At 38.1% G+C, this 144,179-nt stretch overlaps 1 protein-coding gene across 1 annotated transcript; it reads right to left on the bottom strand.

Annotated features, from left to right (window-relative positions):
- Nucleotides 1-15,868: 15,868 nt before the first annotated feature.
- On the bottom strand, nt 15,869-19,956 carry LOC131070272 (extradiol ring-cleavage dioxygenase-like). The gene is made up of 3 exons (XM_059218527.1): nt 19,521-19,956; nt 17,372-17,742; nt 15,869-16,175 (listed from the first exon to the last, which is right to left on the bottom strand). The coding sequence occupies exons 1-3, from the start codon at nt 19,752-19,754 to the stop codon at nt 15,983-15,985; spliced, it is 798 nt and encodes a 265-aa protein (XP_059074510.1). The 5' UTR covers nt 19,755-19,956; the 3' UTR covers nt 15,869-15,982.
- Nucleotides 19,957-144,179: the final 124,223 nt, after the last annotated feature.

The following is a 144,179-nucleotide window of genomic DNA, read 5'->3' as shown; positions in this document are numbered from 1 at the left end:
TAAGGCTAGAAGAGGATAAATGAATTAATTAAATAAATAAAGATTTATTTAATTAATAGAAGAATTAAGCTTAGATAATTAAATAGACTGGACAATTTTAGGTGTCTACATTTTGCCCCTCTTTGAGACAATGCGGCTTGTTGCGTTGTTTCAAAGAAGATAAGATGAACTGATACAGAGTTGCCCCAGGATAGGAATGATATGCCCCCTCGAGAGATTGGATGAAAAAGTCTGGAAAGATTGCAGACAATTTCTCAATAAGAAAGAAAGGCTAGAATGGAATGGCTGGATAAAGTGACAGAGTCACGGGATAAGAAAGACTGACTCGGGAAATGAAGGCGAGGGCTAGGGTAGGCTATAAGATAGACCACGGGCAAAAGACATCCTCATTGTCATCTACACCCTCACGAGATCACAGTGCAGAGTGAGAAAAAGAGCAGCAGCAGTCAGCAGTGATGGCTTTCGTACACAGATTCGACCGCATTCGCCGATTTCAGAGACCAGCAGAGGCAGAAGAGCCGGTAAGTACCACCAAACCTCCTCATACTTTGACGCATTCAATTTTGTCATTAATGCATGCTAGTTAGCAATAAATGCGCTTAGGAATAGGGCACAAAAAAAGTGCAAAAACGTGCAACTGCGTCTGCGTCGGTGCCAGGCGCGTCTGTGTCCGCCAGGCGCGTCTGTGTCGGTGCCAGGCGCGTCTGCGTCTGGAACTGCGTTTGTGTCTAATGCGGGCGCGTCTGCGTCCTGAAGGGGCATTTGTGTTGCAAAGTCGCGTTTGTGACAAATGTAGGCACGTTTATGTCAATCAGGCGCGTCTGTGTTGTTAAGGCGCGCTTGTGCAGTCTATAGGCGCGTTTGTGAGTTAGAAACGCGTTTGTGTCTAAAAATGCAAGGTTTTGGTCTTCTAGGTCAAATCGGCAGTTCTGTGATGAACATACGCTGTCGATTGGATAAGCTGCTGAGAGGATACACTCAAGCAGGTCCTCTAGGAAGACTAGGATAGATCAAGGCACTTTGTGATGAACAGGGAGCACCAAGATAGAGTACTTTGTGATGAACAGGGAGTACCCAAAGTATGAGCAACACTTTGTGATGAACAGGGAGTGCAAAATGTGAGTAACACTTTGTGATGAACAGGGAATGTCACACACGTAGTACTTTGTGATGAACAGGGAGCACTACTAGGATAGATAGCAACACTTTGTGATGAACAGTGAGTGTCACTAGAATAGATAACCATATGCATTTAGATAGCGAGTAGCATTTTGTGATGAACAGTGAATGCCACCATGACTGACATGATTGATTTGTTTTGACTGCAGGAGTATTTGCCTATGCTAGAGTCACGGGAGAGATTCCCGTCTACTCAGAGGTTGTGACCTGAGTTGACAGCCGAGGATAGAGCCGCTATCGAGGAGATGGGTTTGAGACATGTGCTGTATGTGCCTGAGTTTCAGGTGAACATGGGACTGCTGACTGCGCTGGTGGAGAGATGGCACTCCGAGACATGTACATTTCATCTGCCGATGGGTGAGATGACAGTCACCCTGGAGGATGTATATAGGATTATGCAGATACCGATTGATGGGGAGCTGATTCCATACAATCGAGACGGAGACAGGGATGCCCTTAGACGAGTGTTCTAGGATTCGAGACTAGAGATGAGGGTGGGACAAGTGGCATGGGATACCATGACATGGACAAGATTAGCACTACCAACAATGTTGACAGGAGTTATCAGTGGGTTCCTTTGTATCAGTTTTGTACCATTTTGTATGATGATGTAGACACCTGCGGGTGATTGTAGCCATATGATTTTGACATCATTGTATCATGACATTTTATATATATATATGAGATGATTCATCTTTGCGGCAGCTATATGCATGCGTACCTATGTGATGTATGTTTCTATGTGATGCTTATGATATGGATGCAAATATGTATATGATACAATGCAATATATTTTTTTGTTCTTTTATGTTGTATATGCGATGCATGATGCAAATGTGAATGTATGTGATGAAAATGAATATGATAATGCAAATGTAAATTGTGCTAACAGGTGTTGTGTGCAGGATGTGATGCAGTTGTGATATCTATGTGTATGTGTGAAATACTTATATGTGGTAATGTAGGTGCAGCTACATGAAATGCAAATGTTTTTGGTGTGTCATTATACTCAGTCATGTGATAGCGGGCTATGCGGACTCGAGAAGGACGATGGAAGTCAATCAAGAAAGGGGGATGAAAGACAGAAGATATGAAAGTGATAGAGCTTCTTGTCCGTTATCATCATTGAGCTTATTATGGCAAGTAGGTTATGACAATCGAGGCATATGTTCGACCCAGAAAGTCATTGTACTTGTTTGCATGGAGATAAGACAGTCAGAAACAAGGAATGCCCCAGTTCACACTAGACTCACAGTGTCCTCATATCCTTGGACAAGTCATAGCATTACTAAGAGACAATCCACAGACATCAAACACAAATAGGTGACGATACCCCATCCTCGCCTTTCTAGTCAAAGACATCCTGGAGATATAATCTCTAGTCAAAGACATCCTGGAAAAGCTAAAAGACATGTCACCAAAAAAAGATGAAATCAAAAGAAAACCAAGACTCGACACCAACATCCACTGTAGTCCTCAAGTTTAGTGGCTCTTGTCACTTGTATAAGTCTTATTTGATTGTGGTCACAATGTTTACTTTCACAAAAAGGATAGATAGCACTGAACCATAATGTTGTCTGAGTCTGTTGAAAGATTTGATTTGTTGAAGCCCATTGTTGTTGCTGTGTCTCATCTAAAACTGACTAAATCCATGAAACTGATACTTTATTGCGGAGAAGATGAAACTTTATTGCGGATCTGTGATGCAAATGTTGCTTTATTGCGGATTGTGTGCGGACAGACTGAAGGAAGCTGAAAGAAACTGTACTCCTCGAAACATGTGATGTTCTTAGTTCCACACCCATCACTAGACATAGGATTTGCCTTAGCCACAGATAGGATCTGACTTATTATGGATGGAAAGGGAGGTTTATTGTGAATGGCTAACCAATCTTGGGTAGATCAATAACAAGCCATGATGGGAATGGGTAAGTTTGTTGTGAGTGAATAGGTTGTGAGTGTGTGCAAAGTGAAATGATGAAAAGAATCCTGAAGGAGGGAGGAGCAATGTCTCTACGCATGGCGCTGGGAACCCAGTTTTCACCATGGTACTTGCCCAGGGCGCCACCGAAGTGGTTTTCACCGTTGGACGAAATTATTTCTCTTTACTTTTTTCGATTTTTCAATTTTTTTTGTGTCACAAGGCGCCTATTTGCCAGGTTTTCACCAAGTAACGATTTTTTTTGTTTTATAATTTTTTTTGTATTTTTGAATTAGGATATTCCGACGAGCTATGTGTAGAACCTGCGAAGATGCATGCTGTTGATAGGATCCTCCAAAGGTTCACCTTCTGTAGTAGAGAGCTGATATGCCCCAGAGCCATATACTGCTGTAATAATGTAAGGACCAAACCAGTTTGGTTCAAACTTGCCCTTCTTTTCTCTGTCTTGCTGATTCTTGGGGTTTTCTCTGAGAACCAGGTCACCTACCTCAAATGTGTGAGGCTTGACCTTGTGATTGTAGCTGTGACTCATTCGTTGTTGGTAAGCCTTGAGATGATTAAAAGCAGTTTGTCTCCGTTCATCCAGCAATTCTAGTTCTTGTAAGCGAGAGACTCTGTAGTTTTCATCAGTGATGATGTTTTGCAAAGAGACCCGTAAAGAGGGTAACTTGACCTCAATAGGCAAGATGGCTTCAGAACCATAAACTAGTGAATAGGGTGTAGCTCCTGTAGGTGTATGGACACTTGTGCGGTAGGCCCAAAGTGCAGGATTGAGTTGGATATGCCAGTTACGGCCAGCGTCGTCGACTGTCTTCTTGAGGATTTTAAGGATTGTTTTATTAGATGCCTCAGCTTGGCCATTACCTTGGGGGTAATATGGTGTGGAGAAACGATGGGAAATATGGAAGCGGTCACAGAGTTCACAAACATCCTGATTTTTGAAGGGACGCCCGTTATCAGTAATAATGGACTTAGGAATACCATATCGGCAAATGATATAGTTAAGGATGAAAGTAGCAATTTGTTTTCCAGTGACTTGTGTGAGAGGCACGGCTTCAATCCATTTTGTAAAATACTCTGTGGCAGTGATAATGAATTTATGACCATTAGAGGAAGGAGGGTGAATCTTGCCTATGAGATCGAGTCCCCACTGACAAAAGGGCCAAGGAGACGCAAGTGGTTGTAGTTCTTGTGCCGGCGCATGTATGAGGTCTCCATGAATTTGACATTGCTTACATTTCTTGACAAACTGATATGAGTCTTTCTCCATATTGGGCCAGTAATATCCAGTCCTAATGAGTTTCTTGGCCAAGGTAGGACCACTAGTATGCGGACCACATATCCCTTCATGCACTTCACGTAACGCAATCTGAGCTTCGTCGCTTTCTAGACATCTAAGAAGAGTGCCATCTAGACCTCGTCGGTATAGGATATCAGCTAGAATGACATATCGAGAGGATTGGCGAATGAAAGTGTGGCGTTGGTTGTTTGATAGATCAGGAGGTAAGATATTGTCGCGAAGATATGTAAAAATGGAACCATATAATTGGGATTCGGGACCAACAACGCATATCATTTCAGTAGGAGTGATCTCATATGAAGGAACCAACAGGTTGTCTACCAGGAACTCATAGCAGGTCTCATTTTGAGGTAGATCAATTAGTGAAGCAATTGTAGCCATGGCATCTGCAGCATGATTCTGCTCTCTTGGTATCTGTTCAAAATCTATCTTTGTAAAGTGCTGTTTCAGATCATCCACCATTTGCTTGTAAGACAGTAATTTTTCATCTTTTGTTTGGTAATCATCAGTTGCTTGACGGATAACAAGTTGGGAGTCTCCAAAAACACGAAGTTCCTAGATCTTCCATTGAACTGCAATTCGTAATCCAGTTGTTAATGCCTCATATTCCACTATATTGTTGGTGCAAGGAAATGATAAGCGGTATGATTTTGGTATAGAATCACCTTGAGGAGTTATAAAAAGGATGCCAGCTCCTGCCCCATGCTGTGTGTATGAGCCATCGAAGTACAGTTGCCATGGCTTTGCATGTGACACTGTTAAAATGGATTCATCTGGAAATTCTGAATTTAAAGGAACATCATCTATCATGGGAGCATCTGCTAATTGATCTGCGATGGCTTGTCCTTTTATTGCTTTTCTGTCCACATACTCGATGTCGAATTCACTCAATATCATTACCCATTTGGCCAGCTGCCCAGTAAGTGTAGCTTTGTTGAGAAGGTACTTTAATGGATCAATTCTTGCAATCAACTTAGTCTTGTGAGTGAGCATATAATGTCGTAATTTCTGTGAAGCAAAGACCACAGCGAGACATGCACGCTCGATTGGTGTGTAGTTTAGCTCATATCCCACCAATGTGCGACTGATATAGTATACTGCTTTTTCCTTGCCGTCAGCTATTTGTTGCGCTAAGAGTGCCCCCAATGCTGTTGGAGTAGCTGAAATGTATAATAACAGTGGTTGATCTGGAACTGGTGGCATCAGAACTAGCGAATTTAGAAGATAATCTTTGAGTGTTTGGAAAGCCTGTTGACAGTTGTCATCCCATTTGAATTTGATGTTTTTATGTAGCAGGTGTTGAAAAGGATTACACTTATCTGCCAGTTGTGCTATGAATCTTCGTATGGACTGGAGTCTCCCTTGTAAGGATCGAAGTTGACTGATATTTCTTGGTGGTTGCATTTCTAAGATAGCCTTGACTTTTGCTGGATCCGCTTCAATTCCTCTTTTGGATACAATGAATCTTAGGAGTTTCCCGGAGGTTACTCCAAAGACACATTTCTTGGGGTTTAATCTTACCTTGTACTTTTCCAATCGATCAAAGACGACTGAAAGTATGTCCAAATGTGTATCTCTGTCTATTGATTTACCCAAGAGATCATCAACATAATCTTCCACAGTTACATGCATGAGATCATGAAAAATAGTAGTCATAGCTCTTTGATATGTAGCACCTGCATTTTTCAGCCCAAAGGGCATGACATTCCAACAGAAAGTTCCCCACGGACAAGTGAATGATGTTTTATGTTGATCCTCGGGTGCAATTCTTATCTGATTATAGCCAGAGAATCCATCCATTAATGATAGCATTTCATGACCTGCTGTGAGATCAACAATCAAGTCAATGTTTGGTAATGGGAAGTCATCCTTTGGACAAGCTTTGTTGATGTCTCTAAAATCTGTGCAAATTCTAATGCTGCGATCTGGTTTACTGACAGGTACCAAGTTAGAAATCCATTCTGGATAATCAATTGGGTGTATGAATCCGACATCGAGTAATTTCTCAAGCTCTGCTTTGACTAGTAATGCCACTTGTGGATGCATTTTCCTTAATTTCTGTTTCACTGGCTTTGCCCCCGGTTTGACTGTCAAATGATGCATTACCAAATCCGGATCCAGTCCAGGCATATCAGCGTATGACCATGCAAAGTTGATTTGTCGTTCTTTGAAGAAGCTTATGAATTTTGATCTTTCGGATTCTGTTAATGATTGAGCCAGGAATATGTTGTGTGGAACCTCTTCTGTACCAATGTTTGTTTTGATAGTCTCCTCTACCAACATGGATGACTTTTCCTCATATGATGATGGGAGAATGTCGAGCCTTCCATCTTTGGGTGCCTCAGAGAGGTTTTCGCCCTCAGATACGTCCTTTCTTTTTACTTTTTTGGGGTCAGATAGCGCCACAGTGTGGTTTTTGCCACAAGACCCTTGATTTGTTCTTATTTTCACATTTTTACGACTGGAAGGTCCGACACCCTCACCAAAATATGCCATGTTGTTGAGTTCTATGGTGTATCCTGCTTTGTGGTCCCCAGGGGGAAGATCATCTCGTATGCAAAGATAGTCAATAATAGCTTTGTCATTCTGAAATGTGTCAAATTGTGCTGGTCCTTCATAATCCCAGTCAATGAGTTGGTGGTGAACAAGGGGAAGGCCTTTAATGTTTTCAGAGTTTGCAGGGCTAAGAGTGAAGATATGGTTATATTCGGGTATATCGAGGTAATCGTCGAGGTCATCAATGGCACTCTCCTCGTCAGTTTCGATCGCAAGCGAATCCAAATTGTCGTTACTAGTAGCGCCTTCCGGGACAGGTGTCCTCATCCTATGTGATTTTGACCTAGAACCTTGAGACGAAGACTGTGCGGAATCCTTATGGGTTGTTTCTTGACCAACTCTGAACTTTTTATAAAATTCCTCTTCTTCTGTGGGTTCATCTGGCTCTCTGAATGTCTCGGTGAGCTCGTAGTCACTGGAGGATTTGTCTGAACCCCATTCCCATTCGTTGGAATCTGTGGAATAGCAATCTTCTTGTTGAACTTTGGCAACTTTGATTTGTGATGCCTCTTCTGTCCTTTTTGTGTGGATCTTGGAAGTCAGAAAACCAAGTCCCTTTGAGCGTTCTCTTCTTACAGTCAATTCAGGTTGTAGGGGTTCCATGACGCCTTCTTTGCGTAACCCAAGAGGGCTTTTTCCATCATACCCGAATTTTTGTAGAATCTTGAAGCCTTTGCCATATTTCTCACAAGGTATATTGATCTGATCATGTGTGTCATCTTCAATGTCTTTATAGAGCATTTTGTATAAATCTTCCTCTTCCAGTTCGCCCCATCTTTGAAAGGTAGTAGGATCCCATTTGAGCGTCATGATGAATGTTTGCTTGTTAGGATATGGCCTTCCAAATTCTTTTGGAGAGCTCATGACTTGTCGTAAATACATGGTCTGATTTAAAGTGTATTCTCCCATGCCTTTGTCTTGAAATCTGCCTTTAAGTTCACCTTGTTTTGATGTCGAAGGTTTTAATGACTCAGGGTCAATGTATGCCGAAGAAGGAACAACTTCACGATTACTGGGAATGATGGTCTCCGTATGTGATCTCAGGTTATTGCAATATATGAACGGATTAGGATCACCGTTAACTGTTACCTCGACTCCATTATGAGGAAACTTAATGCATTGGTGATATGTCGATGGGACTGCCCTCATTTGATGAATCCAAGGACGTCCTAGCAATATATTATAAGTGAGATCTAAATCCAGGACCTGACAAACCACATCCTTTGTAACTGGCCCAATTCTTAGAGGTAAGGTGACCGTGCCCTTGGATGAGCGTTCTTCATCATCATATGCCTTGATGGTAATTTGATTCTTTGAATTCACAGCTTTATCGGAATATCCCAATTGTTTAATGGTGCTCAATGTACAAATGTTTAGACCAGCTCCTCCATCTATCAGGACTCGCTTTATTCGATGCTTGTGTATGAAAGCTTCAATATGTAATGGTGCATTATGTGGCTGACTTATGGAGGTGTCATCAGCTTCTGTGAATGTAAGGGAATGTGGAATGGATAGGTATCCCACCATGGCTTGAAACTGGTCCACGTTCAGATCAGTAGGAACGGCGATGTCTCTCAATATTTTGTCAAGAATAGCTTTATGAGCGGGGGATATGCGTAAGAGCTCAAGGATGGAGATGAGCGCGGGTGTCCTCCCTAACTGTTCTACAAGGTCATACTCAGGTTTAGTAGATGAAGAAGCGGTGTTTTTAGTGGAGGCACCTGGCAAAGTAATTTTACCTCGACGAGTTGTAACATGACATTCAGAGGTAGGTTCAGAAGAAGATCCAACACCTCTTAGAACAATCTTGGGTCTCTGAGGAGGATTCTCAGGATTTTTGTTCTTGATGGTAATAGTAGAGATATGATTATCCATTGAGATGTGATTGATAGTTGAGTCATAGTTGTAAGGTGCTCTAGTATAGTTGGCCTGATCATCTGTGACTTGGGCTTTTCCTTTGTCATGCTTTGGGAATGGTTCCTTAAACATCTCATGTTCTTGATTAGACGAATGTCCCTCAATCTCAATGTCACCTCTATCAATGAGATCTTGCACGATATTCTTCAGTCGATGGCAATTTCCTGTCTTATGACCCTTGCTCTTATGAAACTCACAATACTCATCATCATTCCACCAATTTGGTTCATATGGGGGAAAATCTGGAACTGTGATCACTTTGTTTGCCACTAGCTTTTTGAAGACTGATTCAAGTGGTTCTCCCAATGGAGTGTACTTCCTTCGTGATCTGGAAGTTGTTTGAGTATTCACTTGATTGTTTGTAGAACTTGATCCAGAAAAGATGAATTTGGGTCGCACTGTATTGGCATCAACAACACCATCATTGACTGTGTTCTTATTTTTATTCCAAAATCTTGGCTTGTCTTTTCCTTTAAAGTCATCTTTGTTTTCCTTGAATAGCTTGATGACTCCTTGTTCAATTAGGACCTTTTCTGTTGCTAAGCCCTTTTCAATAACATCCTTGAAGGTGGACAAACAAGCTTTCCTTAGATCATAGCCAATATCCTTGTTAACGTTTTGAGTGAACATTTCTACCATTTGTTTTTGGGGAATTTCACAAGAGCATCTGCTGGCTAGATTTCTCCATCTTTGTAAAAATGACGCAAAAGATTCTCCCTCCTTTTGCTTAGTATTGCACAAAGTAGTGACTGAGATATCTGTTTCTATGTTGTAGGAGAAATGCTGAATAAATGCCTCTGCTTAGTCACCCCATGACTTAATACCAGGAGGTAATTGAGAGAACCATTCCATAGCTTGATCGCCTAAGCTTTGCGGGAACAATCTCATCAAATATGTTTCTTCTGCCGCTACCTCTATGCAAGCTGTGAAAAATTGTCGTATGTGTGCCTTGGGGTCTCCTTTTCCTCTGTACTTGTCAAATTTTGGCATCACAAAGTGTGCCGGAAATGGAGGCATTGGAATGCTCTTATCAAATGGATAAGGACATATGTCTCTCATAGTATATGTTGGTTTTGGTGTACTCATGTCCTCCATTTTCTTTTGTAAATCTATGATTTGTTGCTCCAAATTATTCTTAGGTGGCAATCGATTTCTTGTAGCATACCCCATGTTTGGGACACCAATTTGAGGAGGAGCTTGTTGCATGTATGGATGATATTGATCATAGACATGTTCATATGGAGGAGGTTTATATTGATGCGGCATATAGGGAGCACTTGGTATAGCTTCATGTTGAGGAACCCCATATCTATTTTGTGCATATATACCATATTCTATAGGCACGTCGGGTTCTATTGTGTTGCCCCCAAATTTGACATGAGGTTTCCTTGTGTCCAAATTTTGAGCATGCCTTTGAATGTCCACTTGTTTTGATTGATCCATAGCTTGAGCATGTGATTGAGCATATCTATCTACATAAGGCTTCCATAATGGTCTTCGAAGGTAAGTATCATATGTTTGACCATGTGTATGTGTGACTTCTGGTTTTTGAAGCAAAGCTGATGGTGATTCAGGTACCATATGTGGTCCTCTATTTCCTCCACTATTGGGTCTCCTTTGATCCATGTTGGAGTGAGTTTGTTGTGAGGGTCGGTTTTCCATAAGTTGAGACATGTCAAAGTCATGAGGTATTTTAGCTCCACTTTGTGCCATCATGTGTAAGAAGTATTGTCTATCCCTCTTCATTATCTCTTCAACCAATCTATTGAAATGAGGATTCATTATGGATTCTTCTATATCTGCTGATTGTATTGAAAATTTGTCCACATTGTCATTGTGTGTAGCCTTGTTGTTTGTAGTGTCTGCGTTTTCCACATTTGGAATGTGTCTATAAACATCCATGTCAGGCAATGTAGTGTGCTCAGGATTGAAAAATAAATCATTGTCATACTCATAAGAACTCATGTTGGTGGACTCTTGAGCTTCTTTAGCTTTTCTCCTAGATTTTTGAAGACGGGTTTCAACCATGAACTAGGTGTTTGACCAAGATGTGTAAGACTAGATGAAAAATGGAAAGAGTATGGAAGACCAAGAGTTGTATGGAGTGTAAATGAATCTGAAGTTTACTTGCAATGTCCAAAGTTTAAGACCAAGTATGTATGTAGTACAGTAGGTGTGACTTCCAAAGAGAGGATAGTTTCTCTTGATGAGGTAAGCTGACCTTGACTCTAAGTAAGACCAAATGAGACCCAAAGGTAAGAAACCTTGATGAGGGACCACTTAGCAAAGTGTAGTTGTATGTAGTATGTTGACAAAGTATGATGAGGACAAGCAAGTGACCTTTTGACTCAAGTTTAGACAAGTATGAATGTAAAATGAGATGTGAAGCAATGATGGACTGATGAGACCTAGAGATAGGTTGAATGCTAGATGAAACCTGAAGAAACAACCTAGGAAGCTCAAGTATTCCGAAACTGATTTCTCTTGTTTGTTAGACTCTGAAATTTTCTTACAATTTTGAACACAGACGCGATTGTATCCTTCACAGATGCGGTTTCCGGACACAGACACTACTCTGTTTAACACAGACGCGCTTCTGAGATTTTCCTGTTTATGTTTGCTGGACTGTAAGTTTTTGCAATTTTGGACATAGACGCGCCTGTATACTTCACAGACGCGGTTACCAGACACAGACGCTACTCTGTTTAACACAGACGCGCTTCTGAGATTTTCTTGTCTATGTTTGCTGGACTGTAACAGTTTTTTCAATTTTGGACACAGACGCGCCTGTATACTTCACAGACGCGGCTACCCGACACAGACGTGTTTATATTCCACACAGACGCTGTTATAAACACAGACGCTATTCTGCCCTTCACAGACGCGCCTAGACAATACAGACGCGGTTAAAACAGACACAAACGTGTTTCTGTAAAATTTGTGCAATTTTTTTCCAATCTGTGAAGTTGTTTTGTTGTGACCAAATCTGACTATTTGACTGTTTTTCGTGACAAGAGGACACAGTGTTGATGAAGACCCAATGTTTGCAAGTGTTTAGACTGACAATGACTCCAAGAAAAGTGTGTTGTTTGATGTAAAAATGTTTTGCATACACTTGAAGACACAAAAGACACAATGTTTTGCTGTTTGGTCTTGAATGTTTTGAATGTTTAACATAAGTCAAGCACAATTCTTATGGCTGGCCAAGACAATAGTTGTTGATCCCACATGGGGTTTTACCCCCGAGGCTACGCTATTCAGAGCGGATACTTAGATGCTTGACCTCACTGGCTCCACCCTCGACACTCACTTCTCGGGTCAGCCAAGCATCAATCCCCATGAAAACTCCCCATGGCGAACTTTGTATCTCTACTAAGAACCGTATGTGTGTGGGCCGCTACCAGAGGTCCGACCTCCTGCCCCAACAACTAGAAGGATTTGGGCCTCTAAAACAAAATGGTGCTAGTAAGGGCATCCGCTCGTGTGGCCATACATGCGGCACTTTCAGCTCTGTAAATACAGAAGGCTCCCAGCCGGTAGGGGTTACGCCCTACAAATGATCAAATAAATTTGATCAAACGGATTTATGGGGAGACATAGTGTCGGTATGAACTAATCAGCACACGTTATCCATAGTTTTCACCATGAATACATTTGATTATAGTGGTTCGGATGAGGTGGGTTTTCCTCGCTACCACTTGGGTCGTCCTCTTCTCACTAGTAGTCCTAATGACCACACGGGAAGACAGGCCCTCTAAAGATTAAACAAAAAGAGCCTATTTCTCAAGACACAAAAGACAATGATTCAATTTCAGTGCACCAATGGAAGTGTTTGCTAATCTATGAAAACAAGGCACACAACAAAATTTCAAAACCCTAGCCAAGGACTTGCAACAAAATTTGTTAGTAGTTTGGGTTGTTTCAAATGATCACCCCTTCCTGCAAGCACACAAGTTAGGTAAATTTTAGAAACCCAAAAGACTTTGTGAAAGAGGGGCCTTCAACCAAAATGTTTTAGCTTCCAAGGCGAGCTGCACCAACTTAGTTAGCTAGATCTGAAAGGGTTAGTCCAAAAATAAACCAGATCTGAAACCCTAAGTAGGAAATCCGAAAATCGAATCAATGAAAATTTAAAAATTTCGAAACATTCAAAACACAGACGCTGTTACCTACGACACAGACGCGTCTGTATGACACAGACATGGTTCTGTGATACACAGACGCGGTCAAAAATCACAGACGCCCTTATCGGACACAAACGCGATCAAAAACAACACAGACGCGCTTAGAAAACACAGACGCTCCTGTGTGAGACCTGCAAAATAAAATTTGTCAAAAACACAGACGCGACTCCAGTATCCGCAGACGCTCCTGAAAATCCGAGACGCGATCCGAAAGTTCGCAGACGCGGAAAAACCTAAAATGTCGTCGAAAAATGTCCGATCTGCAACTTCAAAAACGCAAAATCTGCAACAAAAAAGGTTAAATGCAAAGGGACAAGAAGTCCCACCGGGCGTGCCAAAATGTATATGGTGTAAATAGATAACAATAATAACAATATTGAAAGGCTAAATGAATTCAACCACAAAACCCTAGCCTAACAATCAACAAAGATCCACCATAACATATGAAGATTACCTAAGACAATGCAAATCACATGAAATCACAAAGATTATACCATCACATGTCCAATAGGGTTTGGATCTCCATTCTTCCTATCTCCATTGATCTTGCTTGATATATTTGCTCTCAGATTTTATATGCACAAGAGCTCAACAAAGAACGGAATGTGGTTGCAAGTAGGATCGTAGTGTAGTCAATTGATCAAGTAGTTAGGGTTTGATAATGAAGAAAGCATCTCCTTATATAGAAGACACAATATGAAATGGAGGGATAAGATTGAGAGGTGTAAAAGGAGGTCGGCTATGATTAGAGGGTAGGTAGAGGAAATAGTAAAATAATGAAAGAGGTAGGTAGTGTAGGAATTAAGAGATGAATGACATGTGTCATGTGTAGAAAAGGTTAATGAATTAATTAAATAAATACAGATTTATTTAATTAATAGAAGAAATGGGATAATTAAATAAATAAAATATTTATTTAATTTAGGAAAATGATAATTTAAATAAATAAATGTATTTATTTAAATGAGAAATAAGGCTAGAAGAGGATAAATGAATTAATTAAATAAATAAAGATTTATTTAATTAATAGAAGAATTAAGCTTAGATAATTAAATAGACTGGTCAATTTTAGGTGTCTACAGTATCTATAGCGAGGTTATCTTATTATTATGAATTTTATATTCATTATTTTCCAAGAATAGAACAAAATTTTCTATTGCATATTTCATGTGAAAGGTATTTGGTCTTAATAGTTAGATACTTGCTCCTATTAATTCTCCATTTCTTGAACACTTTTGACAAGGGTAACATTACATAGGAGCCTTTTGCAATATTTCTAAACCTTCTTGCACATCAAAAAAACCTAACATGAATGAGGCAACATAAGTATTTTCTTTGCACCTTGTACACACTTTGAGTTCAACCATCTTTTGATAGTATGCAATGGAAAAAAGTGTTCATAAGTAGGCCAAAATGGCTATTGCCAATATGTAGTATTTTTCTAGCATCTTTATATTGATAATACTAGAAAGAGATGGTTGATGTGATTGCAGTTGTAGATCCTAGTTTCACATACCTTTCATTGAGAGTTTGACTTGAATAATATAGAGATGTAATGAAAAAAATGAGTTGTGTCTATTCCAAGCATGAGAAAGACAAGGTGCATAAAATATCAAATGTGTGAATGAATACGACAAACCAAACTTTGAATAATTCTTTTGTGACATTAGAGATTGTCATGATTTTTTGTAGGTCCTTGCTATGCATCTTACATAATCAAATTGGTATGGATACTTTTCTCTACGTTTGATGAGATGACTGTTCAAGAAGGGACATAATAAATGGTTCAATTTATCATAGATATTGTTTGAAAATTTTGATGGAGAAGTATTTTCATGTCATTTTGAAGTCTAATGTGCAACACATTATCTTTGATTGAAACATATAAGCCATTAATTATTTTTTTTGTGTTAAATCTATAGTAAAGATTTGATAAACCCTCACAAAGTTTATTTATAGTCACTTAAGTGTGCCAACTAATAAAATGGACTTGTTCACCTAGGGTGAACAAATTTGCTACCAATTTTCTAGCATTGTTTAACATAAGCACTAAGGAATGTCTAAAATGAGTTTTAGTTTCCTTTGAGTAGGTTGAGTCTATCTTTACTAGTCACTTAGATGACAAGCTCATGGCCACATTTTTTTTTTTTTAGGGTTTTTGGTTGTATGCAAAATATATAGTGCAATAGTTGAACAAAAATCTTCCATGGGCTATTTCTATGAGGATATGGATAGAGCAAAGGAAGCTATTAAGCGCAAGATAGACAATGAGGAAAAATAATACATGATAATATATGAGATTATTGATGAGAGTTAAGATTGACAAATGCATGGCTAACTTGATACCATTGAAAATTATATAAACAAAATGTTTTATGGTAATTTCTTCAAATATGATATAGAGGTGAGAAAGGCCTTTTCAAATACATTGAAAGATTCTTTCTTGATGTCGATGGTAGGAAAGCAACTAGTGTAGATTTACTTATATACTAACAAGAAAAACAATTCTTAATGCATGTGTTGTGGACTCCAGGATGACCCTAAAAGCAAAAACTTGCAACCAATTTTGTTCTTTTCAATTTATGAAAGATCAAAATACAATATATGTTTGAAAGATCAAAATACAATATATGGATAGAATATAGATAAATTTTGGATAAATTTTGTTCTTTATCAAAAATGTTATCTTATGTTGATGTACAGGTGAGAAATACAATACACTGAAATAATAAAATAACAATCACCATCCACATCATAAATATGTATAGCTCATAATATATCTCATGAAAATCAAAGAAAATGCTAAAGAGCAGAAGTTCATAAATCCCATTATATTCAATAGTTTGAATTCAAACACACTATTATCAGAACCAGCGTTATTTGGCATCGACATTGCAACATGAGTTACTGTACGGTCGTGAAAGCATATGATGAATAGGAAAGTGTGCCATGGCTCCAGCTATTGTGGATAAGTTCAGCTTTAGCCCGCTCACCAGCTGCTCCAAGGGCCACATGCAATGGAAATAAGTGTTCTGGGTATGGATGGGCCATTCTTGCACAAGGTGCTTTCTCTTCAAAATGATTAACTTCATCATGCCTGAAAATGATAAGTGTTATGAAACTCAAATGAGATCTTCGTGCTGCAAACCATAAAAGATTACAGTAATGCAAATAAAATACAATTTGACAATAATGAACTTGGCAAGGTTCATTTCAATGCAGGAAAACAAATATTCATGTCATGTTAAGTGGCTTGAGAGGAAGCTGGGAGCTATCCCTTTCTTGGCTTGATGAAAAACTTCAGATGATGGAGCTTTTGGTAATTCGGTACGTAGGCTATAAATCAGAAGTGAAGGGTTTCTCTGTGCTTCCTAGCATTAACAAGGAATGAAAAATAGAAGATACCCCAACATCATGATCTTGTGATTTGCTGAATCCTGAAATACAAGTTCTGATGTCAACTTTATTTGCAGCAGCTTATCATTTGTCAATAGGAGTCAAACTAGTTAGTTCTGCACCTTTAGTGCTAATTTTAACATGAATTGAATGTATATCAGTCAACTGCATGCTATTGAAGTATAATTTCGTTCTGACTCTGCCTCTGTAGTTTGGCTGCCACTCATGGGAATCTGAAGTCTCCAACTGGTTGCAGGAATAATTTTGTGAGCTTTCAAAGTTGGAGGCAGGCCACAAAGACAAAACCCAAGAGTCCCCTGTTTGGTTATGTTAAAGTAAGTTCATTTTAATGTATTGCACAATTGATGTTATGGTACAGGTGCAAATGGCCTACAGTTAAATATGTGCCATCAGTGTGCTTACAAAGAAGCAATTACATATGTAATTGCTTGCAATTTCTATTATACCTTACATGGCAACCATGCTTATTGCTAATGGCAAGTTTCTGTCTTTGCTTGCCCTAAATGGCTTAGTAGAGATCAAGTTTTATATTGCTTGATTGAATGCTCAGAATGTAGTACTAAGCCTATGTTAGTCTTGCTACATTTGATCTTAGCATCCTTATGGATCCATTAAATTTCCATTGGGCTTCATTGTTAGCGACATCATTATAAAAAATTGCAGTAATAGATTCAGAGACAATTAAACCATGTAATTTGATACATCAAGCAAGAAATATACCTGGGGCACAACTAGATTTTGAAAACTTACAAAATCTAGCAATTTTTTTGATAAGAATCTGAAATTTATCCAAGAATCACTAAGAATCAAGAAATTCTTGGTCAACTATGAGGATCAATATGAAAAAATGCAAGCAAATGTTAAGTGTATGTTTACCTGCCATTGATTAGAGATTCCGTGAGCCAGTTGTCAAATGCTTGAGCCCAGGAAGCCGGTCCCTTACCATCAAAAGCCAAAGCTCTGAGGTTGTGAGTGGCACTGCCAGACCCCATAATCAAGACACCCTCTGATTTCAAGGGTGCCAGGGCCTGCCCCATCTTGTAGTGGTGCTCACCACTTTGTGTTGGCTGGACAGACAGCTGACAAACAGGTATATCAGCATTGGGGTACATTAAAGAAAGGGGTACCCAGGCGCCATGATCTAGCCCTCTCCTTGGATCCTCTTTAACTGTCTTGAATCCTGAATTAATCATCAACTCTTTCACTCTTTTTGCCAGATCAGGAGCTCCAGGGGCATCGTATTGAAGCTGCCAAAAGTGAATATTAGAACATCATAAAGATCTAGAAGAAAGCTCTTCCTTAGCTGAAATACTTATGCATGGCAAACAACTAAAGTAAAGAAGAAATATTTGCATTCTAAACATAGACAAAAGAATCTCTGAAATTTTCGCACAAGTTCTTTCCCTGTATTCTTTGAAATTTTCAAAATTTAACCAATTGGAAAATCAACCTACGCCAACGGGATGAAGGGCAGCATTTAGTATTGCATGTAACTTTTGAGTGACTTGAATAGAAACGTATAAAATTTTGTAGATCCATTCATAGAATTAAACACAATTTTCTAGCTTTCAGAACAAATAAGGTTCATTTGCAGACACACGAGCAAAGGAGACTTTGAGTTTTAAAATGATTCATAAAAGTGTATAATTATTCATGTGAATCAAATAGTTAAAACAACCTTCTCCGCTGCTAGATCAAGGTCCTAACTGACTTGAGTTAGTTCTAGAAGCCACAGAATGAATGGTCAATACATGAAATTAAGATGAGTGCAGAGCAAAGTCAACAGCTTTGCTAAGCATGTATGTTAAAAATCCATTTTCATGATGCCATTTTTAGATTTCAACCGCAAATTAGTCCTATGACCTTGGATATCAATGAATCTATGCTCCTCTGTTCCCCCAAGGCTTCGACACACTTCAGACAACCTGTATTGGGAAAATGGATCTAGGTCATAAAGATCAAGGAATTTAGTGGCCAGATTGCGAAGTTTTGTGTCACCTTAGAAGCAGTCTATGAAGTCATGATGATTTTGGAGATAAGGCTTAAGCATCTGCTTAATATGGTCCATATTCAATAGATTATCACCTACTCTTAGGATGCCTTATCTCTAACAGAATATGGATTCACTATTATCCTGAGTGAAGTGACTCCAGTCATGGGAAAGCTGGAATCTGGGATGCATAAGGGTCCACAGTTTGATCACTAGCGATAGGTGCTTGGGGCCTGGTCTCTGTATCTTTTTGATTCACCAATTAAAGAGATTGGGTTATTGAGTCGTGTGAGGATTGGGAAGTTGCAGAAATGTTAATGGAATAGCTGATCTGCTTGGAAGTGGCAATTATACATCTGTCAACTGTGCAAAACGTTTTGAAATTGGGTATCTTGATACTCGTGGGCAAGTTTTTGAGCAGTGAACTTGACACCTAGAAGTCAATTAGGGAAAAACAAGTCCCTCAAGCAACTGCTGAAAATATAAGGACTTAGAAAGATAATTTCACTGTAAAAATAAAAAAGGGTATTGGTTGAATAAAGCAGGAAAACTGCCTGGGAAATTATTGGGTTTTATAACTGCAAATTTAAATGAAATGAAAAAGGTCCAAACAAAGGCAGAGCATTTTGGCTTCTGAAATCCTCAACTATTTAAGCAAAACCCATTGGATAATCAAACGAAATTAATAATACACTTATTGGTTTGTATCCAAAACTTTACAGAGTTGTATCCAGACATATTTATTATATTTACCTGTGAAAATCTCAAATGTTTAATTTTATATTGAACTGTGGAAATCTTAAATCTGTAATTCAAATTATTGAATGGAACAGATTTAGGGCTTTTCAATGACTTCAATTGACCCATGGAAATAAAAAAATAATTTAAAACTAAGAGCAACGAATCAGAACCCAAAAGGGCTTAATGTACTTCACTTAATTCAAATTCCAAACCTTAAAAAATTCGAAATCATGCGCGCACCAAAGCATACCCTGAACTATGTTTGCAAACAATGGAAACTAAAAAAGCACTTACCTTATACATTTCTTGAGGGAAGCCATAGAAATCATAGATTGTGCTATTTCTGCTCACAATATTGACAGTGGGAACTGAAGTCTCCCAATGACCAGAGATGACCAATATAGCTTTAGGCTTCTGTTGTAAAACTTTGTCCCAATTCAGCAGAAAATGCCTTGCAGGAAGGTCTTCTATGGCTAAAGTGGGTGATCCATGGGAAATGAAATATGTATTCATCATTGGCATTTGCATTTCTTGTTGTATGTTGATGGGCAAAGCAGACGCAGCAAACTTTTTGGATTAACAAGCACTTTGGATGAAAAGGATGGCTCTAGGTTACCTGCTCCGTTTCTTATGTTTGACAACGAAAACAAAGAGGGTAGGTGACAATGACACGCACTTCTCGTTTAAGAAAACCAACTGGTAAGAGGAGTTGATTGGTTGAGGGGAGATCCAAACCTCTCTATATATAGATTTTGATTACGTCATTCATGTGCTCATCAGTAGAATAAGTCTGTCACACCTTAATATATATAGATTTTGATTACGTCATTCATGTGCTCATCAGTGAAATAAGTCGTCATTCATGCGCTCATGAGTAAAATAGATTTCATCTTTTAAGGATTTGATATCAAATGCAGATAATGATCTTCGGTAGGCCCATCCAACTTCACAAGAGTAGCAAAAACAAATTCAATAGGAACACAATTTCATTTTGGTTGGGCATCCCTCTCTAAATCTGTAAGCCGATGAATTTTGGAATGTTCCAAAACAATTTTCTCGTCATGTCTATCTAAAATCAATAATATGTAAGTTTTTATTATTAATAATATTATTTTTAAAATTATATATTTCGCTTTAGTTAGGTTTTTTTTTTATGCATATTTTGACTTTTTAATGTTGTATTGTCTTGCGTCATATCATATTTATTGCACGAGCTTCACTTTTAACTCTCTTGGTCAATTTTAATCCAACAATTGTTTTTGGTGTTGATGGTTTGTTGTTTATAAACAATGGCTCCTCCAAATAAGCACCCCTGAAAATTTGTATTGAAAGTTTTAGACGATGTGTGCATTCTGAGTCCCCGTAGATATTGTTTTACCCATCCAAGATTTTGATTATGCATGTCGTTGGTTAGAGCAACATACTCTTATTGGTTATTTTGTTAGGAGGGTCTCCCTAAAAAACATGCTATGGGATTGGGTTGCCAAGTCATGGGCCCCTCATGGTGTCCATCTTAACAAGGTCCGAAACTTCACCAAGGTTTTTTTAAAAATTTTTGCTTCGTTGAAGTTAGTCGGGGCTATTTTCAACATGGCCCATGATATGTCTGATCATCTCTACTGATTTTTAGCCTTAAACTTGAGACTTTTCCATCTTTGATGGAAAGAAACTCTATGTGTCTGTCTGGCTTGAGGTACCAGGTCTTCATTTGCCATGTTGGCATTTTCTTCTAACTATTTCTTTTTCCTTGGGGAAGGTTATTTGTGTTGAGGCCGATCATTTTTGTCATGCTTGACCCTAGAAACAAGTTTGTGTCAAAATGGATTTATCTCGTGACCTCAAAGAAATAATTGATATTCAAATAGGAGGCCTTTGTCACATCTAGTGTGTGCTCTAAGCGAATTTACCCAATACATTCTTTTAGTGTTCATAATCGGAGCATAAAATTAAGGATTGCTCATTGGCTTCTCCTAAAGATTAGGACTCCTTTGAGGGTTCCTAACCCTTTGTGTTCTCTTGAAGCTTCTAAACTAAATTAGAAATGGACTATGATGATTTATAAGGGAAGTTTTCCCTACCTAGTAGTGTGCAAAGAAAACCCTAGGAGCTTGTTGTTATGTAGCCACAACAAGCTGTTAAACCTTTCTTTGAAGGAGAAAGATAGTGCCACTCCCATCAATACTAAGGCTCATGTTCGACAAAAGTTTGTGTGAATACCTTAGCCAACATTGGTTCTTTCTTCTTAGCTACATAATTCACACCATTCTTGTAGCTCTTTTGTTTGTGCAAAGGAAGGTGAGCTTGTTCCAAAAAAGCAAAGGAACGATATGTCAGAATTTCAAAAAGCTTCAAACTTCTTGCAGAATTGTTACTCCTCTTTAAAGGATGAGGATGATATGCAAGATTTTCATTCATGAATTTCCTCTCATGGAATGTCCAAGGTCTCATCGACCTCGTCAAGAAGTATTTCGTGTGGGATACTAGATAGAATTATCTTAGTCTTGATATTAGTTATGTCTTTAGGAAATTAAAATTGCTTCTTCCATGCTTTTTGCATCATGCCAAGTTATTTGGGTAGTTGTCTTGGTATTTGCATCCAATCATGAGGTTGGTCGAGGAGGGGTTGTCATCCTTATAACACCACATTGGCATTCTTGTGTGATTGACCATTGATTTGATTGACTGCACCAAATTTTTTGAATCCTCATGTCAATCGATAATCTTTCTTTCGAGATCATTAATGTTTATTCTCCCAATAATGCTACAGAGAGATTTGCTCTCTAGTGATGGATAGTGGATTCAATGCTCCCTACTAGTTGGGTTTTGTACAAAGATTTTAATATGTTTGAGTTGGCTTCTAATAAAGATGGGTCCTTACCTTTTCACTTAATAGATGGCTAGTGAGAGGATTGGTTTTAAATGGATAATAAATTAGGTCTTTATGATCTCAACTCACATTGCCACCACCCTCAAGCTGTTTGGTATACATGGAGTCATTTCAAAGCGAGAAATGACAAAGTTCTTAAATGGTTTGATTGTGCCATGATAATAACACAATATTTCTTCTCTTTTGCCTCCTATGAAGATCTTCTAGTGATTCCCCTTCCCAAGGTCACCTTGTCAGACCACTTTTCCATCAAGTTCAACATTATTTGGCAAACGGGTCTGGAGTAGCCTTCTAGGACCTAGTTTTTAAAAATGCTTTGTTATTGATACACCAGCTCACGCTAGCCCACATTCGTAAGGCTTGGAACCTAGAGTGTTGTCCTTTGTGTTGTCCAGGTGGATTTCTTGATGGAATTGTGCAATTAAATATACGTCTCACTTTCTCTGCAGTTATGATCGTTAGTTGGCCATCTTTCTTCGATGGCCCTATGAGGGTACCACCTCAAATCTTCGATGTGCAATGGGGGCTCTATTTGTGAACTCTTACTCTCCCAATTTGAAAGTGTGTGTGGCTCAATTATGTCAGCAAAAATAGATAGATAAAAATCATCCTGCCAGAGGAGCTCAAATCAAGGCTAGAATGCATTGGTTTAAAGTGGGTGACTTTGCCTCTGGAGAAATTTTTTGGCACTTAGTGCATATCATTCCTCACTAGGTTTAAAAAAAATTAAGACCACATGGTGCTCTCTGAGCTATCGAATATTCTTCAAGATCATTTTTGCCATTAAGAAAAGGTTTTTACTACTCAAGATTCTTCTCTTGAATGATATCTTGCTCTCCAAGTATTCCTTTGGGTTATTTTGTGGAGGCTTTCTAAGGATCAAAAATCCTTTTGTGAACAATTGCTCTCCATTGAGAATTTGAAAGAGGCTATTAGATCAATGGCTAATGATAAAGCATCGAGGTGTGATAGTTTTCCCTACAAATTTTATAAAGCCATGTGGCGTTGTGTACGCTCTGACCTTCATAAGTTATACCTTGAAGCCTTTCATAATCAATCTTTAGGTAAATTGATCAATAAAAGAAACATCAAGTTGATACCTAAACAGAGAGACCTAATGTCATTTACAAGATCATTGCAAAGACTTTGGCATTGAAAGTTCATCATATGCTGCCTAAAATTATTCGACCAGAGCAAATTGAATTTATCAAATCCAAGTTTATCCTAGATAATATCATTGTTGTCCAAGAAGGCATGGAATGGGCGTGACGCTCTAAACAAGAAATCGTGTTTCTGAAGATTGATTTCGCTAAGGCTTACGATTGCATTGAATTGCTCTTTATTCTAGCCATGCTTAGTGCTCAAGGATTTGGCCCTAACTTTATTTAGTTTGTCAAAATGCTTTTTACAAATGTCTCCATGTACATCACTATTAATAGCTACTAGTTTCAGGCTTTTGGGCTCAATTGATCCATCAAGCAAGGTTTCTCCCTTGCTCCATCTTTGCATGTGCTTGTTGCTAAAGGGTTTTGATATTTATTGGTAAACTCTATCTACTCTAGAAGTGTTAGAGGAATTTTCTTGCCCGATTCAGCTAACCATTTAGTTAATAATCATTTTGCATATGAGTGATGACTCGTTTCTCATGCTTATTAAAGAGGAACAAAATATCAAAGAGGCCTTTTAATGCCTAAATGTCATTTGTCTGGCTTCTGGTTCAGCTATTGAGTGCCTTAAGATAGTACTATAATCAATCCATTCTTCCTATTCTTTATTGGCTTCTTAGCTATGGTTGGAAGTGGATTGGTTATGGGAAAATATTTCAACTTCTAGACATTCCCTTTTCCTTTCAAGATTCTCCATTTGAACTAAGGAATGTGGTCCTCGTCATAATTGAGAAAAATATTTCCTACTAGATTACCAAGCCACTTTTGTTGGTAGGTAAATTTTTGGTTTGCTCTAAAATTCTTGCAGCTACTCATGTGTATTACTCTTCTTATTGGGTCACATCCAAAGCCTATTATATGAAGCTGGAGAAACTTATTTGTGATTTTTTATGGGCCTCCTCAAAAGATCATAGGGTTTTTCATTGTGTTTCTTGGGAATTTTTTTGTCTCCTATAGGAATCAAGCAGTATTGGGCTTTTGTCTACTTAGAAACAAGGATATGCTCTTTGTGTTAAATGGATTTTACTTGCTATTTTTGGGAATGAAGCCTAGAAAGTTATCCTCGGGCATTGCATTGTTAATCCTATGAGGATCCAGTTAATACTGAGAGGGGGGGGGGGGGTGAATCAGTATTAAGACCAATTGAAACTTTAACTCAAAAACAAACTTATATCAGATCTGAAACCTTTTAACAAATATCTCAACTTCTTTAATCAGATCTAATACCCTCTTTATCAGATTTGCTTAACACATTAATCAAATCATTTATCAATATTTTCACCACCAAAGCAATCATATAAACTTGATCATTTACCAACTCATTAACCTTTTCAATCAGATCAAAAAATTTCTCAAACAACTTCTTATCAGTACATGTAACCTCTGATAAACTTCTGATAAAACATCATAACCAGTGTCTTAGAAATAATTCATGAAATGAAACATAAACATCATGATAACTCAATGATGAACATTGAGTACCAAACTGGTACTGAGAGGGGGGGGGGGGTGAATCAGTACAGACACATAAACTTTTCTTGAACTGGTTTGATTGCAGACTGTAAACTACTGGCAATCCCTAACATCGGTCCGAACCAGATTACTACCGGTTAAACACAGTGCAACTGTGAAAGACATGAACCAGTCAATCTTCCTAGCTTTCCATACAACCTACTCCCTCATTTCCACTTTGTCCTTATGCTTAAACGGATAATCTATCATCAGAGATACACTGATTTACCACTAAACAAGAAATAACAAAACATCACATGAAAGAGGCATCAAACATGACACACATATTTTTTCATGTGGAAACCCAACTAGGAAAAACCACGATGGGGATGAATACCCACAAGCTATTTTTGAACTCTTTAGAAGCCCGCTCTGTTAGGAGCCTAGTCCAGTTAAAGACTGTTACAACGGGTTCTGTTAGGGATCGCCTGGTTAAGGGATGGCTAGAATACCTGGTTAAGGGTTAAACCCTGTTAGAGGTTACCTTGTTAGAGGATTTTATGAACTCAATGGCTTTGAGTCACCCTGTTAAAGGATTTACAACAAGCTGGTTAAAACTACCTTGTTAAGGGATTTTCCAACTATTGAAGTGGTTAGAGATCAGCAGGTATCACAATGATCTGGTAATAGCACTCAATGCCAATGCAGATCCGCTTTAGTTCCTCCCTTCTGCACACACACTATGCAAGTATTAATCCTCTCAACTGGTCTATCAAGAATCACGTATCTTTGCACATAGATACACACACAACATTTGCCAACAACCTCAGCATGAAACACCACATTGACCTTATAGGAAACATATAGGTTGGTAGCACAAACCCTAAACCCTAAACACTTAGGTTGAGAAATTTAGTCGGTTCAATCCTGACCATTGAATACTTTGCATTTGAATACAACGGTATTTGAACAGATCTCAAGACATTCTCCATCGTTCGTTCTTCACCGCTTCTTGGAGGTGATAACCCATCATGCGTTCTCCACCGTTTGCAGAGACTTCGCACATTCCCGAGGTAGATAGGATCAATCTCCTTCATGCAAGATCCTTCATATGCACGAGGCTGATGTGGCAACACGATATGATCTCTATTACAATGCTAACTTATCACACAATGCCATCGGTTGAAACACACAGGCTCGAAACACTTCAACCAGAAACCCTAAAGCTGAGACTACCAACCGATAGTCATGCCATATGAACCCTTGATACAAAACATTCCATATACCGGTTCTCATTCTGACATACCGGTTCCGGTTCACAACATCATATCGGTTCACTTGGACAAGCATACTGCTTCACCTTTTTTACATATGCCAGTTCACAACATCATACCGGTTCTCATTGTTAGTTGCTTAACTTCAATAATCCTGTTCACTCTTCATCATGTTACCGGTTCACTCTTCAGCATATTACTGGTTCTCTTTCAACATATTGACATCAATGACAACACAATATCATCATGTCAACATATTCTGGACATATGCCAACAATCTCCCCCTTTGGCATTGATGGCAATATACAAAGATATCTCTCTTTCTGCATCACATCTTCTCCTTAATATTGCAGATATCTTTTCCACTTCACATCTTCTCCCCCTTTGACAACAATGCCAAAGTGGAGGCACAAGCTTCCCTGTTCTACTATGATGCTCCCCCTGAGGAGTAGCATCCTTCAACACATCAATCCTGAAAAGATATAGCAAAGTAAGATCTGACTGATGTGGAGCACAAATCTTTAGATTAACTCTTGAAGGGGCAACACCCCTAACTCACCTCTTAGATAGGTAAAAGTAGCCTTTGGTAGAGGCTTGGTGAATATGTCTGCTAACTACTTCTTACTGGAAACATGTTCCAATACCACCTCTTTGTTCTGAACCTTTTCCCTCAAGAAATGATACTTGAGTTCAAAGTGCTTGGTTCTAGCATGTAAAATCGGATTCTTGGAAATGTCAATTGCACTTGTATTGTCACAGAATATACTTACTAGTTCAGACACAGGAACTTTGAAACCATTCAATACATGCTTCATCCAAATAGTCTGGGTGCAGTTCATAAAAGCTGCAACATACTTCGCTTCTACTATAGACTGAGAGACACAACTCTACTTTTTACTCATCCATGAGACTAGTCTACCACCGAGAAAGAATGCACCACCAGTTGTGCTCTTCCGATCATCTACATTACCAGCCCAATCAACATCTGTGAACACTTTCAGGTTGAAATCATTGTTGCATGGATACCATAATCCATAGTCAATAGTTTGCTTCAGATATCTAAGAATCTGCTTGACTGCTACCAAGTGGGATTCTCTTGGGCTTTGTTGAAACTGAGTGGTAATACCCACTGCATGTGCAATGTCCGTTCTACTATGCACTATATAATGCAACTTACCAATCATTGATCGGTATTCCTTCTCATTTACCAATGCTGAGTCATCCTCTTTTGATAGTTTACAACCGGTCACCATTGGTGTACCAACTGGTTTGTTGTCTTCCATGCCAAAGGTCTTCAACACCTCTTTGACATACTTGGACTAAGTAATAAAGATTCCATCTTTCATTTGTTGAATCTGCAGTCCAATAAAGAACTTAATCTTCCCTATGAGTGACATCTCAAACTCCTTTTTCATCTCATCTGCAAAGTCATGACTCATCTTGTCATCTCCACCAAAGATTATATCATCAACAAATACTTCACAGATCAGAATCTGATCTCTTTCTGATTTTAAGTAGATATTGCTATCTTCACTTGTTCTTTCAAATCCGATCTTCACAAGATGGGAGTGCAAGCGTTCATACCATGCTCTAGGTGTCTGCTTTAGTCCATATAAGGCTTTATGTAGCCTACACACCATGTCACCATCTTCTGATAGGGTAAACACATCTGGTTGCTCTATATACACCTCCTCTTCAAGTATTCCATTTAGAAATGTAGATTTTACATCCATTTGGTATACCTTGAATCCTTTAAAAGATGCATATGCAAGGAGCATACGAACTCCTTCCAATCTTGCTACTGGAACAAATGTTTCTCCATAATCTTCTCCTTTTTCTTGGGCATATCCTTTACATACTAGTCTAACTTTGTTCCTTACCACTGTGCTATCCTCTTTCAGTTTATTTCTGAAGACCCATTTGGTTCCAATGACTTTGTTCCTTACCACTGTCTTATATAGGATGTATCCTTCCTGAAACCAGACACTCTGATCATGTCTTATACAGGATGAATCCTTCTTGAAACCAGACGTTGTGATCTATCATGTCTTATACAGGATGAATCCTTCTTGAAACTAGATGTTGTGATCTAATCATGTCTTATATAGGATGAATCCTTCCTAAACCTAGATCTTAGTCATGTCTTATACAAGATGTATCCTTCTTGAAACCAGACACTTTGATCATCTGTCTTATACAGGATGAATTCTTCTTGAAACCAGACCGAATCTAGATCTTATCAATTGAATCAAATCAAATCTATCGGGATATCAATTTCGCAAAACTCCAAAGATCAAATACCTCAATTGATCTCTCGAGGGCGCTTCACCATACCATAATCTATCAATCAAGAGTCGGGGCATCCTATCAGACCAATATCAACATCAAAACAAGATTATTCTTTGAATCAATGTGTCATCACACCTCGCTTCAAAGAGGGGCAAAATGTAGACACTTAAAAATAATTATTTTAATTATTTTTAATTCCTCGCATAATTAATTAATTAATTATGTTAATTCAAATTCCTCTCAATATTAATTAAAAATAATTAATATTGTCACTATAGCATATGATTGATTTATTTAATAAATCAATCCCTTTCTTTATTCTTCTAAAAAAAATCAAATCCTCACAAATCTTCCTCTTAGCTAATTAATTTCAATTAATTAGTTAACCTACATGATTCCTACAAATCATCTTCTTAATTCATTCTTCTAGAAACTCCCTAAACTCACTTAACATTATTCTTCTAATTTTTTTATTCCCTCCACTCATTCTCTCTCCTAGTCAAATTCTCCTACAAATATTAATCCCACCTAACATTTCCTCTAATCCCCCTCCTAATGAGTCGTTAATGGTTAATCAACATGATTAGCCACAAAGTCAACTCTTTGTCCTTTTCATTCAGCCACTAGCTTTAAATGCTCTTTTCCTAGGTGAATGTAAGATTTTCGAAATCACACATTCCTCTAGGCATCCCCTCTCCCAAGAAATTTTTAATTCCTTTTTATTCCTCCAATCCCCATGATATCCTTTTTTGGAGAATTTTTAATTCCTCCAATGCATCTTGTGGAGTGTGGAGATACGAAATGCCTTTAAGGCATATTTCTTGGTCTCCACACCCTCTCTTGGACCTTGTGTGAGCTCACAAGTAAATCTTAGCCCTTCATCTCAAATTCATCCTAGCCATCCATTTTCCTCTTCTCTTCCTATAAAATAGGGCTCCATCCCTTCATTCTAAACATCTTGAAATCCAGTAAGTTTATGCTGCCCTTTTGAGCCCAGGAAATCATCTTGACAACTTGATCATCTCATTCTTATCATTTTTCAAATCCATTCCATTCGTGCACAACATTGGAGAGCCATCCACATCCAGCAACGAAAGGAGCACATCAAGTGGAGCATTATCAATGGGCGTCTTCACTTCATCAAGCTCAATTCGAAGGAGAAGGTAAAATAGCAAGGTGAAATGGTCTTTTAATAATATTTTAGCATTCTGCATGTTTATTTCGTTATGTTTTGATCATTTGACCTTCAAATCTGTTTTCCCCTCTTCATTTTGGCACGCCCGGTGGGACCCACGTCCCTAAGAACTAATGTTTTTTTTTTAGGTTTTTGTGAGTTGTGTGATGCAAGTTCTAGAATACTGTGACTGCAGAAAAAAAAAAATCTTTTTTACAGGTTCCAGAATAGCGGCTTTGTATTTCTGCACAACAGCTTCTTTTCTGTTTCTGTTTCGTTTTTGTTTCTATTCTTTTTCTGTTTCAGTTTCAGTTTCAGCATGATAGCTCTGCGATTAGCGCGAGCGTTTTTGTGGGAATTTGAATTCCTGTTATCCGATCTGTTATTTGCTTTGTTATTTGCTTTGTTTAATTATAATCTATGTGAAAGTAGGAGAGTATGCTCTTGTCTATATAGACAATCAGAAATCTAGACCTTTCACTTTTCTATTCGGTTTAGCACGACTGTATGCTCTGACTGCAGGAAAGTGTGAAAATAGGAGAGTATGCTCTTGTCTATCTAGACAATCAGAAATCCAGACCTTTGACACTTTTCTATCTGTTTAGTGCTACTGTCTGTTCTGTTAATCTGTCTGAAATATTTAGGCGCTAATTGTAGTCTGCATTTCTTTTTTTTTTCTTTTATCTGCTCTGTTTAAATATAATCTGTCTGACTGCAGAGAAGTGTGAAAGTAGGAGATTACGCTCGTTTATCTAGGCGCTAACTGTAGTCTGCATTTCTGCTCTGTTAAATCTAGGGTTTCTCGTCTGCAGATTCTCTGCATTGCCGTTTTCCACATTTCCTTCCTTGGAGGCCTTATCCCAAAAATCTATTTTTTGAAGCCCAAAATCCCATATTTCTCTATTTTTAGGGTTTGTTATAACTCCTTCCCCTTTTATCCAATCACCTCCAATTTTTTTTCATATTATCCATCTCTAACTTTTGCTTCTTTGTCCCTCTTGGACAAATTTTCCCATTTCTTCATCTCTCCTCCAAAATCCCCATTTTTCGCTTGCCTATCCCTTGGAAAGCGGCAAAAACCTAGTCAAACCCCATTTACCCACCAAAGATTTCTTAAAATCCACATTTGTCATTAGTAAAAAATTTTTATTCATGTTTTTCTAGTCATTCCCAAAAAATAAAAATAAAATAATATTTTTGTCATTTTGTTGTTTTTTGCAGGACGCTTATTGAAGAATATTTTTCCAAACTACTAATCAAGTTGTTTTGCAGGACGCCTTTTGAAGACTCCATTTTTCAAACTACTAATCAAGTGGTTTTGCAGGTTGCCTAGCTGATTCAATCAAATATTGTGCATTTATTTAAATTAGGCACCTAGATATTAATTAAAATGGAATGAACCATTGTCTTATGTGTCTTTAAGAAAAGCATAAAGGTAGGAAAGTATGCTCTTGTCTTACTAGACGATCAAAAATCCAGACCCTCTAGCCTTTTCTTGTTTGATTGTGTGTTTACCTCTAGCGGGCCTACCCTCCCAACTTGCTCTTTGAGAAGGTAAGAGGGGAACGACCCAAGTGAGTACACCCAGACCTGGGGTTCCCAACTCACTATAATAAATAGGCCATTGACTACGAAAGGGTTAATGGTTGGGGCTACATGAGAGTTCACTCTCACATTGGGTGTTTAGTAGGATCCTAGAGATCTCAATCACGCTTGCGTGACTACTAAGTTCTTGGTGCTTTATTGGGCTATAGGCGTCAATTGCGCTTACGCAACTTCAAAGGGTAGCTCCTGATGGGAAGACTTACTAAACACCTTGTTCATAGTGGCCAAAAACCTTCTAGTCATTGGTGCAGGAGGTTGGACCTCTGAAGCGGCCCATATTCTTACGACCCTTAGTAGAGACACAAAGTTCGCCATGAAGAGTTTTCATGGGAATTGATGCTTGGCTGCCCCGAGAAGTGAGTGCCGTGGAGGGGAGCCAGTGGGGTCAAGCATCTAAGTGTCTGCTCTGGGTAAGCATAGATGGGAAACCAATTGGGATTCAATGACTATTGTCCTTGCCAGCCTTAAGAATGTTGTATATGAGCATGAGTATCTTTGATATAATATGCATTTGATCACTATGTTTGTTTTGTTTGATACATACTTGCCAAGAGTAGATTAAAAACACATCACTATCCCCAAATATTTTGCAAAAACATTTGTCAAGACACAAACAATTGTCCAAGTCATTACCCACACAAAGTCCAAAATTGCGTCAAAACTCTATTCATCCCATTTTTCATAAGCCCAAGAGAGAAGCTAAGAGTTTATCCTCTACGTCAACATTCAAGTTTGTCCTTTGAAACACCTATTATTGTCCAAATCAAGGTGGTCATATCCCTTCATACAGCTTGCCATTCAAATCGATCCTCCATTAAGTCGTATTCATGTCAAAGACAACCTAGTTATCAAGTTTCTTCTAAACCATCACTACCATACCTTCATCAATCATCCTCAAATTTCTTAAATCCTTCCATCCTCAAATTTCTTAAATCCTTTTATCACAAATTTCTCAAATCCTTTCATCACAAATTTCTTAAGTCTTTTCATCCTCAATTTTCTTAAATCCTTTCATCACAAATTTCTCAAATCCTTTCATCACAAATTTCTTAAGTCCTTTCATCCTCAAATTTCTTAAATCCTTTCATCACAAATTTCTCAAGTCTTTTCATCCTGAAATTTCTGGATTTTTTTTTTTTCATCACAAATTTCTTAAGTCTTTTCATCCTCAAATTTCTTAAATCCTTTCATCACAAATTTCTTAAGTCCTTTCATCACATTTTTCCTAAGTCTTTTCATCAAAAATATCATGTATGGTCGCAACTCGATCCCAAAAGAAAAAGATGGTTGAACAACAATATGGCATGCCGGACATTGATGTCCTATATGAAGATCCCACGTAAGATCATACACAAAGTGGGCAACCTAGCGATCAAGATCAAAGTCAAAATCTTGACATGGTTAACCAAGATGAACTTTGTCTGGAAGTGCAAACTTTCCTAGCGGATTCTTATAACCAAGAGATGATGGAAAAGTTTATTAAACACAATCCTACTGCACTTTTGAAAACTCTCCTTGAACATGGAGCTCAACTTCCGCCTGAATTTAATAGATCTTCTCTCACCCAACAACCACAAGGAGACCTCGCTCCCACACAAAGTGCTGCACCTACTATTCAAACTCAATCAATTGCAGCCCCATCAATCATCCAGGCTCAATCAATGCCACCCATGATACCTCCCACCGTGGTCTCCATCCCACCTTCTTCCTCCTTACCATCCATACCACTATCAAATCCAATCTCATCTATTCTCCAACAAACTTCTATACCACCTCCTTCTATTCAACTACATATTTCTATTCCACCAACTTCCCTTCCTCCCAACAATATCACAAATTTTATCCGGGCCGTATTCAATCCCATCACAACCGTTTGCGGACCACAACCAACTGTCACTCAAACCCCAGTGACATCGGTCATCACATCCCACGTTCCCACCTCCTCATCATATCAATATATTGGTGGTGGTACACCTTCTTTGGCTCATCCAATTCTTGGGGCAAATACAATTCATCATTATCAAAGCCCACAACAAGACCTCATCAAGGAAATTCAAGACATGAAAAATATCATCAAGGACATGAAACAAAGGACTAATAAAAGAAAAAATTACTCATTTGAAGAGTTTTGCCCTTGTCCTTACGACTTGTCTATATCAGTTGCACCATATCCCCTGGGATTGGAGATCCCTAAATTCACCAAGTATGAAGGCAAAGGAGATCCCCGCGACCATGTCCGAGAATTCCACATCTTATGCCAAGAAGTCTCCTATAGTGACCTTTATCTTCGCAGACTCTTTCCCAAGAGTCTCATGGGAGATGCCTTGGCATGGTTCTCATCTTTACCACGAGGTTCCATTGTCTCTTTTCCAGACTTGGCAGAAAAATTTGTGGCCCACTATGCATACAACATGGGTAATGATGTATCTATGATGGACTTATGTAATACAAAACAAAGGCCCGAAGAAACCTTCGCCAATTTCTTACAAAGATGGTGACATCTTATCAAGAAATTCCAGTGGGACATGCCAAAACAACATCAAATTGAGCTATTCCAAAAGAACTTGGTGCCTGAAATTTCAAGACCTTTAATATATCAATGTGTCAAATCCTTCCAAAAATTGATAGATAAGGGCCTCACCCTCGAACGTGTCTTGTTGGAGGAAGGAACCTTGAAACATTACCATAAATCAACACAAAGTTCTTCCTCTTATTATAACGACAAGCTAAAATTCTGATCCAAAAATAAAAATGTGGTCAATGATGGTATAACTGATGCAAAGTGGGTCCAAACCGTGGCCGCTCCCCCAAAATCCACCACCAACAATCATCAATTCAACAACCAAAATCAATCTCAAAAACCTCACAACAATGTCTCAATCAATGGATGACCACCCCAATCGAATAATAGGACTCCAAGAGATTTCACTCCTCTGGCTGAGCCTATTGAAGTGGTGTTTCAAAAACTTGTCCAACCAGGTATAGTGGTTTTTCCAATCACTCGCCCATTTGACCCCAGTCAACCTAAACCAAGATGGTATAATGAAAATGAGTATTGTGAATACCATCGTATCAAGGGACATGATACACGAAAGTGTATGAAACTGAAGATCTACATACAAGATCTCATTGATAGAGGTGAGATTGAGATAGCAAATACAAAACCTGGTAATAACAATGACAAACTCAAAATGTACCAGGAACCCTTCCCGAAGCATGATAAAGGAAAAGGCTCATCATCTAGCACAATGGGTTATGACTACGCTAATCACGTAACCGGTTTTGATTTTTTGGTAGGTCGCATTGAACCTGCAGACAATAATGTCAATGTCATAACCATCCAAGGAGTTAATCCTCCTTCTTCCCAAAGCAGACCAAATCCTGCTCGGATAATCATTCAAGGCGTCACGCCTTCCACCTCCCATTTCTAGAATGACTGCAATGCAACTACACGCCGAGGAAGAGTCACCATCCAAGGAGTTCCTCCCCCACCAAACCCTCGACCCATGTCTTTCACCCGCCAATATGCCCTCCTTGATCAACTTGGGAAGACACCCACGCAGATCTCCATTTTGGAACTTCTCAAGACCTCCCCGGTCCATAAAGAAATTTTGGAACAAGCCCTTCTTCAATCACGCATTCCAGATAACATCAACGCCACCCAATTCCAAGCCCTCATTGGAAACCTTGCTGCCCAGCAACACATTGTATTTAACTCCAAAGATTCTCCCACAGATGAAGACCATAACAAACCTTTACACATCAAAGCTCTTATCCACAAGCACAAGGTCAAACGTATCTTGATAGATGGTGGGTTCGGGCTCAATCTATGTACATACAAATTAATAAAACAATTGGGACTTTTTGAGGATCTAATAGACACATCAGGAAGGATCACAATAAAGGCATATGATGATGTAGAAAGAATTTCAAAGGCTGTGATCACCTTACCTCTTCAAGTGGGCCCCATTACAATTGAAACCCCTTGCCAAGTACTAGATCTTGACCTCCCCTACAACATTCTCCTCGGGAGGCCATGGATTCATTCCTTGCAGGCCGTACCCTCCACCTATCACCAATGCATCAAATTCCCCTATAACGGAAGAGAGATCACTATCAAAGGTGATCCCCAACCTTTTCAATATTGCAAACTATTAGAGGGGAAGCATCCGTATCATTACCCACTAAATAGACCCTCGCCAACGCCTCCATCTGACACATCAAATGTTGCCTCCACATCATCCCAACCAAATAATCAAATCAAGATCTTGGATAATGGCTGTGGAGAATACAAATTGGAGGACGTCTTATTAATAAGCAACCTCTCTCTCTCTCCTAAGTCATTTGGCAAACCAAAAGAGATAAAAAAGGACCCAAAACCAGTCATGCAATGCCAAAACACCACCTTCCAGCAATGGGGCCCACTTGATAACGAGAGCCTCGAAGCAGATATCTCTTCATGGTTGTACTGGGAAGAAGATGAAGATCCAACAAGAATATCCAAAGAAATGTACCCAAAAACATCTGCCATAGTTAAAAAAATGGGTTACAAAGGACACGACCTGAGACCAGAGGAGAAAGGAAGAAAAACACCCATAAATCCTATCTCCTACAGATACAACAAAGGCTTGGGGTACACCCCGGTGCCTAAGATTACTATCACTGGTGCCCCTTCTAGTCCTTCTTCGGATATCGAAAGCGCTGACGAAGAGGAATTCCACGAAATGCCTTATGAATATGAGAAAGATATCTTCTTGGACGCTTACATCAATACCATCACCCCCGTAACCCCTCCCACTTCACATGAGCTACATCTTGTCCATCCTGAACTCATTGACTGGGGCCAATGAGACAAACCCACTTTAGATATCTGCACCGATGATAATGGTCTCATTGCTCTCCTAACAACACAAAATATGGAAGATTGTAGCAGAATCGAGGGTATTCAACTACACGAAAAGGGATACTTTAGTAGTCAAGTCAATGCCCTTAGCCACAAAAAAGATAATAAAAGAAAAATATATGATTCCCTAGGTGAAAACCTCCCTGAGGCGCCTTTGGATGAACACGAAATAAAAACAAAGGGTGTATCTAAAAGTGAAAACCTGGAAAAGGCACTTGACGATGAGGGATTTGACCTCCCTACCATTGGTTACCTTCCATAGGACAAATCAAATTTGTTGATTGAAGAAACAAATAGCATCAACATGGGCACCAAAGTCATTCTGAAAAATGTGCTCATTGCCAAATCCCTCATAGAAATCGAGAAACAAGGCTTCATCAACTTTCTTACAGAGGTAAAAATCAATTTTGCATGGTCCTATTCTGATATGCTAGGGTTGGACTCTGCCTTAGTGGTTCACAATCTTGCCGTCCGCCTAGATGCAAAACCTGTAAAACAAAAATTGCGCAAAAAGAACCCACATATTGCACTTCTGGTCAAGGCGGAACTCCAAAAGTTGTTAGACGCAGAATTTATCAAACCAATAGATTATGCTGAATGGGTCTCCAACATTGTACTTATCGGTAAACCTATTGGGGGCATCCGCATCTGCACATATTTCCAAGATCTAAATATAGCTTGTCCTAAAGATGATATCCCGCTCCCCAATATAGACATGATTGTGGACCTTACAGAAGGACATGAAATGTTATCGCTAATGGATGGGTTTTCTGGATACAACCAAATCAGGATAGCAGATGAGGATCAGCATAAAACTGCATTCACAACACCATGGGGTACCTTCTGTTACCGGGTCATGCCTTTTGGCCTTAAAAATGCTGGAGCTACGTATCAACAGGCAATGACAACAATTCTTCATGACCTCTTGCACAAATTTATGGAGGACTACGTGGATGATCTGCTAGGAAAATCCAAGACAAGACAAGAACACATCCCCATTCTAAAACAAATCTTTGAAAGATTGGAAAAATACAAGCTGCGCCTAAATCCCAAAAAGTGTGTGTTTGGCGTCACATCGAGAAAACTATTGGCATCGAGGTTGATCCCGCAGAGGCATCGAGGTTGATCCCGCAAAGGTAAAAGCTATTATGGAAATGCCTCCGCCAAAAACTCTCAGACAATTGCGCAGTCTCCAAGGAAAACTCTAGTTTATCAGGCATTTCATTTCATAGCTAGCAGACAAGTGCCATCCATTTGCACACCTATTGCGTAAAGACACAAAATTTAAATGGGATTGCCTATGTCAAAAGGCCTTTGAGAAATTAAAAGAATATCTAGCATCACCTCCCGTATTGATGCTTCCTGCTCCTGGAAAACCCCTTATTTTGTATATATGTGCTACTGCAGTGGCATTGGGGGCATTATTGGCGCAAATAGATGATCAAGGGAAGGAACACGCCATTTACTACATCAGTCAGACGTTGGTAGGATATGAACTCAACTACACCCCCATTGAAAGAACATGCTTGGCATTGGTGTTTAGCACACAAAAACTCCGACATTATATGCTAAACAACAAAACAAAACTAATTGCTAAAATCGATCCACTTAAATATCTCTTGTCCAAGGCTGCTCTCACTGGCTGAACGGCTAAATGGGTCATGCTCTTAAGTGAGTTTGACATTGAATATGTGGACAAAAAGGCAATCAAGGGACAAGTCATTGCAGATCAATTCGCTGAAGCTCCACTTCTAGGCGACCATCCTCTTCTCACATAATTACTAGATGAGTTCATTATGACTGTTACCACATCCTCCACATGGAAATTGTATTTTGATGGCTCCTACACTCAAAATGGATAAGGGGCAGGAATATTATTAGTCACACCTCAAGGAGATGGCATCCCCAAATCATACAAGATAGCCTTTGCATGTACCAATAACATAGCAGAATATGAGGCCCTCATCACAGGTTTACGCTTGGCTATCCACTAGAAAATAAAGGAATTACAAGTCTATGGCGATTCCCAACTCATCATAAAAAAAGTCAATGATGAATACCAGACAAAAGATGATAAACTCCTTCCCTACCATACCATGGTTGAAGATCTTAAGCAACATTTCACGGCAATCAAGTTTGACCAAATCCCACAAACAAACAACAAGGCTTCAGATGCAATGGGCACCATTGGCTCCCTCCTTCAAATGCCAACACACAGTCAGAAGTGTGAGTTCTTGGTCGAGCAATTGTTTATACCGGCATACGACCTACCAGAGTCTGAAATGGTGTGTGTTCTCGTTCGTCTTGAGTCCCCTTGGTACCAAGAAACCTTTGCTTTCCTCAAAGACAACACCATTCCCCCACACCTCACCAAAACCCAACAACAAACCTTCATCCGCCGATGTGCCCGTTACACCATCCTTGCAGACACCTTGTTCAGAAGGCATTTTGATGGTTCCCTCCTAAGGTGTTTAGATAAACAAGAAGCAGAATGGGCATTACACGAAGTACACGAGGGTATCTGTGGGGCACACTCAAGTGGACTCACATTGGCTAAAATTTTTTTGAGAACAAGATACTATTGGCCTAAAATGGAAGAAGATGCATACAATTATATGAATAAATGCATCCCTTGCCAGCAGCATGGCGACAAGATTCATGCACCGTCACAAGAATTGCAACCATTCATTACACCATGACCCTTCTCGTAGTGGGGGCTCGATCTCATTGGGAAAATCCACCCTTCATCTTCCAATGGACATAAATTCATTATCAGCGCCATCGAATACTTCACCAAGTGGTTAGAGGCTATCCCTCTTACTTTCACCACCGACAAGCAAATATCCAAATTCATCCTGAACTACCTAATCTGCCGATATGACATCCCAAAAGTTATCATCATAGTTAATGGTAAACAATTTAAGAACCAGGATGTCAAAGAACTCTGCCAAAAATTCAACATCCAACACCGCTTCTCCACTCCATATTACCCCCAAGGCAATGGCCAAGCTGAGGCTTCTAATAAAACCCTAATAAAAATCCTCAAAAAGACAGTCAATGAAGTGGGCCGTGATTGGCACCTCCAAATCCATCCTGCATTGTGGGCCTACCGCACCTCCATCCGTACCCCCACAGGTGCCACTCCTTATTCCCTAGTATTTGGTTCCGAAGCCATCCTCCCCCTTGAGATCGAGATCCCCTCTCTAAGGGTATCGCTGCAAAACATCCTACCAGAGGAAAAATACAGAATTGCTCGCTTACAAGAGCTAGAATTGTTAGATGAAAGGCACCTCAAGGCTTTGAATCATCTTCGGGTATATCAAAACCATCTGCGCATGAGTTATCATAAAAAAGTCAGAACTCAAGAACTCCAAGTTGGTGATCTTGTCCTCATGGAAAACTAGAAAAATCTACAAGAAAGAGAAAAGAAAGGCAAGTTCGAGCCTAATTGGCTTGGACCATATGTAATCACAGTGAAATATGGATCAAGAGCTTATCAGTTGGCTACTCCTGAAGGTGATCCTTTGGATGATCCAATGAATATCATGCACCTCAAAATATTTTATGCTTAGTCCTTAGAAAGTCTTAAATTGTCAAAAAAAAAAAATCAAGAAAAAAAAAAAATTTAAAAAAAAATGAGAAAAAGATCCTGAAAAAATCGTCACTTTGGTGAAAACCTGGCAAAGAGGCACCTTATGACACAAAAAAAAATTAAAAAATCAGAAAAAGAAAGAAAAAACAATTCGTCCATTAGTGAAAACCACTTGGCGGCACTATGGACAAGTACCTTGGTGAAAACCTTTGTGCAGACACCAAGGTAAATAACTGGATCCACTGTCTATCATGTCGATACTACAAATCATCTACCATCCAGCCCACCCATGTGCAACATTCCTTCTTTTCCGCTTTCCAATAAAACATGCGTATGATGATGAAGTCTTCGCCTGAGTCATGAACAAAGAATGTCCCATTGAAACTGAGATTTTATGCCTCTGTGTGTAAGCTTCAAGAAGTCTTGAGAAACAATCCCAAGTCCATCCTAGTTCTACTCTTGGCAAGAGGTATCATGTGGTCGCAAGGAAGAGACTTGTTAGATTTTGTTAGATCTTTTCATATAGGCTTGCATCTTTTTCCCTACGATTGCCACTATTTACAAGTACCTGGGTTCTTCCATATCCAGGTACGTTATGATAGGTGCATACTGGGGCATATTTCATAGTATGGCATGTTTTGGATCCTTCTTGTATAAATCGGTGACCTAGTACTAGTGTTTATCAACACTTACCTTCTCATGTACAAGAGGTATCAGTGTGTTTGAGGGTTTCCTTGCACGAACCCACAACTCTATATTAGTGTTTCTTAACACTTGCATTGTTGTGTGCAAGAAATTCTCATTTTTCTATAGAGTCAGTCCACGCCCTACGTTTCTCATGGCATCCTGATTTCTATAATCAATGGTGCAAGTCACTCAGGGCAACATCAAACTAGGTTGGCTCTCCACATTTGTTGTGCACAAAATCTCACCATCATTCCATCAAATCCTAAACTCAATAATCCCATGGAGTTCTCAATTGCCCCCATTTTCCTCAGCGGTCTCGCATCTCGTATTTTTCTTTCCAAATACCTCACGACTGCTTCATATTTGTTCCTCATCTATCCCTTCCACCCTAATTTTTCTTCCTCTATTTTTTCCTCACATAATCAATTCTGATTTTGAATCATGTCTTATACAGGATGAATCCTTCCTGAAACCAGATGCTCTGATCATGTCTTATACAGGATGAATCCTTCCTGAAACCAGACGTTGTGATCAATCATGTCTTATACAAGATGAATCCTTCCTGAAACCAGATGTTGTGATCTGATCATGTCTTATACAGGATGAATCCTTCCTGAAACCAGACGTTGTGATCAGTCATGTCTTATACAGGATGTATCCTTCCTGAAACCAAACACTCTGATCATGTCTTATACAGGATGAATCCTTCCTGAAACCAGACGTTGTGATCAATCATGTCTTATACAGGATGAATCCTTCCTGAAACTAGACGTTGTGATCTGATCATGTCTTATATAGGATGAATCCTTCCTGAAACCAGACGTTGTGATCAATCATGTCTTATATAGGATGTATCCTTCCTAAAACCAGACACTCTGATGAATCCTTCCTGAAACCAGATGTTGTGATCTATCATGTCTTATACAGGATGAATCCTTCCTGAAACCAGACGTTGTGATCTGATCATGTCTTAAACAGGATGAATCCTTCCTGAAACCAGATGTTAGTCATGTCTTATACAAGATGTATCCTTCCTGAAACCAGACACTTTGATCATCTTTGTCTTATACAGGATGAATTCTTCTTGAAACCAGACTGAATCTAGATCTTATCAATCGAATCAAATCAAATCTATCGGGATATCAATTTCGCAAAACTCCAAAGATCAAATACCTCAATTGATCTCCCAAGGGGGCATCACCATACCATAATCTATCAATCAAGAGCCAGGGCATCCTATCAGACCAATATCAACATCAAAACAAGATTATTCTTTGAATCAATGTGTCATCACACCTCGCTCCAAAGAGGGGCAAAATGTAGACACTTAAAAATAATTATTTTAATTATTTTTAATTCCTCGCATAATTAATTAATTAATTATGTTAATTCAAATTCCTCTCAATATTAATTAAAAATAATTAATATTGTCACTATAGCATATGATTGATTTATTTAATAAATCAATCCCTTTCTTTATTCTTCTAAAAAAAATCAAATCCTCACAAATCTTCCTCTTAGCTAATTAATTTCAATTAATTAGTTAACCTACATGAATCCTACAAATCATCTTCTTAATTCATTCTTCTAGAAACTCCCTAAACTCACTTAACATTATTCTTCTAATTTTTTTTATTCCCTCCACTCATTCTCTCTCCTAGTCAAATTCTCCTACAAATATTAATCCCACCTAACATTTCCTCTAATCCCCCTCCTAATGAGTCGTTAATGGTTAATCAACATGATTAGCTACAAAGTCAACTCTTTGTCCTTTTCATCCAGCCATTAGCTTTAAATGCTCTTTTCCTAGGTGAATGTAAGATTTTCAAAATCACACATTCCTCTAGGCATCCCCTCTCCCAAGGAATTTTTAATTCCTTTTTATTCCTCCAATCCCCATGATATCCTTTTTTGGAGAATTTTTAATTCCTCCAATGCATCTTGTGGAGTGTGGAGATATGAAATGCCTTTAAGGCATATTTCTTGGTCTCCACACCCTCTCTTGGACCTTGTGTGAGCTCACAAGTAAATCTTAGCCCTTCATCTCAAATTCATCCTAGCCATCCATTTTCCTCTCCTCTTCCTATAAAATATTGCTCCATCCCTTCATTCTAAACATCTTGAAATCCTGTAAGTTTATGCTGCCCTTTTGAGCCCAGGAAATCATCTTGGCAACTTGATCATCTCATTCTTATCATTTCTCAAATCCATTCCATTTGTGCACAACATTGGAGAGCCATCCACATCCAGTAATCAAAGGAGCACATCAAGTGGAGCATTATCAAGGGGTGCCTTCACTTCATCAAGCTCAATTTGAAGGAGAAGGTAAAATAGCAAGGTGAAATGGTCTTTTAATGAAATTTTAGCATTCTGCATGTTTATTTCGTTATGTTTTGATCATTTGACCTTAAAATCTCTTTTCCCCTCTTCACCTAGGTATGTTCTTAACATCTTCCTCTTGCTTTTCTTCATCATCCTCATCTTCATGAGCATCAACATCTACCGGTGTAGGAGCACAATTACTGGTACTGGGCTGATTTGCAACTGGTTCCCAGAAAGTTACTACCGGTTCATCTCCTACTTGCTTACTATCAATTCCCTCTAATTTCTCAGAGTTTTCATCAACCGTAACATTGATTCTTTCAACGATTCTCTGAGTCCTATTATTGAAACATTTGAGAGCTTTACTTTTTGTGGAATACCCTAGGAATATTCCCTCATCACATTTAGCATCAAACTTTCTCTGATGTTCACTCCTCTTGATATAACATTTACTACCAAACACTTTGAAGTAGCTTACCACTGGTGTCTTACCGGTCCAGTGCTCATAAGGAGTCTTATCCTTTCCTTTCTTGATGAGTACCCCGTTCATTGTGTAGACTGCAGTGCTCATCGCTTCTCTCCAAAAGGTGTGAGCGACCTTTCCTTGGATCAACATAGTTCTAGCTGCTTCAACCACAATCCAATTGTTTCTCTCTGCTAGGCCATTTTGCTGTGGAGTTTGGGGGACAGACAGTTGCCTCTTAATGCCATTTTCTTCATAATATTTGTTGAATCCACAGGAAGTGAATTCCCCTCCTTGATCAGTTCTAAGGCATTTGATTCTTCTACCACTTTCCTTTTCTACCAGTGCTCTAAAAGATTTGAACTTTCCAAAGGCTTCAAACTTGTCCTTCAAGAATGTGACCCACATCATTCTTCAACAATCATCTGTAAGAATCATAAGATACCTATCTCCCCGCACACTCCTAGTTTTCATAGGACCACACAAATCAGTATGCACAAGATCAAGTAAGTTGTCAGTGGTGAAAGGTTTACCTTTGAAGGTTGAGGAAGACATTTTCCCTAGTTGACATTCTCTGCACAAAGGATTTTCCAGTTTGCTAAGCATCGGTAGTCCTCTAACTACCTTAATCTTACTGTCCTTTACTATGTTATCAAAGCTTACATGGCAGAGTCTTCTATGCCATATCCAACTATCATCAAACTTAGCCATAAGACATGTAATTATATTTGCATTCAGCTGAAATAAGTTACTTTTGGTCTGCATACCGGTGGCCATCAGTTCACCATTCTTTCCTTTGATTTTGCACACTCAATTTTTGAATTCCAGAGTGAGTCCACTGTCATTCAGCTGGGCAACACTCAATAGATTGTGTCTGAGACTTTCCACCCAATACACATTGTCAGCACAACTCTTTCCATTTAGAGAGATGAACCCTCTGCCTTTGACCATACATGGTGCATCATTACCAAAATGAACCACACCACCATCATAGTCTTCCAGAGATATAAACTTGCTCCGATCACCAGTCATATGGTGAGAACAACCACTGTTAATAATCCACTCATTGGAATTATCAAAGTGGGAGACAAGAGCCTTCTTGTTTGACACATCCTCCTTGACTGCAACAAACACAATATCTTCATTTTCTTCATCTTCCGATTCCTCATCTGTGACACCTTCATCAACTACTACAAAACAGTTTCTCTGGTTTCCTCCTTTGAATTTCTTGAACCTTTCCAATTTGTCCTTGTTGTCACCATTAGGACAATTTATAGTGATGTGTCCTATCCGGTTACAAGAGAAGCATTTCAAAGGAAGCTTACCTCTGTATTTTCCGGCTCCCTTAGGAAGTCTCTTGGCAAGAAGAGCTTCAAATTCCATTAGAATCTCCTCATCATCCATTTCTCTACTCTGTCTTGGTTCATCGCTGGTGCTTGCTTCTTTTCCTTTTCTGGATGGTGCAACAGATGCTCTAAAAGCTGATTCAGTCTTCTGAACACTGCCATCAAAACTATTTAGCTCATAGGCTGTTAATTTTGCAATGATGGAGTCTAGGGATACCTTAGTCTTGTCTATTGATCTCAACTCCTGAATAGCAGCAACCCTTATTGCATAGACCGGTAATAAGGATCTCAAAACTTTGCTAACAATGGTGGAATCTTCCATTTTACCACCTACACTCTTGATATCTCCAACAACAGTTTTGATTCTTATTCCATATTGTTGAATGGTCTCTCCTTCAACCATCTGCATATCTTCAAACTCTCCTCTAAGGCTTTCTTCCTTAGCTTGTTTCACATGCTCATCACTACCATAGATATTCTCAAGAGTATCCCATACTTCTTTCGGATTTTCTTTATCCTGGACATCAATAAACTCAATGTCAGATAAACTACTAATTAGGGCTTCCATGACTTGCCCATTCTCCTAAATCTCTCTCTTTTGGTGTTCGGTGAGAGTATCAGTAGGGATAACATAAACATTCTCAACACAGGTCCAATGTTGAGCACGCATGCTTCTGATGTATATCTTCATTTTGTCCTTCCATATTTTAAAGTTGTCTCTGTTGAATTTTGGACCTTCCCTCTTCATCATTACAATAGGGTCTTTCCCTCAAGCGGTTAAGCTTACAACACAGAGGACTTGGAGGGTGCTCTGATACCAATTGATAACTCAATGATGAATAGTGAGTACCAAACTGGTATTGAGAGGGGGGGGGCGGTGAATCAGTACAAACACAAATTTTTTTCCTGAACCGGTTTGATTGCAGGCTGTAAACTACTGGCAATCCCTAACACCGGTCCGAACTAGATTACTACCGGTTAAACACAGTGCAACTGTGAAAGACATGAATCGGTCAATCTTCCTAGCTTTCCATACAGCCTACTCCCTCATTTCCACTTTGTCCTTATGCTTAAACAGATAATCTATCATTAGAGATACAATGATTTACCACTAAACAAGAAATAACAAAACATCACATGAAAGAGGCATCAAACATGACACACATATTTTTTCAAGTGGAAACCCAACTGGGAAAAACCACGGTGGGGATGAATACCCACAAGCTATTTTTGAACTCTTTAGAAGTCCGCTCTATTAGGAGCCTAGTCCAGTTAAAGACTGTTACAACAAGCTCTGTTAGGAACCGATCCTGTTAGGGATCACCCGGTTAAGGGATGGCTAGAATACCCGGTTAAGGGCTAAACCCTGTTAGAGGTTACCTTGTTAGAGGATTTTATGAACTCAATGGCTTTGAGTCACCCTGTTAAAGGATTTACAACAAGCTAGTTAAAGCTACCCTGTTAAGGGATTTTCCAACTGTTGAAGTGGTTAGAGATTAATAGGTATCACAATGATCTAGTAATAGCACTCAATGCCAATGCAGATCCGCTTTAGTTCCTTCCTTCTGCACACACACACTATGCAGGTATCAATCCTCTCAACTGGTCTGGCAAGAATCACGTATCTTTGCACATAGATACACACACAACATTTGCCAACAACCTCAACATGAAACACCACATTGACCTTATAGGAAACAGATAGGTCGGTAGTGTAAACCCTAAACCCTAAACACTTAGGTCGAGAAATTTAGTCGATTCAATCCTGACCATTGAACACTTTGCATTTTAATACAACGGTCTTTGAACAAATCTCAAGACATTCTCCATTGTTCATTCTTCACCGCTTCTTGGAGGCGATAACCCATCAGACGTTCTCCTCCATTTTCAGAGACTTTGCACATTCTCGAGGTAGATAGGATCAATCTCCTTCATGCAAGATCCTTCACGTGCATGAGGTTGACATGGAAACACGATCTGATCTCCATTACAATGCTAACTCATCACACAGTGCCATCGGTTGTAACACACAGGCTTGAAACACTTCAACTGGAAACCCTGAAGCTAAGACTACCAATCGGTAGTCATGCCATATGAACCCTTGATACAAAACATTCCATATATCGGTTCTCATTCTGACATACCGGTTCCGGTTCACAACATCATACCGGTTCACTTGGACAAGCATACCGGTTCACTTTTTTTACATATGCCAGTTCACAACATCATACCGGTTCTCATTATCAGTTGCTTAACTTCAATAATCCTGTTCACTCTTCATCATGTTACTGGTTCACTCTTCAGCATATTACCGGTTCTCTTTCAGCATATTGACATCAATGACAACACAATATCATCATGTCAACATATTCTGCACATATGCCAACACATCACATGAAAAATATTCCACACATGAACACCATAAGTTTTTGGCGTGGAAACCCAAATAGGGAAAAACCATGGTGGGAAGTGACACCCACAAATATTTATACTCTTTTGAAGTACACCCTATTAGGAGCTTACAATATGCCCTGTTAGGAGCAGACCCTATTAGGAGTCACCCGGTTAGGGGATTTGCCTTGTATCCCGGTTAGGAGCTTGATGATCTGTTAGGATCAACCTCATGAGAGGATTTAACACTCTTTTAAGAGCTTCCTGTTAGGGGACTTAAATGTTTAAGGCCTATTAGGACCTACTTGATTAAGGGATTTAACCTGTTGCAACTGTTAGGGAACAACATTAAGAAAATGATCTATTTACTTGCACTTCTCTGCTTGCTTGATTAGATCCAGTTATACACAACACTCTACAACTCTCAGGCAGATCTCACACTTCACTTGGTCGGCTTAACACATTCTCTAAGACCACCGACACAATAAACATCAACTATGTCATCCTAAATAGCCATCTCAACTAGGTTGGCCACAAAAACCTAATTACATTATGAATTTACAATTCAAATCACAAGAGATCATCACAGATCGATATACAGATCATTACAACAAATCAAAATGCAATATCAACTATTGATTGATCATAACCCATCATGGAAATCCGATCGGTATCCTCAAAAGACTCTACTAAGCGTTTCGCTGATTCCCAAGAAATTCTTCCTTGAATCATGCCAAAACAACAATTAAATCTTTCACGTGGATTGTGTCGTGTTACCAACTTCATGTAGACTTGCCGTCGATCACCGTCATAACGGAAATCATTACCAGTTTGATGATTTCTTCACTAGTTTTAAACCCTACTAAAACCTTAGCATAACTTCATCAGAGATTTGAAACACGCCTTCCGGTAATCTCCACAAGTTTCGGTTCCGGTCAGATATACCTTTCCATGATACAAGTTCACCATCTAAACCACAAATCACCAATCATCACTGATCAACTGATCCAATCAAAACAACTCTGCTTGCCGGTTAAAGTCCTATTTCACAGACTTTAGCTCTCTGCCAGTAAACCCTGTCTTCCGGTAAACCAAATCACTAAGATGACAAAACAAAACATAAGGAACATCAGTTGACATCAGTTGCCATCAATGACAACACAAATAACTGATCATGTCATCTATTCATAGAATCTCAATCTCTTCATCATAAATATACTTCTATCCTTTGATGGTGTAGTCATCCATCTTCAAGTGCATCACCTGCATCTATATCAGTTATGCCAAATGCCAACAATCTCCCCCCTTGGCATTGATGGCTAATCAGATATACAATTAGAGTAACATTATCATCTGCAACTTGCTTTCTGATATCACATCATTTTTTGGTTCTTCTCCTTTTGCAATCTCTCCCTTAACCAATGCTTCTCTCAATCTGATCTTCAAATTCTCACATATCTGCCATATTTGATTTTTATTCTTCTCTTCTCCCCCTATGACAACAATGCCAAAGATGTAAATACATCACTTGTCTTCAATTCCGTTGCTGCCTCTTCGATCATCTTTGCTACTCAAATCAAAAAATTATAACAGAGCATTAAATAAGAACTTTATATCAGACTTGCTCCTCCAAAGGAGTAGCCTGCACCTTAATCAATCCTTAGTGATAATAAACATGAAATCCATAGGATTGATGGATCTCCATCATTCTAGTTCTTCCGGTGTAGGGGTCTCACCCCTAGTTTACCTCTAAGAAACTCAAAGGTAGCCTTCGGTAAGGGCTTAGTAAAGATATTAGCTAACTGATCTTTACTCTTCACATATTCCATCTTCACATCTTTTTTCTTGAACTCTTTCCCTTAGGAAGTGATACTTCAATTCAATATGCTTGGTTCTAGAATGAAGTACACGATTCTCAGAAATGTTTATTGCACTTGTATTATCACAATAGATAGTCACCGGTTCTGAGATATCTATCTTGAATCCTTCTAACACATGTCTCATCCATATTGCCTACATACAATTCATGGATGCAACTATATACCCTGCTTCAGCTGTAGATTAAGAAACACAAGTTTGTGATTTTGCTTGTCCATGCCACCAATCTTCCTCCAAGTAGAAAAGCTCCACTGGTTGTGCTTTTCTGATCATCCACATTACCTGCCCAATCAACATCAGTAAAGACATCCAAAGTAAAATCTCCTTTATAGGGATACCATAAACCATAGTCTATTGTGCCTTTGAGATACCGAAAAATTCTCTTCACAGCCACCATGTGACTCTCCTTAGGTTCTTTTTGAAATCTAGCCACTAATCCAACATCATGAGCAATGTCCAATTTTCTATGGACAATATAGTGTAACTTTCCAATTATAGATCTGTACTCTTTTTCACTAACAACAGGGGAATCATCTTCCTTTGACAACTTGCAGCCTGTCACCATCGGTGTTACTACCGGTTTGCAGTCTTCCATGTCAAAAGTCTTCAACACGTCTATTTTTGATAGACTTGGTTTGACAAATAAAGATACCACCATCCAGTTGTTGGACCTGTAAGACAATAAAGAACTTAATTTCACCAATTAGAGACATTTCAAATTCTCTTTTCATTATATCAGCAAAGTCCATACACATATCATCATTTCCACCAAAAATCATGTCATTAACAAATACTTCTTCTATCAACATCTTGTCTCCACCAGTCTTCAAATAAATGTTGTTGTCCTCACTGGTATGTTGGAATCCAATTTTTATCAAATGTGCATGCAATCTGTCATACCATGCTCTCGGTGCCTGCTTAAGACCATATAGTGCTTTGTGCAATTTACACACCATATATTTATCATCGGTCAAGGAAAATCCATCTGGTTGTTCAATGTATACTTCTTCTTCTAAAATCCCATTTAGAAAGGCTGACTTGACATCCATCTAGTAAAATTTCAATCCCTTATATGTAACAAATGCCAACAACAACCTTACTCCTTCTAATCTAGCAACAGGTGCAAATGTTTCACCATAATCCTCACCTTCCTCTTGAGCATACCCTTTGCAGACTAACCTTGCCTTATTTCTTACAATCTGTCCTTCATCGAATTTATTCCTAAAGATCCATTTTGTTCCAATTACATTCTTATCCTCCTATCTAGGAACAAGTGACCATGTCCAATTCTTCTCAATTTGATCTAATTCTTCATTCAATGCATTCACCCAATCATCATCCTTTAGTGCTTCCTTAACTGTCTTGAGTTCAATTGTAGATATCAAACATGGGTTCTCTCAAATCTTTCTCCTAGTTTGCACACTTGCATTCTTATCACCAATTATCTTCTCTTGTGAATGATTAAATATGACATATCTAGGTATTGCCTGTGTCAGTTCTGCATCTTCTTCATTAGGCTCTTCATCTTCTTCCTCACTGTCATCGCTTACCAGTTGAGCATCGAGTTCTGTATTTTCCGGTTCTTCATTATTCTTTGCTTCTGGTTCAATGATCAAAAACTTTTCCTCATTATCATCCTTCTCAAGTTCTGATTTGCTTGTACCTTCAGACTTATCAGATAGATCATCGACTTTTACATTAGCACTTTCAACAATTTTCTTAGTTCTCTTATTGTAACATTTATATGCTTTACTCTTAGAAGAGTAACCAAGAAAAATTACCTCATCAAATTTAGCATCAAATTTCTCAGTGTAGTTATCTCTTTTAATAAAACATTGACTTCCAAAGATTTTAAAATAACTTACACAAGGAGCTTTTCTATACCATAGGTCATAGGGTGTCTTATTGTTACCTCTATTTACCAGCATGCGGTTAAGAGTGTATACAACAGTACTGCCCGCTTCTCTCCAAAACATTTTGGATACATTACCCTGCATTAACATGGTTCTTGCAACTTCAACTATTGTTTTGTTCATCCTTTTTGCTATGCCATTCTGTTGTGGTGTCCTCGGAGCAGACATTTGTCTCTTTATACCCTATTCATCACAATACTTATCAAATTCATCAAATGTGAATTCACTTCCTCGGTCTGATCTTAAACACTTCAAGTTCTTACCGATTTCCTTCTCAACCAAAGCTTTAAATGACTTAAATTTATTAAATGCATTTTATTTTTCTCTCAAAAATGTCACCCACATCATTTTAGAATAGTTATCAGTGAAGATCATGAAATACCTATCACCATAATAACTCTTTGTTCTCATAGGGCCACAGAGATCAGTATATACCAAATCTAAAACATTCTCAGAAATACCATTCTTTCTCTTGAAAGAAATAGAGGTCATCTTATGGATTTGACAATATTTGCATATCACACTATCTAGTTTGACAAGTTGGGGTAGTCCTCTTACAACACTTGAATTTCTTATCTTAACCAAATTATCAAAATTAACATGACAACATCTTTTATGCCACAACGAATTGTCTTCCATTCTTGCAACTAGACAATTATTAATATTACTATTCAAATGGAATAAGTTACCTCTAGTTTGCTTCTCGGTAGCAATCGGCTCACCATTACCTCCAAGAATTCTACAGACTCCACTCTTAAACTCAAGCAAATAACCTTTATCATTGAGCTGACCAACACTTAAAAGATTATTCTTGAGACCATCAACCCAAAATACATCATCAACATTACTCTTCCCATTTAGAGAGATTGAACCTTTACCTTTCACCATGCAAGGAGAGTTGTTTCCAAATCTAACAACACCTCCATCAAATTTATTAAGGGTTATGAACTTACTTTTATCTTCGGTCATGTGGTGTGAGCAACCACTGTCTATAATCCATTTATCGTATGAGATACTAGTGCCTTCTCATCAGACAGTTCCTCCTTCACGACTACAAACACAATTTCTTCATTGTCATCTTCTTCTTCTGACTCCTCATCGGTCACACCTTTATCTACTGCAACATAACAATATTTCTTACCCTTTCCTTTGAATCTTCTAAACTTTTCTTTCTTATCAGTGTTAGGGAAAGGGAAGTTAGTAGCAATTTGGCCAATTTTACTACAAGAGAAACACTTCAAAGGTAGCTTTCCTTTATACTTATCAGTGCCTCTTGGAAATCTCTTTTCTAACAGTGTATCAAGTTCCATCACTTTATCTTCATTGTCTTCATTTCCCCGATTACTTTCATGACTTGTTCTGCACTCATGATTTTGACATACATCTTTTCCTTTTCTAGCAGATGAACCGGTAACAAAGCTTTAAAGACAGATTCAGTAGATTTTGTCACACTATTGTCAAAACTATTTAACTCAAAAGTTGTAAGCTTACCAATCAATGAATCAACAATTACCTTATCCTTTGAAATAGATCTAAGTTCTTGGATTGCCAATACTCTTATAGCATACTGAGGTTGAAGAGTTTTGATCATTTTACTTACTATTGCATCATCTTCTATTTTGCCTCCAACACTCTTTATGCCACCAACAACTTCTTTGATTCTCTGACCATTCTGTCCAATATTCTCTCCTTCAAGCATTCTCATGTCATCAAACTTTCCTCTTGTTACCCTCTCTTAATTCTCAATTGTTAAGTTGAACAATTCTTGGCAGTGTTCTTTGGAGTGAAGCCTTGTGTAAAGTTTAGTTATATGTTGAGTCATAAATTCTTTGAACTTGAACCTTTCTGTTGAACTCGTCCAAGGTACAGAGTTTAGGTTCAAGCGGTTTTGTCACTTCGTGGTCATGTCTTCAGTAAAGTTTTATCGGGTGGGTATTTGAAGTTGAACCTTTGAATCATCTTTGAAGAAAGGTCAAGGTTCAAGGTTCAATATGTGTGAGAGTGGAATTTGGTCCAAAGTCTTGTCTTTAGCAAGGTCCGTTGTATATTCTTATGTTGGTCTGTTGGTAGACCATTTTGGTTTTGTTGAACTTGAACCCTTGAACCACCGTTGAAGAGGTTCAACGTCAAATGAATGCAGCTTCAAGCGGAAAAGGAAAGCATCATGTTGATGAGTGTTTTGAAAAAAGAATATTCCAAATTTTAAGAGAACCCGAGATAATAAGCTGTGAGGTGTACTATATTGTATGGCAATCATGGAGAGGAAGGAATAAGCCGAATAATTAATGAGATGTCAGGAAAAGGTCTTTTCAGAGTAAGAAGGCACAGATAAGTAGTTAATTAATCTTGAATGAATCATGTGAACAATTATCTCGCCCTTACTTGAGTTTTTTCTAAAATCATTTCTTGTAGTTGCCCATTTCACAATTAAGAGAGTGTTGGATGCTACACATGGTGACTTGTCCTCTATTTTTTCAGTCCAGAATCCTCTTTCAAGGTGAGTTTTGTTCTTTTCCCCTCATCCTCGTCATTCCATGTATTCTGGAGCTCTGTTAATTTGTTTTCTTGTAGAGTTTTTTTTTTTTACCTCTAAGTCTTATGTAGAAACCCAAGATGAGATCGACATTGCCCAAAATTGACCAAAGCTCAGGGCTAGTTTGTTCACACCTAGATTTAGGTGATACTTTCCTCCCATCAGTAGATTTAGAGAAATTTCATGAGAGTGCGGGATTCTGCAAATTCCCTTCTCATACAAAAAAAATTGATAGTGGGTTAATAGAAGTGAAAACTTTTCCACCAGTCGTCCCCTGTCTAGAATTAGTCCAAGAATGTATGAACCACTATGACCGTGTTCAAAGGAGTGTCAAAACCACAAATGGTGAAGTTCTACTGAAAGTGAATTGGGAAACCATTGCTGCAATCATGAAGATTCCAGAGAAAGAACGGTATGAAGATTGGACAATGTCTAAGTCACAGGGGCTCTTCTTTGAAAAGAAAACGTATCGGAGTGTTATTGGTTGGAACTAGTTATTGAAGTTTCAGAGGGGCGGCTCTCATTTACCTAGACCATTAACTAGGGAACATTTGATTAAAGAGGTACGTGATATTGTCATCTTGCTTCATAGGATTAGAGGGAATCCGATGGCCTTCTTTTGGGAAGATTGGATGTACTTTTTTGTTCAGGTTATTTTAGATGATGGGAGATACATATATTGGGCAGAGTTAATTGCTGAAAGGATGCATGAGGGTTTAGTTTGTTTTGGTAACAACAATTTCTATATGTCATGTTACCTTATATACTATTTAGCTTGCACTCGCCAATGGGTTGACTTATATAATGAAAATTGGCGAAATGACGTGAGGATATATGACTATCACCCACATTTGCAACAGAACAGAGCCACTAAGAATTATCACAAGCTCCATGATGTTTTCCTTGGGAGATTGGTGTTTGAGTTGAAAGGGGATATCCATAAAATATTGACCGAGGAAGCCATGCAGTTTGTAAGCACATATGGGAGCTTCTATATTCAGTTCTTCAGATTCACTTATTTGAGGGTTGGCGGTTTTGAAGGTGAACCATATAAGTTGCCAAGATATGTCTTTGACAAGCAACTTTTAATTGAAGTATGTAGGAAACTTTCTCATATAGACAAGAAATATAGGGACAAGCACCAGACAAGAGTTTCTTTCCCCATTGAGTTGACTTATTACACTTGTAATAATGTCTCGGATGCCCTGAATTTAGAATTGGAGTTCAAGAAGCTCAACTTTCAGTTGTATACTCCCATAATTGATTTTGATGCTAAGGGGTTTGCAGCAGCTCACCTTACACTCAGGAAGGATTTTCAACATATACCAAACCTAGAAGACTTTTGGGTAGATTGCATGGATGAATATGAGGTTCAAAGAAGAGCTCACTTAAGACTCTCAGTACAACAGATTAGGAATTTTGGCCTGAAGATGAATACTGCAAATATTGTTGATGATGAAAGTGATTTACTTGATTCCTAGTTTGTTGATTATAGGAAGAAGGGGGTAATTTCATAAATAGATTGGGGAAAGAATGAAGAGGAGCATATTCAAACCAGGACGTTCTCAATTATCTGAAAAAAAAAAGTGGCTTAGAGAACGGAGATTGAGCAGAAGTTCAACAAAAAGTTCAACCTCTCGCACTAAATCCTTGGTTTCTAATCTCCTTGTTCCATCTTGTGCAGGTCCTTCCAGGAAAAAGGAGAGGGGTGATCGGGTGACAGAAAGGGTACAAAGCAAAGAAGATTTAACAATAGGTAGAATCACTGGTTCTAGAACTAAAAGCAGAAGAAAATCTTCCCTTGCTGATACAATAATTTACCTTGAGACCACACCTGAGATGGATATTTCTTCTTCAAATCCAAATGTGGGAGGACAAAATTTAGATGATGAGGGTGACAGTTCACAACATTGTTAGATTTCATACCAATTTCATTGGGAGAAAAGGAAAGAGACTCAGACTAAACAACATTAGTAGAGTGAGAAGGCAAATATTTGGTAAAGATTTGGAGGTTTTGATTAGGAGGAGCTACAAATTTGTTTCCCTTGACATTAACACCATCTACAAATATATTATTATTCAAAACTAGATAACTTTCCAACCAAAGTATCCCTATTAATAGAAGTGCTAGACATTGTTCTTAGTTCATTAATTGCAGTAGCCTTCATCTTGTAAGAAGATGGTAAATCTCTCAATACTTTAGAAACAATCTCATATTCGCTCAGAGATCCACCACAACATTTAATTCCCAAGACAATTTCATTAACTCTTTCCATAAAAGCAGTAATTCTTTCATCTTCCTCCATTCTCAGGTTTTCATACCTTACCCGGTAACCATCAAGTTTAGCAATTTTAATAGTAGGGTCACCTTCATTCAGAGTATCCAAATTTTCCCATATATCTTTTGCAGATGATTTGTCCGTTAATTCGATTACTTGTTGATCTGAAAAGGCGCTCAAAAGGTCTTGTCTAGCTCTACAGTCATTTTCAATGTTCTTATCAAAGTTTGTCAAAGGAGGGTTTCTAGATGTTGGATCATAAGGGGTATAGCCTTTCTCAGTGATCTCCCAAATCTCCTTGCTAATACATCTCATATGAGTCTCCATCTGAAGCTTCCATACTCTATAATTTGTTCCTTCAAGCCTAGGGTTGTCCTTCCGGTAAACAATTGAAGTTGAATGATTACTCGCCATAGGATCTTCCTCAAGCGGTTAAGCTTGTGTAGAGAGGACCAAGCTTTGATACCAACACCAAGCTTTGTACATGGAAAACCCGATAAAGGAAAAAACTACAGTGGAAAGCCTACCCACAGTCAGATGATACTTATGCAGTAAGTATGTGATTCCAATAAGGGGCCTGCACATGCAGGAAGGCCAACAACCTAGAGCGCACTGTTCATCACAAAAGGAGCCTCATTTAATACAAAAGAAATCCAGACTACAATCCGGAAATAAGAATGAATTGCAAGAATAACATCTCCTATGCCTGAGTACACTTCTGGTTAAGCTCAATGCCGAAGGTCTTAAACCTCTTACACAAACTCAATTCAATCACCTATGATTGACCAAACCTTCTGCATATGATTAAAACTTTATTTGCAAAGAGATAATCCCATAACCTTGACTGATACCACGATCTACAAAGAGATCTTACATCATATTTATACCAATCTGGGACCTAAACAATTAGGTCGACCACCTAAAAGATAATACAATAAATCCATTACATAAACCTGCAAACCAATGATAAATCAAGTCGGCCTAAGACCGAAACAACACTAACCAAACAATAAATCCAACCAGAAATGCATCAGGAGCATCCACCAACACGTTACATAAACCGGTCCATAACCTAGCAAAATAAGACCAGACCTAAAACAGGTCACCATAAGCCAAATGAAATACCACCAATCAACTGGAACACAGACATAATAACCATCAACATCCTGAAAACCTTCTAGAGGATGCACCAACACCACTTATCAAATCCATCAAAAGATTTTCAATGAAGCTTTGCCGATAGAACCCTTACCAGTAACCAAAAGGCTTACTAGAACATAGTATAGCTTTCAGATCACCAAATCCTGAACCAACTGAATGTGACACACATTTGAATAACATGAATAACCAAACCAAACCAATTCCACCAATCGAAATATACCGGAGACAAATCTCCTGACCATCATCAAAGTTCAACCACTCTACCAGAATCCGGTAGAAAACCAAGGAAGCTAGTGTTGACATCAATGACAAACATCAATGCAACACATAATAAATTCATCCATATCGCCAACAGTCTCTACTCACGAAGACAGTCACACAATATAACATCAAGACATCACATAGAATCATAATCATGAGATAGGGTTAGTGCACCATAAGATATCATCAAATAATCATAAATATAGTCCATGCATATGAAATGAGCACATAAATATCATCAAATAAGAGTCCATCATCATAATAATCTATGAATATCATCATAATCCTCATGAAATCCTAATGGCGAACACACATAATATGTCTAGCATCCATAATGAAGCATCTGAATCATGAGTTAAACCATAAATATTTGACTAGAACACCACAAGATAGTCTATACCATACCAAAATAGTTTATTGATGCATGAAAACGAAAGGTAAATCAGGGAGAGGCACTACACCAAGGGTCTAGCTTTGGGGGCATGCATGACAAGGGGTTGTGCCATAGTTCTTATCCCCTTGTGCAAGCCCACGGGTCACTCATGCAACCAAAGTATTTTATTTAAGATCCTTGGATGATTTATAACTTCCATATATCATTAAAAAATTCTTAGAGCCCTCTATCCAAATCTATAGCTATCTTTTCTACATTTTCACTCAAATATTCAATGCTTTTAGTTGAAGTGATTTCTTATTTTCCTTCTTACACATTATTTCAATTGCACTAGGGTTTGCGTTTTATTGTTGTGTGTGTGTGTGGGGGGGGGGGGGATCAATCTATCTTTTTCAGATCCTCAACACACCTCACAACTTTTACAAAATTGGGTATATCTTGGTCATACAACATCCATTTTTTGACTTCCACATACTATTGGAAAACTAGTTTAGAGGGTTATCTAGATCTGCAATGGTTTTTTTTTCTCCTAATGATTGCTAGATTTCATTAACATTATACTTTATTTTTGTGCTTTTAAGGCAATAACTTGGTCAAACAGACTCTTTTTTTTACTTTCATATATTGTCAAAAAGTTCTCAAAGTCCTTTATCTAGATCTGTAGCTATCTTTTCTACATTTTCACTCAGATACTCAATGCTTTTAGTTAAAGTGATTTCTTATATTCTTGCTTCCTCATCATTCTGATTGCATTATGGTTTGTGTTTTCTTTTTGTGGAGGGGTCAGTTTGTCAAGTTTTTAGATCCTCATCACACCTCAACCCTATGGTGGACTATATTGTTAATCTCACACCCCATAATTATCAACCTAGAAGGATCATATGACTAGATTGCTCATGTCTAGGGGTTTGTGGTCTAATTTGGATGAGACCCAACCCACCTTGGAGTGTCCATTTGATGTTTTTCATCACAAAAACAAGATGGATGAGGCTATGGGATTGATTGCTGTTCATGTTTCAGACAGTCTCCTGTTTCACTTGAGTCTTGCATTGCTCCTTAGGCCATGTGGACTAAGTTTACGTTTTTTTTTGGGATGGTTAACAAGTTCAGGAAAATGCAACTAGAGATGAAGTTGACCACAATAGTACCTAATTCTTTTCCTACTATTTGAGGACTTTATGAAGAATTTAAAAAACTTTAGTGCATGCACATGGAAAGGAGAAATCTAACAAAGAGTATGTCTTCTTGATTTTTCCTAAGCTTTGAGGGCCCTTCCAAGTCTTCGCTTCTAGATTTTAAGCCTCCATGGATGCTATAAGTACAACTTTCACTTTTACCTCCTTTGAGGTCTTTTGTGAGCACTTGACATGGGAAAGGACTTTGTTGACTCAACATGATTCACTTTTTGGTTCCTCCTCCCAAGCATTGGCTGCACAACCCTCTAAGGGAAAGATGAAGAAGAAGCCAAAGCCTAAGACATAGTCTCATTGGGTAGTGAGAGTTCGTCCAATATTTCTCAGAACTTAGATGAAAAATCCAAATATGCTCCACCACCTACTAATGCTTCTAAGTCTCATGAGTCTCATGAGTCTTCCTCCAAGGTGAAGAAGAATTTAGATGAACCTTGTAGTTTTTTTTGGCAAGGAGGGACATCCAATCACTAGGAGTTGGAAGAGACTAGAGGCTTCAAAGGAGGCCATACATTAGCATCATATTTTGACCACCAAGTCTTCTTCCTTGCACATAGGAAAAGGTTAAGCTCTCTTTGCATGGGCCTTGTCTTTAGATGCTACTTGAATAATTGATTCTGGTACTTCTCACCATATGACACACTCTAAGGATCAAGTTGATTATCTTCTATAGTGTAACATTACATAGGTGGTAGTGGGAGATTCTACTTAGCTTTCAATTGTGGTTTGGGCCTTAGTTAGCTTGAGGATGGTTATCTTTAGGATGTTCTTGTTGTTCCTAAAATCTCCAACAACCTTCTCTCAATGTATTAGATTTGTCATTTTGGGACAAAGAAGACAATTGAGTTCACACAACATGATGTGATTCTTAAATACCTCCATGATCTTGATGTTATTGTGGCTACTGGGAGTATTGATCCTACATCTTGGCTATACTTCTATAGTAGTTTTGAGAGTCTAGCTCCTATTTGTTTTTCTTTCATAGTTCATGCATATTTAGTAAGATTTGACATGAAAGATTTGGTAATGTCAACTATAGGTATTTATAGTAGATGGGCACTCAGACATTGGTGTTGGGCCAACCTAAGATTTCTTCCATAGATGGTGTTTGTCAAGGTTATGTTCTTGGTAAGAATCACCAAGATTATTTTTCTTTAGGTAGAGCTCACTATGCTAAGGCACCCTTGGAGTTAGTTTATAGTGACATCATGTCCTCTTTGACTCCATCTTTTTCACGGTCCAAGTATGTGCTCACATTCATTGATAACTTCTTAAGTACAAGAGTGATGCCTTTGATTTATTCATAAGGCATACAATATTTGTGGAGAATCAATCTAGTCTTTCTATCAAGTGGATAAACACAAATAACAAGGTTGGGGGGGGGGGGGGGGTATGTCAAATAGGCATTTTGGGACATTTGCACTAAGCGTGAGATCCTACATTAACTTATAGTTCCTTATAATCCTCAATAGAATGGTGTTGCCAAGACAAAGAAAAAAATACTTCACGACTAATTGCATGATTCAGACTCAAGATATGGGTGCATCTTTTTATGCTAAGGTAGTGAATTGTGCTAATTACATTTAGAATTAGATGCGTCATAAGGCATTGTGATATTTGACACTGAGGAGGATTGGTTCCATGTCAAGCCTGATGTGTCTTCGTTTAGAGTTTTTGGGAGAATGAATTGGAAATTTATTCCAAATGTACAAAGGAAATCCATGGAGAGGAAGAGCCAACAATTAAGCTTGTTGGCTACTGTGAAGATTATAAGGCTTACATGTTGTTTGATCCTATTTATAAAGATGTATTGTTATTGCGATATGTCTAGTTTGATGAGGACTATCCTCTGATGGACTCTCCATCACCAATGTCTTTGTCATTCCATACTCCTTCTTCATCTCTTGAGGATTATTTTCTTTTTGAGGATGAGGATGATGTTCCAATTCAACCCCCACTACTTGCACCATCACTTATTAAGTGGGTCTACAATATTGTTGTTGTAGTTGGAGATTGGGCAGGGGATCCTTAAAATTCTCATCAAACTTCTTCACAATAGTCTAGGGTTTCTCTTGTGAGTTAGTTTATTTTAGCTTATCCTTAGAAGTTTTTAGATGGGATGCATATTCCTAAGTGAGACATGGCTATGATAGAGGAGTATTCTTCATTTATGAATAATCACACTTGGGATCTTGTCCCTCCTCCTAAGGAAAGAAAGTTAGTGCAGTGCAAGTGGGTGTATCATACAAAGCTGCTAAGGGGTTTCACAGGTTCTATTGACAAGTATAAGGCTCATCTTGTTGCTAAGGGGTTTCATAGGTTGAGGTCATGATTATCTTGAGACCTTTTCTCCTATTGCCAAGATGGTTTCCATTTGTCTTTTACTTTCTCTTGTAGATTTGTAGGGATTGTTAGTATATCAAATGGATGTGAAGAGTGCCTTCTTGCATGGTGATCTTCATGAGGAGATCTATATGGAGAAACAATAAGAATTTTTACAAGACTCTTTACTTGTTTGCAAGCTTTGATGTTCATTGCATTGTCTAAAAAAGGCCCTTTGGTCTTAGTATGAGAATATGGACACATTTATGCTATCTACTGGTTTCTCATGCTACTAGTCCAATCTTAAAGTTTACGCTCGGCAAAAAGAGGGAGATATTTTGATGTTAGTTTTGTATGTTGATGATTTTATTCTTATAGGAAGTTCTTCTATGATTTAGAGTGTTTAACAAGCATTGATGTAGTAGTTCGACATGACAAATCTTGGTCTTCTTTATTACTTTGTTGGTCTTTAGGGTACTCATTCTTTAGATGGGATTTCCATATGTTAGCAAAAGTATGCCCTTGATATGCTTTAGATATTTGGCATGCTTGATTGAAAGCCTTCCCCCACCCCATTTCAGTCAAGTGTTGTGTTGTCTCCCAGTTGTTCCTCTCCTTTAATTGATGCTACATTGTATAGGTAGTTGGTTGGTAGTGTTTTGTAATTGACACACACTTGTCCTGATATTTGATTTGCAGTTGGTCTAGTCTCTTTTTTCTCTCATGATCCACATGAGAGTCACTATAAGGTTGCCAAATGTATCTTGAGGTATACTCAAATAAAAAATCCAAACCATACACTCCTCAAGATTATCCACTATGAGTCCTAACACACCAATGAGGTTTTATTACCTCAAAAGATTGAAAGGGATTTGGTATTTATGAAATAATTATCTGAAAAATAAAAAGATCCAAAACTATAAGTTACATAGAATAAATTGAAAGACGAACTAAAATAAAATTAATCTTATGGGTAATCCAAGTAAGCTTTACTAGGGCTATGGGCACTCGAATAGTAGTAGAGAAAGGCTTAGTAAGAATAAGAGGTAACTCTATCGGGGGTATAGATGCTTGATTGAAGCAAAGATATGCCAATGATATCATTGCACAAGATACAAGGTGGTTTAACCTACGTAGATTGAGTATAGACATTTTTTGCTCGATTTTAATATCATCTAATGGAAAGAGAATTAATCAATTACACATACACGCATTTAAAATATGACCCTTGAGTTCCACTATAATCCACTGCTAGTCTATAATTGCTTGTTTAAAGATAGTCTTAAATGAGTCTAGTTGAAGGGGTTAGATTCTCATTGATTCTAGCATTCTAAAATGGCTTAAGCATTTTTCCTAGAGAGTCGCCATTTTTTATGCCTTGCATACTCATCCCTACATTTTGTTTGAAAAAATAGGGTCCCCCTCTTTTCCTTGTCTTTCATCTCTTATTTCTTCCCTTATTTCTTTCTTTTATTTATTTTTCATTATCCTTGTCTTCCTTGTTTTCCCTTGTTCTAGTCTATCTTCAAGACTCTAGGCCACAAGGGAACCTTAGGACTGTCCTAATTTCCTTTCGAGTCCCACTTCCTTGTTTTCCTCTTTTCGCTTTTTTTTTCTTATTGTCCGCTATGTTCTTCAAGACTTCAAGTCGCAAAGGAACCTTAGATCTTGGTTCTAAGTATTCCTTCTTCCCTGAACAATAGGCCCCATTATTGTTTGTCCATATCTATCTTTGAGACCTTAGGTCTCATAGGAAATTTAGGTTTTTTCTTAAGTTCTTGTTTATCTTGGACCCCCACTCCCAGTCTCTTTTGGTTTTCTCTTTGGAACTTCAGCCTCTAGGGAAACATAAGTACAAACTAGTATTGTCACATTAACGATAGCCTTCTAATGAAAAAGGTCACTATTTAAGATTAATTTGAGGTCATTTTGAACCAATTTTCATTCTAAAGAGCTCATTGTAAACCCTTAGCGATTAGATTTCTTGTGTTGAACAACTGGAATATTGAGAGGGGGAGTGAATAAGTATTACATGAATCTTAAAACAATCTTGCTATTACTTTGCGGATTCACATCAATTAATTTTCAATAGAAAGAAATGAGTGATTGAATGAATGAAAAAAGTAAAGATACCATCCACAACAACATACACAAGAGAATACCAATTTTTTTGTGTGGAAACCCATTAGGGAAAAACCATGGAGAGGGTTAACTCTCGATATAATATAACTAGTTATAGAATATTACAAAAGCTCACTGCCAAAAGATGAAGGCTCATTGTCAAAGGGCTTACTGCCCAAAAGAGAACAAATAAACAAAATGAACTGTTATAGTTGCATCTCACATATGCATGGAATACAATTCCAATTAAGCTCAATCTAGATAGACTTCACACACTTCATTCACTCTTCAACTATATTCTTCAATCACATGTCACATATGATCACTATGTCACACTTTTTTCTTTGTATATCTCTATTTTTATATTTCCCTTGTCTCTTCTATGTATATCATATCAAAGGAATACATCACATAAACATCTTACACACTACCACAATATACTTCATACATTTCATTTACATAGGTCAGCCAAAGATATAACAAAAGTTAATGCCAACTACAATACACACATTATCCACAATGCTTAATCATGTCCCAAAATCACAAGATAAAAAATAACCAACTTAAGAATTGTGGATGTCTAGACAAACTATTTTGTTCCAGAGGCATAGAGCAATTAACAAATTGAACTGCTGAACCATGTAATACACCTTCTGGAGGTCCATAAAACATACAATATGGAATATAGGTACATTTGATATTCATGAGTGTACTACTAAAATTGCAAACCCATATCTACAAATGCGGAGAAACACATAGCAAAACATGATGGACAGAATCACCAAAATACTAGAGTAGCAATAGTATGAGTCAATAGAAGTCTGTTGACATCAATGACAATTGGTAAACACAAAATTTCCCTTCATCAATTACAAGAATCCAACAATCTCCCCCTTTGTCATTGATGGCAATATGTATTCAAAAAAGGTTATTTGCTTCAAAACTTTTTTCTCTTTCAAAAACTATTTTTCAAAACATTAACTATTCTACCATTTTTCTCCCTTTCTGCTTACACTCCAATATTCTCCAAAATTCACATTTTCTTCCTATTCAACATCTCATTCTTTCCCCACTTCACATTTCTACATTCTCTCCCCACTTCACTGTATCTCCCCCTTTGCCATCAAGGACAAAGGATATTAAAAAAAAGGATACCTTCACACACATTCTCCTTAATAGTAATGCACATAAAAGAAAGTCTCAGTTACCTTTTTGCAGAAGAATCTCCTTATATATTTTTTTGAGTTATGGGAGAAAGGAATTCCAAGATTTGATAGCAGATGTCAATATTATGCGCTAACAATTTCACTTCACAAGCAGGTCAGTGGCACTAATCAAATCATTCGAGGCAAGCAAGTTCAACTCTTCCTTCTCTGTATCTTATAGTAGATGAGTAAAATTATCCATTCTAGTTTCAAGAATTTCTTTAATAGTCCAGAACTTCCTGCCAAAATCATTTCTCTATCTCTGCACTGAGGATAATTTCATCTGTAATGAACTAATCTTATTCCTTGTTGTACCATCTTTATCTTTGAAAATATTGAAGGATTTAGTTAATCTGTTTAACTCAAACTCCAGGGAGTCAATCTTTGCTTTGTGATTTGTTGTGGCAACAGGCCATCTGACACAATATTTGTAAACATTGGCAACAACACTCACACATTTCCTCATGTTCTTTATGCATTCAATCAATTCTTTCTATGCAAGAACACATTTTCTTCTCTCATCTCTCTGCACTTCATCTTCAAGATCTGGTTGTCATTTTTTAGTGACTTTCAGAGCTAATTGCTCACTCAATTGTTCAAACAATTCTTCTGGGAAAAAAATTTCAATAACCAAGAATAATATTATTTTGGAGCAAGTAAATAGTCAAAAATTCTTCAATCCTTTCCTTGTCATATGATGGTTGTGATAACCATGCATCACCAATTTTTTTAATTCCATTAGGTTCCTCAAGCATCTTCAATACTTTGTCAACTTGAAAGGGATCTTCATTAAAAGAACCGAAGGGTTCCTTCTGCACTTCTTCTTCTGCAACAACTATCTCCTTCTACTTTACATAAGCTTCAATGGTCTCAACATCGTCAATGATAATGCTTTTAGTCTTTTTTTTTCTATCCGACTTCCTCTTCTTTGAAATTGAAGATGGGATCTTAGTTGATTTTCTACTTCTCTTCTTGTTAGGGGAGGATCCTTCCAAAGCCACCTATTCAGTAATATTTGATCCAATGAGTTCTTCATAAGTTCTAAACTTATCTTCAGTGAGATCTAATTGAAGCTTAAGAAGCCCGTTTGCGTACATCACACATTCTTCATCATTGATTTCATATCCAAATTCTATTAATTGGACCTTCCAAGGCAACACAACTTCCATGAAACAATGATCTATGTCAAATAAGAAAGTAATATTATCTTTGTACATCTCAACACATCTTTTCAGAATCCTAGATCTTGAAATCAATTTCTTTTGGAGTTCATAGAAATATTGTTTGCACATCCGATCTCTATCATTCAAATTATCTAAATGTCTTTTGAATTGCTTTCCTATGGGTAAATTCACATCCCAAGCAACATTCTCCTTCATTGGTAATGAATTTAAAAAGTATAAAGCTAGGCAAAGAATCAATGATTCAAAACGAAAAGGATAACCATCATTCTTAGTCAATTCAATATTGCTCAACACTTTATATCTCAATAACTCACACAAATCATAGTTCATTCCTGTCTTAGTCATATGATAAGAAACATATATTGCAATAGTAGATGTAGAATCTTATTTGTTTCAAAAGTAAATCTTATAACTAATACCCATAGCAACATATCTTACCAGAGGGTTTGTAATGGTGTTAATTCGTAGATCTCTTTGATCTCTAGTTACGCATGTCAAAGCTTCAACTTATTTGTTTCTTACCGATTTCTTATTAGGTACGGTTCCATCTGAACAAAGACTAGTAACAACCTTTAAAGCTTCCTTTGTAGTCTGATATGTTCTGTCTAGCCAAATGCAATCACCATTAATTCTTCTTAATACAATCTTGACCAATTCTTCATCAATTATCATTAAAAATTAATTCCAAATATACAAACCCTTGTGCCATAACTCGGTGATCGACTATGAATTTTCCCTAGAAAGAGAATCTTCAAAATTCTTTATTTTCAAACTGTCAAATTCCTCAAATTATACATCAATAAATTTGTATATATCTTGAAGACATACCACCCTAGCTAGTAGTGACAAAAATGCACCAATCGAAGCATCTCTTATCGATTCTTTCATAAATTTATTGAATTCAGGTTGGGATTCATCTTTATAACTAACAAACTTGTTGGAATCCATGAGATAGAATTTGTAAATACCTTAGCAATGTTGATAGCGATTCTTCTTGAATACTTCTTTCTACTCCTCAAATTATCAATTTATCGATAGCAAATTGAATGAAAAAGAAAGTTTGAGTATTTTGCTGAAAGCTAGCATTTTACCGCCAAAACTATCATATCACCAAAAAGTTGCTAAATAGCTCTGCCTATGTGAACAGTCACTTTCTAAACCTTCGTATTCTACTGCATAGCAATATTTTCTGCCGCAATCTTCACCAACAGTTTAAGTACATCAATTTACCCAACATATTGTTCACTTTATTTTTCCTCGGTCTAAGTTTTCGGTGGGCCCGATTTTTTTCGCTTTTATCCAGCAGCACGGGGGTGCGAAGGACACTTGGCATCACGACGTTGTTCCCTCGGTTCTTTTTTGGCGTCCAGTTTTTAGAGCAGCGCAATGGTGACAAATGGCAACGCATGTTGACTGTTTTTGGCGGGCCCACCCGTTAGCGTAGTATGCAAGTGGTTCCTCGCATTCGTGTCATTTTCAACAGCCCGTCCATGGTTAGCCGAATCTTTTCAATTCATGGTAGTATGCGGACTATTGTGGGCGAAAAATGGAATTTTAGGAGCCGTTTTGTTGGGTGTGACCTCCATAGCGACATGACATGTTTTTCTGCTCAAGGAGGTTTTACCATTTTGGCATTTTTGGGGAGTTGTTTTCATGAGCGGGAGCTCTTTAAATGCTGTTTTTCCCTTCTGCGAAGGGGTTCAGAACTTTGAAAAGAAAGACAATTAAGTTTACTAAGTAGGAGTCTTTATTTCCAGCCTTTTAAAACTATTGTGGTTCAACTTGAGGAAGGTTATTCAAATTGTGCCTGCGGCCTTTATGATGCCTCTTTCAGTATGCTTTTGATGGTATTTTTCTATGCTGTTGCATTAAAACTCCAATAACTTTGGGAATAGATCCATCTAAGATTTTGCCGATTGAACTATGTCTCGTACTTGTTATCTGGTAAATGCATGATGAATATTTCTTTATGTTGCAAATAAATTTGATTGTAACTTCTGATTATGTTCTTGATCTGGGCTTGTAGATTGTTGAATGAGCTTATAGAAGTTATATGTTTCTTGATTTCTATATGTTCATTGTCTTTTAATGATCCGGCATATCGCCTCAGTAGTTTAGTGTTACTACTTTAAGGGTGTTTTCTTTCTTTCCCTTTTCTCAAAACCCAAGGAAGAGCTGACTTCTCAATCCCGGAGGTCATTCAGTGTAACCTACACATATTGGTCCCTAGCATTGAATTTTCCATAAGGCTGTTTGTTCCTAAAGCAAAATTTAGAGTCAACAGTTCTTTTTCTGGCATGCCCAGTGGGACCAAATTATTTTAAATACATCTCAGCCAATTTATGAGTCATAGGCCTGTCACCAGGAGTCAAACGACCTTGCACCCTCACCTACTTTTTCCTCCATTGGTGACCATCCATTCAGCTGTAGTATCACCTTCTCAAGGTCTCCCCACAATCATACAAGTTGTGATGGCATAGGTTCCTCCCCAAAACTTTGTGACTTGGGACAATGGTAGCCCCCTCATTCCCCCAGTTCCACTCGTAGTCTGGGGAGCCATTCTGACAGCCGCACTTAAAGCCATTCCCAAGTTCACAGGAGAATATCATAAAACCCCTGGGGAGCATCTACAAGATGTGGCTATGTCTGCACTATCCATGGCATCACCGAGCAGAATGTAGCTTTGAGGTTGCTTGTAGCATCTTTCAAAGGAAAAGATTTGGACTGGTTTAGATCTTTAGGCCCTAGTACTATAGGGGATTGGGATCAGTTGGGGGATCATTTCTTTTAGAGATTCTCAGACAAAGTTGACAGATCGTCCCTAATGCACTAACTCATTACAATCAAGAGGGCTCCTACGGAAGTATTAACTGATTTTAATCTAAGAATTCAATGAACCTGGCAAAGGATACCGTTGTCTACCCGCCCTCCTACAGATATGGCTTTCGTATTCTATCTAAAAGCTTTTAATTCTAACATATCAATAATGATTCAATCCTTAGGAGGTAATACTCTTTCGCAAGCATTTGATATAGTGGTTCGAGCTGAAAATAACCTTATTGACGCTGGAAAGCTAGCTCCTTGCCCTATAATGCCAGTTTTCCTTGAAATATCTACCCAAGTCATGGAGGAAGCCACTTCGAGCACCTCCGCTCCACAGTCTATGTATTCTTTCCCTACTCCCCAAGCTGCTTCTCTGGCTGTTGAAGTCAATGATACGAAAAATCTCTTGAGATCCTTCTCTAATGAAATTTTCAACCTAAAAAGGGCCTAGATTTCGCCCACCAAGCCTCCTTTTTAGCAAAGTTTCCAAGGAAACCGACCCCCATACCAACATCCTAATCATTAGGCTGAGAAATTTCTTCCATCGAATGGCCAAATAGTCTTGGTTCCCAATCCATTGCAGGCCATCCACCCGACCACTGGTAGAGAATTGAGCATAGGTCAAAATAATTTGGCGGATGACACCAACTCTTGGTGTTTCCCATGCAACAATGCTTGTAAATTGAGGAATTGCCCAAGGGGAAATTTGCAACAGAAGGTCGCGGAACAAATAAATTCAGGCATGATGTCAGATGAATCCGCATACACATCTTTGGGTATGGACAATGTGGCTTTTGTCACTCAGATGCAAGGAATGTCATTACAACAAGAAGTAGAAATCGTGCCTGATCATGCACTTTTTTCATGGATGGAGGACGAGGACACAATGCTGACCAATGATGCAGGCGCTCCAAAAGATGGAACCCCTATTGTGCATTTAGATTACAATCTTCACTCTAAAAGGTGTTTGACTGGGGAGGATGTCAGCAATATGAGATCAGTGCCCGTAAACCGCCCCCCAGAGCCACCAGTCATCAGTTCCGCCTATCCCAGGAAAGAGTTCATCCCTTATAAACTGAAAGAGCCAAAGGTCCTCACGCCTCCGACGCTGGATGTAGTGGAATAGTTGAAGAAAGCTCCAACTCATGTTTCTCTATGGGACCTCCTCAGTATCCCAAAGCAGAAGAGCAGGCTAAGAGAGGCATTGTCTCATGATCAAAAGGACGTAGGTATGGTAGCTCCATCGCCCATTCAGACTGATGGAATGGGTCGCCACCCAGCAGTTAGTAAAACGCGTTCCCCTGCCGTATTGACAAATGAGAGTTTGCCCTCTGCTGCCCAAGGAGAAGGTAAGCCTAAACCGAATCCTTTTTACCTTACCCTTATAGTTGGAGATAAACTTTTGCATAACTCCATGATAGATTCTAGGGCTAGTACCACAGTCATGCCTAAGCAAGTTGCTGAAGTACTAAACATCAAGTATGACCCTTTAAGTAAAGGAGTAATGCAGCTCGATGGTAATAAGGTTCAGACAGTAGGTCTCATCAAAAGCCTGCCCTTGACGTTATTCGCATGCCCAAGTATAATAGTATCTCAGGAAGTAGTGGTCATCGATATTCCTCCCGTCTTTGGGCTATGTCTGTCTCAAGACTTTACTTCTAAAATAGGAGGCTATATGTCCCTAGACTGGTCCCACCTTATCCTCCGTACTCGACATGACGCTAAGATGAAGATCCTTTCAGAACCACTTCACACTGAGCACATACCTAACCAGGCCTTGATTAATTTTAAGCCTACCCACACCTCTATATCCAATGATGAACAAAAGGTGGTAGAGATTTTAGAAGACAAAGAAGTAACAGGGGAAATCCCGCCTGAACAAGAAGCTTTCCTAAACGAGTTCATAGATTCAGACCCCTTCTCTAATTACCATGCCACCGACCTAGGTACCTATTGCATTTTTGAAGAAGATCAGAAGATCCCAAAACTCACCAGAGATCCGTTCTTTGAAGATCAGTTGTCTTCGGCCCTATGGACCTTACACTTCGACGATGCCAAATGCAAAATGGGCTCCGAAGCTGGAGTTTGTCTCACCCCCCCTGCGGGCGATCAGATCCGAAAGTCTTTTCGGTTGTAGTTTGCATGTTTGAATAATGAAGTAGAGTATGAAGGGCTAATTCAAGGTTTGAACATGGCAGAAAAGATGGGAATTAAAAAATTGAAGGTCCTTGGCGATTCTGAGCTAGTAGTGCACCAAGTTTGACGGATATCTAGTGCCAAGCATGTCCGCATGAGATGTTACTGTTCCAGAGTCTGGGATCTAATAGAAAGTTTCGATGCTTTCTGTAGACACCCAAAATTGTCCAGTCTAATTAAATAAATATTTTATTTATTTAATTATCTAAGCTTGATTCTTATATTAATTAAATAAATCTTTATTTATTTAATTAATTCATTTATCCTCTTCTAGCCTTATTTCTCATTTAAATAAATACATTTATTTATTTAAATTATCCTTTTCCTAAATTAAATAAATATCTTATTTATTTAATTATCCCACTTCTTCTATTAATTAAATAAATCTTTATTTATTTAATTAATTCATTAGTCTTTTCTACCCATGACACATGTCATTCATCTCTTAATTCATACACTACCTACCCCTTTCATTATTTTATTATTTCTTTTACCTACCCTCTAATCATAGCCGACCTCCTTTTACACCTCTCAATCTTATCCCTCCATTTCATATAGTGTCTTCTATATAAGGAGATGCTTCCTTCATTATCAAACCCTAATCGTTCTATGCATTCTAATCAATGATTTTTTATGCACTTGACTACACTACGATCCTACTTGCAACCACATTCCGTTCTTTGCTGAGCTCTTGTGCACATAAAATCTGAGAGCAAATATATCAAGCAAGATCAATGGAGATAGGAAGAATGGAGATTCAAACCCTATTGGACATGTGATGGTATAATCTTTGTGATTTCATTTAATTTGCATTGTCTTAGGTAATCTTCATATGTTATGGTGGATCTTTGTTGTTGTTAGGCTAGGGTTTTGTGGTTGAATTCATTTAGCCTTTCAATATTGTTATTATTTTTATCCATTTTCACCATATACATTTTGGCACGTCCGGTGGGACTCTTGTCCATTTTGCATTTAACATCCTTGTTGCAGATTTTGTATTTTGAAGTTACAGATCTGACGTTTTTGGCAGCATTTTGATATTTTTGCATCTGCGCACTTTCGGATCGCATTTTTGATTTTCTGGCCCGTCTGCGACATCTAGAGTCGCGTCTGTGTTATTGGCAATATTTTATTTTGCAGGTTCCAGGAAAGCACATTTGTGTTATAAAGTCACGTCTGCACTGTTTTTAGCCGCGTCTATGTCCAGAAGCCGCGTCTGCGTTCTGTGGTCGCATCTGTGTCTCACAAAACTGCGTCTGTGTCACCAAGTCACGTCTGTGTTGAGGGTAATCGCGTCTGTGTTCACTAGTTTCAAATTTTGGGGTTTTTATTGATTCAGTTTTCAGATTTTGCATTTAGGGTTTCAGATCTGGTTTATTTTGAGCTAACATTTTTAGATCTAGCTAACGAAATTGGTGCAGCTGGTCTTGAAAGCAAAATCATTTGGTTGAAGGCCCCTATTTTCACAAAGTCTTTTGGATCTAAAATTTACCTAACTTATGTGCTTGCACAAAGGGGTGATCATTTGAAACAATCCAAAACTACTAATAAATCTTTGTTGCAGGTCCTTGGCAAGGGTTTTTGGATTTTTCTTGTGTGCCTTATTTTCATAGACTAGCAAACACTTCAATTGGTGCACTAAAATTGAATCATTGTCTTTTGTGTCTTGAGCAATAGGCTCTTTTTGTTTAATCTTTAGAGGGCCTGTCTTCCCGTGTGGTCATTAGGACTACTAGTGAGAAGAGAACGACCCAAGTGGTACTGAGGAAAACCCACCTCTTCCGAACCACTATAAACAAATGCATTCATGGTGAAAACTATGGATAACGTGTGCTGATTAGTTCATACCGACACTATGTCTCCCCATAAACCTGTTTGATCAAATTTATTTGATCAGTTGTAGGGCGTAACCCCTACCGGCTGGGAGCCTTCTGTATTTACAGAGCTGAAAGTGCCGCATGTATGGCCACACGAGCGGATGCCCTTACTAGCACCTTTTTGTTTTAGAAGCCCAAATCCTTCTAGTTGTTGGGGCAGAGGTCGGACCTTTGGTAGCGGCCCACACACATACGGTTCTTAGTAGAGATACAAAGTTCGCCACAAGGAGTTTTCGTGGGGACTGATGCTTGGCTGACTCGAGAAGTGAGTGCCGAGGGTGGAGCCAGTGAGGTCAAGCATCTAAGTATCCGCTTTGAATAGCATAGCCTCGAGGGTAAAACCTCATGTGGGATCAACAACTATTGTCTTGGCCAGCCATAAGAATTGTGCTTGACTTATGTTAAACATTCAAAACATTCAAGACCAAACAACAAAACATTGTGTCTTTTGTGTCTTCAAGTGTATGCAAAACATTTTTACACCAAACAACACACTTTTATTGGAGTCATTTAAGTCTAAACACTTGGAAACATTGGGTCTTCATCAACACTATGTCCTCTTATCACGAAAAACAGTCAAACAGTCAGATTTGGTCACAACAAAATCAACTTCACAGATTGGAAAAAATTGCACAAATTTTATAGAAACACATCTGTGTCGGACATAATAGCGTCTGTGTTGTATAACCGCGTCTGTGAAGGGCGGAAACGTGTCTATGTTTACAGAATCAACATTACACTTTGCAAAAAAATCTCAGAAGCGCGTCTGTGTTGAACAAAGCCACGTCTGTGTCAGGAAACCGCATCTGTGAAGTATACAGTCGCATCTGTGTTCAAAATTGAAAAACTGTTACAGTCCAGCAAACAAACACAGTCAGTTTCAGAATTCTTGAGCTTCCTAGGTCATTTCTCCAGGATTTCATTTAGCAGTCAACCTGTCTTTGGGTCTCACAAAGTCCATCATTGCTTCACATCTCACTTTACATTCACAATTGTCTAAACTTGAGTCAAAAGGTCACTTGCTTGTCCTCATCATACATTGTCAACACACTACATACAACAACACTTTGCTAAGTGGTCCCTCATCAAGGTTTCTTACCTTTGGGTCTCATTTGGTCTTACTTAGAGTCAAGGTCAACTTACCTCATCAAGAGAAACTATCCTCTCTTTGGAAGCCACACCTACTCTACTACATACATACTTGGTCTTACACTTTGGACATTGCAAGTACACCTCAGATTCATTTACATTCCATCCAACTCTTGGTCTTCCATACTTTTTCCATTTTTCATCTAGTCTCACACATCTCGGTCAATACCTAGTTCATGGTTGAAACCCGTCTTCAAAAATCTAGGAGAGAAACTAAAGAGGCTCAAGAGTCCGCAAACATGAGTTCTTATGAATATGAGAATGATATCTTTTTCAATTCCGATCATACTACATTACCTGACATGGATGCCTATAGAAACATTCCAAATGTTGATAACATGGACACTACAAACAACAATGCTACACATAATGACAATATGGACAACTTTTCCGTACATTCAACAGATGTGGAAGAATCCATTATGAATCCCCATTTCAATCGATTGGTTGAGGAAATAATGAGTAGGGATAGACAATACTTCTTACAAATGATGGCACAAAGTGGAGCCAAGATACCTCATGATTTTGACATGTCTCAAATAATGGAAAATCGACCTTTGCAACAACCTCACTCCAACATGGATCAAAGAAGGCCTAATAGTGGAGGAAACAGAGGACCACATATGGTACCTGAATCACCATCATCTTTGCTTCAAAAACCAGAGGTCCCACATACACATGGTCAAGCATATGATACTCACGTTCGCAGACCATTATGGAAGTCTTATGCAGACAGATATGCTCAATTACATACCAATGCTAAGGATCAACCATCAAAGCAATTGGATATTCAAAGGCATGCTCAAAATTTGGACACAAGGAAACCCTGTGTCAAATTTGGGGGCAACACATTAGAACATGACATGCCTGTAGAGTATGGTATACATGCACAAAATAGATATGGTGTTCCTCAACATGAATCTATACCAAGTGGTCCATATACGCAGCATCACTATAGACCTCCTCCATATGAACATGTGTATGATCAATATCATCCATATATGCAACATGCTCCTCCTCCAATTGGTGCCTCAAACATGGGGTATGGACCAAGAAGTCGATCTCCACCTAAGAGCAATTTGGAACAACAAATCAGGGACTTACAAAAGAAAATGGAGGACATAAATACACCAAAGCCAACATACACAATGAGAGACATATGTCCTTATCCATTTGACAAGAGCATTCCAATGCCTCCTTTTCCTACACACTTTATGACGCCTAAATTTGATAAGTATAGTGGAAAAGGGGATCCTAAGGCACACATAAGACAATTTTTCACAGCTTGCATTGAGGTAGCAGCAGAAGAGACATATTTGATGAGATTATTCCCACAAAGCCTAGGTGATCAAGCTATGGAATGGTTCTCTCAACTCCCACCTGGAATTAAGTCTTGGGGTGATCTAGCAGAGGCATTTATTCAACATTTCTCATACAACATAGAGACAGACATATTAGTCACTACCTTGTGCAACACCAAACAAAAGGATGGAGAATCTTTTTCATCATTTTTACAAAGATGGAGAAATCTAGCCAGCAGATGCTCTTGTGAAATTCCACAAAAACAAATGGTAGAAATGTTCACCCAGAATGTTAACAAAGACATTGGCTATGATCTAAGGAAAGCTTGTTTGTCCACCTTCAAGGATGTCATTGAAAAAGGCTTAGCAACAGAGAAGGTCCTAATTGAACAAGGAGTCATTAAGATATTCAAGGAAAACAAAGATGACTTTAAGGGAAAAGAGAAGCCGAGATTTTGGAATAGAAACAAGAACACAGTCAATGATGGTTTTGTTGATGCCAACACAGTGCGACCCAAATTCATCGTTTCGGGATCAAGTTCTACAAACAATCAAGTAAATACTCAAACAACTTCCAAATCACGAAGGAAGTACACTCCATTGGGAGAACCACTTGAGTCAGTTTTCAAAAAGCTAGTGGCAAACAAGGTAATCATAGTTCCAGATTTTCCTCCATATGAACCAAAGGTTAAACCAAATTGGTGGAATGATGATGAGTATTGTGAATTTCATAAGAGCAAGGGTCATAAGACAGGAAATTGTCATCTACTGAAGAACATCATACAAGATCTTATTGATAGAGGGGATATTGAGATTGAGGGACATTCATCTAATCAAGAACATGAGATGTTTAAGGAACCATTCCCAAAACATGACAAAGGAAAAGCTAAAGCCACAGATGACCAAACCAACTATACCAGAGCATCCTACAACTATGGTTCAACCATCAATCACATCTCAATGGACAACTATGTCTCTACCATTATCATCAAGGAAAAAACGTCTGAGAATTCTACCCAGAGACCCAAGATTGTCCTAAAAGGTGTTGGATCTTCTTCCGAACCTACCTCTGAATGTCATGTTACAACTTGCCGAGGTAAAATCACTTTGCAAGGTGCTCCAACTAAGAACACCGCTTCCTCATCAACCAAACCTGAGTATGACCTTGTAGAACAGTTAGGGAAGACACCTGCGCTCATCTCCATCCTTGAGCTATTACGCATATCCCCCGCTCATAAAGCCATTCTTGACAAAATCTTGAGAGATACTTCCGTTCCTACTGATCTGAACGTGGACCAGTTTCAAGCCATGGTGGGATACCTTTCCGTTCCACACTCCCTTACATTCATAGAAGCTGACGACGCCTCTGTAAGTCAGCCACATAATGCACCACTACACATTGAAGCCTTCATACACAAACATCGAATAAAAAGAGTCCTGATAGATGGAGGAGCAGGTCTAAATATTTGTACATTGAGTACAATTAAACAATTGGGATATTCTGATAAAGCTGTGAATTCTACAAATCAAATCACCATCAAGGCATATGATGATGAAGAGCGTTCATCCAAGGGCACAGTCACCTTTCCTCTCAGAGTTGGGCCAGTTACAAAGGATGTGGTTTGTCAAGTCCTAGATTTAGATCTCACTTATAACATATTACTAGGACGTCCTTGGATTCATGAAATGAGGGCAGTCCCATCTACATATCACCAATGCATTAAGTTTCCTCATAACGGAGTGGAAGTAACAGTTAATGGCGATCCTAATCCATTCATATACTACAATAACCTGAAATCAAAAACTGAGACCATCATTCCCAGTAATCGTGAGGCTGTTCCTTCGTCAGCATACATTGATCCTGAGTCATTAAAACCTTCGACATCAAAACAAGGTGAGCTTAAAGGCAAGTTTCAGGACAAGGGCATGGGGGAATACACCTTAAATCAGACCATGTACTTACGACAAGTCATGAGTTCCCCAAAAGAATATGGAAGACCACATCCTAACAAGCAAGTATCCATCATGATACTCCAATGGGACCCTACTACCTTTCAGAGATAGGGTGAACTAGAAGAGGAAGATTTATACAAAATTCTTTACAAATACATTGAATATGACACACAAGACCACATTAGTCTACCATGTGAGAAATATGGCAAAGGCTTCAAAATTCTACAAAAAATTGGGTATGATGGAAAAAGCCCTCTTGGGCTACGAAAGGAAGGCATCATTGAACCTTTACAACTTGAATTGACTTTCCAAAAGGAACGCTCAAAAGGACTTGGTTTCTTAACTTCCAAGGTCCACACCCAAAGGATAGAAGAAGCCTTGCAAATCAAAGCCGCCAGAATTCAACAAGAGGATTACTATTCCACAGATTCCAACGAATGAGAATGGGGTTCAGACAAGTCCTCCAGTGACTACGCGCTCACCGAGACATTCAGAGAGCCAGATGAACCCACAGAAGAAGATGAATTCTATAACAAGTTTAGAGTTGGTCAAGAAACAACCCATGAGGATTCCACACAGTCCTTGTCTCAAGGTTCTAGGTTGAAATCACATAGGATGAGAACACCTGTCCCAAAATGCGCTACTAGTGATGATAATTTGGATTCGTTCGTGATCGAGACTGATGAGGAGAGTGCCATCGACGACCTCGATAATTACCTTGACATACCCGAATATAACTGCATCTTCACTCTTAGCCCTGCTAACTTTGAAGATATTAACGGCCTTCCCCTTGTTCACCACCAACTCATTGACTGGGATCATGAAGGACCTGCACAGTTTGACACATTCCAAAATGATGAAGCTTTTATTGACTATCTGGGCATACGAGATGATCTTCCTCCTGGGGACCATAAAGCGGGATACACTATAGAACTCAACAACGTGGCATATTTTGGTGAGGGTGTCAGACCTTCCAGTTGCAAAAATATGAAAATAAGAACAAACCAAGGGTCTTATGGCGAAAACCACACTGTGGCACTGTCTGACCCCAAAAAAGTAAAAAGAAAGGATGTATCTGAGGGCGAAAACCTCTCTAAGGCACCCGAAGATGGAAGGCTCGACATTCTCCCAGCATCATATGAGGAAAAGTTATCCATGTTGGTAGAGGAGACTATCAAAACAAACATTGGTACAGAAGAGGTTCCACACGACATATTCTTGGCTCAATCGTTGACGGAGTCAGAAAGGTCAAAATTAATAAGTTTCTTCAAAGAACGACAAATCAACTTTGCATGGTCATACGCTGATATGCCTAGATTAGATCCAGATTTAGTAATGCATCATTTGACAGTTAAACCGGGGGCAAAAGCAGTGAAACAAAAATTAAGAAAGATGCATCCACAAGTCGCATTATTGGTCAAAGTAGAGCTTGAGAAATTATTGGACGTCGGATTCATATGCCCAATTGATTATCCTGAATGGATCTCCAACTTAGTGCCTGCCAGTAAACCAGATCGCAACATCATAATATGTACAGATTTCAGAGACATCAACAAAGCTTGTCCAAAGGATGACTTCCCATTACCAAATATTGACTTGATTATTGATCTCACAACAGGTCATGAAATGTTATCATTAATGGATGGATTCTCTGGGTATAATCAGATAAGGATTGTGCCCGAGGATCAACACAAAACATCATTCACTTGTCCGTGGGGAACTTTCTGCTAGAATGTCATGCCCTTCGGGCTAAAGAATGCAGGTGCTACATATCAAAGAGCCATGACTACTATCTTTCATGATCTCATGTATGTAACTGTGGAAGATTATGTCGATGACCTCTTGGGCAAATCAATAGACAAAAATACACATTTGGACATACTTTGAGTCGTCTTTGATCGGTTGGAAAAATACAAAGTAAGATTAAACTCCAAGAAATGTGTCTTTGGAGTAACCTCCGGGAAGCTCCTGGGATTCATTGTATCCAAAAGAGGAATCAAAGCTGATCCAGCAAAAGTCAAAGCCATCTTGGAAATGCAACCACCAAGAAATATCAGTCAACTTCGATCCTTACAAGGCAGACTCCAGTCCATACGAAGATTCATAGCACAACTGGTAGATAAGTGTAATCCTTTTCAGCACCTGCTACATAAAAACATCAAATTCAAATGGGATGATAACTGTCAATAGGCTTTCCAGACGCTCAAAGATTATCTTCTGAATCTGCCAGTTCTGATGCCACCAGTTCCAGATCAGCCTTTGTTACTATATATATCAGCTACTCCAATAGCACTGGGGGCACTCTTAGCACAACAAATTGCTGAGGGCAAGGAAAAAGCAGTATACTATATCAGTCGCACATTGGTGGGATATGAGCTAAACTACACACCAATTGAGCATGCATGTCTCGTCGTGGTCTTTGCTTCACAGAAATTATGACATTACATGCTCACTCATAAGACTAAGTTAGTTGCAAGGATCGATCCATTGAAATACCTTCTCAATAAAGCAACACTTACTTGGCGACTAGCCAAATGGGTAATGATCCTGAGTGAATTCGACATCAAGTATGTGGACAGAAAAGCAATAAAAGAAAAAGCCATCGCAGATCAATTAGCAGACGCTCCCATGATAGATGACAATCTTCTCAGTTCAGAATTTCCAGATGAATCTATTTTGACAATGTCACATGCAAAGCCATGGTAATTGTACTTCGATGGCTCATATACATAGCATGGGGCAGGAGCTGGCATCCTCTTTATAACTCCTAAAGGGGATTCTATACCAAAATCATACCGCTTATCATTTCCTTGCACTAACATTATTGCGGAATATGAGGCATTAACAATAGGATTACGAATTACAGTTCAATGGAAGATCCAGGAACTTCATGTTTTTGGGGACTCTCAACTTGTCATCCGTCAAGAAATTGATGATTACCAAACAAAAGATGAAAAATTAATGCCTTATAAACAAATGGTGGATGATCTGAAACAACACTTCACAAAGATAGACTTTGAGCAGATACCAAGAGAGCAGAATCGTGCCGCAGATGCCATGGCTACAATTGCTTCACTGATTGATCTACCTCCAAATGAGACCCGCTATGAGTTCTTGGTGGATAACCTTTTGGTTCCTTCATATGAGATCATGCCTACTGAGACGATATGTGTTGTCGGTCCCGAGTCCCAGTTATATGGTTCCATTTTCACATACCTTCATGACAATATCCTACCTCCTGATCTATCAAATAACCAACGTTGTACTTTCATTCGCCAATCCTCTCGATATGTCATTTTAGCGGATATCCTATACCGGCGAGGTCTAGATGGCACTCTTCTTAGATTTATAGAAAGTGACGAAGCTCAGATTGCGTTACGTGAAGTCCATGAAGGGATATGTGGTCCGCATGCTAGTGGTCTTACCTTGGCCAAGAAACTCATCAGGACTGGATATTACTGGCCCAATATGGAAAAAGACTCATATCAGTTTGTCAAGAAAGGTAAGCAATGCCAAATTCATGGAGACCTCATACATGCACCAGCACAAGAACTTTAGCCACTTGCGTCTCCTTGGCCCTTTTGTCAGTGGGGACTCGATCTCATAGGCAAGTTTCACCCTCCTTCTTCCAATGGTCATAAATTCATTATCACTGCCACAGAGTATTTTACAAAATGGATTGAAGCTATGCCTCTCACACAAGTCACAGGAAAACAAATTGCTACATTCATCCTCAACTATATCATTTGCCGATACGGTATTCCTGTTTCCATTATCACTGATAACGAGCGTCCCTTCAAAAATCAGGATGTGCGTGAACTTTGTGACCTCTTCCATATTTCCCATCATTTCTCCACACCATATTACCCCCAAGGTAATGGCCAAGCTGAGGCATCTAATAAAACAATCCTTAAAATCCTAAAGAAGACAGTCGATGATGCTGGTCGTAATTGGCATATCCAACTTAATCTTGCACTTTGGGCCTACCGCACGAGTGTCTGCACACCTACAGGAGCTACACCCTATTCAGTTGTCTACGACGCTGAAGCCATCTTGCCTATTGAGGTCGAGCTACCTTCTTTACGGGTCTCTTTGCAAAACATCATCAGTGATGAAGCCTATAGGGTCGCTCGCTTACAAGAGCTTGAATTACTGGATGAACGAAGACAAACTGCTTTTAATCATCTCAAGGCTTACCAACAACGAATGAGTCGCAGCTACAATCACAAGGTCAAGCCTCGCACATTTGAGGTAGGTGATTTGGTTCTTAGAGAAAATCCAAAAAATCAGCAAGATAGAGAGAAGAATAGCAAGTTTGAACCAAATTGGCTTGGTCCTTACATCATTACAACAACATATGGATCTGGGGCATATCAGCTCCCAACTACAGAAGGTGAACCTTTGGAGGATCCTATCAACAACATGCACCTTCGCAGGTTCTACACATAGCTCTTTGGAATATCCTAATTTCAAAAATACAAAAAAAATCACAAACAATTTAAAAAATACAAAAAAAATCAAAAAATTCAAAAATACAAAAAAATTATAAAACAAAAAAATCATTACTTGGTGAAAACCTGACAAACAGGCGCCTTGTGACACAAAAAACATTAAAAAATTGAAAAAGTAAACAGAAATAATTTTGTCCAATGGTGAAAACCACTTCGGTGGCGCCCTGGGCAAGTACCATGGCGAAAATTGGGACACCAGCGCCATGTGTAGAGACATTGCTCCTCCCTCCTTCAGGATTCTCTTTCATCTTTTCACTTTGCACACACTCACAACCTATTCGTTCATAATAAACTTACCCATTCCATCATGGCTTGTTATTGATCTACCCAAGATTGGTTCGCCATTCATAATAAACCTCCCTTTTCACCTCCCTTTCCATCCATAATAAATCAGATCCTATCTATGGCTAAGACAAATCCTACATCTAGTGATGGGTGTGGAACTGAGAACATCACATGTTTCAAGGAGTACAGTTTCTTCTAGCTTCCTTCAATCTATCCACGCACAATCCGCAAAAAGCAACATTTGCATCACAGATCCGCAATAAAGTTTCATCTTCTCCACAATAAATTATCAGTTTCATGGATTCAATCAGTTTTAGATGAGACACAACAGCAACAATGGGCTTCAAAAAATCAAATATTTCAACAGACTCAGACAACATTATGGTTCAGTTCTATTTATCCTTTCTGTGAAAATAAACATTGTGACCACAATCAAATAAGATTTATACAAGTGACAAGAGACACTAAACTTGAGGACTACAGTGGATGTTGGTGTCGAGTCTTGGTTTTCTTTTGATTTTATCTTTCTGGTGACATGTCTTTTAGCTTTTCCGGGATGTCTCTGACTAGAGATTCTATCTTCAGGATGTCTTTGACTAGAAAGGCGAGGATGGGATATCGTCACCTATTCGTATTTGCTGTCTGTGGATTGTCTCTTAGTAACGCTATGACTTGTCCAAGGATATGAGGACATTGTGAGTCTAGTATGAACTGGGGCATTCCTTGTTTGTGACTGTCTTATCTCCATGCAAGCAGGTACAATGACTTTCTAGGTCGAACATATGCCTCGATTGTCATAACCTACTTGCCATAATAAAGCTTAATGATGATAACGCACAAGAAGCTCTTTCACTTTCATATCTTCTGTCTTCCATCCCCCTTTTCTTGATTGACGTCCATTGTCCTTCTCAAGTCCGCATAGCCTGCTATCACATGACTGAGTATAATGACATGCCAAAAACATTTGCATTTCATGTAGTTGCACTTGCATTACCACATATAAGCATTTCATACATACATATAGATATCACAATTGCATCACATCCTGCACACAACACATATTAGCACAATTTACATTTGCATTATCATAATTATCTGCATTACATACATTCACATTTGCATCATGCATATACATAAAAACATAAAAGAGCAAAAATACTGCATTGCATCATATACATATTTGCATCCATAAACATAAAACAAACATCACATAAGAACATCTCATCATATAGGTACATATGCATATAGCTCCCGCAAAGATGAATCATCTCATATATATAATCATAAAGTGTCATGATACAATGATGTCAAAATAATATGGCTACAAAAGCACCCACAAGTGTCTACATCATCATACAAAAATGGTACAATACTGATACATAGGGAGCCCTCTATGGCTATGATGAACTCCCTCCCTCAGAGCTGCCTAGCCTCGATGGAATCTGAGCCCCTGAAGGACCCGCCTTAGGATCATCCCGCCTGTCCCCTCTATCTAGTGGTGGTGGAGGACCCATAACCCCACCACTCGATGCCTGTCTCCTCCTGCTGCCTCCCATAACTGTCGCTGTACGCGATGGTCTATGGAAGCTCCTCGCCCGCTGATCCACTGGCACTGCACCATAATAGAGATCCCGCCAGTACGCAATCTCCTCCCCTGCTCGTAGGACATAAGCATATCCTGCCCCTATGTCCTCCGCTGCCTGTCTTCCCACCCTCAGTGCTATCTCAGCCTCTGTATAACGCTGAATAGCCTGATCCCGCTCCCGCTCAGTATCTCTGAGCCTCCTCCTGAGCCGATCCCTCTCCCTCTCCAACTCCTAGATCTCATCTTCCTATCCCTGGCAGATCTCCCTCAGCTCTATAAGCTCATCCTCCTCTGCGTCAGCCCCCTCCGCCTCTGCCTATTGCTCCCCCTGTACGGGTGCCTGCCCCTGTGCCTATACCTGTACTGGTACCTGTCCCTGTCCCTGTCCCTGTACCTATACCTGTCTGGGACCCTGTGCTATTGGCACCTGTAGCGGCAATCCACCGCGACCCCTCACCACCTGAGCATTTCTCTCCTCTCCACCCTCCCTCCATGGTGCAACCCTCCTCTCTCCAACCGCTCCCCTCCTCCTCCGTCGACCTCTACCCCCATCACCTCCACCATCATCATCATCCCCACCACCGTCTCCATCTAATGGCTCTCCCAGATCCGTCAGGCGTGGGAATGGATGCTCTGCCCAGTATGCTGTGTACTCGGCATCCATGCCAACATCCTCAATCTCTGGCCACATGTCCTAGGGTAAGGGCATCATCTCTACCAGCTACGTAAATGCCTAATCATATGACAATAGGGGCCCAAACTGTGCCTGATCTCTGACAGTCTGTGCATACATGCCTGAGCCCCGAGGTATCCTCTAGATCCTGCCAAACTGCCGGCCAACCCTATCCATTAGCTGCCTCTCCAGCACATAGGGCGTCCGCCCAATCAGGTACCTGCTCTGGAAGGTGTAGGGAAGCTCAACTGCATCATCCTCCCACTGCTCACATCCTAGATATGGCCTCCATATGACCACATCAATATCATCTATCACTCGCAGCCAATGCTCCAACCTACCAATCTGTGGTTGCGACGTGATCATGTCATATAGGTGCACAAAACTGGGTCCATGTCCCCTGCCTTTGAAGTGTATCAGCCTCATCACTGGCAGATGCTCATAAGCCCACACCTGCAATAATGTCACCCCACAGCCCAAACCCACTGATCCATGGTATACTAACTGATGCAGCTCATAGTAGAGGTGTGCCAGCACACACGGTCCCCAAGCATATTTGGTGTGCTGTGTCACCAGTGTCTCCAATGCTCCTCCCCAACCCACAGCCAACCCCCGTGTCGCCCTATCCAAACATAGGAACCCATTGATCGCTCCTCCTACCACTGCTGGCAGCACTAGCCCTGTGGCTGTCATAGTGTCCCACGTCACATGTCCTGCCCTCATCTCCAGTCCTGGGTCCTGGAATACTCATCTCAGGGCCTCCCTATCTCCATCTCGATCGTATGGGATCAACTCCCCATTGATCGGTATCCTCAAGATCCTGTATACATCCTCAAGGGTGACTGTCATCTCACCCATCGGCAAATGAAAAGTACATGTCTCGGAGTGCCATCTCTCTACCAGCACAGTCAACAGTCCCATGTTTGCCCAAAACTCAGGCACATACAGAACATGTCTCAATCCCATAGCCTCGATAGTAGCTCGCTCCTCGGCTGTCAACTCAGGTCGCAACCTTTGAGTAGACGGGAATCTCTCCCATGACTCCAGCATCAGCAAATACTTATGCAGTCAACAAATCACTCATGTCAGTCATAGTGGCATTCCCTGTTTATCAGAAAATGCTACTTTTTTATCTAAATGCATATGGCTATCTATCCTAGTGACACTCACTGTTCATCACAAAGTGTTGCTTTTATCACTAGTAGTACTCCCTGTTCATCACAAAGTACTACGTGTGTGACACTCACTGTTCATCACAAAGTGTTGCTCACATTCGCACTCACTGTTCATCACAAAGTGCTGCTCATTTGTTAGTACTCCCTGTTCATCACAAAGTACTCTATCTTGGTACTCACTATTCATCACAAAGTGCCTTGATCTATCCTAGTCTTCCTAGAGGACTTGCTTGAGTGTATCCTCTCAGTAGCTTATCCAATCGACAGTGTATGTTCATCACAGAACTGCCGATTTGACCTAGAAGACAAAACTTCACACTTTTTAAACACAAACGCGCTTATCTGACATAAACGCGCTTAAAGACTGCACAGATGCGCCTCAAAAATGCAGACGTGACTAACAAACACAGACGTGCCTATGCTCTGCATAGACGCACCTGGGCGACACAGACGTGCCTTCTTGGCACAAACACGCCTGACCATCACAAACGCGGCCGCATTTGACATAGACGCGGTTTCAAATGCAGACACACCTGGCACAAACACAGATGCGCCTCGCGAGCACAGACTCGCCTGGCACCAACGCAGACGCACCTGGACGTTTTTTGACATTTTTTGGACCCTAGTCTAAGTGCATTTATTGCCCTATCTACCATGCATTAATGACAATATTAAATGCATCAAAGTACGAGGAGGTTTGGTGGTACTTACCGGCTCTCCTGCCTCTGCTGGCCTTTGAAATCGACGAACGCGGTCGAATCTGTGAATGAAGGCAATCGCTGCTGACTGCTGCTGCTCAATTTTCGCTCTGCACGCTGCTCTCGTGGATGTGTAGATGACAATGAGGATGTATTTCCCCGTGGTCTATCTTATAGCCTACCCTACCCCTAGCCCTCGTTTCCCGAGTCAGTCTTCATTATCCCGTGACTCTGTCACTTTATCCGGTCAGTCCATTCTAACCTTTCTTTCTTATCGAGAGATTGTCTACAATCTTTTCCAACATTTTCATCCAATCTCTCAAGGGGGCATATCATTCCCATCTTGGGGCAACTCTGTATCAGTTCATCTTATCTTCTTTGAAACAACGCAACAAGCCGCATTATCTCAAAGAGGGGCAAAATGTATACACCCAAAATTGTCCAGTCTAATTAAATTTATTTATTTAATTATCTAAGCTTAATTCTTCTATTAATTAAATAAATCTTTATTTATTTAATTAATTCATTTATCCTCTTCTAGCCTTATTTCTCATTTAAATAAATACATTTATTTATTTAAATTATCCTTTTCCTAAATTAAATAAATATCTTATTTATTTAATTATCCCACTTCTTCTATTATTTATTTAATTAATTCATTAGTCTTTTTTACCCATGACACATGTCATTCATCTCTTAATTCATACACTACCTACCCCTTTCATTATTTTATTATTTCTTTTACCTACCCTCTAATCATAGCCGACCTCCTTTTACACCTCTCAATCTTATCCCTCCATTTCATATAGTGTCTTCTATATAAGGAGATGCTTCCTTCATTATCAAACCCTAATCGTTCTATGCATTCTAATCAATGATCTTTTATGCACTTGACTACACTACGATCCTACTTGCAACCACATTCCGTTATTTGTTGAGCTCTTGTGCACATAAAATCTGAGAGCAAATATATCAAGCAAGATCAATGGAGATAGGAAGAATGGAGATTCAAACCCTATTGGACATGTGATGGTATAATCTTTGTGATTTCATTTGATTTGCATTGTCTTAGGTAATATTCATATGTTATGGTGGATCTTTGTTGTTGTTAGGCCAGGGTTTTGTGGTTGAATTCATTTAGCCTTTCAATATTGTTATTATTTTTATCCATTTTCACCATATACACTTTCAATATCATAAGGATTCCTTGGAAACTAAATACTTTAGCGGACCAAATGGCTACCATAGGAGCTCATTTTGATCATGTTGTAGACTTCCTAACTGTCTCCCCAACAGTCAGTGTAGTGGTTCGCCCGACTATCCCTGATAATGATACATATTGGCAGGTGTTTAAAAGTGATGAGCAGATCGCTTTGTTTATCCAAAGATCGGGGGAGTTTGCTGACTAGCTGCAACCTAAGATCAAAGAAGCTTACAGGAACCAGGTTATTCAGTTAAAGTCCAACAAGCTCTCTAATGTTTTTATTACCTTAGAAAATCTGTTTGACCATGAGGATGCTAAAAAAGATAAGCGGAAGCTCACAGCAAATAAAGGAGATTATGCTGAGATGTCAGTCGGAAGTGGAAGAATCCTCAAGGTGGGAAAAGGTGTTTCCTCAGAGGACAGAAAGAAGTTGGCTCGATACTATGATGAATATGAAGGTGTCATGGCTTGGTCCTATGACGATTTAAAGGGGTACGATTCTAACATCATCCAACACATCATTGAACTCGCAAATGGAGCTAAGACGGTTCGGCAGAAGCAGAGACCAGTCAACCCCAAGATTGAATCCCTCATGGCTCAAGAGTTGATGAAGCTGATCGAATCAAAGATTGTTTACCCCATAAAGCACAGTACATGGGTGTCCAATTTGGTCCCTGTTAGGAAGAAGAATGGAGATATCCAACTCTGTGTAGATTTTCGAGACCTGAATCGAGCATCACTCAAGGATCATTATCCCTTGCCGTCGATGGAACAATTATTGAGCACCATAGCTGGATCAGAAATATTCTCAATGCTTGATGGTTTCTCAGGATATAACTAGGTAAGTGTGAAAGCGGAAGACCAACACAAGACAGCTTTCACTACCAAGTGGGGAACATTTGCATACCAGAAGATGCCTTTCGGTTTGTCAAATGTCGGGGCCACTTTCCAAAGGGCCATGGATTTAGCTTTCAAAGAGATAATTAACAAGATTATCCTAATATATTTAGATGACCTGACTGTGTTTTCCAAACACTGGGAAGATCATTTTGATCACCTCAAGTTAGTCCTGCAAAAATGTCTTGAATTCGGGATCTCCTTGAACCCAAAGAAATGTATCTTCGGGGTCCCTCAGCGGAAACTGCTTGGGCATATAGTTTCAAAGGAAGGTGTCTCTATTGATCTAGACTGGGTCAAGGCCATTAAGGATCTCCCCCTCCTAGTTAACAAAAAGGGAGTCCAATCCTTTCTAGGAAAGGTCAACTTTGTTAGTCGCTTCATCTCCAACTTTGCCAGAATAATAAGACCCATCACTCTCATGTTAAAAAAGGATATACATTTCAGATGGACTGCTGAAGCTAAAAATTCTTTCGACCAAATAAAATACGCCATCTATTTAGCCCCAGTATTAGCTAATCTAGACATGTCCAAGGATTTCATAATGTATGTCTATTTTGGTCAGCATAGTATTGCTATGGTATTAACTTAGAAGGACACACAAAAGGGAGGAGAGCACCCCATAGCTTTCCATTCAAAGAATCTTAAAGATTATGAGCTCCACTACAACTTTGTGGAGAAACAAGCCTTAGCCACCATAAAAGGGCTAAAGAAATTCAGGCATTTCATTGCCTGTAACAAGATCAAAGTGTATGTAGCTCATCCCGCAGTAAGGGAGTACATCATAGAGGGTGACATCACTGAAAAAAGAGAACATTGGATCACTAAGATTCTAGAATATGATGTTGATATCAAGCCTACAAAGCTGGTCAGTGGAAGAGGCCTATGCGAGTATATAGTGTAGGACAGTGAACCCCGATGTGATAGAGCCGCTGCAGAAGAAGTGATTATGTTTATGCTCGAGATCCCCAATGACAGTTGGATTGACAAAAAGAAACATTTCATGAAGACTGGGATTTTTCTTGAAAATCTTCCCCCAGCTAAGAGGAGGTTCTACCGACTCCAAAACAACAGTTTCCACCTAATAGATGGAACTCTTTTCAAAAGGAATTTCGACGGAGTTCTGCTCCGCTGTGTGGACCAGAGCCAGGTTGATAAAATCCTACATGAGTTTCACTATGGCTCCTCAGGAGGCAACTTCTTTGTGCCCATGACCTCCATCAAAATTACCCAAGCCGGATATTTTTGGCCATCCATGTTCAAAGATGCACACATTCTGGTAAGAGGATGCAAAGAGTGTCAATATTATACAGGAAGAGGTAAGAAAGTAGCCATACCACTCAAGCTTGTGTCAGTAGAAGAGCCTTTCGCTCAATGGGGCCTTGATTTTGTCGAGATGATCGACCCTCCAAGTTCAGCTGGACACAAATGGATCCTGACCGCCACTAATTATTTCACTAGATGGTCTGAAGTCGTCCCTTTGCGGAATTCATCTGAAAGCGAGGTGTTGGATTTCCTAGAAGATTTGACTTGTCGGTACGGTACCCCAAAAAATGTTATATCAGATAATGCGTGTGCATTCATAGGCTCATGAATCACACAGTTTTCTTTGAGCAGAGGTATTTATCTCAAGACCTCTTCCAATTACTACCCTCAGGGGAATGGTCTTGCCGAATCTACTAATAAGAACCTGATCCGACTTATCAAAAAGATAGGTTCTGAATATAAGAGGGAGTGGCACCACCACCTAAGAAATGCACTATGGGCAGACCGCATAACGCCCAAATAGATTCTAAAAGACTCCTCGTACAAGTTGGTATACGGGAAAGATGCACTTTATCCTTTGTCACTGGAAATCCCAGAGTTGCAATTGCTAAAATCCATGGATGTCACCGAAAATGGTCCAATGGCTGTAAGGTTGGTGGAGATTATGCAGCTAGAGGAAGCGAGAGAAGCAGCTTTCACAACTCTCTAAGATAGACAGGAAGTTGTAAAAAGGTGGTTTGACAGTAAAAAGAGTTCTGATGTGACTTTCGCCTTCGGAGACCTTGTTTTGAAGTACAACGAGAGAATAGTGAAACCTGGTCAGGACGCCAAGTTCGACTACCTATGGGAGGGTCCTTTCCGCATCATAGCTCATAAAGATTTCAATGCTTTCGAGTTAGAAGATATGAATGGAGATCCCCTCTCCATCCTGGTTAATGGTTTCCACCTCAAACCTTTTCATTAAGGGTCCCCTTCCCTTTTCAAGTAAATAGTGTATATTGTGTGCATGATGTATATAGTGTTTATTTATTTTAATTATTTCCAGCCAAGCAAGCATGAAAGAGAAAAGTGAACAAAAGAGAGAGGTCAGATGGAAGAGAAAAGTAAAAACGTTTATATTAAGAGTCTCTCATGTTCTTGTTACAAAATATGTGGGCCCTTGGCCTCTCTTTTTGTTTACATCTTACAGTTCAAGCGCAGGTCTTTTTTTTTCGCCACTCCTTTCAGTGACTCTCTTCGATGTCTCCCTCGTCGGTGTCAAAGTCTTCTTCTTCCCCCAGCCATTCTAAATCAGAAGAGCTCTCAAGCTCCCTAGGCATGAAGATGACCACTAGTTCTAGCTACTGATCCGGCTTTAAGATTCTCAGAAAAATGTAATCTCTGAACCTAGTGTACCAGTCTGTGCCTTCTGGAATTGGGACTATCATATGAACATGCAGAAGAAATTCTGCAGTGAGCTCAGCACAGTACCGATGGGAAGACAGAGTCATGGACTTCAAACCACTGATAAGTGGATGCCACGCCACTTCTTCATTCTACGTGATGAACCACTCCAAGTTGGACGCCACAGGGAGTCCTAGGAAGGGTACGTGGTATGCGACTATGTCATCGAGCCCACCCAGGTAATCTGAAGGAAAAAGTGCCTGAGTCAGCTGCATCGTTAGCAACCCAGATTGACCGCAATCCAACAGAGAGGCTACGAAGCGCGAGCAAATGTCCGTATTTATCCTATATCGGTCTGAGTTGCCAATGAAATCCTCCCCAAGTATCCATTTGATTGCGGCTATTATTAAGGGATTCTTCCTGCGTGCCATCCCTTGCAGCCTCTGGTCTGATATGTTCCCCAAGAAAGCGACCTGTTCCCTTTTTCTTACAAGCCGAACATGAGTATCCATTTCTTCAAAAACTTTGCCGTTAGAGCTCAAATTGTGGTAAAAGAATGTTAGAAAAGACATATTTATAGCAAAAATCCTGGCAGATAGATGACTGACAACCAGAGCTTATGCATTCCTAATTCCAATGTCTCTATCATGTCTCCATTAATTTGCGTCATGCGAATTGGATTACCTTCAAAATACCGGTGTCCTGTCAGTCACCTCGGGGAGAGAAATGGATTGAAGCAATGAGTCATGCATACATTCAGGTATGTCGCGCTTTAAATATTAAGCTCTGCCAGCCTGTTTCGCCCCGCGCGACCATTATTTCTGACTGATCCCCTCGATCAAAGAAAGTTGCCTGAGAAACATTTCCTGAGAAATGTCAAGGAAACCAAAGTGCTTTCTAGGAAAATGGGAATGACGACGCCTTTCATTTGTGGGGATTGATCATAGTAGCAATTTGAGTTGGCATGCATGTAAACAAATCCTTGCTTTTAAGCACTTGATCTTTGCAAAAATCAAGGCATGTTATGCCTTTAAAGCTCAAAAGTTCTCTCTGTCATCGACCTGTTTTTTCTATCTTTGAAGAGTGAAGCAAGAGGAAGACGAGCAGGGTTCCATCTCCCATCTTTAGTTTAGCAAGCGAAAGGAAAAGGAGGATTGTCCGCATATATGGATTCTGAGGCTGCGTCCGCAAGTGCTATTCCTAGAGGTTTCTGGGTTAATGTTTTTGAAGAGTTATCTTATTCCTCGCATGCTATCCCTCCAAGGAAGGAGTATCCAAAGACAAAGGCCAAAGCTAAAACGACGACCCAGAACACGTCTATTGTTCTGGATTCTTTAGAAAATGTCTACAAGCCTGAGGTTCGAAGGCAACCAAAAAACCTTAGAGAGGCTACTTGCTCGAGGATGCTGCATCGCAAAAATGATCCTCATTCCATAGCAGTGTATTTCTGGAAAAGTGATGCTCCTCAATCTTTGGTTTCCACAGTTCCATACTGCCTTGAGCTCGTGGTCGCTTGTGTAGAGGCTTTTGATCCCACTTCGTGCTCCGTTAGTAGCTCTTACCTGAAATTGACCATATCTCCAGAAGCTATTAGGGAAATTCTATGCTTCCCAATCTTTTAGAATACAGAGGTCTTCTCAGAAAATTCCATGGAGGAATTCTAGAGTACCAGGAGAGACGCTTTGTCTTTCTGTCAAAGTTCCCTCAATCGGAGCTTGCCGGCTGGACTTCCAAAGTTCCCTTTGTCCTATAGTGACCGAAAGCAAGATGACCTCAAGGATATCTCATCTACCTTGGCATGATTGTGTGGTAATGACAGTGACTGAGATGTCATAGCTTCCATGATGGGTTTTCTTTTCAAATGTACGAAGCAAAGAGAGCCTTTCCACTTCAACTTCTCTGTGACTATTGCTAAGGCCATCGTTAAGCAGTTATCTGAGTTCCAACAGTTGCAACACTTCAGATTTTCTTCAGTATTGGTACACCTACTTTTGCATCAAAATGAAGCTTTCTTCGCACAGTTCATGCGCTTGGCTACTTACGATGAGTCAGGAAATGTAATGTTGGTGTCTTGCTGGACACCTCTGTTGCTGGCCTCTTATGATACCTACCTATTTTCAGATTTGTTCATGGCTCCCATGCTCAAAGACTTTGGAGTGATTCTTGATGAACCTTTAGCTTGTTTCTCCCAAATTCAGATGAACTGGATGCAGAATGAACGCCCTCCTTGGGACTGGTTCGTGGGCCCTGATTTTTATTTCATCTACGCACATGGGTTCTCCGAGGAACCTTTCTGGCTACCTACTTACGTAACTAACTGAACCCTGGCTTTGGAAATGGCAAGGTAGTTGACAAGAATTGAGCAAGAAATTAGCGCTGGAAAGCATGATACCTCCATCATTGAAGATAACAAGGCCATTGGCCCAATTACTCTAGTAAGAAGAAAAGTAGCTGAGGAAACCCTGATGTCAAAATTGGTGCAGCTAGGTTTTGTAGTAATTGATGACTCTTGGAGTTACGACCCTGATGGCTGCTTAAGCAAAAGGAAAAATGTTGTGAGGCATGAACCTCAGAACTTATGGACCGAGCGCACAAATCCCCGGGTTGATGACCCTAGCAAATATGTGGGCCCTGATGATTTTCTTGTTCTGGAACGCCCTTCATGGTTAAAGTTTTATTCTCCAGTACAAAGTTTCAACCCCGCGAAGCCTATTCCTCAGGCGTTGTTGGAAAACATGAAGACTTTATCCTGGTCCAGAAAGAAAAGGGAGGATTTTTGGGTTTATTGTCAAGAAGTAAATCAGCTTAGAGCCAGCCTCAGGAATGTACCCTTGGATGAGTGTTTTGAACAAAAATGGGGTAAGGTAAATAAATCTGACGATGAGACAAGTGAGAGTTCCTCCCGCGGAGACTCGTCTCCCGAGGTAGCTGCCCAACAGGAGTTTGGGATTATAAATATCGAAGGTTAGGAGCTAGAGCCACAAATTCTTCCTCCTTTAGATAGCGCAACTCGCAGGCCTCGTTCATAGGCTAGTAAGAGGCAGTCTGAAAAGCAATCTTTTGAGACTCCTCCAAAGAAGAAGCCATACCCCAGCGTGCCAAGAGGGATCCCACCTAATACATTGATGGCAACATCTTCAGATCTTCAGCCGCTGCATCCTTCTGCTGCTCAGGTATGCCCTCTTTTCCCTTTGTCTCAGACTTTGGATTTTTTTTTACTACCCCCATGACTATGATGCAAACCTCAGTCCCTACCGCTCTCACTTTAGCCCCAACGGTTATGCTGGTTAATCCCCAATATATGCTCATATAGGGTTCTATCCCATTCTCGGATGCGGCTCCCATATCCGCAACTTTTCAATCGCCCACATCAGGAGCAGTGCCTGTATCGCGTAGGCTAGGTTTTGAAGAGTCATCTCCCCAAGCTATGGGCGCAACGTCTTCCAACCCTTTCCCATTAGTAGGATCCCCTTTTGTCCCATTATTTTCCCCGCTGGCTATAACCCATCCCATCCAACCTGCTTTCGCTGCCCCTTTTTCGCATTTCCCTTTTGTAGTTCCTCCCAGTGCAGCTTGTGCAGTTCCTTCTAGTGCAGCTTTTGTAGGTCAAGCCATCGATCATCCAGATGAGTTCCAGCAGCAAGTTGTTTATGATAGAACCACCAGCTTGAGTAAGACCAACAAGCGAAAGGAGAAGGAAGGTGCTCGTCACGCCCGACCTCGTTTACAAATGCATTTTAGTGAGAAAAGGGATTGCCTCTACTTTGCAGATCTAGTTCTCAAGGTTGACAAGCTAGAATCTCAGATGAGACCTGATGACTATGTGTTGCAAACCATCGGTGTTAGTCTCCAAAGTGCCACAATGTCTGACAAGGTCGGAATGATGGAGGAGACTTCCAAAGTGGTATCCACAGACTTTATTAAGAAAAGTCATCATTTGGAAAAGATCCAAGTAGAGAATGTTAGTCTCTGTGATTCCCTTACCTAGCAAAGGAAGGAAGATAAGGCTTGGGGCTCAGAGATCAATCGTCTGCAGGGTCTGCTAACTCAGGCTAATTTAGAGAAAGGGAAGTTACAGTCGGCTCTTAACAATGTAAGTTCTCAGCTAAAAGGTCAAGAAGCGACAAGAAATGTGGCTCTAAAAGAATTACAAGAGAAGGACACAGAAATACAATGGTTAAAGGCTGCCTCTAGGGATGTTGCCCAGGTCCAGATGGAGTTGCGCGAATAAATCCTTCTCAAAGAGGATTATGCCCGTCAACTAAGTGAAGCCCAAGTATCATGGTCAGAGGTAAAGACGAATCTCGAGGCGGAGCTGAAAGAGAGAGAGAGACTAGCCTTAGACAATCTGGTGAGCGCATCTCAGATTTGGAGACTCTTCTACAATAGGAGCAGGATCGTACATTGCAGATGCAGTAGGCCGTCAGGACTGGGGAGGCAAAGATCCTAACCTTGGAGAATCAAGTGGCCATTGAACAAAGCAAACACAATCAACTCTAGCAGGAGATGACGGTGAAAGATAATGAAATGTCTTGATTGCTGAGCCTTCCACCTCCGTAGCAGATTGCTCCAGATTTCTCTATCATGCTGACATAATTGTATGTTTCTCATTGGGAAAAGGTAAAACAATATTGTCCATCCCTACAGCCGGTGTTAAGATTTCTTAGTGATGCACAATCCCTCTGTGCTGAAGCCAACGCCCTTATTAACAGTTCTATGCTTGTCATTGGACCTAAGTTCCTAGTGGCCCAAAATCTTATTCAGTTGCTATATTCTGTTCAGGATGAGGAACTTAGGGAGAAAGGGGTTGCGAACAGCCGACACTTGATAAAGAAGACTAATGTTTTCATAAACTAGCACAGGACAATCATGCAGGTTTCAGCTGCCCTGATGCCTTTGCAATTTTCAGTTCCAGACATTAGATGACATTTAGAGAAGTTTGTTTTTTTGGGCTTACCTTCTCCTTTCCCCACAGACGATTCTGTGGTAGGGATTGAACAAGTATTGCAGCAGGTCAAAAATTTGCAACATGATAGAGCTTTCCTGCCGTAGCTAGAGAACCCCATTTCGGTGAATGAGATGGAGTGTCTTTTGCATCCTCTAGCCCAACTCTCTGCTCTCCTGAAATAGGTACAAGACGAACCTTTACGTCTGCCCTTTGATGAAGTAATTTGCCTGGATCAATATTTTCAATATTTAGAGGTGCAAGCTTTGCTCTCTGAGGATGAATGGTTGCCTTTGCAACAAACTTTCGACCTGTTAGGTCCTGTTGTGGCCTGAGTTTTGGTTTGTGAAACCAGTATTTTTGGGTTCTCCTATTTTGCAGGTAGAATTTCCCTTGTTAGTCACCAGGAAATGTTCACTTTATTTCCCCAGTCTAAGTTTTCGGCGGGCTCGGTTGTTTTCGCTTTTATCCAGCAGTGCGGGGGTGCGAAGGACACTTGGCATCACGACGTTGCTCCCTCAGTTCTTTTTTGGTGTCCAGTTTTTAAAGCAGCGCAATGGTGACAAATGGCAGTGCATGCTAACTATTTTTGGCAGGCCCACCCATTAGCGCAGTATGCGAGTGGTTCCTCGCATTCGTGTCGTTTTCAACAGCCCGTCCACGGTTAGTTGATTCTTTTCAGTTCAAGGTAGTATGCGGGTTGTTGCGGGCAAAAAATGGAATTTCAGGAGCCGTTTTGTTGGGTGTGACCTCCGTAGCAACATGACATGTTTTTCTGTTCAAGGAGGTTTTACCATTTTGACATTTTGGGGGAGTTGTTTTCATGAGCGGGTGCTCTTCAGAACTTTGAAAAGAAAGACAATTAAGTTTGCTAAGTAGAAGTCTTTATTTCCATCCTTTTAAAACTATTGTGGTTCTACTTGAGGAAGGTTATTCAAATTGTGCCTGCGGCCTTTATGATGCCTCTTTCAGTATGCTTTTGATGGTATTTTTCTGTGTTGTTGCATTAAAACTCCAATAACTTTGGGAATAGATCCATCTAAGATTTTTGCGATTGAACTATGTCTCGTACTTGTTATCTGGTAAATGTATGATGAATATTTCCTTATGTTGCAGATAAATTTGATTGTAACTTCTGATTATGTTCTTGATCTGGGCTTGTAGATTGTTGAATGAGCTTATAGAAGTTATATGTTTCTTGATTTCTATATGTTCATTGTCTTTTAATGATTTGGTGTATCGCCTCAGTAGTTTAGTGTTAATACTTTAAGGGTGTTTTCTTTCTTTCCCTTTTCTCAAAACCCAAGGAAGAGCCGACTTCTCAATCCCGGAGGTCATTCAGTGTAACCTACACATATCGGTCCCCAACACTGAATTTCCCATAAGTCTGTTTGTTCCTAAAACAAAATTTAGAGTCAACACATATCAACTTGCTATGAGAATAGCATCAACCATTTTGGTGGGGGAAAAGGATCTTCATTATAGCCCCCCTTGACCCAAAGCTTCTAGGCTAGTTTTCAGAGGTGATTTCTACATTGAAGCCAGATGCAACAACAATTTCTGTCAAATCTGCTTCCTTATTTCTCCAATTTTCTTTATTTCACTCCTCACCTCTTCTACATCAATCTTATTTACTGGTTCATTCCTCTTTACTAAATTGTCTCTCTTCATATTCCTACTTCTACAAACTCTAGCAATGTGTCCAACTTTATTGCAACTAAAGCACTCAATATTCCTCTGTTCTAAGTTTCTTGTAGTCATCCTGGATATTCCCATGTTCTGAATTTCTTGTAGTCATTATAGATCTTCATTGATTAGTCTTGTGACTAAAATTATTACATAACTTACAATAAACATAAAATAATCTATTTCTTCCATCCATAATTTGATTTCTGCAATTACTAACCTTGTAACCAAATCTCTTGCAAGTTAAACACTGAACATTTTGATTCAATCTATTTCAACATTCTAAAGCCTTATGTCCAAATTTATTACAGGAGAAACAATGACCATTGAATGAAGAGTACCTTTTAAGCATTAGGTTGTCTAACCAGAGGTTTCCTTACATAGCTTATTTGAATCTAGGGCTGCCTTCCTTTGTTTTCTTCTTTAGTGTGTTGTTCAGATTTAGCCTTCTTCATCTTGCCTTTATCTTCAATTCTTTGATTTGAATATTCACCAGCTTCAAAAACTAATACACTTTTATTTTCCAGATATTTCAGAATAGTCATCATTTCATCATGTTTTTTAATACTTTCCTTAAATTTGTCTTTAGATCGCAGGGTTACAACTTCTTGTTCTAGTCTTGCACATTATTTAGTCTTGTGTTTGATTAAGTCATTTAGGCATTCCTTAGTTTTCTTACTTTCCTAAACTTGTAACTTTAGATTGACAATTGTTTCATTTGCTTGCTTTAATTCCTTGCCGACCTTTTTATATCTTTCTCTTAAATTCTTGTTTTGGTCCTTTAGTTTTTTGATGTTTTCTTTCAAATATTTGTTTTCACTTTCCATATTGTCAAGATCTTCAAGAGTAGTCTACAAGTATCCTTCCATAAGAATTTTTTTACCACTTAACTTAGGAGACATCTATTCAACCAATAAGATCTCCCTGACCCTCAAGCGGTTAGGATAAAACAAGGGACCAAAGTTCTAATACCAATTGTTGAATAGTTGTAATGCTAAGAAGGGGGGTGAATCAGTATTCTCTGAATCTTAAAACAATCTTATTATTACTTTGTAGATTCACATCAATTAATATGCAATATAAAAAAATGAGTGATTAAATGAACAACAAAAGTAGAGATACCATCCACAACAGCATACAGAAGAAAACACTAAATTTTTTGCTTGGAAATCCATTAGGGAAAATCCATGAAGAGGGTTAACTCTCAATATAATATAACTAGTTGGGGGATATTATAAATGCTCATTGGAAGGATCACTTCCAAAAGATGAAGGTTCATTGCCAAAGGGGATACTGTTGTGTTGGGTGAATATTTTGTCACTAGCGTACCAATGACAAAATATATGATTCACTCACAGCTATATTGAGAAATTAATCTCTCCTCTCATCAAGGAGAGGTTTCGTTTGAAATTTCTTCTCTAATTAATAAGAAATTAAAATCTACGGGTTAGTGTTGGGCATATAACTCTTTTTTTTCAAAGTTAATGTATTCTCCCTTGACTTTGTTACAATTTCCCTATCACTTAGATACTTAAGGAAATTAACGAATTTATCCAACAAACTATATCAAAATTTTATAAACAAGAAGCACAAAGTCTTTCTTGAATATAACACCAACTAAACTAATTATCACAATGATAAGGAATTCAACTTGCAGCTCAAAGTCCTCAAGTATAATTCCTTAATCCTAAAAACTACAAGCAATAGTAGCAATACAAAGCCTACTACTAATCACTTAACAATAGAAAATTTCTCAAATATTCAAGGAGCACAAAGTCTACTTTCACAATTCAAGAGCTCTTTAATCCGCTTAACAATACTTCCTATATCAAGAAATTCAAGAACATATATAAGTCATGAACGTAAGAACATTAACTCATATAAGCAATTCTTTTTAAACACAACACAAAGTTTGGGATCAAATAAAATCACTTTCTTTATTTGCTTGATCAAAATTTCACAACAAAGCTCAAAGTCTTAGTTGAGGCAAAAATTTAGCAGAGTTTTGCTTAGCATAATCCAAGATAAAAATATACAAATGAGGGTCCCCCTTATATATAAGAAAAGTGGAGAAAAATGTGGGTACAGTTGACTAATTCAATTGCACAGTCCCACTTGACTACAACTACAACATAAAGAAAATATGTTGTTGCGAGAAAACTTGCAGCATCTAACAATGCAACTACATGGAAAGAAAATGCCAAAAAGGGACACTTTATTCATTTTTCTCCTCCTCGTTTGATTTGTGGAATTCACCTATTTCTTCCTCTTAGGTGCTACTACCTCCATCCAAGGTGGTAATTCAGGATTGGTCGGTGGAGTAGTAGCTTCTTGCTGAGTCTCACTTGGTATTTCAGGAGCATATTGGCTTGAATTGGCAGCGATTGTAGATGTTGTGATTGATATCAATGCCAAAGTATCTAGTGATATACTTGCTGATGTAGCAACAATTGTTGATTCTGACCCTTTTTCAGTTATGGCCATAGAGGAGAGAGTGGAAGGTGTAGTGGAAACAACTTGAGTAGTAACTAGAGGTGGAATTTATGTTATAACTGTCGTAGTAGAAATAACTTCAGTGCTTACCAGAGATGGAATCTCTATTATGACCACCATAGAAGGTAAAGTCATCATTTGTTGTTCCACGAATGCTTGGTCCATAGCATTAGGAAACTCCAATATTAAAGATTCAATGGTGGTTGAAGGAATATCATCCAGGCTGGAAAAGATGGATAGTGCGAAGAATTGTTGAGCAGTCTCTGACTGAGTCATGCCCATGCCTAGGTCCTCATCATCGAATTCCTCTTCCTCTTGATCAGAATTGGAATCGATGGAATGGATAATCACTTCTGAATGAGTTGGTGCCTGTGAAGTGGCTAGAAAATTAACTTCACCAAGATGTGACGTTTCTTCAACCCGTGCTTCCTCTTGTTGAGGAATTTTGCCTTCTTCCATCTCTTTCTCTTTTCCAGTATCTCTAGCTGTCTGTTGTTCTGGTTCCTTCATGGCTGTCTCTTGTACTGCTGAAGATGATTCAACTTTCTTGGACCCTTTAATTGTGAACTTGATTTTGGGTCCTTTCCCCTTGGATTGTGTTGCAAGAGCCGAGGATAATGCTTATGAATTTTCTTTGCCCTTGGTTCTTGTTTCAACCATAGTTGTCTTACCAACCGGACCATCACTATTATCGTCATCTCCAGAACTAGCGGGAAGTTGTTTCATTCTAAGATTCTTTTTTAGCAACCATGCATTGGTGTTTGCCAAAATAGGAGAGATTCTTTGAGTGATAGATTTACTTTCCTTTTTTGACCATTGCACTGGTAGGAGCAGAGAGTCAGCAATCTTCTTTTCATAATAGACAGGGTCTACTATATCATCAGTGTCTTCCATGGTCATTGGGATCTTTCCCAAATCCAAGTTTTCAATTTATTCTAGGGTAAGACCACTGAAATCCATCCTTCTTATATCTTCTTCATTTTGACAGTTTGCCCATACATCTTCAAACCTATAGAGATGGGTGTAACTCCTCTTGATCTTGTTCTTCATGCCACAAAAATCAAAATTATTTTGTGCCTTGAATCTTCTCATAGTATTCCATTGCATTTCTTCTTCCATGTTCTTGGCTTTGGGGTTAGTTAGAACTGAGTACCTGCTAATTGATTATGGGAACTTCAACCCGGTCTTATGTGCTTGTGATTTCTTTTCATGCACATAGATTAGTTGCCGACACAACTCCATGAGAATGATCTTATTAGAAGGATACCTTGGTAGAATGAAGGGTTCACTTGAGAAACATCTGATCTAGATGTAAGTGAATGTTGGGAACTGAAGAAAAACGCATCCAAAATGAGACACCCTGTTATATGCAGCCTCTGATAATATTTTCTTCTGTAGGCTTTTATCAAACATGCACTTCCACATAACAAAGAAGGCATCATTAACTCTTCTAAAGAGGCTACCTTGATTCTTGATCGTGAGTTGATCATAGTATTCCCATACATGCACTAATCTCCTGTCACCTTTAGTAGACAAACCTGGATATTGCCTCATGGAAGAGGCTGCATAAACTAGGTAAGAAGTCATATAAAATTTCAATGTCACTTTAACTTCTTTCAATTGTGCGCAGAGTGCATCACTGATCTGCTCACCCCAATCAATCCTAGTGGCCCCTTTCCTGATTATATTTATGTAATAACACATCTATCTTTGAAAGTAGTGAGAGTCCTTTAAACCCTTCACTCTTGATAACATGGTGACCATATCGTTGTACTCCTCATTGAAGTCACTCTTGTGAAAATACTTGGGCCATCGCGAGGTGGTAGAATTTCTGGCAGCAGAGAGGTACACAATATTGATCACTTTCTTGCATTTGACCTCATTTTTCTCATAGTACTCTTGAGCACTTTCTTGAGAAATGTTAGCTACTTCCTCAACTGGAGAACCTTTGAAAACATTGTTGAAGAAAACACTATCTAGAGTCATGATCACATTTTGATCATCATCCCTAACCTGTCTTGTATTCGGATCGAAGTGATCCGCTACTGCAAGTACAAAATCCAGATCATGAGCTGCAACTGGGAAGGATGCATATTTATGCAACTCGGATTTGATCAAGTTTGTTAGGTGGGCAGGAGCTTTCTCAACTCGATCAATAAACTCTTGCATACTGACATGTCCAATTTCTATATCTTTGATCTCCTTGATGTTTGAGTCTACTGAACTTTTCGGGTACAAATTCAAGTACTTATGATACTTGTACTTCATCTTTTTTGCTGATGTTTTACCCGGAGAAGATTCCAATTGACTCGAAGAAGGCTCTGATTTATCATGAGAGGGCTTTGACATTTTCAAATGACTGCATTCAACACTGAGGATTAGCTTCTTTGATAGTTATCATCATCAATAAAATTGAATTTTATCAATCGGATCGGAAAATCAGACTCAGAACAGGCTTGGGAGCAAAACTGTCAAAAATGGTAGGTTGGGGAAAAAAGTCTGATTTGCACCTTAGGAGCCAAAATTTGTACATCAGACTTTAAAGTCCAATGTGCAAAGATAAAACATCTTTACATGCATATCGAACTTTAAAGTCCGATGTGCAAGTTGGGGAAAGTTATCAGCACTTCGGACTTTAAAGTCCGATGTGCAAGTTGGGAAAAATCATTAGCACATCGGACTTTAAAGTCCGATGTGCAAGTGTAGAACATTGCAAAAAGACCAGCACATCGGACTTTAAAATCCAATGTGTTGGGGAAGAACAACTGATTGACATGTTGGGTTTTAAAGCCCGACATGTCAATCTAACAATCTCCCCTCACATATCGGACTTTAAAGTCCGATATGAGAGGTTTACCCTCCTGCATATCGGACTTTAAAGTCCGATATGCGAAGAGATCTCCGCACACAACCTGTGGATCAGGTTTTAAAACCCAATGCGCAGGTGAGGAAAAAGGGAAAAGAAAATGGATTTCTCCGCCCAATATGCCTATAATCGACATAAAACCTAAAGGAAAAAGGCAGAGAAGAAGGAAAGAGAAAACAAAGCAAAGGGGAAAAAACCCGAAATAAATAGAAATAAAACCAGAAGCCTACCTCAATTTGCCACGGTGAGATAAAAGTTTGATGGAGACTCGATAAATCCACAAGGTCGGTGAGCGAAAACGGAGGAGAAAAGAGGAGGCACGCCAGAGGGGAAATTGCAAACAAAAATGAAGAAATAAACTCCAAAAATTAATAAATAACCCCTAAATTAGCAATTAATACGGCCATTAATTACTATTTATGCTGTGCATGTTGGATTTTAAAGTTTGACATGCAAGAATAAAACCCTTGCAAGTCGGACTTTAAAGTTCGACATGCAACTTTTTGACCAAACAACCTACAGATCAGACTTTAAAGTCCGAACTTTTGGGGAAGGATTACCTGGAGGTTAGACTTTAAAGTCCGATCTACAGGGAAAAAAAAAACCTTTGCACATCGGACTTTAAAGTCCGATGTGCAATTCCTTTTGGAAAGACCGAACCCAATGTGCAATTCCTTTTGGAAAGACCGAACCCTGTAGGTCAGACTTTAAAGTCCGACCTACAGGAAAAACTGCAAATCTTAAAAACTTAGAAAACAATAAAAATGAAAAAGTGAAAAGCTAAATGAGCTAATCGATGGAGTCGATCAAGCTCTCTTAGAGGTCGTAAGGTACGAAACATACCAATTTCGTAGAGTTGCCTCACGATTTTGGCCGTGCTGAAATTGAGGATAACATGTTGCAAGGTGTGTGCCCTTAGTCTCCTTGTGTTGTGCAGCACAACGATCGAGTTTGTGACATGGCTTAACCACCTCCTATGGATTATATAAGTCTAGTGGTTGTATCGGGCATTAACAGGTCAATATTTTGGTGCAACGACAACCACACTTGTAACAAGTGGTATTAGAGCTTGGTCACAAGTTCAAACCCATTGCTTGCACTGGGGGGGATTGTTGCAAGGTGTGCACCCTTGGTCTCCTTATGTTGTGCAGTGCAGTGCTCGGTTTTGCAACATGTCTTAACCGCCTCTTGTGGATTCAATAAGTCTAGTGGTTGTATCGGGCATTAATTGATTGATCTTTTGGTGCAACGACAACCGCACTTGTAACAATTACTATCGAAAACAAAACAAATAAACAAAATGAACTACTATAGTTTCATTTACATAGGTCAGCCAAAGATATAACAAAATTTAATGCCAACTAGAATACACATGTTATCCACAATGCTTAATCATGTCCCAAAACCACAATATAAAAAACAACCAACTAAAGAAATACGAATGTCTAGACAAATTGTTATGTTCCAAAGGAACATAGCAATTGATAGGCTAAACTTTTGAACCATGTAATACACCTTCCAAATATCCATAATACATACAATCTATAATATAGGTACATTTGATATTCATGAGTGTACTACCCAAACTACAAACCCACATTTGCAAGTGTAGAGCAATGCATAGCAAAACATGATGGACAAAATCATCAAAATACTAGAGTAGTAACAGTATGAGTCAACAGAAGTATATTGGCATCGATGACAACTGGTAACCAACACAACATTCTCCTTCATACCTAACAAGACTCCAACAACTTCAATGACTGACAATCTACGCATCTCGAGCTAGTTGTGTGATCTTTTCGTTGGTGCTCATGTCCCTTGCATGCCCATGCTTGTGACATTCTATCTATTCCATTTTCTTACATCTGTAAAGGTTGGTCCTCTCTGCTCCTTTTTGTGTTCTTTCATTTTGTCTTTTCTTGTTTTCTTATTGTGTTCTTTTTGGTTTTCTTTCCTTAGGATTTAGGTTTGTTTTTGTGTAGCTTTGGATTTTGTTTCCTTACTATAGAATAAAAATAAATAAGTTCCCTTTGTGATATTCGAACCTTGACCTAAGCTCTCTAATAATGCCCTAAATTTGAGCTAAGAATAGATTCACATAAACATATCCTTGTCAGGATCCCCAATATCATGGTTTTTGAGTTTAAAATTTGATCCACCACATCACTTGATCATTTCATAACATAGTCATGTTGTGAAATTGGCCTTTAAGGTTTGCACAATCGTTTATGTCAAGAATGTCGTACCAAAGAAGCCCTACAAATTTCACCATGAGCTCCCAAAGATTTAAATTGAATTCTTAAAGTGATGGTGACTTTCTTAGTCCCCTTACTCTAGGACCACAGGTCTCAGAGGATTCATTAGACCCTACACTTCAATGTTGAAATATATTTAGATCATGAGTACCTAATTATCCTCACAACAAGAACTTAGAAAATTCTAGGTAACCCGCACTTCATGAATTCAAGTCCCAAAGGGTTGATTAGATCTTCTCATTTTGCACCTTGAAACCTCTGGACCTTGGATCCCCAAGGACTTTAACAAATCCTACACCACTTGGTCATAGTTGAAAAAAAAAATTCTTTGGGAATTTTGTTGGGAAAATAGTGTCTCAACCTTGCATATACATATAAGGTTACTATTTTTAGTAAGTTTTCATTTGAGCATGGATTGGTCCAAAAATTTTCCTAAAGCTTTGAGTTGGCTAGATAAGCATGCCGGTAAATTTTTTGTTGCAATATCATGTTTAGATTTGAAGATATTAAAGTTTTCATTTTTGAACATTGTGAACAAAAGTTTAAGAGTCAATTTTGGGGGCTTTATCCCATTGTTTTGTAATACCATTTGACGGTTCCATGTATTGTATGTCCTATATATAAGTGTGTGAGATGAAGGTTATGTGAAAGGGTATTATAGCTATTGAATTACCTCTGAATCTTTGGTTGGTGATACTCCTATGAAAAGCTTTCTCTACAAGTATCTCGTAATATGTTAATACTATATTCGAAAAGTTTTGGAGAGGGGTTTTTCTCTTGAAAAGGTTTTTCCCATGTAAATCACTGTGTTGTGGTATGCATGCTATTTATATTTATTTTTCTTAAGTTTGGGTAGCTATTGTAATGATCTATAATTTTTTTTTCATTACCCTCCTCCCAAGGTTAGTATAGGAAGTTATTTCGCCACTTAACTACCTTACAACTTTGAGCTTCGACAAAATTTCAAGGCAAACAAAAAAAATGACCCCCAGATCATTCAATTCCTAGAGAACCGAAACTCAAAGGCTTTAGTGTCTAGAACTTTGAGTCTTGAAGGGACCTATGGATATCAATTTCTAAGTCTAAGTAGACCTTCCAAAACTTGGATCCCTGACCTTTTATATAGTCTCTTCTATGGAATGTCTTTGGGATTCTAGAAGTTGGGGATCAGTGAGAATTTGATTTGTTTTCCTTGTGAAGTTCTGAAGTCATGCTCCCCACTCCCTAAATTGCAATTGAAAAGGATTTTTATTAGAACTTTGACAGCTAATGGAACTTATGACCAAATATAATGAGGCATAATCCATTTGAAACCCTTCTTTCCATGCTGATAACTTGCAAACTAGTGTTTTCCTTTGGGACTTCGGGTCTTGAAGAAACCCAAAAACCTAAAACTTTGGAAGATCATAATTTGTGCAACATTAATCCCTAGATCCCAACTTTAGCGCTAGAATATTCATTATGGGATCTTGTACCCTAGATGGATGAATGAACAATATCACAAACACCATGGTTCTCATAAAGCTTTGATCCCTAGAACTCTTAGATCCTCAAAACCTTAAAACTTGAAAAAAAAAAACTCATGAAAATGGTAAAAAATGATTAAAAAGATAGTTTAAATTGGTTGCTTCAAGTTAGTAATTATATTTATTGGCCTTGCAAGTATACCATATATCTCAAGAGGAAGATGGTATCGTGGGAACAAGACAAAATAAAAGCAATGCTAATTTAAAGTTCGAGAAGGCACCTATTAGACTGAAGTATTTATATCTAGGTGTTGTGACCCTATCTAAGTATGTGAATGAGGCTCAATGGATTACATACATATGAATAGGTCACATTGACCTAGAAGCGATGCATAAGGATGTGTTCCATTTTTAAACAACCAACAATTACGAAAAGATAGAACGTTTAGGATTTGGTCATGCAACCATTTTCACTCAAGCAATACAAAGTCTTAAGCTAATAGTGGTAATTGCAAACATTCCAATGAGGCTACCAAATAGTGCATAGATGATAAGGGAAATGTCATGGTAGGTCTCTCCCCAAATATGGTGGCTCAACCATTTGATCTCCCACAATATGACACCGTGCTCCAAGCTGAGGAGAGTGAGGCTTTGGAAGATTATGAGATAAATGTAGAGAAACACAAGGGATATTTGAATAGGGTATGGTTACTAGAAGAAAATAAGTTTGTGGCTATGGTGTAAGACAAAATCCATAGATCACAGTTCAAGGATGCAATAGCATACTTGATAACAATGTTTAGTAGGAAAACTTGTAAAGAAGACTCCAGACATTACTACCCCCGGATGTACTACTATATTGCCACTATGTTGAAGGGGGGATATTTTTTGATTAGGCACAAATATTTCTGATTGCATCCATGATAAATTGTGTGAAGTAATGACAACTAGGAGGTTTTTCATGACTTCTTATGTTGTCCGATTGGCAGTGAGAATTGGCAACTTCCCCAATTTGGATACAAAGGGCAAGAGAGAAGAAGGCCCAACATTTTTTGTAAATTCACCCACATTGATTTGTATCTCCACTCTTCTTACCACCATCACCCCACCCAAAAGCTAGCATCCTAAAAAATATTGTGATGGGAGCCTTTTGTATTTGCGAAAAAGAAAATTTATCCCATGAGTTGTCCTATCTCTAAAAGGTCTTCCTTTTGAATGGATATAGAAATAAAATCATATCCAGAATCTTCAACCAAACCAATTATAAACTCTCCTCCAAACCTAATTCACTTCAAACCTCTAGCTTACCTATTGTCTCCCTCCCTTTCATTGAAGGGGTTTCACATAAAATTTCCAAAATCCTTTGTGAGAAAAGCCTTCTTTGTGCTTTCAATATTTTCCTAGCTTTAAGAAACCTCATCCCTCCTCTTAAAGACACTAGAGACATCTATCTTGAGTCTTGTGTCTACAAAGTTGTTTTTTCTTGTGGCATCCCCTATATAGGTGAAACTGGTGCTCCTTCAAAACCAGATTGAAAGAGCATAGTGCTAACATCATACATGAGCGTGCCCTCAGACCGAAACTTGCCAACCACTCCGCCTCCACCAAGCACCATATTTTCTTAGAAGACACCCAAATATTGTCTAAAGAAAGTAACTTATTTAAGAGAAAACTCAAGGAATCCATCAAAATACATAACCACATATCTAATTTATTAACAAATATGAAGGGTGGAACCTAAGTTTCTCTTGGCTTCCTTTATTAAAATCTTAGAAACTACAACCACTTCCACTCCTCATGTTTCCTCCAAGTTAGTCTCCCCTCTCCTTCCTTCTATCCTCTTTCTCCTTTCTCCATCCTCTGCTTAGCCCCTTTCTCCTTGCTTTAATTTTTCTTTTCTCCTTTTATCTTAGGATTAATTCATCCCCCCCTTTTTTTTTTTATGTTTTTTTTTTCCTTTTGAGCTATGTGTGTTTGTCTTTATAATATTATGGTATTGTTATTAATTTTTCAATTAGACAACGTTAATAAGATAAGAAATCATTAATAATACTGATTTTGACATTATTAATGATTTCTTAGCTTTTTTAACATCTTATTATATTTATATGTTTTTATTTTTCTTTGTTTTTTGAGTTTTTGTATTTTATTAGGTTTATTTTTTAGTTTTCATTTTTTGCGCGAGAGAGAGAGAGAGAGAGAGAGAGAGAGAGAGAGAGAGAGAGAGAGAGAGAGAGAGAGAGAGAGAGAGAGAGAGAGAGAGAGAGAGAGAGAGAGAGAGAGAGAGAGAGAGAGAGACTGTGTGGTTTTTAATTTGATTTATTAATAACATTATTCTTTAGATTAGTTTCCTTTATCAAGACAACATTACCTAGATAATAAATTATTAATAAGGTATTATCAATGTTTTTCTTATCTAATTAATATTATCTTATTTTTATTTTTATTTTATTTTATTTTTTATCTTGTTTTTTTTCTTTGATGATAAAGTTTTTATTTTAGATTTTGTATTTTTTCTCTTGTTTATTGTTCTTAGGTTATTCTATTTCAACTCTTTCATTTGCATTAACAAGACAACATTAATTAGATAAGTAATCATTAATAGTGCCTCATTAATATTATCTCATCTAATTAATGATGCCTTTTTTTTTTTTTTTTTTTTTTGATTTTTTAGTTTTTCATTTTTGTGAGTTTATTTATCTTTGGATTTCTTTTTTCTTCCTTTATGTTTTTTCTCACCCCATCCCACCCCCAAAAACACACACACATTTTGATACCATTAATGTTTTTTATTTAGATTTGTTATCTTTAGCAAGACAACATCAATTAGATAAAATATCATTAATAATATATTATTAATAAGGTATTATTAATGATATCTTATTCTAATTAATGTTCTCTTAATGTTTTTTTAATTTTTTGTTTTTTCTTCTTTGGTTTTAAAGTTTTTTAGTTCTTGCATTTCGATTTTTGTGCTTTCATTAATTTTGCCTCTTCTTGATTTATTTTCTTTTATTGTTATCTTTACATTTCATTTCTTTTGTTTCCTCGTAATTTTGCCTATTAGGTGTCAAGTAGAGATACTTCCATACTACCCTCCTATAGACTCTTGTTCGATTGCTATCTATCATAGACCTACGCATTAAAAAATCCTCTATCATACAACCAATTTTGTGATCAAAAGCTGACTTAGACCCTTTGTATTAAAATAACTCACTCATTATATGTAGGAAAATTGTTTGGGTAGTTTTCAATAAAATAGGACATGACAATTCTATGAATGTAATTGAAGAAAATGTTCTTAATAGGCTTACATCCAATTGAATTTTTTTTTTTTTAAAACCAATTTAACTCTGGCCATATGTAGTTGGACTAAGGAAAAATTGTTGATCACATGACATTAGTGGCCTTGAAACTACCAAATGCCTCAAGATACATGGAACTAATCCATTCTTGTTTAAATAAAACTAATGTAGATCTCGGATCAGTAATTGATTCACAAAGGATTAGAGCATCTGGAGTGAAATATTTTCTTAGATGGGTTACTTGATATGACTTTCGCAACATCATTTTAATTAAAATAGATGATATTATTGGTTAGGACATGTATTGAGGATAGTCCATATACGTGATTTTGTGGTCCTATCCATTAAATTAGATTTCATATATGTACTAGTCCAATTGAATGTGATATAATTAATATGGTTAGCATGTATACTGGTAGGGAAAACTTTGCCAAATTCAAAGGACTAGGCATGCATGTAATGAAGAATTTACATTAAATAAAAGAGAGGATAAATGGAAAAACGGAAATGAGAAACGGAGGGAAACTTCTTCACCTACATATGTAAATGCTACGATAGAACTTGTAGCTCAATATAAGATGCCTAAACTTTGTTAGAATTAAATAATATAATGTGTATTAATGTTCTTTGTGAATATAATGAATTTTTGAATTCTATGAGCTATTATCTACAAATATAATATGGTGACAATTCATTTTATTTTCTAAATTATAATTATGATATAATGAAATATATGATTTTGTTCAAAAATCTCAAACTAGCTATGTCATACGTTTTGATAGAATTGACAATTGAATAAGTTATTAATCTTATTTTCGTAGAGAATTTTTTTAATTTTGTAATGTTTATTCTTGTAGATAAAAACTTTTCATCTCTCTTGTTTCCTTTTTTCTTCTGTTTCTTTCCTCTTTTTCCCTTAGTCTTTTGGGTTTTCTTTGTAGGTTGGATAGGGCGGTATTAAATTTGTTTCTCCTTAAAATTTATCTTTATAAATGAAATTAACTAGTTACACAAGGAATATCATAGGTCCCCTTGTTATAATATCTTATTTGTCACTTTGTGATTCTTATAAAGCCAAAAATTGCCAAAATTATGTCAAGATTTAAAAAGAAAACCTTTCAAGGGAGGAATAAAATCCTTGATTGTTGAAATCTAATATCACATCATTTGAAATTAAAAAAAAAAAAAGGCTTTACAAGGAGGTAATGACAAATATTTTTGAGTTTAGAATTACTTAACTATACAATTAATTGAACAATTTAACTAGTTAAGCTAGTACCAACTTCACCTTAAGGTGTAGTCCACTTAAGTATACAATCAATTCCACAATTTAACTAGTTTTTTATATTAAACAAAAGGAAAACAAGGGTGTTGACCCTATACAAATATAGGGCAAAAGGACCACTTACAACTGGTCAATAACAAACCTTTGACAAGAAAGGCCAAAACAGACCACTTACATTACAACACACTGGTAGAACCGTCAGTAATCCACATCAAAGGTGGGTATGAAAATCACCCAGAACTTGGGGAAGAGTTTGGGGAGAGGGAGAAGAATGATATTTCCTCCATCGATGAATAACAATCCAAATACTATCATTTGGAACACCAACACAAGGGGGGGCAAGAGGGAAAATCCCCTTAGTGAGACTGTCAGCATCAGGAGTAGAAAGATGACTAGGCAACAAAATCTCCATCAAAGGCTAGACTAGAATAGGAGCAACAAATGGATAAGGGTCAATGGGTCTAGAGGGGGCCATATTAGTAGCAAGAGGTGGAGGAGTATCCATAGGGCCTAAGGAATCCACACCGGTACCGGGAGGCAAACCATCATCCTAGGAGGAATCATGAACAACTTGTGAAGAGTCATGAGAGGAAGAATCGAAAGCTATGATAGTCACGTGATCACCATTCTAATCCTTCCACCAAGTGGAAGCATCTTTACTTTGCAAGAGAGAACAATTTGTGGCCAAGTGACTAGTAGAGAAGCATTGGCGACATGAAAAGGGTATCATCAATCATGAGAACCACATCCCTAGGAAGAGGCATAGAGATGTCAATATCAATTAAAATGTGCGCAAATGTAGAAGACCCATGGAGAAAGTGGTATCATCAAACTTTAAGAAGTGGCCAATAGAGTTTTCAATGGCTTCAAAACAAGTACTCTCCCAGGAATGAAGGGGAAGATTGGGGAGATGAACCCACACCAAATGCACACTGAGTGGTTCAATAAGAGGGTTAAAGGAGGTTGTCCATGGTTTGGCTAAGAGATAGTGAACACCCCAAGCCTACAACTTACTCAAAACCAAATCACGATCAACATCAGAAATAAATGAAGCAATAAAAACCCTTAGCACAAGGGAAAAGCTCAATGTTACCAATAACTAAGGGTTTCCTAGAATCCATCACCTATTGATGAAGATCCAAGAGAGAAGACCAAAAACCAACGAATCCACACACCAACCCACAACGTTGATAGAAGTCCACGTTTTCCACCACATCTTGGCCACAACCGCAATGGAGGAGATCTTGGCACAAGAAAGAAGATGAGATTTCCCCTTAGAAGGAAGGGTAACAGTAGGTTTGGTGACACGACCAAATATTTTTCTACCAACAGTGGAAAAAGGCCTTGTAGTGGGGACCCCAACACCCCCCACAACACCATTGACAGTAAAAATAGAGGGCTCCTCACCCACCAAATTTGCATGAGTCTTGAGCACCACTGTAGAAGTGTTTAAATGGGCAAAACTAGACCCTAGCAAGAAACCCTCATGAGAAGCTAAGGTAGACCCCATGATAGAACATTTGATAGGCACAACAAACCCAAAACCAGACCCACAAGTACAGGCAAGGCAAGGGCAGTAGGCGTTGAAGCAACTAGAAACTGGTTCAAAAAATTTGTTGTTGGAGTAGGAGCCATTGCCATTGTGATAGGTTGACAATGGTATTAGGGAAGAATTTAATTAGTTAAGCTAAGGATAACTTCATCTTAATGCACAGTCCACATAAATTTTAAGGCGAATTCCCTATAATTAATTGCTCGCTAAATAAAATGGAAGCTTACCTTTTACCAAGCAAACAAAATAGGTAAAGGGGAATCATGTCCAAAAGTAAAAATTACATACATTTTATGTAGCCATAAAATTTTAAAGCTCAAAATTTTTGTTGATCGTTTCTTTTAAAATTGGTTCACCTTCACCTCTAAAATTTTTTAATATATATCCAACGTAGCAAAAGAGGATTTCAAGTAGATTTATAACAATTCAACTTCATAGTTCAATACTCCCAACAATTAATATGCAAGTTTTGGTGCCCATAGGGATCTTTAGCAATATTTTTTGGGAACAGTATTAGAGGGAAAATCATACAGAAGAAAGTAAGGGTGCACATAAAATAAAAGATATTTTGGATGGTGTGGCGATTCGATCTAATCTCTTTGTGCATTCTGAATGAGGTGTATGGATCATTTTTGGACCAATGGGAAATATACATGTTACATCTTCTTTTTGGTTGACCTTATGAAGAATATTGTTGAACAGATCGATATATATATATATATATATATATATATATATATATATATATATATATATATATATATATATATATATATATATATATATAATGCAAATTAGTTGAGTTATTATGTGTGTGATATGGAGTTGATATAGAGAGATATGCGATGCAAGTTTGAAGTGAAACAAAGGTTAGGAAGTGTCACAGTGCAGAAGAAGTTAGATGAACTTTAATCAGTGAACTGTTATTTGCATATTGGGTATGTGCACAAAGATGGTGGTCAGAAAAGTGGACACCACCCAAAAAAACATGGAAAACAAGCAGCACGTATGCGGTTCTAAAATTTGAAATGCTCATGTACACGCTTAGGTTTGTTCTTCCCTAGCCTAGAGAAGGTAGTGCGTACGCGTTGCTTTTAGGAAAATGAGCGTGTACGCGCTACGTCTAGGAAAATGAGCACGTACGCACTACTCATAGGAAAATAAGCGCGTACGTGCTAATAATCCAAATATAACCGCGTACACCGTTCTTGTTAAAAAAGTTTTTAAAAAAAAACTGGGTCTCATTCACCTGTGAATAGTGCATTTTTACTTCATTTTTTTTTTCAGTTCCTCTCCCAAACTGCGAACGGGGTGCTAGATTTGTCCTCCAAGCTATGGATCAAGGTTAGTTTTTGTTTATTTTTGTCTTTCTTTCTCGTTTGTTCAATTTGTTTTACATTTTAAATTTAATTTCATTAATTTTGATTAGGTTTTTTCATTTTTTGTTTCAAAAACCAGATTCTTCTAATCCACAACAAGAACAACCAAATGTACCTCTTGAAAACCCACAAGAACAACCAAATGCACCTCCTGAAAACCCACAAGAACAACCAAATGCACCTCCTAAAAACCCACAAGAACAACCCCCAATTCCTCCATTTGACCGCACACCCGAAACATAGGAGCAATTAATTAATCAGTTAGGACAAAATACGTCTAAAATCAATAGACTGATTGTTAAATTGAAAAATTATGAACTTGAGCGTCATCAATCTCTCGCCACTAGCCTAGAAACATTAGCTAGTGGTGCCATAGCTGTTTCCACACAAATTACCAAATGCGGAAGCTTTAGGGATAGGTGTCGTCAATTCTATGCCGATGGGCTATCATACGATGGAGTAAAAATAAAAAATATTACTAAACAACAAATATGTGCCCTTTTCGTTGATCCCAAAACTGGTCAATCATTACCTCTTAATGTAAAGAGGTTTCCCATACATTGGTGTACCAATGTGCAGATGAAGAATCTTTTTTGGCAGAGGTGGTGGATGGTCTTTGATGATCCACCTTGTAATAATTATGATGTGCCATTATATTTTTTGAGAAAAGTATATTGTGAGTTTGTGCTCAATGTGTGCTCAACTATTTTGACATGAGAGAGTTCCATGGTAGATCTGGTGGCTCTGCCCAAGATAGACATGGAGCTTGTAGGCGATTACTTGCGGAGAGTCGTCACCCCCTAGCACCCAAATCCAAGGTGCATCAGGCTGTCCCAGTAGAGCTGAAAGAGTCGATGGAGCTACAGACTCTTCAGGCGGCCACAACGTTGAGTGGTACCATCATCCAACATGGGATGTCATTAGCACACCCTATTGTATTGGATGATGAGCCATTAGGTGGTGACAGAGAGCCCATCTAGCATACGTGTGTCAGTTGCTTGGGGATATGCTCAGGGATAGATGATGCAGCCGGTGCAGATGTATCCTCATCTCATTTGTGCACGATTTGCGTGAGTAGATGTCAGGCCTGCACGACTGAGGATTTCGCACTGACAGATGAGTTGATGGACATGGTGTTTGCCCACGAGCGACAGACATAGGTGTGTTGATTTGAATTCATATCTTCTTTTTTATTAGTCACTTTAAATTTGTAATTACATAAATGAATTTTTATTTATAAATCAATTTAAATTGAGACAAATAGTAGGCATTTTAGGATGCAGCAACAGTATCCCATACTCCTCCCCCAGTTACTATAGCTGCAACTTCGATGCCTGAGGTATAAATTTTGTAACATGTTAAAATAGAATAATACACTTTGAATTCAAAAAAATATAAGATATACTAACTATCTTTAATGCTTGGTCCAATTTTTGGTTTGTAGGTGTTGACAGGGGATGAAATGTCCCAGATTGATGACATCACGCTCTTAGTGATCGATTTTGGCCTACAAGGCTATACGGTATCATATTTTGTACAACCCTTTTAATGTATTGTTTTGATGGAATGTGCAAGTCATTTCATTTTAGATTTTTAGAATTATGTTTAATTTATTATCTGTATTAATATCTCATGTTAATTTTGTTTTTTTAGGGTTCCCCCTCCGCGTCTAGGGCTCGTCCTAAGAAAAAGAATTCCTCGAAGACGCCAAAGCATGAGAAAAAGGTAATTGAACACATTTTTAGTTGTACAATTGTTTGAAAATGTTAAAATCAAGTATTAGCTGGGGTTTGTAGATTGATTAGTATTTTTTTGTCTATTTTACATGTATAACGGCCATTGAGCTATGTGGATTTGTTGAATGCACCTAATTCGCCCGTGGATCAAGAGAGGGCGGAGGTATGTATCTCTACTTTATTTTCTTGATTTCATGATTATATGCACGCGTACATGTGAACTTGCGATATATTATAATCTTATAATTTTTTCATACAAGAAATATCCATACCTATTTCATCAATGGCGAACCCTCCTCCGTGCATTGGAGAAGCATCTTAGGATCCGGTACACTTTTATTTGATATGTAAAATTAATTGTTTTTAACCTTCAATACTTATCATTATATTAATTGTATTTAATCTTTAAATATTTTTTGTATAGGTAATAACGACAGTTTCTACATCGATGGTGAGCCATCCTCAGTCCATTGGAGAAGCATCTCAGGCACAGGTACGTCATTGTTCTCTATATTATAGCTTTTAAGTGTTTTTGATATATTTATGTTAGTGCATTGTATTAATTGTATATTTAATCTACAATAGACCCCTTCACGGTACGACCATAACGTGGATCCATTTAAGTATGTCTTCAAGAAAACTCCTAAGAGTGACAAGGAGAGGAGAGCGAAGACATTAGCTCCTAGATCAACCGATGAGGTAATCTACATTTCAATTGCAAAGGAATTATAGCTAAATGCATAGTTATGTTGTTAATTGTGAACTATTTTCTACAAAAGAATTCTAATTTGGCTTTTGAATTGTGGTTTTGCAGCCATCTATAGAGCCGCTTATTGCATTGAAGAGGCTTGATTTTGATGATCCACCACAAGTTTAGGATCATATAGTGTTAGTTTTGGTCATAGAATGACCAATACATGTAGATATATTCTACATTTTTACTGTATATCGATTTGGACATGGCATATGCCACATTTTTGTAATACTTGTATTGACTTGGCAGACATGCCTTTTTTTATATATATAAATATTGATATTTGATCCAATAAATGTGTACCGAGTTCATTATTTTGTATTCGTTGTATTTTGTGGTTGTCCTTTTATAAATTTAAATGAATATTTGCATATGTAATCAACAATATGAATATAAACAACAAAAATATATGATATAAAACATTGCAATCGTGGAATATGATTTGATAAAATTTCTAAAATGTTGAATTAACCTTACAAAACTCCTTGTATTTAGTTCATTATTGTATATTCGCTGTATTTGGTGGCTTCCATTTTATAAATTTAAATGAATATTTGCATATGTAATCAACAATATGAATATAAACAACAAAAATCGACAATATGAATATAAACAACAATATGTGTTTGGTGCGAGAGCACCCTCATGCTCGCAATGGTCAAATTTTGTTCGTCATGTGCACAAATCAGCATCGCGAGCGCGTCGGCATGGGAAGATTTATGCTAGGCATGCCCCTATCATGCATCCCAAAGCGCCAGAACATCAAGAGTCATACTATACCGGTGTGATCTCTCAAGTGCCTTGAGTCCAAAAAAATGTCAAAATTTGATGGACTGTTTCTTTAAATCCAGGACACATATGGTCAATCCATTTGAACCCGTGGGGTCGCGTGAGGCTCCTCTACAATGGCCTATCTTGGTTTTTGATGAGAGCCATTTTCAATTGGTAGCATTTTTTCGCCTGTTACAAGAACCGTCAGTTGCATGCAATGCAAAGTTGCAAGATTGGATAGAATTGATTCGGTTCACCATGTGCACAAACCGACATCACAAGCACATCCAGGTGGGAAGGTTTATGCTAGGCATGCCCTTGTCGTGCATCCAAAATCACCAAAATGTCGAGAATCATATCGTACCGGGTGATCTCTCAAGTGCCATGAGTCCAAAAAATTGTCAAAATTTGACGGACTGTTTCTTCAAATCCAGGACACATATGGTCGATCCATTTGAACCTTTGGGGTTGCGTGAGGCTCTTATAAAATGGCCTATCTCAATTTTTGATGACTCAAAGCCATTTTCAATTGGTAGCATTTTTTTGCCTGCTGCAAAAACTATCAGTTGCATGCAATGCAAAAGTTGCAAGATGGGCTAGAATTGATTCGGTTCATCATGTGCATAGACTGACATTGCGAGCGCATTTGAGTGGACAATTTTATGCTAGGCATGCCCCTGTCGTGCATCCGAAAGCGCCCGAACATCGAGAGTCATACCATACCGGTGCGATCTCTCAAGTTCCTTGAGTCCAAAAAATTGTCAAAATTTGACAGACTGTTTCTTCAAATCCAGAACACATATGGTCAACTCGTTTGAACCTATGGGGTCATGTGAGGATTCTCTATAATGGACTATCTTGGTTTTTGACGACTTGGAGCCATTTTCAATTGGTAGCATTTTTTCGCCTACTGCAAAAACCGTCAGTTAGATGCAATGAAAAGTTGCAAGATTGGCTAGAATTGGTTCGGTTCATCGTGTGGACAAACCTACATTGTGAGCGCGTCCAAGTGGGCAGGTTTACACTAGGCATGCCCCTGTCATGCATCCCAAAGCGCCGGAACGTCGAGAGTCATACCGTACCAGTGCGATCTCTCAAGTGCCCTGAGTCCAAAAAATTGTCAAAATTTGACGAATGGTTTCTTCAAATCTAGGACACATATGGGCAATCCGTTTGAACCTGTAGCATTGCATGAGGCTCCTCTACAATGTCCTATCTCATTTTTTTGACGACTCGGAGCCATTTTCAATTGGTAGCATTTTTTCGCCTGCTGCAAAAGTCGTCAGTTGCATGCATTGCAAAGTTGCAGGATTGACTAGAATTGATTTGGTTCATTGTGTGCACAAACCAACGTCACGAGCACGTCTAGGTGGGAAGGTTTATGCTAGGCATGCCCCTGTTGTGCATCCCAAAGCGTTGGAATGTCGAGATTCATACCCTACAGACACAATGTAGAAGTTGCTTGACAACTTTTTTGACAATTTTTTTGACAATAATGACAAATTTTGCTCAAATTGTATCTAGTCTCAATGTATGACCCCTATGACCCGATAATGACTCAAATAATTATCCATGATTATATAAGAATTAAGAATGCTCATGATTGGCAAAGGACACATCACATATACTCAAAACATAGTCACAAAACATTGACACACAAAATAGTCACAAAACATTGTCACATATTATTCAAAAATTTGCCTCTAAATATGGTCAAATCAGTTTTTTGCTATTTGATTATACAAAAAAATGTCTTACAAATCATCTCATGGGCTTATATACAAAATTTGGCATTACAATATGTGCGATTCAGCTCATCATCATTTTAATATACAAATCATCTCATGGGCTTTTATACAAAATTTGGCATTACAATATGTGCGATTAAGCTCTTCACCATTTTAATATACAAAATTTGGCATGTACATATGTACAAATCAGCTCATTGCCATTTAAATATACAAAATTATGCCCCTAAACATGTAAAAATCAGCTCATGGGCATTTATATATACAAAAAATGAATATAGAACAATTCGTCGACGATTTATACAAAATTCTCAAAATCATTCTACTCTGAACCATAGAATCAATCAAGTGAGCCTTTAGGATTTGGCTCTAACCCTTATCGTGTCAAATTCATGAACTTTCCATAAAATCTTGTTATGAGGTCTACCACGATACTTCATCAAATGAATATTTGTTGCAACAACAAGGTTAGAGAAATGAAGAATATGTCTGTGTGTTTCAAAGTCTTCGAACAATCAAACATCAGAATTCTTGATAGGGTATCTCCGAAGCCATGTTCCTGTCACGACAACAGACCCTATTGGGTACTCAATACCCTCTTTGTCAATGATTGTGGTTGTCAATTTTCTTTTTGGCTCAGCATAACGACACAAATAGTAATTTGTTCCTTCTTCATTGTTCTCTTCTGCAACAACTGCATACACATGACCTACATTTTATAAAGTGTTAATTAATACCAAAAATAAAGTATGATGTACAACAAAATGAACCAAAAAGAAAACGTGCAAAAAAATTAACTCAAAAAATCACCTGAATCGACTAGGTCAGATACATGGTCAAAATCCACTGATGTCTCCATCTGGCTCAATTGTAGTGCTTTGGGAATTTGATATGAATCAATGGGAACCAATGGTCTACAAGACCATTTGTCAACCCACTCTTGTGATTCACATTCTTCCCACAAACAATACATGCATGAAGAGAAAAAACATACCATCTGTCTCGTATAAATTACCAGTGAAATTGAATTTGATCTCATAAATGAGTGCATGTCACTCAATCCTGCAACTATACAACAATCTAGATAGTTTTCAATGTTAGATTCAATGATCAACCAAAAATATCTACGAACCATTGACGTACCTGGATTACCTGGACCCATCGTAGACTTACACCATCGCACAATTGTTTTTGCATCTATCAACTTAGCACCACCTTTGTACTTCAATTCTTCCCTAGCTAGGGCTCTTTTCACACATGCTCCTGCACCATCGTGCTCTCCCTTACCATGTCCAGCCTCAGTGAAACTCCCAAAATGTTGTACATTGCTTGTCATATGTATCCTTGTCAACCAATAAAACATCCTTGCATTCTTGAATTGTGTGGTGCAATTATCTAACCATATTAAGTGTCAGTTGTATCATATGTTCCTTTCCCTTAAACTATCATAGAAAACTTTAAAGCATCATTGTACAAACTCCGATGAATGAGTACGATCATCACTTATGTAGAAGTGATACTCTCTTACAACGTTTCTATGCTCCTCTGTGCTATCATATGCATGCATGAATGCTATGTGTACAAAAATAGAAACTTTTGTAGAGTGATAATACATGGATTGCACTTTATTTTGAGGTTGTAGTGTATAATTTTCAGCGAAATCAACGATAGAGACAATGGTGCCAAGAGGAAATGTGTCCTTACATAACTTGAATTGCTCATCTAACCATCGAGCTCTATGTGTATGCATTATGTACTCATAAACTAGTTTCTCTTGGAACATTTTCATAAATTGAGCTACACATATATCATTTTTCACTAGCTCACATCTCATCAAATCTTTTCCATCTTGAACTCCATATGTGACTATCTTGTATTTTCCGAAAGAAACTAGTTTCATACCAATTTCATGTGTTCTTTCCAAATGTACGCATCTTGGTAAACGTTGCAAAACACCACATATAGCACAAGAACCTTCCAAACAAGGCATCTTATAATAAATGCAGCCATCATGTCTATTACATAGCACACTTGAAATAAATTCTCTTACCGACTTAGGAGGTGCTTGTATATTACATTCCTGCAAAACATCGTTAGTGTGCAAAGTAGAACAAATATGAGGAAAACTATCACAATGCATGGAAAATTCAATATGCATCCTACAAAAACACATGGTGCGTAGATGATTAATCTTAATATAAAAAGGTTTTGCCATTTCAATAAATCTTTGATAAATTCTTATTTGAAGAAACTTTTGAAGGAATCTTTCATAAAATTTAGTTTGAGTCATATCCAAATAGTGTTTGGGATGTGGCTCACGATTTGTAGACCCAATTCACCTTCTAACAACATCTCATTGGTTGGGCGAAACTCTTGTGTTATCATGCCAAAAATTTTCAATTAATGTTCTTAGTGCATCAACAACAACCTTGTCTTTGCGTGGTAGTCTACCCGAGAATGCCCAAAGAGAATTATTGTTAGGTTCTTCTATTTTTTCCCACCTCTATAATGCGTTACTTAATGTTGTTCTACTAATGTTTAATGACTTACTTGTTTTGCTTATCAAACGATCTTTTTTTATTTTCTTGTTCATTATGGTTGATGTAATGACACGTCAAGTAGCATTAGAATCTTTAGTATGTGATTTTGAACCAATAGCTTGATATGCATCAAATAGATTTCTCATAATAGTTCTTTCACTGTTACTTCCAGATGATCTTAGGCCTAGAATTTTCATTGTCTCTCTAAAATTCAAAATTTTAATCATTTGAACAATTAATTGACATCTTGCGGTTTGATTTAAGTTTTCAAAATAGTTTTGCCATATTCTTTTAACCATTCTCCTACAAGTTCATTCATTCATTTTATTGGGCATTGGCTTCAATATATTCTCATCAATGTCAATTAGATACTTTGGTTTCCTACGAATGATTCTAGGAGGTGTTAACATTGGTGCATTATGTACATTCAATTCATCAAATAGAGAAGGTGTATGTTCATCATTTAATTGATTATTCAATGCGGTATCTTCTTCAATTGCATTAGGTTCATACGATAAATCAAATTTCTCTTCTTCAATTGCATTAGGTGCATTATATTCATTTGGTAAATCGAATTGAGATGTTGAGGATGACATACCTTCTTCTCCCATTGTTCTTATGTCACACAATTTCTTCATACGCTGCCTTTGTCTTTCCTTTTGAGCCTCTCATTGTTCCATCGTTTCTCACTTGTTCTTTCCCATGGTTGATATCGGTTGTCCTAAATAGAATCATATTACATATATATGTAAACAAAAGTTCGTAAACAAACAAATAACCATAAATATGCATCTTATCACTATTTTTTGGAATCAAACTATTAAACAATCACAATACTATTGACAAAACTAATAAGAACAACAATTCAATCATTTGAAATCATGCAAAAAAAAAAAAATTCACTTACTTCTATGTATAAAACAGTGATAGAAGTGCAAACACAGTTCCAGTGGGGCCTTCAATGACCTCCAAAACTTCTTTTGAGGTTGTTGAGGCTCTTGGGCAACTAAAACTATGTCTATGTACTGCATACGCGCTACATTAATAACCACATACGCCTTGTTAGTCCATAAAATGTTGGCAAGCCCAACGGTATTCTTTTTTTCCATTATGTACTAATAAGTAGCGCGTATGCACTCCTAAGCCTAAAAAATGTTATCGCAAGGTAGCGAATAATGGGCTCAGTACCCCGTACTCCCTTACAAGTAATAAGTACCGTGTACGCACTCCTACACCTTAAAAAATTTATGGCAGGGCAGTAAACTAATAGTTTATGTACCTCGTACGTGCTATTGGTAGTAGAAAAAATGTGAATGAAAAGGGAGGGAGGGAGAGAGAGAGAGAGAGAGAGAGAGAGAGAGAGAGAGAGAGAGAGAGAGAGTAGGGGGAGGGAGAGAGGAGGGGGGGCGGAAGGGAAGGAGGGAGAGAGAGAGGGAGAGAAGAGGGGGGAGAGTGGGAGAGAAGAAGGGTTATGGAGGAAGGGAGAGGGTGAGTAGGGGGGAGGGATGGAGGGAGAGGAGATATCGAGTCCAGGACACAATATGACCCCTAACAACATCTAAGGGGTCATAGGGTGTCCTAAGGGGTCATATGACACTATATTATCCCTTAGCACACCATAGGACCTATAACGACACCAAATGGTGTCCTAAGGGGTTATAGAACACCATATGACCCTTTAGAACACCATATAGTGTTGTTATGGGTCATTGGCGTCCCGAGGGGTCATATGGCATCCTATGACCCCTTAAAACACCATATGGTGTTTTTATGGGTTGTATGGTGTCTTAAGGGGTCGTATGGTGTCTTAAGGGGTCATATGGTGTCTTAAGGGGTCACAAGACACCATATGACTGATCTCAATTGTGACTATAGGAATTACAGAAGAAGAGAAAGAGGGATGGGGTATGGAGGAAGGGAGAAGGGGAGAGAGTGAGAGAGAGGGGGGGATGGGGTATGGAGGAAGGGAGAAGGGGAGAGAGAGAGAGAGATAGAGAGAGAGGAATGGGGGGAGGGAGAGGAAGAGATATCGAATCTAGGACACAATATGACCCTTAGAACACAATATGACCCCTAACAACATCTAAGGGGTCATAGCGTGTCCTAAGGGGTCATATGACACTATATTATCCCTTAGCACACCATATGACCTATAATGACACCAAATAGTGTCCTAAGGGGTCATAGAACACCATATGACCCTTTAGAACACCATATGGTGTTGTTATGGGTCATTGGTGTCTCGAGGGGTCATATGACATCCTATGACCCCTCAGGACACCTTATGGTGTCGTTATGGGTTGTATGGTTTCTTAAGGGGTCATATGGTGTCTTAAGGGGTCACAGGACACCATATAGGAAACAATATGACCTCTAATGACACCTAAGGGGTAATATGGTGGGCTAAAAAAATGATATATTAAATTTAAAGTTATGAATAGAACATCATACAATGAGACTCCAAGTGAACAAACAATGAGGCTTCGCTAAAAAGCAAGTGTAAGAGCTTGACCTAACCCTAAGAGTATTGCCTAAGTTCTAAAACATATGATGCTATTAAATTTGCAAGGTTATAAGATTGATCTCGATTGTGACTATAAGAATTACACACTTTATTTCTTTCATGGGTATGTATCGTTCCAAGCCATTTGACAAGTGATGATCATCATGTTGCTTTGTTGACACTATTTCCATATCTTCTCTACTCATTAAAAACACATTCGAGAAGAATATTGCTGCAGGTTACCCTCTTTGTCACGGTAATACACCTGTGGTTCAATTTTAAACCCTATTCCTTCTATTCAATACACACACACAAATCCATCAGTCAATTTTCTTAGGAGAGCATACATGATAAAAATCAAAGAGGAAGTTGCAGACAAGAAATAAATTCACTTACTTCTATAGAAGTGCAGACACAGTTGCAGTGAGGTATGGAGGGAGGGAGGGAGAGAAGAAGAGAAAGAGGGATGGGGTATGGAGGAAGGGAGAAGGGGAGAGAGGGAGAGAGAGAGTATATATATATAAATATTATATATTATATGTATATACACATATTATATATACAATATCATATTATAAAATAGCGCATACGCGCTGTTTATAGTAAAAAGAGCGTGTACTCACTGCTTACACCATAAGTACCTCGTACATGCTTTTTAAATCATAAGTACCCCATACGCACTTTTGACTATTTAGGCTTGGAAATAGGCCTGGATGACAAAGCTATGGTTCGGAAGTTTGATTTCCCTCCATTTCTCTCAATTTTGACATGTTTTATTTTATCAACTTGGTTTATCGACTTTGTCATCATCAGGTTTACACTTCATCAAGTGGGTATTTCTAAAATCGCCACCATATTTTCACCCATCTTCTGAGCTTTCTAACCATATAATTTTTTTTCAATTTGAACAACAATAACATATTATTATTGAATTTCTTTTACCAGTGTCTCCATAGTTCTCATAGACATAGGTGCACCATTTTTTGAATAACTTTTGATATAATTATCAAAATTTAAAAAACTTTATATATTATTGTAGTGCACTTGATTCTTTACAATTTAAAAAAAAATAAAATTGTATTTTCGATTTATTTAGTGCAACTTATGCTTCGTGCACGAACAGGTACCTAATTTTCAAGATGTACTCGATTGGAAAAATCATTAAAAAAAATACTCAACAAAAAATTACAAAAAAATACAAATATTCTAGTGCTCACTCTTAACTATCTTTCTGCCAAAGGATTTGTCAAAATACTAAATCTAACTATGACTTTTCTAATGCGCACGTCAGACACTATGTTATGTTTTTCAGAAAAAATCAGGGTCAGTTTTTCGTGCGCAAAGGATTTGACCCCCTTAATCTTATCCAATTTTGAAAAAGTTTAGTAGTTTGGAAACTAGATTCAGAGTACTACAATATTTGTTCTTTTATTATCTTCATATCTTGAGTGGATTACTTTCAAATTTTGCCTCCAAGTTTAGGTTCACCTGATTTCAGAAAAAAAGTGCCCACTTATACCCCCCTTTTTGACCGCCATCTTTGTGCACTTACCCTAAAATTGATAGATGCCAATCTCCTATATAGTTCAATATTTTATTTCTATTGTATCTACATGGATGTTTTGTATCTTTTCTTGAAGAAGTGTTCTTTAATTGTGCAAGTCTTTCATTTGTAATTTTCTCTAAGGAAGTGCACCTTAGACAACAAGTCCAGAGAAGTGAGCTCCCTAACCTATGACCTAAAATCTTTGTAAAAACTTGTATATATTGTGAGTTGAATCTCATTGTGGTTTTTCCCAGCTTGAGTTTTCCACATAAAAATCTCGGTGTTCTTGTGTGGCAGTTTCAGTTATTTACTTTCTTGTGTATTTGTTACATGGAGGTTATGGTTTAAATGTTTTAATCTATTCATTTTTTGGTTTATGCTAATTCACCCCCTTCTTAGCATCTGACAATGTTCAACAATTGGTATCAGAGCATTGGTTCTTGAAGAGACAATTTAACCACTAAGGTATATCTAGAATTTGAACACTATGTTTGAATTTGAGGATATGAATGCTATGGAACACCATGATTGGGACGTTGAAGGTGTTGTTGATATGGAAAGAGAATTGAGATCCATTTTGGTAGATTTAGATGTAAGTAGATTCATGTGCAAAAAGGACTAAGACAATGTTGCCTACTTGAGAAAGATGCTTTGATGAAGCAAGGAAAGTTATGGATGATCTTGACACAAAGTTGAATAGAAAAATTAAGTAATGTACCAAAATTGAAAAGGAAGTACATAAACAGAGGAAGGAACTAAAAGATGCTAAGGAACAAATTGATAAAAGACTAAAGATAAAAGGTGGAAGTGAAGTACTTGATTCTATGCTAAGTGCTTAGAAGTAGAATAAGGATAGAGATGGACTTGGTTTTGAGAAAGGTGAAAGTTCTATAGACAAAGGAAAGGAAAAGGTCGAGGATAGTGATAAGAACCAATCTAATTTCACTTCGGTCCACAACTACAAGAAGAATGACAAAAGGTTCACTCTAGCTACATCTAGGTACTCTTTTTATGGTAATTGTTTTTCATGTAACAAATTTGGACACAAAGCTAGTGAATGTAGAAGTCAGATCAAAAATCAATCTATTAACTTAAGATGTTATTATTGCAATAAGTTTATACATAAGGTTGTTGAATATAGAAGTAGAATAATGTGGAATGGATATAGAAATATGAGTTATGCTCAGTCTTTTAGTGGAGTATGTTATGCTTGCAATACATATGGGCACAAAGCTATTGAATGCAAGACAAATGTGAGGTTTAGAAGAACTAGTAATGAAAAAATAAAACATGGTGTATCTCAACAAGGTTTGGTATGTTATAGCTGTAACAAAATTAGACACATTGTGAAACATTACAGAAGAAGGACTGAAAAATCTAATCGCTCAACAAATAAAATTGATATTAATCACAAGAAGGAGAAAATGAAGATGACTTGGGTGAAGAAATTAGAAGATAAGGTTGAGGAAAAGACTAAAGATGGATCCACACCTATTGTGGTTGTTGAGCCCTCTTTCAAAAATTGATAAAGACAGTTAGGTCTAAGGGGGAGAATTGAAAGAAGATCTTGATAACTCCTGTTTAGTTCGATACTGAAGATATTTTAGCATTTCAAAGTTAATGAAGTCATTTTGGGAGGATTCTGGATGATTTGGTTAGTCCACAACACAGTTAAGTGAGAAAAGTAGCAAAAATATGGTATTTATCACCTTTTTTGAAATATGTCTGTGAGAGTGCATTTAATATATGTCGAACCCGAGTTGATGGGAACTTTTTCGCTCATTTGTTTACTTGCAAATTTGATATTTCAAGAAGTCTTGTTTGAAAACAGGATTTCAATGTGATAAAGTGCAATTAATTGTTCGCTAGAAGCAAACCCTAGTTGTTGTTGATTCTTAGCTTAAGCTATGACCTGTAATCAAGCCTTATCCATATGTGACTACTGAGAAAGATATTGAGGGTGCATTTTCATAGGTTTTACTTCACTATTTGTACATGGAGAATTTTAAGGCTTACATACATGTTGAAATGGAAGAGGTAAGCCACTCGAAATTCAATGATCTCTGGAAAGATTTGATAGAAGAAGACTCAATTTCTCTTAAAAGATAGTATAAGAACATTACACAGTTAGGGATAAATATCTAGAGAGTATTTCTTGATTATTCATATGATACAAAGTGGATTAAAATATTTTTTAGCCACATTCATGGGGATGCAATGTTCTTGGACAAACCGTACAAAATTACAAAGTATGCTATTAGGGCTTTGATTAGTTTATGTGCAAATGATACCCTATCTGTAAAGAAATCCATGAAAAATGGTATAATTTTAGAATTAACTAGTTCTAGGTGGCATGGAAGAGAAATGAACTTAGAAGACATAAAAGATCCAGGAGAAAATTATGTGACCAAAGGAATAGTTTACAAGGTTTACTTTTAGAACCAGAAGGGTTTTCCGATTGCCATTGCAATTTATACAACTTTTTGGATGGTGGTCTGCGGAGAGCGTTTTGACCTATGTGAGCTAATGTTGACACAGTTGATGGATAAGCTTGGAAAAATAAAGAAAAATAAATATCCATTCAAATATGGCTCTTTGATTATTTGCCTAGTGTTTATGTTTATGAATGTGCTTCCCAGAAGGGACAATTACGTATGGGAGAAGTATACACCTATTGGAGCTCAGATAGGACAGTATGTAAAAGTTTTTAGATTAGATGATAGGTCATTTGGAAGAATTTTTGGTGGATAGTTTAAATATTTTCAGATAATAATGCAAGAGAGGAATAGGTTTCCTTCGAGCTTGGTCCTGAAATAAAAAGACTCATTTACCTTTCTGGTAAGTAGAGACAATTCATACATTATGGTTGTCGAACCAAGGATTGCACGGATTTCGGAACTTCCATATGAAGTTTCTGAAGAGATTGTTGAAGGTAAATTGCATAAATAAGTGGGTTAGAAAGACACCCTAATGAACCTCACTTCAAAACATTGGAGGAAACTAAAGCAAAGCTAAGAAGCGAAAGGTCTAGCAAAGGACTTGATAAGAGGATGAAGAATATTTTATAATATGGGGTTGCCTAGAGTTGCAGATGTATGATCCATATCTGCATTGCCTCCGGTGATGCTGAGTTCCTTTGAAACTCCTGCAAAGGTTGCATCCAGTAAGACTAAAGCACTAAGAAAAGGTGAAAAAGCACAAAGGAAGCTTATCATTGAGGAAAGTAGAAGTTGAACAAGTTGAAAGCAATACTAATGAGGAAGCTAAGAAAGAAAAAAATGTAATTAGTCCTAGGATGAAGATGACTAATATGGAAGACACAAAAGAAGATGACTCTGCACCACTTGCAAATAAGACAAGAGGATAGACCTCTTCCAAAAGGAAGTATGAGTGGAAGAAAAGATGCCAAAAGAAAGGAGATAAGAAAGAAGAACATGAGGTAAATCCACATGTCCAATCTCTTAACTTAGACAGTCTTGTTAATACAATGTGTGAGAACAAATCTTTGGATTATGTTGTGGATATCTATGATGAATCACATCTGATTAATAAAGAAGTAATTGAGAATGTTGCAATCATATATATGATCATTTGAAATAAAAATCTATGTGATATTTAAGATTTTGTTCCTAAGAGCTTATATGAAGATTGATGGAGAAAAGAAACAAAACCCTATTGAAAGGAAATGATATTCGGATTGTTGTTATTGACAAGGTTTATAGTACATTATCTGAAGATGCCAGAGGTAAGATTCGACAAGCTCTTAAAACAAGATTTCAAAAGAAGGAAAGAGTGAATTTGATAATGGGTGAAGACCTTAAGGACATCAAAAGAATTATTAGGTAATTAGATGATATTGCTGCCGAAGTTGCAGTAGAAGTAGTAAAGTCTTTGTCTACCTCTCTAGAGAAGACAAATAAAATTTTTAGTATCAGTGAATCTAGTGGGAGTGCACTTGCTCCTAAAAGGAAAGATGAAGATCAAAGGATTAAGACTGGTCGACCAGAAGCAGTTTCGGATTGTCAAATTCAACTTGAGCAAGCACCTATACGGAGAAGAACAAAAAGTTGTTCAACATGAGACAATTGGTGTACCAGGACAACAATATATTGAGGTTATTGGTCAGGAGAATGTACCTGAGGATCAAGATGATGCAAATCAGTTTGCAAATGATGCTATGGAAATACCAGTAGATGCTAGTAAAGAGCTGGCTGAAGAAGAAAATGTTGGTATAAGCAAGACACTGGGAGAAACATAAACAAAAGTAGTCAAAGAAGAAAAGGATGAAACATGTCTGGATAAAAGGAAATATTCTGAGAAAGTGTGCATGGCAAAATCCTCCAATGTTTTTGAGTCAATAGAATTGAAAATGATTATTGAACTTGAAATAATATCTAAAGTACTCTAGGTATCGATATCACAAGGAAGGTTAGATCTAGAAATGTTGTCACCTCGGCAAATGCTTCAGTTGGCTAATGCTCTACACCTTAAAGCCGGAAGGAAAAGGTTCATGTCTAAAGAACTTGTTGAGGATTTGATGAAGTTTCTCCATGAGAAACTTTTAGATATTTAGGTTGAGGAGTGTTTGAGTGATGAGGATAAATTGAGAATTCTATTTGAAGAATTGAAGGGACAAGCCTCGAGCTTTGAGACAAAGATAGCAAATATTGTGGAAAACAAATTGATAGACAACAAAATGCATTGGTTAGTGAATAAGTATGTTGAGGCACACAACCGCCTCAAGGATAGGATTACAATATTTGAGTAGAGTGTGGACAATGAGATTCTAATTTTTGCAAAAGTTGATTGGAGTTCTACTTGGTCAGAACTAAAAGTTATTCATAGAAACATCATTGCCCCTACTATGCAGAATATGTAAATGATTTGTTGTTGAGGTTTCTTTTTGTTGTTATTATAGTTTCTTGGAGCATTTCTTTTGATGAAGTATTTTACATAGGGGGAGTAAGCTTTGTTGTGTAGTTGTATACCCTTTGTCTTTGATGTCAAAGGGGGAGAAATTTGCATTGGAGAAGTTTTTGTTTCAAGAAGGTTATGTGTTGGCATAGGTGTTTCCATCAATGACAAAAGGGGAGATTGTTGCTAATATGTCATTCAAATTATCATTGATGTCATCTCTTTGGCTCAGATGAATTCCATTTGTGTACAATTTGGTCTGAATGAGCATAGAATGTATATATATGTTTTAGATGATAGGTAGATGATCATAATCAGTACCAAATGGCAAACAATGTTAGTATGATACGTTTTCAGAGTATATGTGTATTCTATTTGGTTTGGTCAATGTTGAGTTGAGTTCAGATGATTATGTGTAGAGTTTATACCGATTCTAAATGTTACAAAGGAACGTGTTGCATTCCTCATCTTGCTAGTAATGTCAAGATGTCATGGGTCATCAAATCATGTTCCTAGATCATCTTAGCTTCTTTTGTGGTGGTTCGCTTACTTCATTTTTTGGTCTAGATTTAAATTTTGTGTTCATTAAGAAGGCATTTTTCTGTGCGGTTGTGTATGGAGTACATTGAATCTCTTTGGAGGTATTTTGGATGGTGTGTTGACTCGATATAATATCTTTGTGCATTTCGTATGAGGTGTATGGATCATTTTTGGGCTGATAGAAAATATACATGTTACATCTTCTTTTTGGCCAACCTTATGAAGAATATTGTTGACGCGATTGATATATAATGCAAATCAATTGAGTTATTTTCTATGTGATATGGAGTTGATATAGAGAGATATGCAATGCGAGTTTGAAGTGAAACGTAGGTCCGAAAGTGTCACAGTGCAAAATAAGTCAGATGAGCTTTAATCGGTGAATTGTTATATGCATACTTATAGATGTCAGTCTCCTACACAGTTCAATATTTTATTTCTATTGTATTTGGACAAATGCTTTGTATCTTGCCCTGAAGAAGTGTTCTTCAGTTGTGCAAGTCTTTCATTTATATCTTGCTTTGAGGGGGTGCACCTTAGATGATAAGTCTAGAGCAATGAGCTCACTGGCCTATGGCCTAAAATATTTGTAAACACTTGTTATATATATTGTGAGTTGAATCTCACCGTGGTTTTTCCCAGTTTGGGTTTTATACGTAAAAATCTTGGTGTTCTTGTGCAGATGGTTTTGCAGTTTCAATTATTTACTTTCTTGCATATATGTTAAATGAGGTTAATGATTAAATGTTTTAATCTATTCAAGTTTTGGTTTATGCTAATTCACCCTTCCTCTTAGCATCCAATAGTGTTCAACATGTGTTACAAGCATGTCACACAAGGTAAGTAAATGCAAAACTCATGATACATGCTAGTGGACTAGTGAACTAACGTAGTATAAATAATTGAATTTTGAATATTTTTTTCAAATTAGATTTGTCTTTTGTGATTGATTGGTTGTTAGATGGACTCAAATGTCATAGGACATTTCTATAAATGCATGTCTATGGTCTGTAATGGACAATATATGGCATTAAATCGAATGTGATAATTAATATTCTATGAAAGTTTTGACTTTTATGGATGAATAAAGTGAGTTTCAATTTGGTAGAAAATGTCTCACAAAACAATCTAGTCCAAGGTGGCTAATTTTTTTGGATTGTGTAATGGAAAATCTTGAGGTGGTTTTTAATGATAGATTACTAATGGGTGTTGTGCACTAAATGGGTCAAAATTATGTTTATACCAAATATTTATAATGTTTTTAAATTGAATACTTTAGTGATTTACATGATTTAATTTATTTTATTAATTTAATCATGCATGCATTGAAGAATAACGAATTTAATGAATAATATTAATTAAGGAAGCATATATTGATGACTTTAGGTATATTTAATTTATAATAAAAAAATTGAGAAATCATGCTCAAACTAGATTTATATAAAGAAGCCATGTAAAAGAATTATAAAATATAAACTTATAAAAAGAAAACATAGAAGTACATGTTCAATAGATATAGAAAGACATGATGAAAGAATACACCATTTAATCATATTTTAAAATTGTTAAATTTAATTTTGATATAAGAAAATAAACTCATTAATAAAAAAAAATCATATAAATTTGCATTTAAAAACTTTTTACAATTTTGTTTCTAAATCTCTTTTCCTAATCAATTGAGTGAGAAGTCATGTAATAATTTAGGTATGCACCCCTCAATAGAAAATTGGAGTTTTGGCTAGCTCTTGGCATAAACAAACCCTAGAATAAAGAATGACAAATCAAGTGTAATAGAAAAATCTGAATCTCAAAAATATAATTTGCCTCATTAAAAAATTAGCAATAAAAATCAAAATAAAAACCCAAATAAGGTGTAAGAGTGGGAAATTTCACCAAAAATAAATAAAATCAAATATCTTTGAAATAGATGGTGCTAAACTTGTTGAAATAAATGAATAAACTAAACAAACAAAGGGTACTTAGTTAATAATCAGATGTAGATATGTTGTGACTTTTTTTTTCTTGATATGTTGTGACATATGCATGTATCTAATTTATTAATATACTAGAAAGTCAAGATTAATCAGATGAATTCTTTGAAACCTATAATTTCATTGTTTATCACAATAACTTTCTTCTGCAGAAGTGATATTTCACTCGAGTCCATAAATGAACATTAGTGTGTAGATCTAATCTCCACTAAACTCTAATAGTTGTTTTTCCATTTGGCTAGATGCTTAGAATCTATTCTATTTGATTGGTAATTTATAGAAACAACTTCTAAAGAGTTTGTTAGATACGATGCATTCTCCCTAGGTCAAACCCCTTCTTGAGATTTAGCTAGAATCATAATGCACAACAACCTTCTACAAGCGAAACCAAATTAGCACAAATAACAATATCTATCATTTACAATGATAGTGAAAGTAATGTACATAGAGAGTTATTGTGTCATAAATTATAAACTCTTACAATTTCACACTCCTTTTTGGGCCCTTGCTTTAGTGTGCCTCCTTGTGGGTCTTTTTGAGCCTATTTTGGCCTTATCTCATCCAAACTATCGTCATATTCTTAATGAGGTGACCTGATCTAATGTCTTGGGCTTGTGCACTTTGCAACCACTTGTAGTTTTCCTTTTTTTGGGTAGATTATGGTGCCTAGTGCCATACTCCCCCCAAAAGGGGTACAAATTTGAATGTCGTAGGGTTGGTTCTTGCCATTCGTGATTGGATCTCGATATGTTTTATATGATCAGTGAAAGTCAACCTAAATGCAGAAATACCTTGAGATCCCTATGCAATGGCATCCTCTCTAATTCATTTTAACATTCCACAAGTTACAACTCAAGCATTCTTAATTCCTTCAAGAGAAAATCTAAGTACAAGGAGCATCAAGCTACAACAAGTTATCTTCAAATATGTTTTTTACGATGGATTTTGTTATGATTTATTATGTTATTGCATATCAACACTTGGAGGACTTATCCAAAGAGCATCACATCACCACCATTATTAATTCCAAAGGTATAATATTGTTAATTCAACATTTCATTTCAGATTTAGCCTCTCGCCTACCAAGGGTAAGCTCTCTTTTCTAATCAATCGTAGTTATAGTGGAGGTTAATACCTACTTGGGGTTTGAATTAGACAAAGCCCATGCACAACACAACCATTTTCCCTCTTCTTTAAGTGCAAGTTACAAATATGACAACCAAAAGTTGCAAATTTGCAAAGAGCAAACTAAGACACATAATTCCAGATTTTGAATAGGTGAAAGCCCCTAGACTATGTCAATCAACACACCAATTTGACACCATCTAGTTGAATTTCAAAGGTAGCAATCTATAGAGCATCTTGATCTAGCATCTGAAGCCTTGACTTGCAAGCACCTAGCTCCATAGTTTGGCCCAGATTTTAGACACAGGTTCCTCTTTGCATCTCATTTCCAAATCCAAGTTTAGATTTTTCCTTTCAGTTTTGTAAGTATCGGTTTATGCTAATTATTGTCAATTTTGCATCATTTTATCTAATCAATTTTTATCCAAATCAAAACATATCGAACACAAAAAGAGGAATTTATCATACACAATAGTTGGCTCTCCTTCAGATGAAAGTTCGATCTTGGTGGTCATTTCCTCCAATGAAATTAAATTTATATGTGATCTTAGGTTATGTCTCTAAGATATGACTCCATTTCCCAATATTTCAACAACCTTGCATATATAGTCAAGGTAGATGAGGTAGTCAGGTTGGATACAACAACTAACTAATCCTCCAAACATGGCGCACTTGTGAGCTCACTTGAAAAGTGTGTGAGCAAGTGACAAGTGTTTATACACTGAGTACACATGTCTGAACCACATGAGGTGAGACAAAATACTAAAAGCCCCTAAGTGGAGACTTAAATAATGTGAGTAAGTTTAATGTTCCCTAATTGGGAATGCCCTAATTTATCCCTAAATCCCAATTTCCAAATAAACAAGAGGGGGTTTGAGATATCTTTCATCTGATTGAAGCCACACAAAATAGGTTAGAAACCATTTACAACAATAATTTATTGAGAAAGATTTATTAATTAGAAATCATTAAGCATATAGCATAATTATTAATTTAATCATAAGATATCTTAAATATGTTTGAGGAAGTTCAACCATAGAAGAGCTAGGATAAGGTGACTCGATAGGGTGTCCTAGATCCTCTACCCTAGGCCCAAGAGTAGATATACCATCCCTCTTGGCCTCATGTAGCCCATGCCATCCATATGAGGTGGTGTACCCAGTGAGGTGTCCCACAATTGTTCTTTCTCATCTTCCCATCCATTTCCCACTTCCTATGATTGAACTTCTTGGTGTGTTAATTCACCATGATAGAAGGACAAGGCGTATTCACAACAGGGTACCTCAAAAGCCCATCTATTCTAAGCCCAAAGTTAGTACGCTTTGTACCCCCTTAGCCTCTTGGGACCATTTGGTCACCATCATGAGGTGTCATACCTAGAAGAGTGCCCCACCATTGTAACCTTCTTGTAATCCCTCATTTCCTCTACCATGGCTGACTTTAATAATCATTCAGAACATATAAAGAATTCTAGTATTATGCATGAACAAACATAAACCACAACATATCATGAAACACTAACGAGTAGATACAATTAATATTTACTATACTATGTTAAGTAGTCTAAACAACAATGCATCATTAATGACAGTGTGTAGATGCATATATACAATATTCACTATGCCATATATAAAGAACTCATATCACAATACAGTATTGGATCAAACTACTATGTATTTCAATATATTATGTAAAGCCAAATCTGATTTATTTGGTGCCTTTCTTGAATGCTTGGTGTTTCTCTCTTATATTCCTCCATTGGAGTGGAAGGTTGTGACTTTTCTCAAGGTGATGACCATTGGAATAAGAAGTGTCTCTTGGCTGCCAATCATATGTCCCTTCATGACTAAATCACTCCTTCCATCATTATTATTTATTTTAACTAATCCTAGCTCGGATCGCTTGCTAAACTTATTGAACAGTTTCCTTAAATTAATTCAAATCACCTCTTTATACTAAATCAATCATTTACTGCTGCTTGTGGGAATTGTTGTTCTTAGAAGACGACGAACGTTCAAAATTATTGAATGTGTAATAATCTTTATTAAACATGTAATGCCCTGCCAGGAACTCCAAAGGAATAACCACAACTAAGGGTGAAATAATAATTTATTTTTTTATGTATAAATCACATTAAGTGCATTAATTACTACAATAGCATTATAATAACACAACCATAAGACTTACACCAAAATTCCTTAAAGGGTTACCAACGAAGAATAAAACTAAAAGTTAAATTCCACAATTATGATTAATCCAATTAACCATCATTACTCATTGAACATAATAAGCCATATGCAAACAGATTACACCATTAAAGATTGAAAGGATACAATATAATTTCTCTTCAATAAAGCATTTACACTAATCATATAGAAAGCAGATAAATAGCATCCAAATCTTAGGATTACATTAATCCTCCAATACATGGCTTCCAATGAAACATAAAATGTTTACAACTTAACCAAATTACAAGGTTACATAAATTCATAGATACAAATGACCACATAGGTCTCCAAAGAAAAATAATCTCCAACATGAGATAGAGCATGAGTCGCGAACCAAAGGAACACCTGCGAAGCCAATCCTCACATGAAGGTACGGACAAGAACATTCGATGGGAAGTGGCACTACCACCTGACCATGTGATCCCAAACTAGAATCACCCCACCGTGCTAGGAGATAATAGAGGACCCTCAAGCAAGCAAAAGAATGACATGGTCGACAAAACAATACGACTCCACAATATTCTAGGTGACTCAACATCACAATACTCAAGTGACTCGACATCATAATACACAAGTGACTCGACATCACAATACACAAGTGACCCTAAAGAGAGAGTGTCATCGCATAGCTTATGATGGTTACCATGGTAGGCCTCCATAGGTCCCAGCCCCCATCCTGGGTTATCTTGGTAACCTTTTCCGAACCTCCGGCTCCATCTAAGTCTCATGCGGACCCTACCAACCCTTCGTGAAGGCAAGGTGGTCGGTTTGCCATTCCAGGCCTTCCCACTACATCTTGAGCCTATACGAGCACTCAACCATGTGCATGGTACAATATCTTATATAATGTTATAAACTACCCACCTCCTAATCAAATTATTAGGTTGTCACTTACTAACTGACTTTCGAGGGGTTATACTACCATCCACTTCGGGCGTGACCCCCACTCAAAAGCCACTCTCTCAAAGGACACTAAGCAAACATGGTCACTCCACGAGGACCCTATGGCGAAGCAGACAACCATAGCACCACTATCCCAATACAAGTGGTCAAAACAAGGACATGTTGACTCTTGGTTAACCATAAGGAAAAGACACTACATGGTTGAGGCAACGAGGTCATCATATATCACTTGATCAAAAGATACAAAATACGCCACAACAGGACGACTGAATCATAGACGAGAAATAACCACCAATAATACTCTTTGCAAGAAAGGCTAATTTCACTAAGTCCGCACTTAGATAATCTTTGAGAAAACAACATCATAAGCACTTGCAAATTCATTGATCGAAAATTAAATAAAACACCCTTCATTTAATGCGTCATTTGAAAATGTCATTCATTTCTATATAATTTTCAATTCAATATTCCAACATAGAATAAAATCCATATTAATTATTCAACCAAATAAAAATATGAATTATAATAAACATATAATCTATTTCCAAAAATACATCCAAATTTATCAGTTTGAATTAAAAATCCAAAGCCTTGATTTTCAATAAATAAATCTATTAAATCAATATAAAAAAATCAATTTATAAACTACCATTAAAATTTAACATTAAAACTAACTTTAAAAGTTCATTGCATATAATAAAAATAATTAATGACGCATACAAAAGCACTAATCTATGACTACTTGATTTATCATCTGCTATTTGGCGAAAATGCGAAATTATTATACAGCGAACTTGTCAAGGTTTTCGGCGGGGGGGTGCAGACAGGTGTTTGCCACATGCCTGAGGAGTATCTCTGTCTTCAGTCCGCCATGTAAGAAAAACCCTGCAAGAGACATTACAATTTCAAACGAAAGGCGGGATTCGGTTTACAGAGCGAGCGATTTTGGGAAAAATGATGTAATTAGGGCAAAAAATGCCGAAGCCAAGTCGCTACCCTCCGACGGAAATTGGCAAGTCTTTCGCTCGAAAAAATCCAAGAAGAAGATGGGCAAACGAAGAGATATATCTTTAAACTTCGATAGGCTCAAACACACAGCCACAAATCAATCTCCAGCATCTGGGGCTAATCTGGTGCCGCGCGGGAAAGTTAGAATTTTTGAGCCAAAACCTAAAATAAGGCAGAGGCGAATATGTAATATCCCGGCTAATTTGATGGAACCCCAATTCAATTTATATAGCAAGTGTGGGGTTTTTGCAAAATGGACAGGATTTGGAGAAGATTCAAAAAAGATTATCGATTGGTGGATGGCCCTATATCCGGGACAGGTAAGTATCACTATCCTGGAAAATAATTTTCTTGTAATTCTGTGTGATAATCAAAATACAAGGAATGACATTCTCCATGGTAAGGTAAAATTGTATAAAGGCTATGGTTTTTTTCGATGTGAATGGATGCCGAATTTTGACCCACACTCACAGAATTTAAATAAATGCCCAAGATGGATTAATCTGGGCACATTACCAGTCGAATATTTGGATTTTAAAATCTTAGAATACATAGGGGAACATTTTGGGTCTTTTTTGGGCTGTGAAGGATTAGAAAGAGAGGTTTTAAACAAGAACATCAAAATCTTAGTAGAATCTGACATTAATTCCCCGGACTTAGAACCCACCATGCTAGTATCAAACAGGGGGGAATGGAGCATTCATCCCACCTTCTATGATGGGGTTATAAATGAAACTGATATATGGCTGAAAACATGCCCAGTACTGGTTAAAAGTATCGATCAAAAGGAAAACCCTCTTTCAGATCAGTATGAAAAAATCACATCAAATTCATCCCTTGTACATGCTAATTGCCCTCCAGTGGCTAACACAGATGAAAATAAACACAATAATTCCAGTAATATTAGTGATCTGGATAAAATAATAGATGAGGCAAATTCTATAAAAGAAGAAGCCTTAGTGGAGATGTCAAAAAGAATCTCCGATTCGGTGGATTCGTTGAAATTTCCATCTGAAACAAAGTCAGTCGAAAACTTGGGACAAGATAATGAGGCAGATCAAGAAGAAATGTCTTCTAGAATGGCTGTAGCTCTAGAGGTATTCAATAATAATGTAATTGAAAATCTTTCTCCGGAAGAGGAAGCTGAGAAGAGGTTTCTAATTCAGGAGCTCTTGGCTTCTATGGATGAGGAAGAAAATAATGAGAAAAGGGTAGGAGATATCATACCTCTTCCTGTCAATGACTACACAGTAGCTCAGTCCCAGCTGGGAGAGGATGATGGAGAGGGAGTGATAGTTCCCCAGCAAACCTTAGGGATAAAAAACATATATGACGGGAAAAACTTTCCTGACTGCGCTAGAGAAGCTAAAAGTAGAGGCAGAAAATCTTTGAGCGAATTAAGATTGCAGGATGGAAATGCAAAAGACCAAGGCAAATTAACAGCCTTCTTTGATGCAGGGAAGGGGAAGGGCCTTCCCACGGCCCAATGAAAATCTCTTCATGGAATGTTAGGGGCATGAATGCCCCTAACAAACAACGTCTAATTAGACACAACATTATAAAATGGAAACATGACATCGTTCTTATACAAGAAACTAAATTAGCCCAGGTAGAAGCTGAGGCTTTTAAAAGGAAATTAGGTCTTCTTAGCTGCAAATTTGTGGAAGCCAGGGGAGCTTCTGGTGGTATTGGAATCATTTGGAATCTGCGTAGTATATTATTTTGTCCTATAGCAGGAAATAGAAATTGGCTATTGGGAAAGGTAATAAGCAAACACAACAATCTCACATTTACCCTAATAAACATTTATGGCCCGACCCCGGATGCAGGAAAGCGCAGAGTTTGGTCGGAAATCTCATTTATGATGGGGCTAGATACCTCTTCCCCTGTTATTCTAGGAGGGGACTTCAATGCTATCCTAAATTTATCAGAAAAAAAGGGTGGTATTCAAAGGGAACCGCAGTCCTTAAAAGACTTTAGAGAGTGGGTTGCTCATAACAATCTGATAGATATAGAAACTAGTAATGGTGTGTATACCTGGTACAATAGAAGATCAGGCTTTACACAAATCGCTGAGAGATTAGATAGATTCCTTTTTAGAGGGAACTTGAGCGAACTAGCGGTTAACCTCTCAGCTTCGTTACTCCCATCTTCGGGATCTGACCATTATCCTGTCATCCTCAACATAGAGGGAGAGGCTACACCGAGGTGTTGCCCCTTTAAGTTTGAAAAAATGTGGATGCAAAATCCGGATTTCTATGATCTCGTCTCCAGGTGGTGGTCTGAGGTAAATTTTCAGGGATCAAAGATGTTTTGCCTTGTAAATAAACTAAAACATCTCAAAAGCAAGTTACTGAAATGGAATAGTGAAGTTTTCGGTAACATTTTTGAAACCAAAATTTCATTAGAAAAAGAAATTGCAGACCTAAATGAAAAAGTGTTTAGACTAGGAATGGATCAGGATAGCTTCCTCAAAGAAAAGGAGCTTCTCGGGAAATATGAGGATACGTTAACAAAAGAAGAAATATTTTGGAAACAGAAGTCTAGAGAGAATTGGCTTCAAAATGGGGATAGGAATACTAAGTTCTTTCACAACAGTACAAAAAATAGGAGGAACACTAATAGTATTCACAAGATCATGAGTAATAATGGTATACTACTGGAAGATCAAAAGGACATAACTACAGAAGTGGTGAACCATTTTAAAACCCTGTTCAGTTCGGAATCATCCCTTAAAGACGCCAATTTAACTTTGCTCAGGAGTATTCCTAAGATCATAACTGAAAACCAAAACAAAGCGCTTAGCGACAAATTTACAGAATCAGAAGTAAAATTAGCATTGGGGCAACTTAACCCTGATAAAGCACCCGGCCCCGATGGTTTTCCCGCTTGCTTTTTTCAAAAATGCTGGCACATTATTGGTAAGGAGGTAGTGGAAGCATTGAAAGCTGTTAGAAACTCTGGAAGCATTTTAAGGGAGATCAACAATACTTTCATTACTTTGATTCCAAAGAAGGAGGAATCAAGAAATTTTGAAGACTTCCGACCTATTTCCTTATGTAACACAATTTACAAACTTTTTACTAAAATTTTAGTGAATAGATTGAAAGGCATCCTCCCTTGCATAATTTCAGAGGAACAGACCGGATTCGTTCCAGGTAGATCTATCTTTGATGGCATTATTATTGCTCAAGAAGTCATGCACTCGTTACATCAGAATCGATCAGCTGCTATGATGATCAAATTAGACATTAAGAAGGCATATGATAAAGTCGATTGGAGATTTCTGTGTAAATGTTTAGAATCCTTTGGTTTTTCTAAACAATGGATCAATTTAATATTCGAATGCATCTCATCTCCCAGGGTATCATTACTTATAAATGGTTCCCCAGCGGGCTTCTTCCAGATATCTAGAGGGATTAGACAAGGAGATCCTTTATCCCCTTTCTTATTTATCATAATGGCAAAAGGCCTTGGGAGAATCATTTCTTGTGCTCGTATGAATCAGATTATTAAAGGTATTAAAATTACGAATGGAATGGAGGCCATAACCCACCAGTAGTTTGCTGATGACACAATGCTGATGGGATGTGCGAATAGGACTGAAGCCATGGCTTTCAAAAGGATTCTTGACATTTATGCATTAGCTTCTGGTCAGGAAGTGAACAAGAATAAATCGGAAATCTTCTTCTTCAACACTTCGCAAAACATAGAGACAGATATTTGTAATATCTTAGGGTTTGATATAGGGAAACTTCCTTGTAAATATTTAGGGATTCCGATGGATAAGAGAAACAATATTAATTCATTATGGAAAGGAATCCTTGAAAAGATGGATCTCAGGTTGAATTCTTGGAAGAACAAATGCCTCTCTTCGGCTGGGAGGATTACATTACTAAAAGTTGTTATGGCGGCTATTCCGATATATCAAATGTCCTGCCAGCAATTACCTAAAGGAGCTCGACTAGAAATGGTAAAAAAGATGAGGAAATTCTTTTGGAATATGAATTCAAACAAAAAGAAATTTGCTTTAATTTCTTGGGATAAAATTAGCCAACCTATCAGTATAGGGGGAGTTGGCATCAAAGATTTGGGGGTACAAAACATGGCTCTGGGGGCGAAGTTAGTCTGGAAAATGTACTCGGAACCAGATCTTAAATGGGTAAGGATCCTCAAAGCTAAATATCTCACTAACTCCAACCTTGATAGTATACTGAGGACGGAAATACTACCCAAGGGATCCAAAGTCTGGAATTTTATGCTAGAATGTAGAGAGGTGATCAGGGATTATCTAACATGGGATATTGCGGAAGGATCTGAGGCACTGTTCTGGGAAGACTCTTGGGGGGGATATTCAGCCCTAGACAAAATAGGAATAAGCGAAGAAGGTATAGAACATTGCAAATCAATCAGGGGCAGGTATGTTAAGGATTATATCAAGCTTATCTCCAATGACCCCGCTTTGGGTTGGGAGTGGAAACCCCTTGATGAGATGAACTTGTCAAATGCAGACAAGGAGATCCTCTGGAATAATTTGAGGCATAGGCATCTATCATTACATAGTGGGAAAGACAGGATAATATGGGCGGGTAGTTCTTCGGGCATTTATAAAGCCAAAGAAGGATACTCACTTTTAAAACTCAGACGAGCTGCAACCAATCCTAATATTCCGATTAGCCTATGCTGGAATAACGTTGGTATACCCAAAGCTGGTCTCTTCTCATGGGCAGCTTTCCAAAAAAGGATTCTTACCTCAGATTGGTTCTCAAAATTAGGATTCATGGGACAATCGAGATGCCCTCTATGCGAATCAGAGGAAGAAAATGCGGATCACCTGCTTCTTAATTGTAGTTTCAGTCAGAGATGTTGGGAATGGCTTTGCTCAAGCCTTGGTTGGCCGACTCCGAGACCTAGGGACATTTCAGAATGGCTGATTAGTTGGCAACCTCCTCACACAAAGGATATATATCACTTAGTGTGGACAATTGCCCCGGTAATCCTCATATGGGAAATATGGAAGGAGAGAAACAGGCGGATCTTTAAAGAATCAAAATTGAGGGTAGAATCCCTTCTAAATAAGATCGAGGTAACAATTGTGGAAAAAGTCAATAATAGACTAAGACATAAACAGGAAAAGTCTATTAATTTAACCAGATGGGATGAGGTACTTCGATCTAAATGGATGGGTTTGATAATTCCCCCGTTTATTGGGAGTGGAGGTAAACAGGCTGAGATAGATAGGAAGCTAACAAAATGGGCTCCCGCCCGAAAGGGCTGGGCTAAGCTAAACTTTGATGGTGCTTCCCGAGGGAACCCTGGTGTAGCAGGTATAGGGTGTGCTATTCACCAAGATAACGGAGTACTAATAGCTAGCATTAATAAGCCTATAGGTGTGGCTTCAAATAACATGGCTGAGTTTTCAGCGTTGCGGGAGGGATTGATTATAGCTAAATCACTCAAGATTAAATATCTGAAAATTGAAGGGGATTCGACGTTAACTATAAATGCAGTCAGGACTAGGGAAGTGTCAAACTGGAAATTGAAAGTGGAATTAAAAAGAATTCTAGATTTGATCAAATACTTTGAGGAAACTTCGGTTAAACATATTTATAGGGAAGGGAATTCTATAGCAGACAAGTTAGCCAATTTAGGGGCAGATGGTAATTCGTATGTCTTTAGGAAGGGTATACCCTCGGATTAATTTTAGGTGATGGCCATGTCACCCCTTCATATCACTCCTCTCCAAGTCCTCTCCAAGTCCCTCATTTATAAGTTCTAGGAAGTGCGGTCACCGTTTCCTTATATCAGCATTTTGGTATACTAAGATTCAGATATATATATATTTATATATATACATATATATATATATATATATACTCACATATATATATATATGTATATATTTATAGATAATCCCATATGTATTTATCATCGGATTGATTCATGTTATATGATGTATTCATATATATATAAATATATACATATATATATATATTCATATATATAGATATAAGTATATATATACTCATATATATATATATGTGTGTGTGTGTGTGGGTGTAAATAGAAACATACACAATTACACACACACATATATACATATATATATATACAGGAACTATATGTATTTGAGTATGTATATATATATATATATATATATATATATATATATATATATATATATATATATATATATATATATATATATATATAAATATATATTCATATCCATCCATATCTGAACCTTCATATTTGCTTGTTTATATCTCTCCTCACCTGTCCCTAGACACCCAATTCTGTGTGTGGGTGAAAGGGGCGTTTCAGGCGTGTAGAGAGGAGATTGGTAGAAGTCTGGTATTTCTGCTCTGGCACATGCAGGTATCCCCTCTAGTGCAAGTAGTCTGAGTTAAGATTGTCCTGGGCAGCAAGGGTATAGACTTCAA

This window comes from Cryptomeria japonica, chromosome 3, assembly GCF_030272615.1.
Source record: "Cryptomeria japonica chromosome 3, Sugi_1.0, whole genome shotgun sequence".
NCBI classification, from domain to species: domain Eukaryota; kingdom Viridiplantae; phylum Streptophyta; class Pinopsida; order Cupressales; family Cupressaceae; genus Cryptomeria; species Cryptomeria japonica.
The sequence above is the reverse complement of the archived record's forward strand: the minus strand, read 5'-3'. Positions and strand labels throughout refer to the sequence as shown.

What these genes read in the sequence shown, in the direction of transcription:
- LOC131070272 (XM_059218527.1), bottom strand. Translation starts at nt 19,754, where the DNA reads ATGCAAATGCCAATGATGAATACATATTTCATTTCCCATGGATCACCC. An exon ending in TCCCTCAAGAAATGTATAAG is followed by an intron (nt 17,743 to 19,520) that starts GTAAGTGCTTTT and finishes CACTTTTGGCAG; the next exon opens with CTTCAATACGATGCCCCTGG. An exon ending in GAATCTCTAATCAATGGCAG is followed by an intron (nt 16,176 to 17,371) that starts GTAAACATACAC and finishes TATCATTTTCAG; the next exon opens with GCATGATGAAGTTAATCATT.